This window comes from Pisolithus orientalis (assembly GCF_024613125.1).
Source record: "Pisolithus orientalis strain OTSU chromosome Unknown F5J12scaffold_14, whole genome shotgun sequence".
Taxonomy (NCBI): Eukaryota; Fungi; Basidiomycota; class Agaricomycetes; order Boletales; family Pisolithaceae; genus Pisolithus; species Pisolithus orientalis.
In genome coordinates, this window is record NW_026260795.1 from 10,519 (window position 1) to 144,997 (window position 134,479).

The 134,479-nt window shown below is 47.5% G+C and overlaps 30 protein-coding genes across 30 annotated transcripts; 18 read left to right on the top strand and 12 right to left on the bottom strand.

Annotated features, from left to right (window-relative positions):
• Positions 1–16,517: 16,517 nt before the first annotated feature.
• On the bottom strand, positions 16,518–17,447 carry F5J12DRAFT_94416 (uncharacterized protein). Its single transcript, XM_051749720.1, has 6 exons — positions 17,259–17,447; positions 17,135–17,209; positions 17,033–17,082; positions 16,931–16,960; positions 16,638–16,874; positions 16,518–16,579 (listed from the first exon to the last, which is right to left on the bottom strand). Exons 1-5 carry the CDS (start codon positions 17,319–17,321, stop codon positions 16,715–16,717), a joined length of 378 nt encoding a protein of 125 aa, XP_051599840.1. The 5' UTR covers positions 17,322–17,447; the 3' UTR covers positions 16,518–16,579; positions 16,638–16,714.
• Positions 17,448–17,826: 379 nt separating this feature from the next.
• F5J12DRAFT_93808 (uncharacterized protein) lies at positions 17,827–20,345 on the top strand. The gene is made up of 19 exons (XM_051749643.1): positions 17,827–18,022; positions 18,087–18,120; positions 18,184–18,208; positions 18,257–18,324; positions 18,376–18,404; positions 18,451–18,476; positions 18,527–18,570; positions 18,627–18,636; positions 18,689–18,706; positions 18,760–18,785; positions 18,836–18,861; positions 18,910–18,950; positions 19,007–19,031; positions 19,145–19,251; positions 19,303–19,412; positions 19,462–19,521; positions 19,580–19,607; positions 19,659–19,713; positions 19,772–20,345. Exons 1-19 carry the CDS (start codon positions 18,001–18,003, stop codon positions 20,017–20,019), a joined length of 1,002 nt encoding a protein of 333 aa, XP_051599841.1. The 5' UTR covers positions 17,827–18,000; the 3' UTR covers positions 20,020–20,345.
• A 580-nt stretch (positions 20,346–20,925) lies between these two features.
• F5J12DRAFT_782772 (uncharacterized protein) lies at positions 20,926–22,265 on the top strand (the record flags this gene model as incomplete). Its single annotated transcript, XM_051742757.1, has 4 exons — positions 20,926–21,148; positions 21,418–21,514; positions 21,692–21,825; positions 21,952–22,265. The coding sequence occupies 4 exons, from the start codon at positions 20,926–20,928 to the stop codon at positions 22,263–22,265; spliced, it is 768 nt and encodes a 255-aa protein (XP_051599842.1).
• A 150-nt stretch (positions 22,266–22,415) lies between these two features.
• F5J12DRAFT_782773 (uncharacterized protein) lies at positions 22,416–25,342 on the top strand (the record flags this gene model as incomplete). The annotated part of the gene is made up of 19 exons (XM_051742758.1): positions 22,416–22,480; positions 22,515–22,557; positions 22,744–22,855; positions 22,936–23,074; positions 23,260–23,343; positions 23,469–23,502; positions 23,644–23,720; positions 23,803–23,812; positions 24,092–24,109; positions 24,162–24,187; positions 24,223–24,266; positions 24,315–24,355; positions 24,385–24,437; positions 24,623–24,659; positions 24,715–24,824; positions 24,878–24,937; positions 24,996–25,023; positions 25,081–25,135; positions 25,212–25,342. 19 exons carry the CDS (start codon positions 22,416–22,418, stop codon positions 25,340–25,342), a joined length of 1,167 nt encoding a protein of 388 aa, XP_051599843.1.
• A 1,539-nt stretch (positions 25,343–26,881) lies between these two features.
• F5J12DRAFT_782774 (uncharacterized protein) lies at positions 26,882–28,886 on the top strand (the record flags this gene model as incomplete). The annotated part of the gene is made up of 17 exons (XM_051742759.1): positions 26,882–26,924; positions 26,965–26,998; positions 27,062–27,086; positions 27,139–27,206; positions 27,387–27,452; positions 27,509–27,518; positions 27,571–27,588; positions 27,642–27,667; positions 27,791–27,831; positions 27,883–27,907; positions 27,957–27,968; positions 28,082–28,145; positions 28,170–28,279; positions 28,329–28,373; positions 28,417–28,474; positions 28,526–28,580; positions 28,660–28,886. The coding sequence occupies 17 exons, from the start codon at positions 26,882–26,884 to the stop codon at positions 28,884–28,886; spliced, it is 927 nt and encodes a 308-aa protein (XP_051599844.1).
• Positions 28,887–29,030: 144 nt separating this feature from the next.
• On the bottom strand, positions 29,031–30,693 carry F5J12DRAFT_94282 (uracil-DNA glycosylase-like protein). Its single transcript, XM_051749705.1, has 7 exons — positions 30,305–30,693; positions 30,225–30,243; positions 30,096–30,175; positions 29,868–30,025; positions 29,517–29,811; positions 29,398–29,465; positions 29,031–29,346 (listed from the first exon to the last, which is right to left on the bottom strand). Exons 1-7 carry the CDS (start codon positions 30,660–30,662, stop codon positions 29,227–29,229), a joined length of 1,098 nt encoding a protein of 365 aa, XP_051599845.1. The 5' UTR covers positions 30,663–30,693; the 3' UTR covers positions 29,031–29,226.
• Positions 30,694–30,759: 66 nt separating this feature from the next.
• On the top strand, positions 30,760–31,386 carry F5J12DRAFT_94577 (ribosomal protein S8). The gene is made up of 2 exons (XM_051749740.1): positions 30,760–31,279; positions 31,333–31,386. The coding sequence occupies exon 1, from the start codon at positions 30,799–30,801 to the stop codon at positions 31,261–31,263; it is 465 nt and encodes a 154-aa protein (XP_051599846.1). The 5' UTR covers positions 30,760–30,798; the 3' UTR covers positions 31,264–31,279; positions 31,333–31,386.
• Positions 31,387–31,640: 254 nt separating this feature from the next.
• Positions 31,641–34,163, bottom strand: F5J12DRAFT_892676 (uncharacterized protein; the record flags this gene model as incomplete). Its single annotated transcript, XM_051747594.1, has 5 exons — positions 31,641–31,694; positions 31,748–33,279; positions 33,328–33,431; positions 33,493–33,822; positions 33,874–34,163. 5 exons carry the CDS (start codon positions 34,161–34,163, stop codon positions 31,641–31,643), a joined length of 2,310 nt encoding a protein of 769 aa, XP_051599847.1.
• Positions 34,164–34,334: 171 nt separating this feature from the next.
• Positions 34,335–35,048, bottom strand: F5J12DRAFT_720807 (uncharacterized protein; the record flags this gene model as incomplete). Its single annotated transcript, XM_051741261.1, has 2 exons — positions 34,335–34,737; positions 34,762–35,048. The coding sequence occupies 2 exons, from the start codon at positions 35,046–35,048 to the stop codon at positions 34,335–34,337; spliced, it is 690 nt and encodes a 229-aa protein (XP_051599848.1).
• Positions 35,049–36,252: 1,204 nt separating this feature from the next.
• On the bottom strand, positions 36,253–37,693 carry F5J12DRAFT_782776 (translation initiation factor eIF 4e-like domain-containing protein; the record flags this gene model as incomplete). Its single annotated transcript, XM_051742760.1, has 3 exons — positions 36,253–36,456; positions 36,515–37,049; positions 37,113–37,693. The coding sequence occupies 3 exons, from the start codon at positions 37,691–37,693 to the stop codon at positions 36,253–36,255; spliced, it is 1,320 nt and encodes a 439-aa protein (XP_051599849.1).
• A 771-nt stretch (positions 37,694–38,464) lies between these two features.
• Positions 38,465–39,709, top strand: F5J12DRAFT_721091 (uncharacterized protein; the record flags this gene model as incomplete). The annotated part of the gene is made up of 4 exons (XM_051741284.1): positions 38,465–38,660; positions 38,718–39,008; positions 39,062–39,255; positions 39,326–39,709. Coding segments are annotated over 4 exons (1,065 nt in total), but the record flags the coding sequence as incomplete, so codon positions are not given.
• A 378-nt stretch (positions 39,710–40,087) lies between these two features.
• F5J12DRAFT_905621 (phosphatidic acid phosphatase type 2/haloperoxidase) lies at positions 40,088–41,884 on the bottom strand (the record flags this gene model as incomplete). The annotated part of the gene is made up of 7 exons (XM_051748684.1): positions 40,088–40,188; positions 40,259–40,636; positions 40,698–40,955; positions 41,002–41,325; positions 41,393–41,490; positions 41,549–41,673; positions 41,741–41,884. The coding sequence occupies 7 exons, from the start codon at positions 41,882–41,884 to the stop codon at positions 40,088–40,090; spliced, it is 1,428 nt and encodes a 475-aa protein (XP_051599851.1).
• On the top strand, positions 41,741–43,199 carry F5J12DRAFT_938986 (uncharacterized protein; the record flags this gene model as incomplete). The annotated part of the gene is made up of 3 exons (XM_051749657.1): positions 41,741–42,226; positions 42,488–42,541; positions 42,606–43,199. The coding sequence occupies exons 1-3, from the start codon at positions 42,185–42,187 to the stop codon at positions 43,197–43,199; spliced, it is 690 nt and encodes a 229-aa protein (XP_051599852.1). The 5' UTR covers positions 41,741–42,184.
• A 106-nt stretch (positions 43,200–43,305) lies between these two features.
• F5J12DRAFT_94756 (uncharacterized protein) lies at positions 43,306–45,032 on the bottom strand. Its single transcript, XM_051749763.1, has 3 exons — positions 44,110–45,032; positions 43,765–44,058; positions 43,306–43,706 (listed from the first exon to the last, which is right to left on the bottom strand). The coding sequence occupies exons 1-3, from the start codon at positions 44,872–44,874 to the stop codon at positions 43,428–43,430; spliced, it is 1,338 nt and encodes a 445-aa protein (XP_051599853.1). The 5' UTR covers positions 44,875–45,032; the 3' UTR covers positions 43,306–43,427.
• Positions 45,033–45,511: 479 nt separating this feature from the next.
• F5J12DRAFT_94630 (uncharacterized protein) lies at positions 45,512–47,769 on the top strand. The gene is made up of 21 exons (XM_051749747.1): positions 45,512–45,689; positions 45,746–45,779; positions 45,842–45,866; positions 45,919–45,986; positions 46,038–46,066; positions 46,114–46,139; positions 46,187–46,230; positions 46,282–46,291; positions 46,345–46,362; positions 46,417–46,442; positions 46,501–46,526; positions 46,576–46,616; positions 46,672–46,696; positions 46,752–46,763; positions 46,813–46,828; positions 46,881–46,920; positions 46,975–47,084; positions 47,138–47,197; positions 47,251–47,278; positions 47,330–47,384; positions 47,432–47,769. Exons 1-21 carry the CDS (start codon positions 45,668–45,670, stop codon positions 47,665–47,667), a joined length of 951 nt encoding a protein of 316 aa, XP_051599854.1. The 5' UTR covers positions 45,512–45,667; the 3' UTR covers positions 47,668–47,769.
• Positions 47,770–48,719: 950 nt separating this feature from the next.
• F5J12DRAFT_94636 (uncharacterized protein) lies at positions 48,720–51,091 on the top strand. Its single transcript, XM_051749748.1, has 22 exons — positions 48,720–48,783; positions 48,842–49,015; positions 49,072–49,105; positions 49,169–49,193; positions 49,246–49,313; positions 49,365–49,393; positions 49,442–49,467; positions 49,518–49,561; positions 49,613–49,622; positions 49,675–49,692; positions 49,747–49,772; positions 49,831–49,856; positions 49,906–49,946; positions 50,002–50,026; positions 50,081–50,092; positions 50,142–50,157; positions 50,210–50,249; positions 50,303–50,412; positions 50,465–50,524; positions 50,578–50,605; positions 50,657–50,711; positions 50,763–51,091. Exons 2-22 carry the CDS (start codon positions 48,994–48,996, stop codon positions 50,996–50,998), a joined length of 951 nt encoding a protein of 316 aa, XP_051599855.1. The 5' UTR covers positions 48,720–48,783; positions 48,842–48,993; the 3' UTR covers positions 50,999–51,091.
• Positions 51,092–54,408: 3,317 nt separating this feature from the next.
• F5J12DRAFT_892685 (uncharacterized protein) lies at positions 54,409–55,101 on the bottom strand (the record flags this gene model as incomplete). Its single annotated transcript, XM_051747595.1, has 4 exons — positions 54,409–54,536; positions 54,587–54,747; positions 54,793–54,911; positions 54,967–55,101. The coding sequence occupies 4 exons, from the start codon at positions 55,099–55,101 to the stop codon at positions 54,409–54,411; spliced, it is 543 nt and encodes a 180-aa protein (XP_051599856.1).
• Positions 55,102–95,164: 40,063 nt separating this feature from the next.
• Positions 95,165–97,518, top strand: F5J12DRAFT_95008 (uncharacterized protein). The gene is made up of 21 exons (XM_051749787.1): positions 95,165–95,382; positions 95,439–95,472; positions 95,536–95,560; positions 95,613–95,680; positions 95,733–95,761; positions 95,810–95,835; positions 95,886–95,929; positions 95,981–95,990; positions 96,044–96,061; positions 96,116–96,141; positions 96,200–96,225; positions 96,275–96,315; positions 96,371–96,395; positions 96,451–96,462; positions 96,512–96,527; positions 96,580–96,619; positions 96,674–96,783; positions 96,836–96,895; positions 96,949–96,976; positions 97,028–97,082; positions 97,134–97,518. The coding sequence occupies exons 1-21, from the start codon at positions 95,361–95,363 to the stop codon at positions 97,367–97,369; spliced, it is 951 nt and encodes a 316-aa protein (XP_051599857.1). The 5' UTR covers positions 95,165–95,360; the 3' UTR covers positions 97,370–97,518.
• Positions 97,519–98,000: 482 nt separating this feature from the next.
• On the top strand, positions 98,001–99,532 carry F5J12DRAFT_95389 (uncharacterized protein). The gene is made up of 14 exons (XM_051749841.1): positions 98,001–98,221; positions 98,276–98,309; positions 98,372–98,396; positions 98,449–98,516; positions 98,568–98,596; positions 98,645–98,747; positions 98,799–98,808; positions 98,865–98,882; positions 98,936–98,961; positions 99,011–99,036; positions 99,083–99,123; positions 99,180–99,204; positions 99,257–99,268; positions 99,315–99,532. Exons 1-14 carry the CDS (start codon positions 98,116–98,118, stop codon positions 99,380–99,382), a joined length of 591 nt encoding a protein of 196 aa, XP_051599858.1. The 5' UTR covers positions 98,001–98,115; the 3' UTR covers positions 99,383–99,532.
• On the top strand, positions 99,013–99,734 carry F5J12DRAFT_831041 (uncharacterized protein). The gene is made up of 5 exons (XM_051745731.1): positions 99,013–99,123; positions 99,180–99,204; positions 99,257–99,268; positions 99,315–99,586; positions 99,635–99,734. Exons 4-5 carry the CDS (start codon positions 99,489–99,491, stop codon positions 99,696–99,698), a joined length of 162 nt encoding a protein of 53 aa, XP_051599859.1. The 5' UTR covers positions 99,013–99,123; positions 99,180–99,204; positions 99,257–99,268; positions 99,315–99,488; the 3' UTR covers positions 99,699–99,734.
• A 1,677-nt stretch (positions 99,735–101,411) lies between these two features.
• On the top strand, positions 101,412–102,839 carry F5J12DRAFT_95488 (uncharacterized protein). The gene is made up of 12 exons (XM_051749855.1): positions 101,412–101,626; positions 101,681–101,714; positions 101,777–101,804; positions 101,853–101,920; positions 101,971–101,999; positions 102,048–102,073; positions 102,127–102,170; positions 102,219–102,228; positions 102,283–102,300; positions 102,358–102,383; positions 102,434–102,459; positions 102,512–102,839. The coding sequence occupies exons 1-12, from the start codon at positions 101,605–101,607 to the stop codon at positions 102,664–102,666; spliced, it is 486 nt and encodes a 161-aa protein (XP_051599860.1). The 5' UTR covers positions 101,412–101,604; the 3' UTR covers positions 102,667–102,839.
• A 1,636-nt stretch (positions 102,840–104,475) lies between these two features.
• F5J12DRAFT_95400 (uncharacterized protein) lies at positions 104,476–105,499 on the bottom strand. The gene is made up of 3 exons (XM_051749842.1): positions 105,190–105,499; positions 104,942–105,135; positions 104,476–104,859 (listed from the first exon to the last, which is right to left on the bottom strand). Exons 1-3 carry the CDS (start codon positions 105,383–105,385, stop codon positions 104,626–104,628), a joined length of 624 nt encoding a protein of 207 aa, XP_051599861.1. The 5' UTR covers positions 105,386–105,499; the 3' UTR covers positions 104,476–104,625.
• Positions 105,500–107,174: 1,675 nt separating this feature from the next.
• F5J12DRAFT_939007 (uncharacterized protein) lies at positions 107,175–109,097 on the top strand (the record flags this gene model as incomplete). The annotated part of the gene is made up of 9 exons (XM_051749658.1): positions 107,175–107,333; positions 107,390–107,505; positions 107,561–107,742; positions 107,805–107,821; positions 107,882–107,997; positions 108,068–108,175; positions 108,248–108,470; positions 108,554–108,670; positions 108,726–109,097. The coding sequence occupies 9 exons, from the start codon at positions 107,175–107,177 to the stop codon at positions 109,047–109,049; spliced, it is 1,362 nt and encodes a 453-aa protein (XP_051599862.1). The 3' UTR covers positions 109,050–109,097.
• A 2,287-nt stretch (positions 109,098–111,384) lies between these two features.
• On the bottom strand, positions 111,385–112,252 carry F5J12DRAFT_682156 (ATP synthase; the record flags this gene model as incomplete). The annotated part of the gene is made up of 4 exons (XM_051740267.1): positions 111,385–111,606; positions 111,660–111,701; positions 111,804–111,912; positions 112,065–112,252. Coding segments are annotated over 4 exons (561 nt in total), but the record flags the coding sequence as incomplete, so codon positions are not given.
• A 644-nt stretch (positions 112,253–112,896) lies between these two features.
• Positions 112,897–116,099, top strand: F5J12DRAFT_768678 (uncharacterized protein; the record flags this gene model as incomplete). The annotated part of the gene is made up of 11 exons (XM_051742218.1): positions 112,897–113,060; positions 113,139–113,294; positions 113,354–113,586; positions 113,644–113,713; positions 113,769–113,834; positions 113,880–113,971; positions 114,038–114,399; positions 114,482–114,866; positions 114,925–114,999; positions 115,058–115,511; positions 115,570–116,099. 11 exons carry the CDS (start codon positions 112,897–112,899, stop codon positions 115,754–115,756), a joined length of 2,244 nt encoding a protein of 747 aa, XP_051599864.1. The 3' UTR covers positions 115,757–116,099.
• A 224-nt stretch (positions 116,100–116,323) lies between these two features.
• Positions 116,324–118,863, top strand: F5J12DRAFT_95573 (uncharacterized protein). The gene is made up of 22 exons (XM_051749865.1): positions 116,324–116,520; positions 116,583–116,902; positions 116,956–116,989; positions 117,052–117,078; positions 117,128–117,195; positions 117,247–117,275; positions 117,324–117,349; positions 117,404–117,447; positions 117,500–117,509; positions 117,565–117,582; positions 117,635–117,660; positions 117,711–117,736; positions 117,786–117,826; positions 117,883–117,907; positions 117,959–117,970; positions 118,019–118,034; positions 118,087–118,126; positions 118,178–118,287; positions 118,338–118,397; positions 118,458–118,485; positions 118,535–118,589; positions 118,649–118,863. The coding sequence occupies exons 2-22, from the start codon at positions 116,703–116,705 to the stop codon at positions 118,789–118,791; spliced, it is 1,038 nt and encodes a 345-aa protein (XP_051599865.1). The 5' UTR covers positions 116,324–116,520; positions 116,583–116,702; the 3' UTR covers positions 118,792–118,863.
• A 2,674-nt stretch (positions 118,864–121,537) lies between these two features.
• Positions 121,538–123,119, bottom strand: F5J12DRAFT_782789 (uncharacterized protein; the record flags this gene model as incomplete). Its single annotated transcript, XM_051742761.1, has 4 exons — positions 121,538–122,211; positions 122,263–122,408; positions 122,753–122,976; positions 123,006–123,119. The coding sequence occupies 4 exons, from the start codon at positions 123,117–123,119 to the stop codon at positions 121,538–121,540; spliced, it is 1,158 nt and encodes a 385-aa protein (XP_051599866.1).
• Positions 123,120–123,556: 437 nt separating this feature from the next.
• F5J12DRAFT_782790 (uncharacterized protein) lies at positions 123,557–124,396 on the top strand (the record flags this gene model as incomplete). The annotated part of the gene is made up of 3 exons (XM_051742762.1): positions 123,557–124,019; positions 124,098–124,144; positions 124,190–124,396. 3 exons carry the CDS (start codon positions 123,557–123,559, stop codon positions 124,394–124,396), a joined length of 717 nt encoding a protein of 238 aa, XP_051599867.1.
• A 1,569-nt stretch (positions 124,397–125,965) lies between these two features.
• On the bottom strand, positions 125,966–126,559 carry F5J12DRAFT_892698 (uncharacterized protein; the record flags this gene model as incomplete). Its single annotated transcript, XM_051747596.1, has 3 exons — positions 125,966–126,095; positions 126,140–126,429; positions 126,479–126,559. 3 exons carry the CDS (start codon positions 126,557–126,559, stop codon positions 125,966–125,968), a joined length of 501 nt encoding a protein of 166 aa, XP_051599868.1.
• A 782-nt stretch (positions 126,560–127,341) lies between these two features.
• On the top strand, positions 127,342–131,613 carry F5J12DRAFT_782792 (uncharacterized protein; the record flags this gene model as incomplete). Its single annotated transcript, XM_051742763.1, has 19 exons — positions 127,342–127,478; positions 127,542–127,782; positions 127,828–127,929; positions 128,068–128,238; positions 128,295–128,470; positions 128,521–128,683; positions 128,734–128,879; positions 128,931–128,994; positions 129,091–129,273; positions 129,369–129,567; positions 129,595–129,944; positions 129,999–130,204; positions 130,271–130,380; positions 130,438–130,509; positions 130,548–130,750; positions 130,858–130,881; positions 130,934–131,035; positions 131,295–131,384; positions 131,434–131,613. The coding sequence occupies 19 exons, from the start codon at positions 127,342–127,344 to the stop codon at positions 131,611–131,613; spliced, it is 2,919 nt and encodes a 972-aa protein (XP_051599869.1).
• Between the last annotated feature and the right edge of the window lie 2,866 nt (positions 131,614–134,479).

Genomic DNA, 134,479 nt, shown 5'->3' on the forward strand with positions numbered 1-134,479 from the left:
ATATCTAGAGTATCATTCTCCTCCAGTCACCTGACTGACTGCACTGCCTCTCATAGCCCCTCCCTCATGAAGTACCACATATGGACAAATTTGAAAGCTTCAATTTTTTTGAGGGCATACTCAGCTGGTCATGTCAGTAGGTTGGAGGATACTATTGCATCTGCATCAAAGACAGGGGGGTTGGTTTCAGGGGGTTATTGGGGAAGACATTCAGGGTCAACAGGTGGTGGTTGTACTGGAGGGGGGTGGGGGGTCTGTGTTCTGCTTCCTGGCATGGTTGGTCCCCTTGTTGGTGATTGCCTTGTGGGTTGTCCTGGATCCAGCACTGTTCCAGGGCTTCAATGGCTTCCTCCTGGGACAGTTCTGCCCCAGCCATTACAAGTTCAACTACACCCTGGAAGGCTGGTAGGGTGAAGTCAGGGCATTGCAGCTGTTGGGGTTGCTGGGCATCCATGGTTGCAGCTCTGGCTGCCTATGATTGCCTGCAATCTGGGGTGAGATTGGGGTGATCCTCAGAAAATGGTGAAAAGGGGTGTATTAGTTAAAAGAAAACTAAAGGAGTGATGAGAAAGAATGAAAAACTGAACGATGAGAAGCCCACACTGTGGGCTGGGTTCTGACGACAATGGAAGGAAGGAAAAAAGAGGCATGTGGCTATGCAACCACTCATGTGAAGACAATATTCTATTACTTGTCATACCTCCTATGTACTAGAATCTCTATCCTTTATTGGTCTCACCAGTCCATACTAGCAATATACAAATTTATCTTGTGGAGAAAATAATAATGACAGACATGACATGGAACTATTAGGCTCTCTCACTTCGCAACACCATAGTCTTATCGAGTGTTGGATCGACGGTAATATTGATAAGAGGCCCTTTGCATATGCCAAATAGTCCTACTCTATCCTTTGAACTCTCTGCATGCCCCAGAACCTTCAGTAGGTTTGCAGAGTAGATGGTACTGATGCATAGATCTGACAGGGTCCCTGAAGCCAGGGCTCAAAGGTGTTCCCAGGAGTTCAGTGATGCTAGAAGCGAGTTGGAATATTCTACTCAATGGTGAGATGGAGTGTTCTTTTCAACACTTGCAGGCCATGGAACACTGGCACTCTTTGATCATGAGGTTCAATCCCATTGTCCATGTAGTTTAGTTGTCAAGGGCTTGAAGAAAGTGTGAGAGCGACATAATGTAATGTAACAAGTCATACACACAATGACAAGGCTTGTGATGGTGACTATCCCACAATGAAAAGCCTGAATCAAGTCAGGGTTACTGTTACGCTTGCGTCGGACGTCTTTCCTTTTTCGACTTCTCGCGGTCATGTGCATCACATGCCTCGTCGCGTCGCTGTTACTCGTCGTCGTGTTAGGAGTGCGTATGTTACAGGGACATCTCGGATCTCCTGCTGTCCAGGTATTTCCAATACCTGTCGAGACTCATCACCTGTGATCCGCAACGTTCCCCGCCCTCCTGATTGATGATATGCTTCCTTCATGCTCCGGTGACTCTTTCTGACTTGCCTTTGTTACCTATATGTTGTACTATAGCTCCGGTGTCTGGCTCCTCGCTGCGCATTGATTGCGCAGCCGGTATAGCCTTCGTTTCCATCCTTACCCCCATCTCTGACACCAGTTGACTCATATTTATTTCAAAGATTAGTTTGTTGACTACTGCGGATATGCGTTGTGACACGTCGCTCGTGACTGGTAGGGTACTCTTGTCTAGGAGTATATAATCCTACGTACCATACCCTGTATCCTCAGTTTTTCGATAGCTTGCAACTGAGCTAATTACTTTGCTTCAATCCTCGTCTTCTCTCTGCACGAACAACCTTAGGGACTTGCCAGCAGACAAGACCTCTGCCGGATCTTTGCAATAACTCAGCCATAGGGGTTACGATAAGTTTGGCCCGTAGACTCCCACCTCGCGCGCTTCGTGCCTATTCCATTTGAAGAAGTCACTGCGCTCGGGCATAACAAAATCGAAAAACTCCACGCAGCTTTTCGGACTCGTTGACCTCTTGGCGAAAGTCTACTCATCCTTGGTTACTGAACTTCAACAAACCAAACCCTTATCAAACAAAGGCTCGTTGGTCTCCCTACGTGTAAAGACTAACTCGCCTCGCCTCTCGCTTCTCAACTCGGCCGCAACAAAATCGGTAACAAAATTGAGAAGCACCCCTCCACGCTAAATCAAATCCACCGCTCTACAGGCAGCCACTAGGCTTTAATAGATCGCCTCCCTAGAGTCTGCGCTCGTGATTCCCTATGCGTAAAATCACTCGTGCCCTTACAACCCCTCTATGCTGACAGGTTTCTTTCGAGAAATAAATCCTCCCTCAGCCTTCGTTGTCACTATTCGTCAAAGTGTCAAACCCTTCAAAGTCGAGACCTCCTGTCCCTCCGAGAACTACCCTGTTAGGACTAGGAAGGAACCCGCCTTTACCGCCAATACCAGGAAGGCTTGGGCCATCAAAAACCGCAAGCAACCCTAGGTTATCTTATTTGTCCCGTTTTAGGGAATCGGAAGTCGCGCTTAGTTCAGAAGAAGAAGATGATCGGAAGTCCGACACTTCTCTCGGATCAGTCCTCAAGGAAGAACAAGAAGCACGCGAATTACCCATTATGTCCATGACAATTGGTCACGGAGATTCAGCCCCTGAGATGCTGCCGAAGGTATACTCCGAAGCGGAGCTGAAGGAAAGGTTGGAAAGACAGATGCACTCTTTGGCAGAGGACTGGCACAAGATTGCTGGTCAAGGTCAGTCGAGTGATCCCTTCCCAACAGGAACGCCTACGGACTTGGCTCTACGAGCATGGTACACCAGAAATTTCGGAAAGGTGATTCCCCCAGAGGGCCCCGTTGGTGGGTCCAGTAAGGGTAAAGCCTTGGCCGACGATGGCGATGACTCGTATGATGTCCGCCCACCCAATGGAGGAAGGGAGTTTAATGTCGGGCGTCCCGGAGAATATGATGGAAGCCACAATGGGCTTCAGACTTGGATTACCCAAGTGGAAGGTTATCTTAACCTTAACAAACATGTGTACAACACGGAATCGCTCAAGATCTCTTTCACCCTCACGTATATGACAAAGGGAGCTGCCATGTCGTTTGCCGAAAATTATCAAAATGAGAACAGGCTTTTAGACGGCACCATCTGGTATTCCGATACCTTCCAGAGGTTCATAGAATGACTTAAAGCCACGTTCGAATCCAGCAATCAGACAGCGCTTGCAATTTTACGGCTCTCCGACATCTCGCAAGGAAGAAGAGAACTTGAGGCGTATATTGCCGAGTTTACAGGGTTGGTTAACAAGGCCCAACTAAAGGAAGAGTCACGAGAAGCTGGGATCTTCTTTGGGAAGGGACTCAACAAGGAGTATCGTGAATGGGTTCTCAATTCAGGGTGCACGCCTTCCACAGTAATCGAGTGGATCCAGTGCGCGGGAGAAGCAAGAACTGCGATCGCGATGAAGCATATCCTTGAAGGAAAGGAGTCCTGGTACGAGCGAAAGTTTATTCACTATCGCGGAAATTCCCGAGATCCCGATGCGATGGACATTGACAAAAGAAGGCAAAACGTACGCCGATCAAACCCTGACGTCACCTGCTTCGAATGTGGAGAAAAGGGGCATTTCAAACGTGACTGTAAGTCCCAGAAACCCAAAGCCTTGCCCGGTGTCTGGATCGTCATTTCTGCCGACAGTTTGAAGACCGCCTATATGGGAGATCGTCTGGCAATGAATGACGAGATGAAGGCTCATGGGGTAAATTTTTAAATGGGACCGCGGAAACTCCTCACGTGGGTCCCGTTTCAATGTTGTCCGCTATCTGTACTACTACCGTAGATGATGAATCGAAAATGAGAGTCGGTTCCCCACTAGGAAGGGTATGGCTACCGGACTACAAGGCAGGAGTAATGGTCTGCATCGACTCGGGTGCAGAGGTCTCGCTCATCTTGGAGCGAATCGTTCAAAAGTTAAAAATCCCGACCTATCACGTCAAGAACCACTTCAAAACCACTTCATTTATGGGGAAGGATGTTGAATGGATAACTCGAAAGGTCTCTCTATGAGTTATTATCAAGAACTGCGTCATCAGGATCAAGTGCTATGTTGGACCCCTAGTCGGCAAAGAACATATCCTTCTGGGAATGCCCTTCCTGAGGCTTTACAAACCTAGGATGGACTGGGAAAACAACAAAATCTCTTGCTGGGATGACGGGTTCGTACCGACTCGAGAAACTGACATTTATATCTACAGTCAGGTTCCCTATTATGAAGGATGTGCAGTGAAGTTTAACAAGGACGGTTTGGTAAAGGAACCGCCAGTAAGTAAAGTTAACAAGACAACACTATCCACAGAACTCAAAGCCGCCCTGTCCACAACAAAAGAGGAAGTGCTCCTTCCAAAGGAGTACGAGGAGTTCGCCCAAATCTTTTCGGAAGAAGACATACCGCTGCCCGCACATAGGCCGGGCTTGGATCATGAAATTTGTCTTCGCGACGAGTTCAAACCAAAGAAGGCGGCCGTTTACCCAATGTCTCCCGATGAACTCAAAATATTGGATGAATTCCTGGAAGAAAACCTTGCATGCAAGAAGATTCGGCCTAGCATGTCGCCGCAAGCAGTGCCAGTATTCTTTGTGGCAAAGAAAGATGGGAAAAAGCGGTTAATTCAAGACTACCGCTACCTTAATTCTTTTACCATTCCGGATGCTCACCCGTTACCTAACATGCAGGCTTTATTCGACGAGCTGGTGGAATCCAAATACTATGCAAAGTTCGATATCCATTGGGGTTTCACCAACCTCAGAGTTAAAGAAGGTGACGAGTGGAAGGGAGCGTTTATAACCCCCCGAGGGTTATTTGAACCTACGGTAATGTTCTTCGGGCAGTGCAACTCACCCCCGTCCTTCCAGAGATATATGGATTGCACCTTTGAATCCCAACGAGGCAAGCAAGTGGGGTATATGGATGATGTGGCGATACATGCCAAAATGAAAGAAGAACTTTGGACCTGTGTTCGGGAGTTCCTGAAAATCTGTCAAAGGGAAGGTCTCCGCTTGAAAATTAACAAATGTGTCTTCGAAGCGGAAGAAATCAAATTCCTCGGAATGATTATAGGAAAAGGGCGTCTGGAGACTTTGCCAACGAAAACCGACGCAATTAGTACTTGGGAGGCCCCCGACAATCTAACAGGCCTCCGTCGTTTCCTCGGGTTCTGTAATTTCTACCGAAAGTTCATCCCTTCGTTTTCAAGCGTCGCTCGCCCGCTACACAATTTGACCAAGAAAGGAACTTCCTACACCTGGACGGAGGAAAGAAATAGTGCCTTCGAGCGTCTCAAGTCTTTGTTATGCTTGGCTCCGGTCCTCACTATTCCAGATTTCGCTAAGCCTTTCGCTCTCTTTACCAACGCCTCAAAACTTGGTACAGGGGCCGTACTTGCGCAAAAAGGCAGTGACGGCGAATGGCACCCTTGTTCTTATCTTTCCCAGTCTCTGGTTGGGGCTGAACAACGCTACCAAGTCTATGACTTGGAAATGTTGGCCGTAATAAGGGCCCTCAAAGCCTTCTGCCCCTATCTTCTTTCTCCGGTTGAGCCGACAGTAATCTTTACCGATCACAAGAACCTTGAATATTATCGCGAACCCCAGCAGCTCACCCCTCGCCAAGCGTGTTGGGCTGCCATGGTTCAATCTTTCCCCATTCAGTTCTTGTGGCAGGCTGGCCACCTACAGGTCCCTGCTGATACTCTTTCTCGCAAGAGTGAATCTGCTGAACCTGCCCTGGTCGCCACGGTCCTTCCACTGGACCTTTGGCTTTCGAAGGGGGTGGACACACAAATTTGCCTCGTATCACCCCTCTTTTCACTCACAAAAATGCAAAATCAACTAAAAATCAACTGCCTGTGCTGTGTAGGACGTGTTCTGGCAAGGCTCGCACAGTCACAAAAACAGACAAAACCTTATTCCCGCCCATCTGAGGAATCACAAAAGGGGAATCGACAATCTCTTACTCGCCCAAGTGAGGAAGCCATCAAAGGAGCAAGAGGTGTATATGCCGTGTCAGCCGAACTGTATGACCGGATCAGGAAGGACGCCTCGGAAGTTACTAAGGAAGCCGAACTGCAGTCAAACATCACTGTAGCTGCGGATGGAACGAAACGATTTGGAACGACCCGGTTGTATATCCCGCCAGGTCATCGACAACACTGCATGAGGTCCTATCACGATCATGAGTCCGCAGGGCACCCAGGTCAAAAAGCTATGAACACCAAGATGAGAAAAGAGGTGTGGTGGGAAGGAATGACAAACGATATCAAGGCATACATTGCGGGATGCCCAGTGTGCCAAACCACCAAAGTGGTTACTCACCTGCCAAAACCCCTGGTTACCCCGCATGACACCCCTTCATCCCCCTTCCCCTTCCAACAGATCTCAATGGATCTGATAACGGATCTGCCTGTCTCGGGAGAAGAGAAGTTCGACTCAATTCTCACGGTTGTCGATCAAGGGCTTACCAAAGCTGCCTTGTTTATCCTGTGTCACAAAACAATCGACTCCATTGGGATCGCAACCTTGTTTCACAAATTCATCTATTCCCGATTTGGGACCCTGGAGTCTGTAATCTCAGATCGTGGGCCACAATTCGCTTCCTCGTTCACAAAGGAGTTCTACAAGGTAATAGGGGTTAAACAAAAGCTCTCCACCGCCTACCACCCGCAGACGAACGGAGAAAGTGAACACATAAATCAGGAAGTAGAAGGATACCTGCAGATGTACTGTTCCGAGTTCCCGAACTCTTGGGTATCCAAGTTACCCTCCGCGGAATTTGCCCATAATTCCCAAATACATTCTGTACACCAGCAGACCCCCTTTTCCCTGCTCCTGGGGTACGACCCCTCTCCTTATCCTGAAGTAAGGATCACTCCGGCGCCCGCGGTTGAGGAATGATTGGAACACCTAGCCTCAAGTCGAGACGTCGCGATTCTTGCTCATAAGAGAGCACAGGAAGTAATGAAATTGCACTCAAAAGGGATTTATGTTGCGCTGAAGGTTGGAGATCAGGTTCTCCTGGATACGACTCACCTGCACATCAAAAACCAATGCGATAAAATTGCGCCCCGACGTCTCGGGCCTTTCAAGGTGACTCAGGTTGTCTCGCCGGTTGCCTTCTGACTCGATCTTCCCCCGATGTGGAAGGTACACCCGGTCTTCCATGGTTCACGGATCTTCCCATATATCAAAAACGAGGTATATGGTGCTGCGCCCACAGCACCGCTGCCTGAGTTAGTGGATGATGAAGTGGAGTGGGAAGTCGAGTCAGTACTAAATCACAAGATGGACGGGTGTCATGGAAAACGAAAATATTTGGTAAAGTGGAAGGGTTTCCCTCATTCGTCAAATACATGGGAACCCGAAGAACACTTAAAAGAGCACGCTCAAGAAGTGCTCAACCAATACAAACTAGCAGGCCACCTCAGAAATTAAATGGACTCCCCACGATCTGTAAACACCGAGAATGACTACACCGACCTCCTCGCTCCCGCAGAATCCTTTTGTTACTCCGACGACGACGGGCTCGTTCCCCCCATCGCCATCTATGCCCCAACCTCTCCCCTGACATCCCCTGCCGGCTTTTATGTCTCAGGGTTCTCCTCGCCCGTGTCCCAGCCCCATCTGGTATCGCCCGCTGTCACCTGCTCTCTCGGACCGCGCCCACTACAGGGCTTCACGATCAGACGCGCTCCCGCCCCAAAGGTCAGAGTCCCCCTCAGTGAGGACAGTAGCCGGAAGGGAAAGGGTAAGGTGCGAGTTGACAATGACTCCGATAGTGGACCCGCCCTGTCCGCATGCTCCAATGCTCCCGAATCTCCCCACCTACGCAGCGCCTTCACCACCTACACAGACCGAAGTGATTGGGCGGCCCTCGATGTCCTTGCCGCCGTTGCCACCGCTTCCAGGGCTGACGAGCAAAGACTACCAGTCCCAGCGGCTGAATACCTGGACATTGTTAGGGCACTTGACATCTTCCACAATGGGGACAACCTTAATGGGTGCACACCAGAACAAGTTAAGTATTTTGGGATGCTGTCTGAAATCTACAGAGCATCAGACGTGATCAATGGTCTGATTTCCAAAATACGCACCCAGAAACTTACTGGAGCCGCGCCCCTGTCGGAAGTAATCATGATCGAGATGCTTGAAAAGGCATCTTCTGAAATTACCGAAGCCATTACGGGAGGGGCCTATCATCACTTACGTCAGCAGCAGGTTAACGAGTTCCTTGCACCCCTGGCTTCTCGAGTTCTCGATCGGATCATCCCAAAGGAGGCTATCTCGGGGAAAGCTGAGAACAAAGAAGACAGAACAGATCAGGAGAAGGAGAAGGAATGGCATGCGATAGAATTAGGCTATGTTGACTCAGGGGAACTGTTTAAAGAGGTTGGTGCGCGATTGGGAACAGGGACTCATAACTCCTCGTGGGAGGTTCTCTTGCAGGATGCGTCATGGGCAGGAATACACAAGAACTACTTCAATGCTGTCCACGCTGCTGACCCTCTCCCTGCGACTCCCTTTGTCCCCGTCCCTTCGGATCAACTTTGTTTCTACTTGGGAGGACAGTCTCCCGTCCCCCCTGACCATCCCCTTTATCAACACACCTGCTACCAATGTCGTTACCTGGGACATTGGTCTTGTCGCAACGGACGTGGCTCCTGCTATACTCCGGCCCTCGAGGAGCTGCCATCTCCATCGCCATCGTCGCCCGTCGCCAGTCGAACGCGTTCCCGCGTCTATACTACTCGCCGACCCCTGGCTGCCTGCCTCGGCAACGCGCCTACCACGTCATCCTCAAGGGTCTGAGGACCTTAGGGGGGGGGTGATGTTACGCTTGCGTTGGATGTCTTTCCTTTTTCAACTTCTCGCGGTCACGTGCATCACGTGCCTCGTCGCGTCGCTGTTACTCGTCGTCGTGTTAGGAGTGCGTATGTTACAGGGACATCTCGGATCTCCTGCTGTCCAGGTATTTCCAATACCTGTCGAGACTCATCACCTGTGATCCGCAATGTTCCCTGCCCTCCTGATTGATGATATGCTTCCTTCATGCTCCGGTGACTCTTTCTGACTCGCCTTTGTTACCTATATGTTGTACTATAGCTCCGGTGTCTGGCTCCTCGCTGCGCATTGATTGCGCAGCCGGTATAGCCTTCGTTTCCATCCTTACCCCCATCTCTGACACCAGTTGACTCATATTTATTTCAAAGATTAGTTCGTTGACTACTGCGGATATGCGTTGTGACATGTCGCTCATGACTGGTAGGGTACTCTTGTCTAGGAGTATATAATCCTACGTACCATACCCTGTATCCTCAGTTTTTCGATAGCTTGCAACTGAGCTAATTACTTTGCTTCAATCCTCGTCTTCTCTCCATGCGAACAACCTTAGGGACTCGCCAGCAGACAAGACCTCTGCCGGATCTTTGCAATAACTCAGCCATAGGGGTTACGATAAGTTCTGCCCATAGACTCCCACCTCGCGCACTTCGTGCCTATTCCATTTGAAGAAGTCACCGCGCTTGGGCATAACAGTTACCAGCCAATGAGGGATGATGCTTACAAAGTGAGCAAAGGCCAGATAGCAGCATACATAATAAGTGTGTTCACAAGATGCTTCGCTCCAAGCAGGATTCATTAGGAATGAACCACAGATGCAGACTGGAGTCACCTTTGGATAACAGAGTGAGAACCAACATCATAACAAAGTATGCAGAATGACACTGCAATCAGGGCCCCAGCTAGTACGAGGGCAGTCATGGTGGGTACCACATCATATAGCTAGGAGTAATGATGCGAACTGGTGACCAAAGTGCTTGTTGACAAAATTATTTCAATGTTATTGATGGACCTATGCAGAGGTCAGCATTCCTGTGGACATGGTAGGGCATATTGGAGTACCCTGCCACAACTGTCCCTGCTTGTTGGTTAGAATAAGAATAAGTTTCTTGTGGTCAAAGAAAAGCACAAACTGGTGCCAAGCACTGCTGAATTTCATGAAAAATGTTTCATGAGCACAGTAAAGACCTCCCCCAGTCGAGATAGATCTAATAGCATCCATCAGATCATGTCACTTGACGGTATTTTTGTCATCTGAGGCAAACATACTCACAATTGGGGCGGTCACCAACTACTTCACTTGAGGACCACAAACTGAATGCTGAACAAGAAAGCTCAAGAGGCAAGTTTACACAACGGGACCCATGGCAATGTATTTTAGAGTCCATACAGTATGTTCGTGTAGTCTCGCTACACAGTTGCTTGCCAGCTTTGGTATTTTACTTTGTTTGTGATCCTGGCAAGCCACCGCTCTGCCATGCTGCGGAGTTTGTATTTTGAACTGCTCCAACGATGATGGATAGTGAACCCCTGGAACCCCTCCTACTGATTATTGCAGCACTAGTGATGCTCGTCAGTGAGTCTTGCCTTGAGCTAGTGACTGAAGATATGCCCTCTGATAAGGATTGAGCCAACTGGACTGAGGAAGAGAAAGAGGCCCTTGTTGCTTTCCTTGTCAACAAGAAAATTGCTGGCAAGATGGGTGATGGGTCGTTCAAGTCTGCCACTTGGAGTGCAGCTGCTGCCCACATAAACAAGAAATTCCCAAAACAAAAAGGTGCAATGAAGACCTCTGATATGTGCAGAGGGAAGCTCAGTAATGTGAGTATCCTGTTCCCTCCCCAGCGCCTGTGTAGCCTCATCGATCATTATTGGTACAGCTCAAATCCATACTGAGGGATATCAACTTATGGCAAGGTCATTCTGGAAAGCATTGGGATAATGAAAATGGGGCAAATATTATCTCTGAGAGTGAGGAAAGCAACTTCAAGGACTGGTTAGTGGTATGTGTCCATCATCTTGGGTCCATTGCTTGACATCGATAACATCCATCAACAGGGCCAACCTGGGAATGCTATGTGCCAGTTTAAAAACATCAGTTGGCCCCTGCTTACAGCAATGGAGTCGCTGTTTCCAAATGACCAAGCCCATGGTATGTGCTGTCACACACCAAAGGTGTTTGGTGAGGTGGACATGGATGTAGCTGATGAATGGAGGTGAAGACCATAGCCCTCATGCAAAGAAGGACAGCCAGCAATGTCGGCAGTCATCCCTCACACAAGAACAAGTTGTCAGTGCCAAAGAAAAAGGAGGAGGCAAGTTAAGCGCCAATAAAATTCTTAAGCACCTGTGTACAGCATTCTGGTTTTTGACATATCTCCACCAATTCTGCAGACACCGAAACCATTCCCACACTCGCTTGTAGTGCTCAGCCACGCGATCCTACCTTCCAAGATTGGAAAGGATTTGCACACTCCACATGTTTCTACAGCACTCCCTCCAAAAGACGCTCATTTTGCTAATTCTTCTGATATGGCTGCCTCCACATCAGTCATTTCGCTTGTCCCCTTTGCTAGGGACCATGGCTACATATATCTACCAGGGGTTCCTACCAGCTTCTGTCCTGAAGCATCCTGGTACATCCCACCCTCATCTGCCCCCTCTCAGTCCATCCAGCTTGGACAGCATGTTCTTTTTGTCAGTATGACCTCCAGGAGGACGTTCTTTGGTCGCCTCAGGTCTGTCATTCGCTTGGAAAGGTCTTATGTGGTCGTTTCAGTCTCTCCAGTCCAAGAAGCATATGGATCCTTCCTCCCTGCCCCCTGCAACGTCTTCATACCAGTCTCATCCATCATTCTTCCAAAATTGCAACAGCTACAGTATAATCTACTGTTCTCCACTCTCCCTGATCACATCCATGATGAGTATGATGCACATCTTGCCTCCTTGTTGCAAGATACAGCAGAAGACACTCCCCCTTCATCCTCTCTTCCAACAGAGCCTCGTTCATGAAGTTTTTATTTGCTTCACTGAGAGGATGGTTTGGGGGGGAAAGTTGCAATCCCCTATGCTCCTGTCACCCCACAGACCCCCAAAGCTTGACCCCTGTTGACATCTGACTCACCCTGTCTGCTTTTGGATGTACTATATCAGCATCAGATCAGCACTGCCTCTCTGTCATCCCACTTTGGCCTAGAAGTGATCTCTTCGAGATGTGACATGCATGGCCTCCCCCTAATGTGATTCCAGTGCACTTTCCCAGTTCCTGACATTGCTTGACTCATACTGTGACATTCTGACTGTCTTTGACTCACCTATTGCCAATACTTACCAATCTTTTGACTTTGCTTACTGATTCTTCACTTTTTGGCTTACTTATCCTTACCAATGCTTACCAATGCTTTCCAAGACGATTACCCATCGCTTACATTCCTTACTCATCAGTTACCAATCACTTACCAAGTGTTTGCACCTTGTTTTCCATAGGCAATGCCCCTGTACTGTATATAAGTCACTGTACTTAGGTAGCAAAAAAAAGAAGACATCAGAGAGCCCCTCTTGCTCGCAATTTATCATCTCTCAGTAAATCATTCATCAGCTTTGATAGTTGAGCCTTTATTAAGGGCCTAGCTATCATCTACTTTGCTTATCATCATCTATCATCCATATACTTCGTTCCAAGCCCTCCCTGAGCTCAGTACAGCTTAGGACATCGAATTAAGTCTCCATCCATCCTTCTGTAGGCTGACAGCAGTCTACCCTATCGCTTTCTATCACATTCTTGCTCCCTCTTCGTCAGGAGCACCCCCAACCCTCAGCACTCATCTTTGAGTGTTGTAGCTCGCAAAAACCCTCCCAAAGAACAGGTTCTACCATCTAGGTACTGCATAGGCACACCACCACTCACTTTCATTGTCTTTTGTGTTGGTTTTGGTTGGTTTTCACCACTGAACCTCACTTTGACTCACACTGCGCAAACAACCTTAGGGACTCGCCAGCAGACAGAACCTCTGTCAGATTATCGCAATAACTCAGCCATAGGGGTTACAACAAGTTCAGCCTGTAGACTCCCACCTCGCATGCTTCGTGCCTATTCCATTTGAAGAAGTCACCACACTCAGGCATAACAAACCCCAGCCTATTGCACATGGGACCATCAAGGCCACCTTGTCAACAAGAGCAGCTGCATCCTCTGCTGGGATTTCCAACACCCCTGTGGCTGCACAAGCAAATTGCACTGCCATGAGTGTTTGGGCTGTGGAGACTCAAAGCACAGAGCTCAGGACTGTCCCCACTGCCAACCCACTTGAATCAAGACAGAGAGGAGTCACCCTAACCCCATACCACCCTCAAGCCTGGGAGAGACTACTTGTGCATCACCATCTCACTTCTAAATACCCATCCCTAATCTACCAACTCACCTATGGCTTCCATGTCCACATACCTAACATACCCTGAACATACACCCCCCCAAACAGCCCATCTATAGCCCAACACCATCATGCTTTCCAGGAGATAGTCAACAGAGAGTTTGCATGGAGTCGCTATCTAGGCCCTTTCCCTCCCCACCTCCTCGAACAGTACATAGGACCCTTCCAATCCTCCATCCTTAGTATCATACCAAAACCTGGAAAACCAGGAAAGTATTGACTAATACAAAACCTATCTTACCCTATTGTACCTAGACATGGTGTCACTGCTTCGATCGACTCTTGTGTTGATTCTTCTTTATTCCCATGCATGTGGGGAATGTTCCTCACAATATGTGCTTTAATAGTGTCACTCCCCCCAGGATGCCAAGGAGCAACAAGAGATGTAGCAGAAGCCTATAGGACAATACCCATCCACCCATCCCAGTGGCCAGGTCTGGTAGTGCACCTCTCAGAAACACCACTGACCTTTGCTGTTGATACAGCACTGTGTTTTGGGTATGGACCATCAGCAGGAGTCTATGGGGGACTCAGGGATGCAAGTTTAGATATCATGTGAGCTGAGGGAATTGGCCCCATAATAGCATGGGTAGATGACCATTTCTTCATATGCTTACCCAGATCCCAAGTACTTGAATACAACCTCATCAGGGCCCAGAAAGCCAAAACAATCTCACAAAATGGAGGAACAAAGATAGACAATGGATGGCTATGGTACAAAGGTGCAACACTAGCCAACGGAGACCATGAAGAACTCACAGAAGATTGCCTCCATCCCCTAAAAACCTTTGAGGACACCAATGAATTTGCCTTGCACAATGATGCTTACACCTACTCCTTCAAACACATTGATGTGGTAGTGGATCAACTCAGAATACCCTGGGAACCCTCCAAGGACACCCCATTTTCCCAGTCACAAACATTCATGGGTTTCCTATGGAACCTAGATGAAAAAACAGTAGGTCTCACAGCAAACAAAAGAGAGAAATACACTACATCTATAGATGAATGGCTGAAAAAGAAAGCACATAACCTAGAAGAGGTACAGAAACTCCACAGGAGACTTGCCCATGCAGTGCTAGTAATCCCAGGGGGAAGTGCTTACCTAACATCCCTACAAGCTATGCTTACCATTTTCAGTGAAAAACCATTCATGCCCTGCACTCCACCTTGAGGTTTACAAAATGAACTATGCTGGTGGAAAAACACCCTACAACAATCTCTCCCCATCCCCATCCCCATCCACCTGTCAGCAATAGACCTCTGTGCATTTTCAGATGCCAGCTCCAGTGTCAGTCTGGCAATCATCATCAGGGAAAGATGGAGAGCCTGGAAGTTGCATGCAAACTGGAAGGGAGACAAGAGGGACATTGGTTGGGCAGAGAGCATGGCTTTCGAATTCCTTGTATGTTACCTCCTCAACATCTGTCCCTCCCCCAAACCTCTACATGTCTTTGGGGACAATGAGGGAGTCATCAAGGCTTGGAAGAAAGGATGAAGCAACAACAGGCCCACAAATGAAACCTTTTGAAGGATCCACACTCTACTCACCTCTCCCCTGTGCAGAATTTTCGCAGACTATGTCCCAAGTGAAGACAACCCAGCAGACAAACCTTCTCAGGGCATCTATCCCCCCTCTGAATTTGCTCTCCCCCCCATCCCAATCCCAGACCCCATCGCACACCTCATATTCAATTTTGATGACCCACACTCCAGCAGTTTCACAGTCCAACATAAATTTCCTTAACACCATCACAACACCAGCTGCCCAGCAATCACACTCTTCACAGAAACCTACCATCATTCTCCCCTACCTGACAAACCTGATGCCAAAACCATCTGAACTGCAGCCATTATGCCCAGCAAAAGGCAGATTAGAGCAATGGCAACTGCATCCCAGCATTGCACAGTCTCTGAACATCCCACCAGACTTCTGGGATAGGGTTTGAGATGTCACCCTCAGGGGATGGAACGAGAGCACCAGAGCATTGTATGGGGCTGGGCTCCTAGTATACCATGTTTTCTGCGATAGCCTGGACATCCCAGAGGAGGAAAGAGCCCCTGCAGACACTATTTTGATCTCCACCTTCATATCATCCCTAGCTGGCTCCTACTCAGGCAAGATGATACATGGCTACATCTACAGTGTGCATGCCTGGCACACTCTCAATGGTCTGCCCTGGATCATACACAAGGACCAGATAGTGACAATGTTAAAAGGTGCAACCAAGATAGCCCCCTCCTCTTCCAATCAGAACCTCTGGAGACCAATCACAGTACAGATGATATGTGATTTTCACAGGCAGCTACAGAGCAAGGACCCCATGGACATAGCAGTCTTCACCTGCCTAACCACCATATTCTATGCAGCTGCCAGAGTAGGAGAGTTCACTGTCAAATGCCTCGACTCCTTCGACCCAGCACTCCACATCACCCCCAAAGGAGTATGCGAAGACATCGACCAAAATGGCCTCAGCACAACAGTGTTCCTACTGTCGAGTACAAAATCTAACCCCCGGGGAGAAGAGGTGAACTGGGCGAAACAATCAGGCCCATCCAACCCCCATGCAGCGTTCACCTGGCACCTACTAATCAACAGTCCACCCGAGAATGGTCACTTATTCGCGTACAAAAAGGGAGGCGAACATCGACCGCTAGCCCGCCACACTTTCATCTCACGAATGAAGAAACTAGCCAAAGCAGCGGGGCACAACCACGTACACGGACACGGACTGAGGATAGGAGCCATGCTGGAATATCTACTCCGAGGAGTTCCCTTCGAAGTTATGAAAGTCAAAGGGAGGTGGGCAAGCGACGCATTTCAACTCTATCTACGGAAACACAACCAAATCCTCACACCATACATACAAGCCATGCCTACAGAAATGGCTACCGATTTTGTACGCATCGCCATGCCACCAGTCCGCTGAGCCCACAAACATGTATCATGAGTAAACGCCATTGTCCTCCTATCTGTTGGGGATCCGAGCGTCAGCCCATCGCGTCGGACAAGGCCCTCCTAAAACCCGGGATCCACAGCTGACGCTCGTCTCAGATCACCCTCTCATCACGGCCGGAAGGCACTTCGCGCCTTCGCCCACTCCTGCCCATACGTATCATACAGCTACCAATCCCACACCTTTCCCTCTCCAGCTCGTACAGCTACGATATGCGAAGATAACAATTTCCGGTACACCGCCGCCCAGACTCCGCAACTTGGTTCTGGTGCTGAAATGTGCACTTTCTACTCCATTCACGACGGTATGTCATTTACATTGATTAATACCGACAAAAAAACGTACCACAATACATGTGTAGGCAAGGACTGAGCGTTACATTTTGCGTTGCGAGGAACTAGCCCCGAGTTGGGCCTGATTACTCAAGTCGTTACCTTCGTCCCCACCTGCAGCTGACGCAGGGCTTTCCGGATGACTATCCATATCCCCACACCCACGAAACAGACGAAAGACGGCCTGTAGCAAGAAATATTTCTAAGGAAAGCTAGAACCACGACTTTCATTTCTGATACGGAGACCCCGCTGCCCAGGCAAAGAAATGATCAAGTCTGCAGAACTCTGCCGGGTGTAGCAGATACCTCTGCAGGCACCCTGTCCACAATATTACTCTGCGCCATTGTTTGTGAGTGATGGAGGGGAAAATACGCTGAAGGCGGACAAGTACCAGACCAAGATTGTACCTTTGGTAGTCCTCGGATGGCAATAAGGTCGAGGTCAATCCCGACGGCGAATGGTATAATTAATCGCATTTTTTATGGGGGGGGGGGGGGGGCAGGAATCACCTCATTGATACAAGCAACGCCAGAAGTGGTTCGTCGGATTTGCAAGCTGATATCTCGGCGAACATGTAACCCGTGCTGTCCACTTCAGCATCGAAAAGACACAAGTAACAGGGTATTGGCCTACTTTATTCCACAAAGAACGAGTGGGATGCCCAGGCAAGAGGAGGAAGAGAAGGCAACATGTCATGCTACATGCGCACGGCACCGAGATTCGTCTTGAAGGAGTAATGGAGATGAGCGGATACCTCCGGATATACGTACCCTCGCTTTGATCCCTTGTTTGGACACTTGGCTCTTACGAATTTTACCACTGCTGTGTCGCCAGGCTTTTGGTGTGTCTCGCTATCTTCCCGTCTTCCTTTACACCTTGTCCTTGACGCGGGGGTATCGTTGTTGGTGCATTCGGATACCTTGAGGGACTGGGATATTTCGGCTTCGGTATTGTTATGAGTTCCCTGCGACATCTGCGAACGGAGGCACACACCAAGCCATGATGATCACTGACACTAGTCGTCCCGTTCCGAGTCAGGCCCGACTGGCGAAGGCTGCGTTAAGTGTATGCTCAGTCTCACCTCTAAGTAGGTACATTATACCGCAGCAGCAAGAAGTCTATCTTATCTATTATGTAATAGAGCTGCGGATGGAACGTTTGGAGTTGACATCGAGAACGTTCTTTCACGGTTTAGTCTACCTCGTAAAATGCACTGCTCGGGGTAACGCGGTTTTTCCTGACTATATTAATGCAGCCTTCGTCGTTTAAATCATAGAATCGGATTTCTCTGTTGACGGATTGATAGGCCCTCGCCACGCTCTCCATTCACGGCCCACTGTGAATTCATTGGCAAGTCCCCCTTATACTAAACGACATGGGCATTCCGGGCGGGTTCGGTGAAGACCTTCAATTCATAAGTAGCTAACTACAGTCTTGACCGCTCATGTATTTGCAATACAGGTTCTGTCCTCGTCGGGGTGTTGATCTCCGTCATGTACGTATGGCTTTGCTTGACCTCGTCACATATCCTCCTCTCATTACCTTACTTCCTGTCAAGGTTATATGGCATAGCAATTCTCCAGGCACGTTTTAAACCTAATGTTCAGTTGCCCGACTTATTGGTTGTATAGACTTATGTGTATTACATGCAATACCCTGAGGATGCCTCGGCCACAAAGCTCTTGGTTGCTGCCATATGGTGAGTTAGGCCAACTTGGGACGCCGGTCAAATCTGCTCATGTGAAGTCAGGATCCTTGATACCCTACATACTTCATTTAGTAAGTACTCGGTGTACAAGCGAACGCATGGCTAACAGCCGATCAGTGTGTCATATGTTGTATTACTATTTGGTGAAACCGTCCCGTCTAATCCTCGTAGCTACCGTTCTCAATCACGGCAGATAACCAACTACGGTATTCCGGAGAGTTTGGGGCATATCGTTTGGTTCGCATACCATTCTATCTCAATTGAAATTGCTTGCCATTGATGAGATGTGGCAGGTCATTCCAAGTATGCATACCCAAACTTTTACTCAGGAGCCGCCACTGATTTGAACGCTTAGGCATCTGTTCTGGTGCACGTGCGTTCCATTCATCTCAAAACTATTTATGACAAGATTTAGCAGTACTGCAGGTATTTATGGTTGCTGTAGTACAATGGTAAGTTACTGTCTCTTATGGCTTGACGTTCATAAACTAGGTGCTACCAGCTTCTTCGTCCATCAAATATATTACCGTAGGTCGTGTTAAAACCGGCTCTTGGGACTTGTCTGACGGCACCTAGTCTGTCGCCCTCAAGTGAAGTGGTGGGTGACCGCCCCAATTGTGAGTACATTTACTTGCCATGGCAAACATATCATGCAATAACAGGATTGTGACAGATGCTATTAATACTGGGTCAGATTGGTGCGTTCTTTAATGAGTTTAGAAAGCATGTATAATGATATTTCAACAGGGTTTGGCATAGGTTTGTCCTTTTTTTTTCCGGTCACGAGAGGCCTATTCTAATCAAGAGGCAGCGGCGGCTGTTCTGGAGTGCTTCCCTTGTCCAACCATGCTCACAGAAATGTTAACCCCTGTGTATAGGTTTGTCATTCACAAGACCAGTGTCCTTACGCAGATCTCGGTAGTTCCATTAAGAGAGAAATTGGTGCATCGGCTGACTGGTTCTTCCTAGTTTTACGTTCTAACCCCGGCTTTTGCCATCATCGTACTAATTGAGGTCCTGATTACCGTGTCACTTTGTGTACTCTTCTACAGCAGTCGCTCTGACTCTGCATTTCCAAGGTAACTCCGGTCCGGCTCAGTGGTCCATTTCTAATGACGCCTGCTTTAGCACAAAGCGTCTCCTGAATACACTTATCATCTACGCTGTTAACCGGTGTGTGCTGATATTGTAAGTTCCGTCTCTCTTCTGTTTGTAGCTGTGGCCTGATTCAAGCTTTTCGTCGTAGACTAGTCGCCGTTGGAGAGCTCGCCGTTGTATGTATGCCATACTGCAAGATGATTATGTCACTCTGACACTTCCTCCAGGCCGTTGAGCACCAAGACGCATGGATAATGGCATTGGACTTCATTGTTCAGGGGTGTCAGTCTTCCATGCTCTGTACGCAATGAGCATAACACTTCGGCTCACCTCTGCATAGTGTATCCCAATTCACTTCTAACATCACTGAACACTCGGCAATACCTTCAACTCCAGGTTTCAGGTACCCTGTCAGATCTACACACCAATACTATGCGCTTTGCGAACCTGCCGAAGCTTCCGGGGCATGAAGAGAGTTCACAGGATAGAGCAAGGCTATCTGGCATACACGAAGGATCTGCCATTGATATTAACATCGACCCGGCACCCGATAAGACTACGGTATTGCGAAGAGAGGGAGAGGCGTGATTCTAACAGTTCCACGCTGTGTCTGCCTTTTTTTGTCTCCACTAGTGTATTGAACTCTTCCCTACATGGAGTGAGGCTAATAAGGGATAATAACCCCCTGTATACCGTTTCCTAGATTCCAACTTCATGGTGTACCACTCTCCCTATTCGCGACGGGCGGGACGTCATTCGCATCGACCAAACACTGATATGTACATATGTAGTCAAGTTTTGACTGTGTTCACACTAGGAGCTGGCTCAGGCCTGCTCCCCTAAACTGTCTTGGTCTCCACTTGCACGGCAGCCACATGATGGTAGGTAGATTAGATTACATACAGCGAAGGACACAACAAGACACGTCTGCCAGATGAACCATCCAGTAGATCATTACGATACGTGGTGTAACAATCACGTTAGATAGGTGTTTAGTGTTCCAACTTGAATACTGCGGACTGGCAGGAATGATTCGAGTTTAGATTTCTTGTCTTCCAAGTGTTGAGGCTTGCAAAGGGAACTAATTTCCAATACGGTGTTGACTAGTGTTTTTGATACCAGGGCGCTCCATGACATCCACAGGAATGGTGCCTCGTGTATCAAAGGACTGCTATTGCTGTGAGGGCACACGCCACAGTGCGGCCCTTACATCTCGAACCCTTTGTAACGTAGAGAGACCATGGTTCTCCTGTTAGTTGTGCGTGTCATTTCCCAAAGTACCCGCTATCACCGGAGGACTTTGCCAAATCGAAGAGCTGGATGTAAGAAATTAGTTTGGGTGTGTGAGCCATCACGTAGTCGAACGGGACCTAGACAACACGTTCTGGGTGCACTGCATCCCTGTTGAACGTTGAACTCCAATCCGTGTATAGTAGCTGAAACCAGGGCGTAACGTATTGTCCAAAAGAGAGCGGAGGCGGGCAGCATTCAGCCATGGATGAACCAGCAAATGCGATCGAATGGGTTGGGGTGCTGGCCAGGACGGTCCAAGCGTGCGCAGGGGTCCTCGGAGTTGCAAGGACGACTGAGAACGAGCAGGGCGATGACGACGGCAGCGAGGGGGATAGTTGGCGGCAACCTAGACCACGGCGCAATCATGAGAACGGCTCAACATCACGACTGGCTACGAACCGTCATGAGTTTGGACGTATTGGACGTATTTTGAGAGAAGTTCAACTGGCCTTGTTGATGCATTTGAATCGTGAAATTTTGTTATCAAAGGAACATCAACCGTTCCTTCGATGTTCTGCTGATACTGAGATTCCATGGAACTGCCATGAGTGGCAGTTGTCGGAGCTTTCCATGGAGAAGTACGACCCAACAGTCTTTGGCTCCACTTCGGTTCTCCCGTCCTGCCTCTCAAAAATAATGTTGCACAGTGCACAGTCTTCTAGCCACCTATGCGATCTTGAGATCGAATGACAGATAGCGGCGCCACTTCACAGGGCATCTTATGTGGATGGCCGCCTCCGAAGCTCATTCACAGAGGAAAACTAGACCACTGGCTGCTACTTCTGTGTGGGTGAGGCTTACCATAGATTGTCAGAGCCACAGGACAAGAGAAGCAGCTTCCAGGTTCGGGATATTTCATTGCTACACTGTGTCATGTTGTGGGGAAAAGATCGAATTACGGATACTGCATGGAACTACTAGAACTTACCTTCTAATTACAACTCTGCCTCTCTTCGCAATGTCGTAGTTTTATCAAGCGTAGGATCGGTGGTCATATCATAACAGCCATCTCGAGCACGCCAAACGACCTTGCTCCATCCCTAGAACTCTCGACGTCCCCCGGAAGCTTCGGCAAGTTTGCAAAGTGGATAGCACTCATGCGTGCGTAGACTGGACATGGTAATTCCACCTTGGGATCGAAGGTATTCCCGGGTGTTCAGTGATGCTAGAAGCGAGCTGGTGATGGCAGTATTCATCGTTGTCGGCACTGCCTGCACAATAGACAAGCGGACCGTGAAACATGCACTCACCATGGCGGGGAGGGCTGTGTACAAGATGCGGTCAAACGGCTACGCAAGGGCAGATGTAGAGATGCAAAGGGCAATTACCAGAAAGAAGCCCAATACATTCGCGCACGGTGGGAAAACTGCCATGGACTCGTCCCCAGCGATTGTTCTGGCATCAACTCCGTCGTCTATGCTATTTCGATGGCGACGAAAGACGAGTGCGAGGCACGTCAGAAGGAGGACATGTTACTAGCATATGTACCTGTATTCCAAATGCTACTCTGTCGCTACAAGGAGCCATCTTCCTACTTTTGAACCCTATAAATGAGTGGCCGGTGGAGGGACGGGAGCGAAACCCAAGACAACCGAAGATAGAGTAAGGCTGTTGCACTGGTAGATAGTGCCGTGCTGAATATGAACGGCCACCCGTCTGCACGAGGGTGTTCAGGCTAAAATCAGAGCACCATGAAAACATTGGAGGAGATAGCATGGTGCCATGAGTTATTGGTTGTCGTGGAGGGTCAATCGACGTGTGTGCCGGGGTGATGACGATGATAATTGGAGGTGTTTCGCAAGCATCTCTTATTGCATGTTCATTCTGGTCAGGGTATGTACTCCGACAGCAGTGGGAGTTGTACTGCCTTTGACCCTGCAGCAAAAACCTCACCTGTGAGGAGAATGCCACAACGGTCACTGATGCGCTCCACCACCACAGGGTATCCCCCACTTGAGGGCGGGAGAAAAGATGGGACGATTGCCTTCAATTGTAGCATGCTCAGATCACTACCTTCAGGTCTGGCTACCAGCCTTCTATTTGCAAACGGGCTCTGACAATATTGCCTGGAAGGCTGGAACACCATGGATGAGTTTCGACCCAGGGGTGAACTTGGTTGAGTTGACGTTTCGTAAATTCTATCACCTCTCTATGGCCAGAGTGATGCCAAGCCATCACTTTTTAATGCCCATTTGGACTTGCGTCTCACAGTCACCCTCCCCGACACGATTCAGATCCAGCACCCTGTAACTGCTTGTCCAACATCGGAATTATGTAGCTTGCTCTTGGTCTCATGGCCTACAGAACTTGCAGATTTGGACGACGGCTCAAACAACGAGTTGTCGGTATAGTATGTTTCGTTTGCCATCCATGTCTCGGTTTTTTTCTGATGACGGCAAGTCCATCGTGAGGCCGAAGGTGTCGGTGCTCAGGAAAGGCAGTGCTGGGGAGTTAATCGAGCTTCCGTCATCCGTGTCTACCTCGTGAAATGCACTGCTCGAGGCAATGCGGGTTCCCCTGATCATATTAATGCAGCCGTCATCGTCGTCGTTTAAAGAAATACGGGATTGATCAGAAGGCTCTCGCTACGCCCCATCACTTCACTATCCACAGTCCACAGTGAGTTTATTGACGAGCTCCCCTTATACAAACTACCCAAACGAAATGGGTATCCCCGGCGGGTTTGGTGAGTTCCTTCACGACATAGCCAAGTGTGGTCTTGTGTGCTCATTTGTTCGTAATAGGATCTACTCTCATTGGGGGTTTGGTCTCTGCCATGTGTGTAGTGTGTTGCTTGCGTGGTTTTATCACGTTTTCCCTCTGAGTCTGACGTCCTTGTTCCATGTCAAGGTTATATGGCATAACGACTCTCCAGGGGAGTTTTGGATGGAATGTTTAGGCTCGTGCTCTACTTACTAGGTTATAAAGACTTATGTGTATTTCATGTACTACTCTGAGGATACCTCGACCGTGAAGTTCCTGGTCGCTGCCATATGGTGAGTTAACTGCACCCTGGGGCACCCGTACAATCTGCTCATGAGAGGCCAGGACTCTTGATACCCTACACGTCTCGTTCAGTGGGTATTTGGTATGTTCAAGTGAATGGATGGCTAATGGTTGATTAGTGTGTCATATGTTGTATTACTACCTGGTGAAGCAGACACGTCTACTTCCCGTAACTGTTGTACTCAATCACTGCAGATAATCAATTATGGGGTTCCGACGAGTTTGGAGTATATTATCTGGTTTGTATGATTTCCATTTTAAAGCTTCCACCTACTGATGGGAAATGGCAGGTCATCACCGGTACTACCATGCCTATCCAATTTACTACCAATCGCTGATTTAGAATGTTTTCTCCGCTTAGGTGGTAGTTCTGGTGAATGTGCGTTTCTTTCATTTCTAGAATCATTTAACAAGGTTAAGTAGCATTACAGTTGCTTGTGGTTTCCATAGTTCAATGGTAAGTGACTAACCATTCCACGCCGGTGCTTATAGTAGAGCGAATGCTACTAGCTTCTTCGCACATAAAATATATTACCGTATGTCGCATTCAGCTACCTGTCAAGACTTTGTTGATTGTTATTCAGTTTGTCGCCCTCAAGTGAAGTGGTTGGTGACAGCCCCAATTGTGAGTGTACACATTACTTGTGATGGCAGATATCGTCCAGTGACATGGTTGCGATAGCTACTATTAGTACTGGTTCACTTCGGTGAGTTTTATTCATTCCATCACCAATGAAGTATTCCCAATGATATGATTTTCAAAGGGTTTGGCATGGGTTTGTCCTGTTCCTTTCACCATGTCAGACCTATTCTAATCAACAAATAGGAATGGTGGTTATGATGTACTCCTATCCGTTTAACCGTTTCCTCCGGAATATTGATCTGTGATTAGGTTCATCGATGACACGATCAATGTCACACAGATTAGGGTAATTCATCTGACAGAGAAATCGGTGTACCAGCTCACGAGTTTCTATTCTTTAGTTTTCCATTGTAATACCCTTGGCGGCGACCCTCATACTTTCTGAGAGTCTGATTACGGTGTCACTCTGCATACTTTTGCGTGACAGTGGTTCTCGCTCTGCATTTTCAGGGTGAGTCCGGTCCGGCGTGTCAGTGGTCACTCCTTAAGAAAACCTTGTGTTAGAACGAAGCGTCTTTTGAACACGCTTATCATTTATGCTATTAACCGGGGTTTGCTGACTTTGTAAGTTTGATCCCTCCTTCGTTTGTAACTGTAACTTGGTTCTACCTTTTCGTGGTAGACTAGTCACCATTGTAGAGCTTACCATGGTGTGTACTACCCGTTGCAAGATGACTATGTTACCCTCTCACACTGCCTACCTACAGAGCATTGATCATCGAGATACATTGGCAATGGGATTGGACTTCATCATTGGAAAATGTCAGTCATCCGTGCCTTGCGAGCACTGAGAACACTCCATCTCACTATTGGTTAGTATACACGAACTCGCTTCTAGCATCGTTGAATACCCGACAATACCTGCAATCTCGGGTTTTGGGTTCTGGGCCAAACGAACGCATTAATGCTGTCCACTTGGTGAAGCTGCCGAAACTTTCAGAAGAAAGAGAACATCACGTGCATGCATGATACTCCTCTTGCCTCGCAGTAAGGCTCACGGAGGGTCATTGTTTACGGTACAACCTCCCTAGTGTAACCTAATGCTGTGTATACTCCATCCCTGAAATCGGCGCTCTCCAATCTATCCATGACGGCGTGTCATTCGCATGGATCAATATCAATAAAATATAGGATTGACACAGTCCATTATCACCTCACCATATCAAAGGACTACTCTGATGCCACAAAATTAAGGTGCAGTCTCTACATCCGTAGGGCTCGCAAGGTAGAGAGATCATGGTTGTCCGCTGAATGCCACATGCTTCATTTCCCGAGGTACCTATGTCGCCTGAGGACCGTAGCAAATGGAATAGGTGGACACAGAAGGTGTAAAAACTGGTTTGCGTAAGTGAGCCGATTAGCCACCACAAAGCTCAGCGGGACCTTCGAGCTCCCGTCCATGAGTACTAGTTATAACTGGAGCGTGATCTGTCGTCCGAAAGACATCAGAGGATGACAGCATGGTACCATAGATACGACCAATTGGTTTGATCCGACAGTCAGCTAGTTGTCTCTGGTGTTGAATTAAGGACGCGCAGGGCAATGGCAGTGGGAGCGAGGAGAGTCCAACGGCGTTCTGGATGATGTGATGAAGCCCATTCGAATTCAGGACTGGCCACAAGTAGTCACTCTGGACGCATTCTGAGAGCTGTCGTCACTGGCGTTGGCCTTGCTGATCATCGCATTTGACGTAAGGGAGTCCCTCGCCAAAGGAATACCGACCTTAGTCTTTTGTTTCCTTCCCGCTTCAGCGCATCAGCTCTAGGTTTCAAAATAGGAGGTTAGTGTTGCAACCAGTGGAAGTCACTACGCTCACCACCTGATCGTCTCACGTCGAACGGAGATCAAACGAAAAACCAATATCCGCATCGAACTGTCTTACTAGCAGTGATGCGGCCCCAGTGCTCAACGCATGCCTCCCCTCTTGTGTCCCCGCTTTGCGTTATCGCTAGCAACCGGGATGCAGTGTGTGAAAAGAAAACCTGTTGCGGAGCTGGGGGAAAGTTGTATTTGGCGGTTGAATAATTTTCAAAGGTTGGAGCTTTAGTTAAAGTGTGCTTGATAGGTTGTTGTCAGTGTGAGTGCTTGTCATGGGTATAATGTGGCATAGGATGGTGAGCACTTGCCAAGTTACAACACCACGAACGAATACTTGAATTGACATTTCCCCAACCACTCGCTACCTCCCAATGTTCAGAGGCCGGCATCCAACGATTTCCTGTTCGTGGACAGGTTTGGAGTTCATTGTTTGTAAGACTTGTACTATTTCTGTCATCTTACACACTAAGCTGCGCCCCACCCAATCACAAGATTACATCTAGTGTTTCAAGATCTTTCAAAGCTGCACGAGGACGGTCCAAGTGCTCGGATCATACTATGTAATGCGGCCTTCGCATAAAGATAGGGCAGGACTGCTCCCTTATCAGCGCTTCAGTAATCACTCCTCGATCACCACATTTCGCAACGAATTCATCAACAAGTTTCCCTTATTTAGGACACCCAAACGACATGGGCATTCCAGGCGGGTTCGGTGAAGACCTTCAATGCAAGAGTAGCTGGCCACAATCTTGACCGCTCATGTATTTGCATAGGTTCTGCCCTCATCGGAGGTTTGGTCTCCGCCATGTATGTGTGGCTTTGCTTGACCTCCTCACATATCCTCCTCTCATCACCTTACTTCCTGTCAAGGTTATATGGCATAGCAACTCTCCAGGTACGTTTTAAACCTAATGTTCAGCCTAGTGCCCGACTCACTGACTATATAGACTTACGTGTATTACATGCAATACCCCGAGGACGCCTCGGCCACAAAGCTCCTGGTTGCTGCCATATGGTGAGTTACGCCAACTTGGGACGCCAGTCAGATCTGCTCATGTGAAGTCAGGATTCTTGATACCCTACATGTTTTGTTCAGTACGTACTTGGTGTGCAAGTGAACGCATGGCTAACGGTCGATCAGTGTGTCATATGTTGTATTACTATTTGGTGAAACCATCCCACTTGGTCCTCGTAGTTGTCATTCTCAAATTCGGCAGATAACTAACTACGGCATTCCGGCGAGTTTGGGATATATTGTTTGGTTCGTATACTTCTCTGTCTTAATTGAGATTGCTTGCCATTGATGAGATGTGGCAGGTCATTTCAAGTATGCATACCCAAATTTTTACCCGGGAGCCGCCGCTGACATGAACACCTAGGCATCGGTTCTGGTGCATGTGCGTTCCCCTCATCTCAAAACTGTCTATGACAAGATTTAGCAGTATTACAGGTACTTGTGGTTGCTGTAGTACAATGGTAAGTTACTGTCTATTATGGCTTGACGTTTTTAAGCTAGATGCTACCAGCTTCTTCGTCCATCAAATATATTACCGTAGGTCGTATTAACCTGCCTCTCGGGACTTTTCTGACAGCGTCCAGTTTGTCGCCCTCACGTGAAGTGGTGGGTGACCGCCCCAGTTGTGAGTACATTGTCGTGGCAATCATATCATGCAATGACGGAGCTGTGACAGATGCTATTAATACTGGGTCAGATTGGTACGTTCTTTATTGAGTTTAGGAAGCATTTATAATGGTATTTCAACAGGGTTTGGCATGGGTTTGTCTTTTTTTGTCGCGAGAGGTCTATTCTAACCAAGAGGCAGCGGCAGTTGTTCTGGAGTACTTGACTTGTCCAACTATGCTCACAGAAATGCTGATCCTTGTGTATAGGTTCGTCATTCACAAGACCAGCGCCCTTACACAGATCTCGGTAATTCCATTAGGAGAGAAATTGGTGCATCGGCTGACTTCTTCCTAGCTTTACGTTCTAACCCCGGCTTTTGCCATCATCGTACTAACTGAGGTCCTGATTACCGTGTCACTTTGTGTACTCTTCTACAGCAGTCGCTCTGACTCTGCATTTCCAAGGTAACTCCGGTCCACTTCAGTGGTTCATTTCTAATGACGTCTGCTTTAGCACAAAGCGCCTCTTGAATACACTTATCATCTACGCTGTTAACCGGTGTGTGCTGACATTGTAAGTTCCATCTCTCCTCTGTTTGTAGCTGTGGCCTGATTCAGGCTTTTCATCGTAGACTAGTCGCCATTGGAGAGCTCGCCGTGGTGCGTGTGCCATACTGCGAGATGACTATGTCACTCTCACGCCTCCTTCAGGCCTTCGAGCACCAAGATGCATGGATAATGGCATTAGACCTCGTTGCTCAAGGGTGTCAGTCTTCCATGCTTTGCGCGCAATGGACATAACACTCCAGCTGACTATTGAATAGTATATCCCAACTCACTTCTAGCATCACTGAACACTCGACAATACCTTCGATCCCAGGTTTCCGGTACCCTGTCAGATCTACGCATCAGTACTGTGCGCTTCGCGAATCCGCCGAGGCTTCCTGAGCATGAAGAGACTACGGGGGATAGCGCAAGGCTATTTGGCATACACGAAGGGCCTGTCATCGAGGTTACCATCAACCCGGCACACGGAAAGACTATGGTGTTGCGAAGAGAGGGAGAGGTGTAATTCTCTCTGGCGCTAGAATGCGCACTTTCTATCCAATTCGCGACGTGTCGTTCGCGTCGATCAGCATCGACATAAAGGACGGCCCACAATACATATGTAGGCAAGGACTGGCCGTCACACTTGGTGTCGCGAGGAACTGGTTCAGGCGTGATCTCCTACACTGTCTTCGTCCGCACCTAATGGCAGTAGGATAGATAACAGAAAAGGACTCAACAAAACATCTCTGCCACATAGGTGAACCATCTGGTGGATCGTTACGATGCTTAGTACAACAACCATGCTAGATAGATGTTTAGATGTTCCAACTTGAATACCGCAGATTGATAGGAATAATTCGAGTTCACATATCTTGTCCAAGCGTCTCTACTGATATTGGCAGCATATTTTGGGCGCCAATCGCAGACGGTGACTTCCGAAGTAACTCGTGTAGCTCAGAAAAATAGCTGATTTTATCGGAGAACTGGAGTTCAGATATGAGTCGCAGGGTCTAGACAGAACAAACCTTACTCACTTGGTATTTCACGACTCTCCCAGAGGTGCTGGGGACCACGAAAAAGAATGTCTCACTTGCCAGCCTCCCTGAACGCACGTGAGAGCACTGGTAATTCTGAAAAACGGGCAAAGGCTTACCGGCCTCGGCTGGATAGACGAGCTTGTACGGCTGCAACCCCAAGCGGTCCTTTTCTTGTTTACTTCCGTTCCCGCTGCCCTTTCCATTTTTTCTGGCCTTGCGTTCCCTATCTCCCCCACCTTGGGATTCGGAGGAACACGAACCGGAAGATAGCTGCAATTGACCCAGGGCTTTCCTGATTACTGTCCATATCCTCATCCCCACGAAACAGACGAAACGCGGCCTGTAGCGGGAGATCTTTCTAAGGAAGACTGGAATTGCAGCCTTCATTTCTGACATCGAGAGCTCCGCTGCCTAAGCAAATAGGTCATCAAGTATATATGCAGAGCTCTACCGGGTGCAGCAGATACCTCTGCAGACGGCCTATCCACAATATTGGTCTGCGATACCATGTTCGTGAGCGACAGAAAGGAAAAATTACGGTGGAGGGGCATAAATACCAGACCAAGATTGTACCTTTCAGGCAATGAATAGTCCTCGGATGGAGGCAACAAGGTCGAGGTCAATCCTGATGGCAAATTATATAGTCAGTCGCATTGTCTACGTTCTGAGTGGACGACGCCGGAAGTAGGAATCACCTGAATGATACAAGCAGCGCCAGAAGTGGTTCGTCGGATTTGCGAAATGATGACCTGTCTCGGCAGACATGTAACCCGGGCTACCCACTTCAGCATCGAAAAGACACAGATAACAAGGTAGTGGCCCACTTTATACCACAAAAAACGACTGGGAATGAGAAAACAAGATGTCGTGTTATACGTTCTTTCTAAGAAATCGTCATACGTACCGTCGAGATTTTCTTGTAGATAATCTTGAAGGAGATGGAGATGAGCGTATACCTCCGGATCCGCATACCCTCGCTTTGGTTTCTTGTTCGTGCGCCTGGGCTTTGGGGATACCGCTGCTATCGAGTCACCCTCTTGTGTTTTATTATCTTCCGGTTTTCTTTTACGCTTTCTCGTTGACGCAGGGATGTCGTCATCGAGGCATTCGGGTATCTCAGAGAGGGACTGGGATACCCCGGCTTCGGTATTGTCATGGGTTGCCCGTGTCTTTTGCGGACGGAGTACACGCCTAGTTACTGACACTTCTCGTTCCGAGTCAGGACAGAACCGAAAATCGGCAATGCCATGTTTGAAACTCATTTCCGATCAAAGTGTGAGCTCGCAGATACCATTTCACGGGCTCCCCCTGGGCGCTGGAAGTGATCGGGGCGGTCGCTTACATAAGCAACGGGTTTAGCCAAACTTTTCTTTTCCTCTGCAAGTCGACGAGTCTCTGATGCCGCTCCCCTACGACCTCTGCGCGCGTCTCCCAAATGCGTTCCGCGCGCGACACCGCTTCGTAGCCGTCGACCATTCCACGCAGAATCTCGGAATCCTTTCCATCCTATTTCGTGCCGGTTTTCTCAGTAACATCACTCGTGGGACCATCTCAGCCCCTTCACCATCCGATTTCGAACGCGTCGGCGAAGCACAGCGGCGGATATGGGCAGAACTCAAATACCGTGACGACAGACCTGTTCTCTCACATATGAGCCTCATTAGCATGCCTAGCCGGCGCGTCTTCATGGACCTTGGCGAAATAAGAAGGATATGTAGTGGTCGGAGAGCGCAGACGATAAAACCTTTGGGAATGGGAGAGATTGCGGTGGTTCGGACGAAGAAGAAGGAACATGAGTGGCTGGAGGCTAAGGAGGCGTTGCTGTTGGGCATTCCCGGAGAAGTGGTTTGCAGGGCACGGTGAATATTGCCGCTGTACGGTCAGTGTTCACTGTCATGTGGTTCACAATACTATTCCTCACTTTTATCCCAGCCTATTCTTTCACACTTATTCATATATCATACATATTATCCGCTTCCCGTTCGGCAATGAACGGAGCAACTATACACCACAGACATGCCACAGGAATACCTGCGTACGCTTGCAGCAACACTGCTCAGCGCGACACTCCTCTACATATCAAGAGTACGAAGCAGCCAGTACATTGCATAAGGGTGTGGACCAAGCGAGCGCAGATATCCTTGACATACATATATATGTAGCAATTCTCCTGGAATGAACCGTATAGAAGCATCAAAGGAACCAACTGCGTATAGCTGTCCGGCAATGACCGACTCGACCTAATCATGGGAAGTATAGTGTTGCCACAAATCGTCGACGAATTGGTTGTTGTGCTACGTGAGAAGGTGATTGAGTAACTCTTAAAGACGACGAGGGAGACACGTACATAGATCAGGGACAGTACTTCGCTCACAAAATCCTTCCTTGACAAATTCTTCAGGCGATTGGCATGTTGGGAAGTAGAGAGTGTGGACAGAAGTGCAGTGCGCACGCCATCTACATCGGCATTGGTAGAGTTAGTCGCCCCAGAGGTCGCTGGTGTCGCCGGAATAGCAGGGGTAGATGACTTCGCCACTACTGGTTTCTCCTGGATCTCGCGGGGCTGGCGGGGATATTTCGCGTTTCCGTTAACAGGAGCCGGCGGATTACAGGACACTGCTGATGGGGAGGCGATGGGCACAGGAGCAGGCACGTCCCAGCTATTCTCAATTTCCTCCCTCTCCTTCTGTTTATCCTTCTTGCTCTTCTTCTGTTTCTTGCTCTTGCAACGTTTTTCGAACGCATTCGGGTCACTCAACGCACTGGTGTCCGCAAAGTCAAGCTCAACTATGTCCGAGTCTGTCTCGACAAGTGGTGCACGAGGGTAAGGCCAGAGATCTGAGTCTGTCTCAAAGGGGATGAGAGGGCGAACTCTCGGGGGGTTGGTGGAGGAGGCACTCTTAGTGTTTGTAACGTCGTTACTGCCAAGAACATTTCCATGTGTAGAATGTGCAGTTGAAGAAACATCATTGATCGCGGGCGGTTGTACCGCCGGCTTCGTAGCTGGGACCTGCAGGTGAGGACTCGAGGATGTGTGCGATGGCTGAGCACGTTGTTGTTGATGTTGGCTAGTATACGCTGCAGCGGTGAGAATGTTGGTAACTTGATCTATGTCTGAATCAAATCCGCGTAAAGAAGCACGAGGTGTGACATCCCCTAGGACACGCTGTTTGGTGGACCATTCGACGTGGTCAGGGGGCACGGCGAGCTGCGGAACACTGAAAGACAAGGAACCGGGTTCAGATGCACCGTCATCGCTCGCTTCGTTATCCCCTTCGTACCGGACGGATGAAGCGCGTGAAGGTGGTAGGCCAAGGAGGGTGGAAATGACTTCCTGATTAAGTACTTGTGGAAGTGCAGAGGTGGTGGGTTTGGGGGAGAGGATATGGTGATCTTGAGAGTACGCAGTGGGAGTATGAGCATTAGCAACGACGTTGTGCGACGTAGAGGACGCAGCAAAATCAGAGGAGTGGGAGTTTTCGTCTCGAGATGGGGCACGATAAGGGGGAGGAGTGGCAGATGCGAAAATGGTGTTCAAGAGTTCAAGTCCACGTGTGGGCACTGCGGTGGTAGAGGGCCCAGGGGATACAACTGTACGCGAAGGATCGCGCACATTTGCAAGGAGACTTGCGGCTGTGGTCTCTGAAGCCCCGTAATTCGGGACTTGGACCTGAGGAAAGGGTTGAGACTGGGAGAGGCCGTTGGTGGACACGCTGCCCCCAAGCTTAGCGAAGAGTTTGTCGAGTTCAGAGACGCTGCGGGCAGAGGCTGGGGTGACGGTTGATTGACCACCTCGAACGTCATCTTCTCCTGACTCCGAGATGCTATGAATACTGCTTGCGTTGGACGCACTGGACGCCGAGCGCGTATGTGCCCGTTCTGCGACTATTGAATCCGAGGAAGTTGAAAGGGGACAAGTAAACTTACCACTCGCTCTAGATAGTGAGCGGAAATTCGGAGGGGGCGGACGGTCAGGGCCATACCTGTACTCGTCCGGATAAGGTAGGTTTTTCTTGATATAACTGTGCAATCTGTGGGGCCAAACCATAATTAACCTGCAATCCGATGCCTTAATATTCTGCAGCCACTCACCTGAGCATAACCTCCGTCATGCTCTCTCGAGTGTCGGTCGCCAAACACCACAAACCGACCGTCTGGGATCGACCTTTGTCCTCATCATGAAGCTTTTCCAGGTCGGTTAATGCAAACCCTGACGCAAACTTCATTGCGGGTCCGTCTTGCGCAGACGGAGGGAGTTTTTCCCGCGCATCTGTTATTCTGCGAGCAGTGAAGTCAGGGTAATGACGCAACATGAGGTAGTTTCCATGAGCGCCGACACCGTCCTCAGGGTATAATCGTTGGTTGTAGTCGTCCATGCCAACACGGTTCATGATATAGAACCCGTATGGCGGATAAGTATCGCTGTATGCATGGTTGAGAACATGGAAACATTCATGCCAAGGGAGCACATACCGTTCATACAAAAACATGCTCCCTTCGTACCCCTGCTTCTCCCACTTGTCCCCGTTATGATGATACACACAGACATGACTAAATTGATCAAATATAGATACAATGGAGGGGTCCCTTCGGCGGACGACTTTCAAGTTGGCATTGTACCGGGAGGCCGGGGACATACCCAGATGTTGGTGAGATTGAGGTGGATCGGGTTGGGGCGGGTCCGGAGGCTGTCTTGAGCGGCTGTTGGGAGCGTTGTGGTTCGACACAGATGAGTTCGAGCGGGCACGGCGTGGAGGACCCATTGTGAATTGTGGTATGCGGTATGTACAGGGTAAAGACGAGAAACACAAAGCAGCAGCAACTCCGTGGAGGGGACAGGACCTCATACCCGCAACCCCTCGTGGGAGGGTCGATACAGCATCAATGATGTGATCAGTTCTAGTCGCCATTGCAAGGAGTATATATTAGTATGTTTATCTAGATGACCTTGATGATGGCATCCCCAACGACACAGATGGAACCTTTTCCGCTAGGAATTCTTGTACTGCCTCTCTTTTGGCATTCTGCAGAGTCCTCATCCACTTCAAATCTCTCTCGACCTTCCTCTCTCGCGCGCGCTGACGACGTCTGTTCAGGTGACTCCAGTCCTCTCCGACGCCCACCGCTGCTGGTGGGAGGTCAGCTATCTCAGCAGGTAGAGCTTCTACTTTATTTCCCGTGGCAGCTTGTTGTTGAGGCTGCGCGGATTTCTTGCGATCTTTGGCCCTCCATAGCCAAACGTCGGCGGTCCGAGAATGTTTGGTTTCGACTTTAGTATGAAACTTCTCTATCTCCTTGTCACTCGCCAAACTAGGGAGAACTATTTTCTTCAAGTACCTGTAAAATGAACTTTAGTCACACGAGAAACAGAAAATCGAAGGGAAGCCTTGCCTGACAGAGCGTATTTGGCTCCCCGCACAAGGTGGCTTCACGCCCCGACACTTCGTGAAAGGGTGCGGGGGTCTAGTACCCGTAGCTGTCACCTGCGACGACGAAGGTTGTGCTGCAGTGTTACCATTGACCAGTCGAAATATGTCTTGGGTCGACAGCGGTGGATTGGCTTTGATGACATCCAGCGCGATTTTGCGAGCCTTTGGCAAGCAATATCGAGGCCATTCGTGAAGGCGAGAAATAATGCCCGTTGACATCCTGGCTCGACGCGACGAGAGGGAACGGAGCAAGTGTCAGACAAACGACCCCCTGGTTGGGGGTCGACTAACGTGGGCCCTAAAATTGGTGACCTCAATCCGTCTGTACCATTATACTACATTACACGGATACTTCAGATGGAAGGGAAAGAGGAAGTTCATTTTCATGGTGGGCGTTCGCACTGTTATACCTGCTCTAAAGGCAAGGTGAATGTGTCTTCAGAAGCTCCTTGACCAACATCGAATAATAGTCCCCGATATCACGTCCACAACGTCTTGGTATGTACTAGTCAGATGAGCACGGCACACACCCTGTCTTCTGATCTCAGTGACGGGAGCCTCTCGAGCTAAGGCCGATGTTGACGTGGCTTCAGCTCCGGGAATAGAAAGGTACCTCGAGGCATATCATCGGCGCCATATTCTCGCAGGACGGACTCGGACACCTTCGGATAGCAGAAATGACGTGGTAGGTAAGGGTTGGGTCATGCCATGAAAGGAGTTTCCGCAGGCACAAGTACTCCTTGGGGTAATGCAGGCACGAGACTATGTTTAGGACTTGCGGATTCCAGAAAAGATTCTCAACATTTCAGCTCTCGTTCCGGAGGGCACACTCCTCCGTTGTTCCGTTTTTATGTACCTCCACCAAGAACTTCCCCGCAAAAGTGCTGCTGTGCGAACCCCACACGAGAACAATATCAGACGTCGCTCTGAGAGCATCAGACAAGTCATGTCATGCCCTGCCCTGATTGCCACGTCAGAAGTCTGGACGGTTGTTTTTGTCGGGTTTTGAGTTACGCCAGTCCCGTGGTGCTTCCCTGGGCAAGCGTAAAATTGCAATCGGTATGTACATATGCAGCGAAGCGGAAAACCCATGCCGCCGACTTGTTGGCTCAGTTTTACATTGGCCATTGGCGTGACTGCAACCGATCTCGTGCGAAACCGAGATAGCTCAGCAACATCGCAGCAACTCTTTCCTCGGTAACTAGGTCATGATAACTTATGCATCTCACGTTGCTGGCGTCCTTATCACCAAATTACCCCTATGCATATGTAGTGCTGGTACCGTGGGCAACCAAAGCAATGGTCATTCATCAGCTACGGTGTGGAATTGTACATGGGTACAGGGTACGTGTGTGTGATATCACACAGCAAATCGGTTGGTTGGTTCCTATCCTTCGGTGCGGTTCCGGGCAAATAGTTTTTATCAGGCCTTCTTACTACCTCTCCAAGTTCCAATACCGCCCATGCCGAAGGAGCCGAAAGCTCCACCGCTGAGGGGCGTTACAGACTCGCCCGTGTTCGAAGGACCCCTAGTACTGCCAGCAGCAAATGTAGAACGGAATGCTGTAGATGGGAGCCCCTGGATCGAGATGAATTTGTTGGGCGGTGGTCGATCGTCTGTATTGTACTGCGTCAAAGGGGGCACTGGTAAGATGCAATGCTCCGCGGATATGAAATTTTCAAACCTGGAATTCAAGACCAATGCCGTCTGCCTCAGAAACCTCAAGCAACTTGACAAGCTTCTTTCCGATCCCATTTAGACGTTCTACATCGTCTTTACTCCGGGTCCAGACCTGGATGCGGTCGACCTTGCTCCGAAGGCTCACGACCGCTCCGCATATATCGTCACCCTCTTCCACCTCCTGGCCAATAAGGGCCATCGCAAGCCATGACCAACACCTGTCCAGCAGTGCTGGATTATTTTTCATAGTCAAAACCCATTTCCCGCCATTTGCATTTGCGGGGTCTTCCCACATAGGCTTGATACCAGACTTGAAAATGTGGTAGTTGGAGTTGCGCTCGAGCTTGGAGGGAGGTTTGAGCCAATTGAGATAGCGACAGAACGATTCCACCGTATCAAATTCTCCGACGATAGTAAGACCAGCCTCGTAATCCCCCGACTCAGGAGCTGCAGAGAAAAGCGCCGCATCTTCGCCCCCGGTTCTGGGAACGGCAGGAGTAAAGGGGACCTTGGTAGGTTTGGTATCATGATAGATGGTCCTACATAGCATCCACGTTGCACGCTAATTACGTGACGGATGAGTCAACGGGATGAGCACGTACCATGGGTACTGAAGAGGATGTTCCGGTGCCTTCATTACAGCCCCCGGTGTTTTCGGATCCTCGATCATCCTCGGCTCAGGAGGACATGCCGTCCCGTCGACGCTGAGCGTCCTTGTCTTTGCCAAACGTGCGGTGATGTCGTTGAGGGAAGGAACGTTCTTGTACCCCTTGATCCTCTTCTCTGCCTTGGTATTTTGGGCTGTTTCCTGATTCAGCTGCTCGAGCTTATCCTCTGTGAGCGGATCTGTTTCAAGGGGAACATCCTCTGGGATAGATATCGTGGTGGACTTGGGTGTTGCGGAGGATGTGCTAGTCATTGCAGGAGACCCTGAACGGGTGGATGGCGCGTTGACAGCGATGGAATCATTAGTAGTGTTCGTCGATAGGGACGACTGAGAACCAGTGCGCAAGAGGGAGGCGGCGAGACGTGGGCGGGCAGGAGAAGAGGACGGGGTGGAGGGTGTGGGGGAGATGCGGGCAGCGAGCTGATTGAGCGACGGAGGCCTCAGATTGGCTGGCGTGCGATCCGACCCAGCCTTGGGGGCATGGATGGAAGCTTGCAGCGATTGTGAGCCTGACATGAAGATCGGCACTAGTGACGATGGTGGACGGTATGTCGTCGACGGCAGTGGAGCGCCTCACCCGTACTTGGACATGTCATTATCAAAACACGTCCAACTAATGTCATCAGAGTCACAGTAACTACAATTCTGCCTCGTTGCTCTTGTTTCGCTCACGAATGTCCTCTTCGCTGATTGATCGATAAAGTTCAAATCAGGGGAGCGGCACGAGTGGGTAGTGTGTCCTGCTGGCCGTCAGGGTAATCAGGGTCCGAGAGCGTCATGCGCTGCCTGTATCGCGCACTCGTACGAGCTGTGTATTGACTGACACCGCCTGCTGAGCAATCTGATGGCTAATACTCCCGTCTGTCGGCCATCAGCATCACCTCATCTCATATGTATGTGCCACTTTGAGTGTACAATTTTTATTTTCTAATATGCTCGCCAAGGCTGGATTGGCTTTGGGAATTGCCAGTCTTCCCACGGGCAGGCAGAACGGATCAGCCAGGGTAACGTGGCTTTGGCATCACACGGTGACATAAAGACACTCTCGGCACGTCCTCCTAACCATCCGTGGGTTGGGTCATCGGTCAGCGAACGCTGATAATGCACCATAGTCCTTTTTCTTCTGTCCGTCCCCACTCAGGAACCTTCTCCACGTAGACTGGTAAAAAAAAGAAAGTATACCATGTCAAACCCTGTATACCCAAGTCCACAGACAGTGTCTATTTGTCTAAGTGCGTGCCAGGCCTGAGCCTCGGGGGGCACCCAACTGACACCAGTTGTCGGCCAGTTCTCATAACTGTCTTCCATGTTTTCGCCATCTGCTTGACCACATTCCGACTTGGCTTTCGGTATTACATACGGAGACTATGGTGGGACGATTTTTGGGCTGCCCTGTCATGCTGCTGCACCTTCGTATGCTTGGTCGCTACCTGGATGCTCGCCTCACCTCTCGACAATCCATACATCCAGACTAACACGCTTGGTTTGGTCCAGTCACCTATCACTGTCTTCAATCCCCCTAACATCGCCTTTCCATCAGGAATCGCTGCTCAATCGCGAACGACCCATGTCATTTCATGGTGGGTGGACGTGCTATTTTATACCTGTTCTATATGGTTCGCTCGTCTTTCGATTGTGTCATCCTTCATTCGCATCGCTCCACCAAGCTGCAGTCGCACAGCAGCGCTTGCCGCTGCCGCCTTTTTCGTTGGCATGTGGCTATACATTATGCTCGCGAAGACGATTCCCTGTGCCATTGACAGATCATGGTATAACGTGGCCTTCATTCAATGTCCCATTCCTGAGTGGGTCGCGATATCAGAGGTCATAAGTACGTCTCCTCATCGTCGTCTATGCTCGGGCTTATGGACCCATCGTGCTTAGCGGACTCGCTGTCCGATATCATCCTCGTTTGTCTTCCATTACGATTACTGTGGCGGCTCCGCGTTCCTTCAAATCAGCGGACCATGATTATAGCGGTGTTCTCATCGAGTATCCTCACGAGTATTATCAGTGTCATTCACACAACATATATTATCCCACCTACTTTCATTGGAGGGGTAACTGCAGATGTCGAGGTAAGTGGTATTCTCACTACCAACCATCGACGCCATTGTCACGACTACTTTTATTGATGATTTCGAGTAGTCTGCTGTCTCTCTCATAGTCTGCAACCTCCTTGTCATCGTGACCTTCATTTATCGACTCAGACATGGCGGTCGCGACATGGGAACGTGCGACAAAAGCGCGTCTGGCTGCCTCACAACCATCGAATTTGGAATGAGTGCGAATTCCGAGTCGCGGTGTCCGACGACCAACCGCACCACTGGTTCCGATGGTGGACACTTGGGTTCCCAGGCCTACTCAAACTTCAGTGAGGAAACGTATTTGTCTGTCTTGCCACAAAAGCGTAGCGTGCTCTCCGATGAAGAAATAGAGCTATCTCCTGTACCAACAAGAACGTTATCAGGCTCATCGTCACCGTCATGGCCACTTGCTCAGTCACCAGGATGTTTATCTCATTTGAGCTGATACTTTCATGCTCTCTTCTCTCTTATTCCACGGGTGGACTACTCTTATTGTTGCTGCTATTATTGTGTATCTATACTTCCCGAAAGTCCCATGTACTCAGCCATCCAAACACCGTACACGGTAAGGTGTATCGTAGGAAGGATGAGTCGCGCCCTTTTTGTACTCACCTTAGATCCGCCCAATAATCGATTCCTTACACTATTAGCTAGTAACCAAGATCTCCCCCCATTAACTCTCCGGAGACCAGGCCCGAGAAAAATTTGTCGTGTATGTACCTGTCGCATGATAGTATTATCGAATTAGGGTTGCTTCGCCATTACAATCGTCATTCTGAACGTTAAAAACATACAAGGGCTGTCCGTGGGTGTCAACCACATTTCACCACGGTTTGATGCCCCATCCCATCAAGGAAAACAGTACAGGCATGACCTCAACGCCGAAAATCGCAATCCCGGCATACACCACGACTTTCGTGAGTACTGTAAAAAATCCGTGAGTTCCTCTATATCTGCTGCATGGGAAAGGAAAGAACGGTAAGCGTGTACGTACCATCTGCGTCATAATGTTTCACTTCTGCACCCAGATGAGTGGTACCCTTTCCGTTTTCGAGCTCTTTCCCTTGGTAGGCGGGGAGCTCCTTCCCAAGGAGGTCTTGTTTCGTAGTTGCACCACGTCCCCTTCTCTTTATGCCGTCCCTTGCGTCTTCGGCGTATACACCGCTCACTTCCAAGGCACTAGGCAAGTCTATCACACTGGGAATGGGACGGAGGCCATTCTCGACGGGTACATGGGCGTAGTCGGTAGCAGGCGTATAAAATCGACGATTGGGAAGGTCGAAGCGGTGAGCGAGGGCACGGAAAAGTGGAGGCAGGACGAGATGCAACACGGACTTGGCAAGTAGTCGCCATACGAAGATGACAATGATACCTTTTTTTTTTTGGAGGGGGGGGTCAGCTGAGCGACGAGGGATATATGAAGAGGTGCGTACCAACGTTCACTTTGAGACATGCAATGAAGCACCAGTGCAGCGTTTCTCTGAGCGTCCATTCGTCTCCGTAACCGCCTGGCATGACGGTCTGCAATAGCCGATCGTCTATGCCAGCGTAGACGGCATGCCACCGCGCGACGAACGCGCCGAGTATGACAGAGATGAAAGCGATGGCATCCTCGAAGCATGGACAGTCATCCACCGGCTGTGGGTGGAAGTGAACCAACAGCAAACATACGGGGACGACTGTGCAAGGCACTGCAAAAGGAAAGAAGTTCTTCAGTGGTCAAATCGTTATTGAGACCCCCTTTACCGGTCCACGAGCTGCTGGATAGCAGACGTTCTATCGTATCGCACACCATGACATATGCACCCCATATTCCCGCACCAAGGGCCACGCCCACGACGCAGTCTGTAGCGGAGTGCATACCCATGTATAGCCTTCCGAAGACTATACTGATGACGTATGCGACCAGAACAACACATGAACCACTGTAAACGAGGTCAGAGATTGCTGAATGCTCAGTATATGCGCGGTGGATATGTCCGAATATGAAGAGTGCCATGGATACACTGTTGGTCGAGTGCGTCGAAGGAAAACCATACTCGAGATGGTGCGTGCCGATGGCTGGACGAAGTCAGAATGCGGCAATAAATGGCATGGACAAACGCCATGCCAGGAAGGACACACTCACTTAATCTGGTCACGGGAGGAGAAAACGGGCGAGGAGCACATACGAGATCTTTGAAGAACGAAGAAAGATAAACGCCGGACGCGAGCACGAGTATGAGACTGGGGCAGAAACGAAGGTCAGCTGGGCAGGAACGGAATAGTGCTATGTGCGACTCGCCCCCGTCCAAGCTCATGATAGCCGAAGAAAAATAGGATGGGCAGTGCAATCATGAAGAAAGTATGTGTCCCCAGAGAGGATGTGTAGAGGAAATAGACGTCTAGCCACGGATTCCTGAGACGATTCTGCAGCAGTACTACGATGTCAGTACGTCGGGGTAATTGTTATTGGAGGGAAAGGAAACTTTCTGACCTGCATTCGTGCGAGGAAAGGGCTTTCAATCTCGACAGCCTTGAGAATGACACTGCGAATGGCTGATCTCCACGGTGGCAAGACTGCGTCGTAGACGTCTCGAGGAAGTTGACCCGGCGTGTCGCTGCCACTACTACCAGTCATGGTCGTCGAGGTAGTTTAGTGGAGAGCTCCCGTCAAATTTTTGGTTTGCCTAGGGGAGACTACTAAGTAGCGCACTAGACTGGCTCGCTGGCAACGATATTGGCGCGGTCAAACCCGATCAGAAACCGTGCAAGTTTGGATGATCTTTTGACCCCGCAACGACGCACAGCCAGTGCAGCCGAGTAGTAGGAACGACACGGTCATCAGAGTAGTAACCAACCCTAAAGTGGTAGCCACGACGATTTCATCCACTGGACACCCACATCATAGCGAGGCGTGACGTCGAACAGCTGCTCCATCATGGCTGGCGTGCGGAGCCGAGGGTCTTCAACGGGTGACTCTGTCAGTAATCTAGGAACTGGTGCCTAGTCATGCTGATTGGCATCAAGCCACCCCGAGGTTCAGTGTTTCAATGCTCAGCATGACTCGAGGTGGCGATTGGAAACTGGGATAAATAAATCGACTGCTTGCTCCAGCGGTAAAGTCGAATTACTAGTAGTTTCGATCATCCTTTACTTTCCAAGTCGTGAGTAGTCTCAGACGACGTTCGGAGCTCGAGTTCATCCTTACAGATGGTTGGTGTCGATGAAAGCGTGTCCGTAGTTTCAGTCCATCGACGAGCACGAAAGTGCGAAAGAACAGGTCTCCTCCGTTCAGGTATGTCAGCACCGTCTACCCTCCGAAGCCGGGGCCATGCGTTTGACCCGGGTGCGTTATCCAGGTCAGACGAAAACGGATCGGGAAGCATTCACGAGACATACCCTATCCTCTATGGACTATTGATAGTGAACGCGACGTCCACCACCAAGCTCTCCTCGAACGTCTCGCTGCCGTACAGTCGTCTCTACCACATCGCCAGAGACCACCACCACCCCAACTCTCCCCCGTCGCACGCCTTCCAAACGAGATTCTAGCTCTGATCTTTCTCCATGCCATTCAGTCGCCAGCGCCCAACAGTGCCCTACTATCTCAGCAGGTTATTTCAAGCGTTTGCAGGGCTTGGCGGAATGTCGCTCTCTCGACCCCAGAGTACTGGGCCACCATCTATGTATCCTCTAAAATCCCCGTGACGGTTTATCGGGAATATTTGGCCAGGTCATCTCCATTCCCGCTGTCGATCGAATTCTATTCGTGGCCCAGGTTCAAATGGTACCAGTATGAGTACTCTAACATATGCATCATCGAGGGGATGCTGGATATACTTCAACACGAGAAACACCGATTGAAGTCCCTGACGGCACAACAGCGAAACTGTTCCCCGATCGCTTTTGGTCGAGTTATTGATTGGAGAAGTAAACATTTCGTGTATTCCTAGCCGACCTGTGATGCACTCCTACTAGCCGGTTGTCATTTTTAGTGATGCTCAGGGCTTAACTGTTACCCTAGAACGAAGCAGTTGTGATTGTCCATGCACGGCTAACTCCTCTCCCCTCGGTGGCTCTACTCCCGTAAGTTATACAAAAGGTATGTCTAATATGTTCTTCCAGTGCTCCTGTAGTGTAAAAATGTAAACGTGCTTATTGGTAGCCAAACATTCATCCCATCAACAAATTTCCTCTCCGTCCAAGAATGGATCCCAGTCACCCGGTTTTTCTTCCTTTGCTGGGTCGTTGTTATCGTACACGAGTTCATCTACCTCGTCTTCTTCATCACCCGAGGTATCTTTCAGGCCCTCCTTGGTCAACTTCACGAGACGGCGACGCTCGTAGTCGACCCGCCGTCGTAGCGACGGCTCGGCAGGAAACGGTGTAACTGGATTTGATGATTCGGAAGGGAGGAAGGGCGAAGATGACAAACCGAACGAAGGCAGCGTCGCAGAGGACTAGTTTGTGACACCTCCATGAGCGCAACAGGCAAGGGAGGAGACGAACAACACGTACCATGTTAGGATCGGTCTCTCCTTCCGCATACTCATCCTCGTCCTCGTCGAAGTCTCCATCCAATGCCCTTGCTGACCAGTCTTTCTCTGCCTCAGCTTTCAAGAAACGGTCATAAGCTCCGATTCTATTCCACCGGGTTGTTTCGACAGCACCCGGACGAAGAGTCTCTTCGGGATTGGAAAGCGAAACTGAGCCGTAGGCCTCGAATAAGAATGGCTTGTTGCCCTTTCCTTTCCTATGTGGAACCTTCTTCGTGTTTGCGGAGATGTGAATCTGGGTGTGTACGTCGTGATGCTGGGGTGACATTATAAGTGACATTCAACATATCCGCGAGTATGGTCTTACATATATAATGGCCTTGGACAGGTCGCATCCCTTTGGCCAGGCTTTAGTGAGCTCGAGGTCTTCTTCGGCCACCCAACGCCAGTCGTCGCTTTCGTCGTCGAGAAAGACAGAACCTTGTGAGTCGTTCCCAGGATAATGGTACGGGTCACGCGCCGTGGATGATTTTGCCCAAGTGTGCCCACTCTTGATCACACCATGCTGTCCCACTATTGCCACTTTTTGCACTTCAAAAAGGTGCCCGACAGGTTCTGGCGACACAGGAAATAATTCTCTGGCTTTCCCTTTATCCTTGCTCGATGACAGGATAGCGGTCAATCTGTTCGAGACGCGACGGAGGTTATATGGCGCGACTATCTCGTCATCCGTGGCAGGATCGAAGATGTAAGCGATGAGTTTGCGCAGATGGGAAAGCGTGTAGTTGAGCGGAACCTGAACGATACGGTACACCCCGTCCCTGTTGAACTCCCGCCCGTCTGCACGAGGGTGTACAAGCTGAAACCGGAGTGAGATGTGGCGTCCGAAAGACGTCGGAGGGGGCAGCGTGGTGCCATGGGTGAACCGGCGGATACGACCAAATGGGTTGGTTGGAGAGTCTGCGGGGATGGTCCATGGGCGCGGAAGAGTTCTTGGAGTTGCAAGGACAGAGGACGACGCGCAGGGCGACGACGGGGGAAGTGGGGAGGACAGCTGGCGTCGTTTCGGGCCACGACGTGACCCAGGAGATTCGAATTCAGGACTGGCCACGAACGGTCGTTTGAGAGACATCCTCGATGTTTCAATCAACAACGCGTAAAAATATTATTTGGCTTGTCACGGTCAGGTGACAACCACGTGATCCTGCCACTCTCCGAGGGGATGTTCTTTGATGGTACTGCCATCGGTCACCTAGCGTTGAAGCGGGGCCATTAATGTCCGGATAAGTTTACATCGCATCGCGTTGTGGTCTGAAAAACTGGGGAGAGATATCAACTTGTCCATCGTGTGGGAGTTCTCCAGAAGACAATCGTACCCTCTCGACTGTGGTGGTGAGGTACTATTCATGTAATCTCTCTCAGAGTCCAGTTCATGGACGGATTTGGCGTCAACATCATTTCTACGTGCACTCGTGCCTGCATCATCTCACGCAACTGACCCGCCCATCGCCAAATCAGATTAATACATTTGGATCGCAAGCCTTGCCCAACAGCTCCTTCTAGTCCCACGACATATGGAGTTTGCTGACTTGGCCGGTAGTCGTAAGTAAGAGATAATAGAATGCCATATCTTTTCTGAAGGTACTTCAAGGCCAAAAGTGCCCGTAGGAGAAGCAGTGCTAGGGAGTTAGTGGGGGTTCTCAGATGGGATCATCATGTATGATGTTTTAACGGTTTAGTCCACCTCGTGAAACGCATTTCTGGAGGCAATGCGGTTCTCTCGATCATATTAGGGCTGCCTTCGTTGTTTAAAAATGGACCGGACTCCCTCGATACGCCCCCGTCATCCTTGATCGCTTCTTCATACGCAACCAACCAACAGCGGGTCCGTCGACGAGTGCCCGTATCCAACATATCCAAACGACATGGGCATTCCGGCCGGGTTCGGTGAAGACGTTTCATAGTCGAGTGCCGTCTTGCCTACTCATTTGTCCACGACACAGGTGCTACCTTCATTGGGGGTTTGATCTCCGCCATGTATGTATTGCTTTGCTAGATTTGTCACGTCTCCCCTCTGATGTTCCCGTGTCATGTCAAAGGTTATATGGCATAACGACTCTCCAGGTGCGCTCTATACAGAATATTCAGACTCATGATCTGCTTACTGGTTATATAGACATATGTGTATTATATGCACGACTCTGCGGATTCCTCGATCATAAAATTCATTGTTGCTGCAGTATGGTGAGTTAGGCTACCTTGCGACAGGTCTCAAACCCGCTCATGCGAAGTCAGGATTCTTGATTCGCTACATGTCGCCTTCAGTAAGTTTTGGTGCGTCCACGTGAATGCTTAACTAACGGGCGACTAGTGTGTCACGCCTTGTATTACTACCTGGTGAGACCGATGCATCTCCTTGTGGCCCTCGCGCTCAACTTCTGCAGATAACCAATTACGGTATTCCGTCGAGTTTGGAATTTGTTGTCTGGTTCGTTTGCCTTCCATTTCAGAGTTACTTGCTGCTAATGTGACATGGCAGGTCGTTCCCGGTACGCACATCTAACTTCTACAAGGCACTGATTTGACTGTTGTCTCTAATCAGGCGTCACTTCTCGGGAACGTGCGTTCCTTTCATATCACTAGCCCTTATAATAACACTTTAACCATATTCCAGTTATCTGTCATTACTATAGTTCAATTGTAAGTGACTCTCACTTGCAGATTGATGCTCATAAACAGAATGTGACGATGTCGCTAGATTCTTCGCACATAAAATATATTACCGTAAGTCGCATTTAGACTGCTTGTCGATACTTTGTTGATCGGCATTCAGTTTGCCGCCGTCGAGTGAGGTGGTTGGTGACCGCCCCAATTGTGAGTACATTTACTCGTAAGGACGAGGTATCATCCAGTGACGAGATAGCGATAGATATTATTAGTGATAGCTCACCTCGGTGAGTTTTTTTAAGGAATTAGGTTCACGAGGGATTTCCAACGATGTTTTAACAGGGTTTGGCATGGGTTTGTACTTTTCTTCCATCCCGAGACATCTATTCTAATCAAGATGCAGCGATAGTTATTTTAACGTACTCCAGTCTGTTCAACCATCTCGACAGAAACACTAATATCCCCTTGTAGGCTCATCAATAACGAGACCAGCTCCGTCTCGCAGGCTAGGGTAGTTTCGTTAACAGATATATTGGTGCAGAGGCTCACGTGTAATCATTCCTAGTTTTATTCCGCGACGCCTGCCGCGGCCACCGTTGTACTGGCTGAGGTTTTGATTACGGCGTCACTCTGCATACTTTTGTATGAAAGTGGCTCCCGCTCCGCATTCCCAAGGTAACTACAAATCGGTGTCGGCGGTTCGCTCCTATCTAATGAACCCTGCCTAGAACGAAGCGCATGTTGGACACGCTTATCATATATGCTGTCAACCGGTGTTTGTTGACCTTGTAAGTTTGATGCCTCTTTGCTTTGTAACTTGTGACTTCAGTTTTCGTCGTAGAGTAGTCGCCATTGCAGAGGTATCCGTGGTGCGTGTGGCCTGTTGCAAGACAACTGTAACGCGCTGACACTTCCTTCAGGACGTTAGTAACTATACTGCTTGGGTAATAGGATTTGACTTCATCATCGGAAAACGTCAGTCTTCGGATGCCATGCACAGAATTCTCCTTACTGTTGAATAGTATACGCGAACTCTCTCCTAGCATCGCTGAACACCCGGGAACATCTTCGATCCCAGGGTCAGGGTCCAGGTACCGAGACAGATGTACGCATCGATGCTGTCCATTTCGCAAACCTACAGCAGCTTTCGGAGGATACACAGAGTTCAAAGGATGGAGAACGGCATTCCGAGGTTCGCGATGCGGCCGTTATCAATATTGGTGCTGTTCCGGTCCGCGATAAGCCTACAGCCTTGTGAAGAGAGGGGGAGGTGTGATTCGAGTATTTCCATCTTTGTATTCGCCATCACGTCCTAGGTATCATCACTGGATATATGTATCACCTGCGTGCCCGCCACCTATCTTGAGTTGTGAAGCTTCAGAAGGGTATGTAATTTACGGTGAGTTTCATCGTCACATGAAACGAGTGGTCCTGCATCAGCAAAACTACAGCCATCTTAATTTTACTAGGCCATTTATGCCAAGTCACTAAGTGAAAAAGACCTGCTTGGGCAACTTTGTCTAAGATCACGCCAGGTATTCAAGTCCAATAAGACGGTTTCAGTGTTATCGTGCCTACCCAAGTCATCCAAGTGATATTAAGTCGGTCTAATCGAACTAAGTACTGGCGAGTATTTAGGGCAGCATTTATTGCTGGTGTTGGGAAAATAGTGTAAACAAGCCCATTTATGAATAACGACACGTCATGGGGCCTAACCTAGTTAGGTCCTGTCATCGGGAGTACTAGGTGCATGTTCTTTGACGGTCGGACACCTAGCGTTGAAGTAAGGTCAATGTTCGGATAGGTGGATATGCTTTTACGTCGCATCGCAAAATCGATGAGATATCTCCCTTTTTGCGGGGTTATGTGAGGGGAGAGTTATCAACTTGTCCATCGCGCCGCCCTGTGGGGGCTCTCCTGAGGTGCAGCCCATTGGCGATACGCAGTGCGTGTTGCTGATGTTGATATCGCTGTTGATGGCGAGCGCCGATCTCCCCTACTCCGACCGAAGACTCGACAGACGATAATCCTTCCCTCTCGATCATGGAGATGAGGTACTATTCATATAGTCCCTCTCAGAGTCCAGTTCATGGACGGATTGGCGTCAACATCATTTCTATGCGCAGTTATGCTTGCATCATCTTACACAACTGACCCGCCCATCGCCAAATCAGATCAACACGGTTAGACCGCAAGCCTTGCCCAACAACCTCCGCTTAGTCCCACGACATATGGGGTTTGCTGACTTGGCCGGTAGTCGTAAGTAAGAGATAATAGAATGCCATATCTTTTCTGAAGTTACCTCGAGGCCAAAGGTGCCCATAGGAAAGGTAGTGCTAGGGAGTTAGTGGGGGTTCCCAGACGGGATCATCATGTATGATGTTTTAACGGTTTAGTCCACCTCGTGAAACGTGTTGCTTGAGGCAATGCAGGTTCTCCCGATCATATTGGTGCTGCCTTCGTTGTTTAAAAATGGACCGGACTCCCTCGGTGTATGCCCCGTCATCCTTGATCGCTTCTTCATACGCAACTAATCAGCAACGAGTCCGTCGACGAGTGCCCGTATCCAACGTATCCAGACGACATGGGTATCCCAGGCGGGTTCGGTGAAGACGTTTCATAGTCGAGTGCCGTCTTGCCTACTCATTTGTTCACGACATAGGTGCTGCCCTCGTCGGGGGTTTGATCTCCGCCATGTATGTATTATTTCGCTAGATTTTGTCATATCTCCTCCCTGATGTTCCCGTGTCATGTCAAAGGTTATATGGAATAACAACTCTCCAGGTGCACTCTATACAGAATGCGTAGGCTTATGGTCTACTTACTGGTTATATAGACCTATGTGTATTATATGCAAGACACTGCGGATTCCTTGATCATAAAGTTCATTGTTGCTGCAGTATGGTGAGTTAGGCTACCTTGCGGCAGGTCTCAAATCCGCTTATGCCAAGTCAGGATTCTTGATTCGCTACATGTCGCATTCGGTGAGTATCTGGTGCGTCCACGCGAATGCTTAGCTAACGGGCGTTTAGTGTGTCACATCTTGTATTACTACCTGGTGAGACTGATACGATTCTTCCTCGTGGTCCTCGTGCTCAACTGCTGCAGATAACTAATTACGGCAATTCGTTGAGTTTGGAGTTTGTTATTTGGTTCGTTTGCCTTCCATTTCGAAGTCACTTCCTGCTAATGTGACATGGCAGGTCATTCCCGGTACGCACATCCAACTTTACATGGCACCGATTCGACTGTTGTCTCTGATTAGGCGTCACTCCTTGCGAATGTGGGTTCCTTTCATCTCACTAGCCCTTATAAAATCATTTTAACCTTATTCCAGTTACTTCTGGTCACTATAGCTCAGTTGTAAGTGACACTCACTTGCAGATTGATGCTCATAAACCTAACGTGGCGATGTCGCTAGATTCTTCGCACATAAAATATATTACCGTATGTTGCATTTGGCCTGCTTGTCGATACTTTGTTGATCGGCATTCAGTTTGCCGCTATCGAGTGAGGTGGTTGGTAACCGCCCCGATTGTGAGTACATTTACTCGTAAGGACGAGATATCATCCAGTGACGGGATCGAAATAGATATTGTTAGTGATAGCTCACCTCGGTGAGTTGTTAATTAAAATACGTTCACGATGTATTTCCAACGATATGTTAACAGGGTTTGGCATGGGTTTGTACTTTTCTTCCATCCCGAGACATCTATTCTAATCAAGATGCAGCGACAGTTATTTTAACGTACTCCAATTTGTTCAACCATCTTGACAGAAATACTAATATCCGCTTATAGGCTCATCAATAACACGGCTATCTCCCTCTCGCAGACTAGGGTAGTTTCATCAACAGATATATTGGTGCAGAGCCTCACGTGGGTCATTTCTAGTTATATTCCGCGACGCCTGCTGTGTCCACCGTCGTACTGGCTGAGGTTTTGATTACGACGTCACTCTGCATACTTTTGTATGAAAGTGGCTCCCGCTCCGCATTCCCAAGGTAATTCTAATCAGTGTCGGCGGTTCGCTCCTATCTAATGAACCCTGCCTAGCACGAAACGCATGTTGGACACGCTTACTATATATGCTGTCAACCGGTGTTTGATGACCTTGTAAGTTGGACCCCGCTTTTCTTTGTAACTTGTGTCTTGAATTTTTGTCGTAGACCAGTCGCCATTGCAGAGGTCTCCCTGGTGCGTATGAGCTGTCCCAACACAACTGTAGCGCTCTCATACCTCCTTCAGGACGCTAGTAACCATGCTGCTTGGGTAATGGGATTAGACTTCATCATTGGAAAACGTCAGTCTTCTGGATGCCATGCACAGAACTCCCCTTCTTACTATTGAATAGTATACGCGAACTCGCTCCTAGCATCGCTGAACACCCGGGAACATCTTCGATCCCAGGGTCAGGGTCCAGGTACCGAGACAGATGTACGCATCGATGCTGTCCATTTCGCAAACCTACAACAGCTTTCGGAGGCTACACGGAGTTCAAAGGATGGAGAACGGCATTTCGAGGTTCGCGATGCGGCCGTTATCAATATTGGTGCTGTTCCGGTCCGCGATAAGCCTACAACCCTGTGAAGAGAGGGGGAGGTGTGATTCGAGTATTTCCATCTTTGTATTCGCCATCATGTTCCAGGTATCATCACTGGATATATGTATCACCTGCGTGCCCGACACTCATCTTGCGTTGTGAAGCTACAGAAGGGTATGTAATTTACGGTGAGTTTCATCGTCACATGAATCGAGTGGTCCTGGTGAGAGCCTCGGTGACGGTTGTCCACCTGGTGACTATGTGGTTCCCTGGTTTCTCGTTGATGAGTACAAGATTATGTGTCCTCCGTCTATCGTGTTCGGGCATTCACTGGGCAGATCTCAACCCATCCTACCCTCCTGGCAGGACCCTAGTGTCTCTGTATGCACTGTCCATCAGTAAATCATTTTTGCTGGCCAGAGCTGTCCAGAGCTGTCCAGCACTGGACAGATTCCCTAGGACTACCAGCTCACAGAGTGGTCTACTGATGATGAATGTCTGCCCTCATTTCAAGACTGGGCATGTCTTCATCACATTAAGAGATCTGGTTTTCCACAAGGTTTCACACCCACCCATGTAGCAGCACTGTAGCATCAGGATACAGTTGAAGTTCTCATAGTGCATGATTTCCTGGTGCATAATTCTCATTGTGCATCTGTTTGGACCACTTCCCATGTTCATTAGAAGGAAAATTGCATATTGCATACAATAGCCCTCCGGTCACTCCTGGATGCAGGGCACTTCTGCATGTGATTCACATTATTATTAAAATGCAGATGCTACACTAGGGAAATGTTTAAGTGGGGTGGAAGGGAAGTTTATGCAACTGTTTGTTTTATGAGGTGATGCTGTTTACAAAGGCAACACATGACTACTTGTCTCTGTAGGTTTTATGTTGGGTGGTAGATGTCATATCTGTTTGATATGACACTGTATCTATAACATTAGGGGAGCTCACATCAGGAAAATAACACTTTACTATTTTTGACTTTTTGTGACTAATGTGACTTTTTGGGAAGGAATCTACTATCATTACCCATGTCCTGCAGGCATGGCTGCATTTTTCTTGCTGATTTTGGTCTTGTTCAAACCACCTAATTCATAGCTTTCAGTAGATACCACATACATTCAAGTTGATGGAGGTTCCAAAGAGATATTGTGATTTTTCTCTCAGACAGTGTGCATCACATCAATGGCTCAATATCTCTGAATTTTCAGACATTTTCTAGTCTTCTTGGCTTAGATATATCATCACTTAGTTGTCTCAATAGATTCTGTTCTCTTTTCATTCTTCAAAATGCTGTATATGGTCAAAAAAAAAAGTGCAGATAGTAGGTTCCTTCCCAAAAAGTCACAAATAGTCACAATAGTCACAAAAAAGTCAAAAAGAGTCACAAAAAGGTCAAAAATAGTAATGTGTTAATTTCCTGATGCAGAGTTGTTACTATGCATGCTTGCACTTGCTTTCACTTTCACTGTTGGTCATGTGATCAGCACAGAAAAGACTTAGCAGAAATGTTAACAACATATTATTATTATTACATAATACATTTTATCGTAGTAGATCAGAGATCTTGCTGCATATATCTTGCTTATGGTCCTCCATGCTGTATCCCACCCTCCAGAGACCCTTGAAGGCCTAGCACAAGAGCTCAATCTTGATGTTAGCTGCATTCTGGCTATTCAACAGACTTGATATCTGCAAGGCTGTTCTCCTGTGCACAAGTCTGGTAGCCTGCATCTTGCCTGGGAGTATGCACAATCCACATCTGATCACCACCACTTTGTCAACATGCTACATGTCTCTCCTGAAGTGTTCCAGGTCATTTTATCACTCATTGAGGATCATCCAGTCTTCTCCAATGATTCTGGTAATGCTCGGGAGGCTGTTGAGGTCCAGTTGGGGGTGACATTATATTGATTGGGTCAATATGGCAATGGTGCATCACTAGAGGACATTGCATGCTTTGCTGGTTGCTCTGAAGGTGCAGTGGAACTGTATACACAGCAGTGCTTTCATGCCATCAATGCCAACCATGATGCCTTTGTATGCCTCCCCACTGCTGCTGAAAAGGAGCAGGAGAAGTGTTGGGTTGATGAGCATCTTGGGTTCAAGAGCACATAGTGTGAAGGATGGGTGATGTATGATGGTACCATTGTCCCTCTGTATGCCAAGCCAGCTCTGAATGGCAAGTTTTACTTTACTCATAAGTCAAACTATGGACTCAATGTCCAGGTAAGAGACATTTTCTTATGTGAGATAGGCCTAACCATATCATAGATTGGAAACCTCCCTTCAAACCTTTGAATTGTGGATTATTCACATGGCATGACAGGATCAGCTCATGATGCTTGGGCATTTGAGCATACAGGAGCAGCCAAATACCCAGATTGGTTTTTTCATGGAGAGGAGTTTGCATGGGCTGACTCAGCCTATGGTATCTCTCCACAGACCATTCCTGTCCACAAAAAGCCAGCAGCATTACTTCCAGAGAATGCTGCATTTGACTATGCTGTTGCCAATATTCAGGTTTGCTCTGAACATTGTATGGGTGCATTGAAAGGTCAATTTCAATGCCTTTATGGTCTTTGGTTGAATATCAACTCTAATTCACAACACATTGCTGCCTGCCAATGGATCTCTGTTTGCATTATCTTGCACAATCTGGTGATTGAAGTGGAGGGTGGAAGACATGGTGCATATTTTGCCTCACAACATGGAAGGGAAGAGGAGGAGGACAGAGGACCACATGAGGAGTTTCCAGAGAGGGTTAATCCTGAGGGTGAGGCCAAATGCAAAAAGCTAGTGGAGGAATTATTTGCCTTTCAGAATATGTAAACCACATTAACCCAAAGAGATCAATTAAGTATGCAAGCAAAGGAATGACTACTATAAGTGACAAAGAGTGGCAAAGGTCAGAAATCCAAGTTCCAGTCAGGAGAGTACTGTTGAGCTTGCTTTCCAGGATGTTCACCACCCTCCAACTTCCTCAACTCCTCTCAATACTCCTCCCAATCCCACACACCTGCTCTGAACTCCTCCAAAAAACAGCTGGCACTTTTTGATGATCAGCTCCTCCTGAATACAAGCATTGATGGCATCAGTATTTGACCTGGAGTGTGCATGAGAAATATGACCAAAGCTAAGGGTAAAGCTTACTTGTGAATGTCCATCAGAGTATCCTCAATGGTGTGTGTCTTCATCACCTTCTGAATGCATTCCTTGGCCTTGAGAACACTCTCCTGTGATATTGACAATGGCCATGGCATGGCATGCAGAGGGGTAACAGGGGTAGGCTGTGACTGAGAAGAGGGGGGGTGCAAGGTTCTCCTTCTGGACAGCAGATCATTGGGCCACATCCAGTGCATCCTGCAAAGTCCAGATCTCCTGGCACTGAGAGTCAGTCAACCCAAGATCATCATCATGCTCAGCTGTCTCATCATTAGCTGCAAGAGGTCACCTGATCAGTGCCCTCTTTCTGGAGGGCCCAACACCCATAGTGACTGCAATGGGATTTTTGTTAGGTTTCATAGCCCAGATGCAATGGAGATCAGGGAAGAAAGGGAACTGGGAGATAATATCATCTAGAATGATAATGATTTAGCTTGACAAGGGCACATGTGAAAGTACTTACCCCAGATGTTTCTTGCTTCCATAGGAGTGCCCTCATTTGGCCTAGTAGCCTTGATGAAGTATGTACAGGTCTCTACATCCATACCATCCTCAGCATCAGTGCCAATGCCCTCCCCAGTGATAGCAAGCCTCTTCACATGCTGCTTGTACAGTTTCATGAGCCTACAAGAGAGATTAGTCCCATCTAGTAACCTAAGCTTGACATACCCTTGATATTTGTGTTTAATCTGATCCCTGGTGGCTGCAGCATCCATGCTGTACAGCTCAGGCAGCAGGACAGAGCCAGTGTGCCAAAAAATGCTGGCTTTTGTCTCACCTGAAGTGTTCTACATACAATTCTGTGTTAGCAATGCAGTAGGCTATGGCTAGTGGGTCACTTACCTTGTGCTTGGACTTACCACACAAAACCTTTAGATTTTGAGGCTTTGTGATCTCTGATATTAGTTGCCAAACAAGTGTGTGGTCATTGGCATCCCATGCAATGGGTGGCAAGGTCACTTTGGGCTTCTTGGCCATTGAGGGAGGAGCAGGCAAGTGTCTGAGGGCATGCAGTGATAACCCTAACCCATCAAATTTCCTAACCAGTATTAAAAATTATTTACTTGTGCTAAGTAGGGTCACATGATGAACAGCGAAAGTGAAAGTGAATGCAAGCACGAAAAGCAACAACTCTGAGCTCCCCTATTAAACAAACAAAAATAAAACAGCTGATTGTGTGACTTTTGCAGTAATGAGCAGAAAGTTTGCAGGTGGCTGTGCCCACAGCTACTGTACATAACCCATGTAATAATGGGTATTTTGCCAAGAAACAGGCCCAAATTTGCTAGGCCAGTGATGACTTGTGGTGCAGAGTGTGGTCACATGAATTTGCAGGTGGCAATGCCATGGGAATTTGCTGCCACCAGGTGGGAGGGGTGGGGGAGGGGGTCGAGTGTTCAAGCAGGCCCTGTGGGGCATCATGGCCTTGTGGATTGGGCAGGATGACTGGGGAGGGTGCCAACAAACTGTGTTCATGTCCTGCCTACATTTATCTATTTTATCTGCCCTCCTAGCTAGTGCAAAGTGGTGCAAAGTGGCTGTGTTAAAAATTATGCAGGGGTAGTATAAAAAGTTGTGCAGGAGCAGTACTGCAAAAGTCATGCAATCAGGTGTTTTATTTTTGTTTGTTTAAAGTTACAGATGCAGTGTCATAGTGTCATAGTTCAAAGGCATCAGTTAATGGATTATGGGGCAGGAGAGGGTGGCATATAAGCAGTCATTTATAATGTGGAGGATAGGTGGGGCATGTAATGACAAAGAGCCACAAACATGCCCTCTCCAGTGGAACATGTACACCAGTGAAGGACAGGAAACCATACAATGATGATTGTGTAGCACATCAACACACATCACTCAAAGCAAGTTACTATGTAGAACCAAATTGTGATGACTGGCAATAGCTCTAAGTTGCTTCAATGTCAAATACAGATACTGTTCAACAAGCTTGCAAACAGAGTCTGCACAACATACCAGCATGGAGCCTTCAAGGTCTGCTGACCCAGCACAAAAATCATCATACACAGTAACACACTCAAATGCATATTCTTGCCACAGGAACTTGTAAGAGATTGCAGAACTGTCACTGACTCCAATAATGTCAATATACAAGCAGTGCATGCCACTGTCCATGAGATGTGCACAGTCTCCCATGTGCCTCCACATAGTCTGCTAGACACAATGTGCATTGACAAAATCCCTATTGCAAATTGAGTTAACCCCAGAGTTCCCACCCCTGACACATGACTGGAGGTCAGCCTGGCATGATTGACCCTGACAAAGAGTTTACCGACCTGGGCCTAACAGTGTCCAGGAATAATGCATACTAATTTTGGCTGGATTATGCATTATTGACATGTCAGAGAGCACATATTGGCTGAATGTCTGACAGCTTTTGCATCAGGAAATTAACACATTACTATTTTTGACCTTTTTGTGACTTTTTTTTGACTTTTTTGTGACTATTGTGATTATTTGTGACTATTTGGGAAGGAACCTACTATCTGTACTTTTTTTTTGACCATATACAGCATTTTGAAGAATGAAAAGAGAACAGAATCTATTGAGACAACTAAGTGATGATATATCTAAGCCAAGAAGACTAGAAAATGTCTGAAAATTCAGAGATATTGAGCCATTGGTGTGATGTTTTGGAGGATGATGAGCTGCAGGATTGTCAAGTCTATAGAGAGGAATATACTCAGACTTCAAGTTGGTTGAAGCTGAGGTGCAGTAAGGAAAAAAATAAACTGCCAAGTGTCCGCTTTTGGATTACATAATGCTGTGCTCGGTGAACCACAACTAAGGTAAAAGTGATAAACTCCAACATGATGCACACTGTCTGAGAGAAAAATCACAATATCTCTTTGGAACCTCCATCAATTTGAATATATGTGTATCTACTGAAGGCTATGAAGTAGGTGGTTTGAACAAGACCAAAATCAGCAAGAACAGTGCAGCCATGCCTGCAGGACATGGGTAATGATAGTAGATTCCTTCCCAAAAAGTCACATTAGTCACAAAAAGTCAAAAATAGTAAAGTGCTATTTTCCTGATGTGGCAGCCTAAGTACTGTCTGAGTCAGGGCACCAAAAACAAAGTTGCACTAGTTCATGAAGAAAATTTTATATGAAAATGTCTGACTATCTCAAGCACACCTGTGTCCTTGATGCCTGCTGACCAAATGAACTCTCTGGAGTGCAAGTGCAAGCCCCAGACACATCATGCTCCCTACAAGCCTTGTCAACCAAAAAGCATTCAAGAAAAAAATCTCCCAAAGACATCAGCTTGCAGTACTCAACCAGCCAAGCATGTCAACCTCACCCTCCATGACTGGTTGACTGTGTTCTCATACATTGATGACCATCCCAGTATTTCACAGGATGACATCATTCAGCATTTTAAGACCCTTCCCAACAGAGCTCTCATTTTTGATCGGTCAACTCTCTCTTGAAAGCTCCAAGACTGCCAGAAGCTTGAGGCACACACTCATGATTATCCAAATGCACTATCATCCAAGCAGGTTCATGTTGTGACATGCCCTACCATAGACTGTTCCCTTTTCCTTTGGGTGAAGCATATGGAAGAAAAAGGAGAACACATCACAGGTGCCATGCTTGTAACAAAGTGAGCAAAGTTCAAAGAAAAATTCAACATACCCAAAGATGAGCAGTTGAAGGGGGATGGCTGGTTTGCAAACTTCAAATGAGCATATTTTTGGAGGATGATGAGCTGCAGGATTGTCAAGTCTATAGAGAGGAATATACCCAGACTTCAAGTTGGTTGAAGCTGAGGTGCAGTAAGGAAAAATAAACTGCTAAGTGTCCACTTTTGGATTATGCAATGCTGTGCTCAGTGAACCACAACTAAGGTAAAGGTGATAAACTCCAACACACCCCTTCAACAAGTATAGTCAAGAAGGAATTAAAAGAAAATAATACCCATAACTTTGGAGAAATGAATGTGCTTCTCCCTAGATAAGCCCTTAGTCAGTATGTTGGCCACCTGGTCATTAGTAGACACATAGTTGATGACTACTTCTCCAGAATCCACCTTCTCTCATATGAAGTGATGATGAATTGCAATATGTCTTGTGCAGTCATGGAACATTGCATTTCCAGCTAGTGAGATAGCAGATTGATTGTTGATGAGGAGGAGAGTGGGTTCATGTGATGACACAGTCTCAAGTTTGAGGACTAGGGTATGAATCCAGATAGCTTCCTTTGTGGCAGTGCATGCAGCCATGTACTCAGCTTCTGAACTTGACAGAGCAACAGATGATTGCTTTTTTGATGACCAGCTAACAGCTCCACCTGAAAGGATGAAAGTATAGCCAGTAATGGAGTGGTGGTCATTGATATCTGCTGCCCAATCTGCATCTACATACCCAATTGCATGTGCATTTGAGTCTTGCTTATAGGTAAGATGGACATTGGGGGTGTGTTGCAGATAGCAAAAGACACACTTTAGTGCAGTAGTGTGTTCATGCCCAGGGCATGCAGCATGACAGCCCAACATGCCTACAGTAAAGGTGAGGTCAGGCCTCATTGCTAGCATCACATACATAAGGGCTCTGAGAGCACCCTGGCATGACTTGATGTTGGCCTCTGGAATTTCTAATTTTTCGAGCTTGAGGTTAGGCTCAATGGGGGTTGTGACAGCTCACCCCTTGCTCATCCCAGAGTGCTTGAGAATACTCTCAACATATCTTTTCTGTGAGAGCTGTATGATACCTTTATCACAGTCACAAAGTATCTCCATTCCTAAAATCCAACATGCCTCCCCCAGATCTTTTATCTTGTACTCCTGTGAGAGCTGAGCCTTGACATGCTCAATAGTTGCATGGCACTTCAAGAGTATTAGCTTGTTGTTATGCTGTGCTCACATTTCCCTTTTTAGACACTGTATGGTACACTTTGTGCTTGTCATACTTTCAAGTGATGATGTCCTGCTGCCCACAGACCACTGCCTATGCAGTCGAGCCTGTGTTCTGTACATTTCCCTTTATGTCTTACCCCTGTGCACCCCACATTGTACTATAGCCAGACTATGTCCATTTGCCCTTCCTTCCATGATCCACAGGTGGCCCTGATCCATGTGGTCATGTGACACAAGTACCCCCAGTACCTGTTTGCCCCTGTATGTCATATATGTGGTTGCCCCTCCTTTCATCATGCATTCACCCCCAGTTCCCTCCACTCTGCAGACTCAGTTGTACATATAGTCCTGCTGTGCAGTGACTTGCTATGACTTGATGACACCTTAATGGGAACTTGGGTGTACATTTAAACATTTTCGAATGTTTGTTATTCAGTACTCTGTAGATGCATATAAACCTGCCTGTACTGTACTGTGACCCCATTTGAAATCTACTTTGCAACCACCCTTAGCTCTGCTTGTTGTACCCATGAGGACTCAACAGTATGACTTTGGTTGGCCAAGACTAGTGTTCTGTTGCTAGTGAAGTTAAATTATGCATCACCTCTCATGCAGTCACATGCCTGTGCATCTGCACTTGATTCATGATGCAATATGAGTCATTGGTGTAACAGAAGATTTTGAATCACCTGGCCACATCAAAGACCAGAATACTTTTTGGATACCTATGCTCTAGAATCCTTGCTAGGCAAAATAGCCTGTAGAATGAGCACTACCTGCCACTACCACAGGAACCACTGGTGTTAAGCATTGGTGAGCTAGCCCCTAAACTTTGGCACTAACCTTCCTCTTCATCAATATGTCTTCACACCAAGAAGAAGGAAGTAAGAGGCCTCCATCAGCAGCCTCTTCATTCAAACCTCCTGTACCATCTCATAAAGGAAAGGAAGTCCTCCAAGTGAGGCCACTTATTTGTCACCCTTTGGTGCAAACTCCAAACCCTTGTATAGGTCTTGAAGACCCACCAGTAAGGCCTCAACTGGGGCAAGTGGCAGAATCAACCTCACCAATTGACTTTACAACTTATCAAAACCTGAAGCCTATTGGATCAGATATTGAAACACAACCACAAGGGACAGCTGGACCAGAGACCCCTCATCCTCTTCATCCACTGACAAGTATCTACCAGCTTCTACCAACCCAATGGCAGAGGAACTTGCACAACATGCCTCTGGATTAAACATCCAGGACCCCTTTAGTGGACAAAGTAGGGTAACCCCTGAAATGGCCACCAAATTCTATGAGTCCCTTTCTGGTAGAGATGTGGTTAGGCCTAAGGGCCCCTCCTGAGGTTCCAAGGAGAAAGGAAAGGAACATGACTCTAAGGGAGGGGGACTGAAAGAAATCAGCCTTAACAAACCCTTCTCATATACTGGAGTGCACCAGGACTTTTCCACCTGGTTAAGCAGCATCAAACTCTACCTTGCCACAAATGAACACATCTACTATGAGGATCAATCCAAGATTGTGTTTGCCCTCTTCTATATGGGGAGTGGCTTGGCCTGTGCCTTTGCAGAAGTCTATGTCAATGAAAACACCACTGCACTTGGAGATTTCAAAATTGTCAATGGCTGGGACAGGTTTGTTGCAAAACTCAAAGAAACCTTCCAAGTAGGGGATGCTAGGTCTACTGCACTGATCTATCACTCTGCCATTCACCAGGGAGACCATTCACTTGACAAGTATGTCACTGACTTCTGCAACTGCCTCAACAAAGCCCAAATATCTACTGAAGACTTGACTGCTGCAGTCTTTTTTGGGAAAGGCCTTAATGAAGAAATCAATAAGTGGATCCTCATGGCTGGCCCCAAGCCAGACACTGTTAAAGACTGGATCTGCCAAGTGATGGCAGTGCATGCAGTGATGACTAATCTCAAAGTCTTCTCAGGAGGAGTGACCTACCAGGACCACTCCTATCTTTGGAAGCAAGAACAAACTTCTCATGGATCAAAGTCCCATTCATCTCCAAAAACCCTGTACCAAGACCCTTACACCATGGATGTTGATTGGAGGTCCAAGGTCCTGTGGCATAAAAGAGTTTCAACAGCATGGTGAGGCTGGATCTGTCAACCTTACTGCTGTTGAGGCTGAGAGAACATGTCTCAAAGCCATTCTAGCAAATTACACACCAAAGGACATCTTTAACTTTGACAAGACAAGCCTTTTCCCCCTGTAATGTCCTTCCATCACTCAAAAGGTCAAAATCTGACAGATGATATCACTAGTGCACCACCTGACCATGGACTCACCACCCAACAGATGAGTGGAAAGAAGAAAGACAAGTTTCACATCACAATTGGACTTGCCTGAAATGCAGGCAGAAGTGAAAAGCTTCCCCTACTCTTTATTGGGAGGTCTGCAAAGCCCCAGTGCTTCAAGGAACACACACTGAAGGCTCTTGGTTTTGACTACCACAACAATAAAAAAGCATGGATGACAATGGTCATATTTCAGGAGTACAAACATCACTTACATGAATGAGATGTTGCTGAGATTCTACTCTATAGATGGCTTAAATCATTGGATCTCAAAATATGGTCTCGGAACAGATACATCTGTATGCTCATTGACAACTTCTCTGGACACTACATTGATTATCAAACATGGAGCATTATGTCCAGCCATGCAATGCTGGAATCATTCAGACAACAAAAGCCCTCTATTGGAAAGCTTTCTGTCAGTGTGCAGTTGAACTCAATGAAGCAGGAAACCATGAGATCTACAAAATTGACTTACTTGAAGCAATGCACATGGTTACTGCAGCATGGAGAGCCATCACACCATCCACCATTGCAAATTGCTGGAGACACCAGAATCCAGCCAGACACCACTTGGAACACAATTCACACTCACTGCAGAGATGGGTTTTTAATCAGGTCCAGAGATAGTTGGGTTAATGACAATAACCATTGTATATCCTGAGGGTAGCTACTCCTAATAATATGTCTGAATATGGTGCCAAAGTGTTCTTGTTTTGGAGCATAATCTGGTTGGATTTGCATGCCTATCACCATGGTGATTTTCACCTTTGTGACAATAATCAGATCAGATTCCAATGTGACTATGAGCTATGTACACCAAGTTAAATTGTATAAATGCAATTGATCCTCCTGCCTTCAGTCATGTTTTTCAGGATAACCAGATCAGATTATATTTGATGGGTGCCTAGTACAATGCATGCTTCCAAAATGCCTGCCCAGCACCCCCAGCCATGCAAAAAAATTGCCTGCTGTGAGTCAAAGTGTGGTTCAGTGGTGAAAACCAACCAAAACCAACACAAAAGACAAAAAGAGTGAGTGGTGGTGTGCCTATGCAGTACCTAGATGGTAGAACCTTTGATTTGGGTGGTTTTTTGTGAGCTACAACACTCAAGGGTGAGTGCTGAGGGTTGGGGGTGCTCCTGATAAAGAAGAAGCAGGAATGCAAGAGAATGCAATAGGGTAGACTGCTGTCAGCCTACAGAAGGATGGATGATGACTTAATTCGTTGTCCTAAGCTGCACTGAGCTCAGGGAGGGCTTGGAGCAAAGTATATTGAGGATAGACAAGGATAAGTGAAGTAGACAATAGTTAGACCCTTAATAAAGTCTTAACTATCAAAGCTGCTGAATGAATTACTGAGTGATGATAAAATGTGAGCAAGAGGGGCTCTCTGACATCTTCTTTTTTTGCTATCTAAGTACAGTGATTTATATACAGTACAGAGGTGTTGCCCTTGGAAAACAAGGTGCAAACACTTGGTAAGTGATTGGTAACTGATGAGTAAGGAATGTAAGTGATGGGTAATCATCTTGGAAAGCATTGGTAAGCATTGGTAAGGATTAGCAAGCCAAAAAGCAAAGAATCAGTAAGCAAAGTCAAAGGATTGGTAAGTATTGGAAACAGGTGAGTCAAAGACAGTCAGAATGTCAAAGTATGAGTCAAGTAATGTCAAGAACTGGGAAAGTGCACTGGAATCACATTAGGGGGAGGCTGTGCATGTCACATCTCAAAGAGATTGCTTCTAGGCCAAGGTGGCATGACAGAGAGGCAGTGCTGATCTGATGCCAATATAGTACATCCAAAAGTGGACAGGGTGAGTCAGATGTCAACAAGGGTCAAGCATTGGGGGTCTGTGGGGTGACAGGAGCATAGGGGATCACAACTTTCCCCCCCAAACCATCCTCTCAGTGAAGCAAATAAAAACTTCATGAACAAGGCTCTGTTGGAAGAGAGGATGAAGGGGGAGTGTCTTCTGCTGTATCTTGCAACAAGGAGGCAAGATGTGCATCATACTCATCATGGATGCAATCAGGGAGAGTGGAGAACAGTAGATTATACTGTAGCTGTCACAATCTTGGAAGAATGATGGATGAGACTGGTATGAAGACATTGCAGGGAGCAGGGAGGATCCATATGCTTCTTGGACTGGAGAGACTGAAATGACCACATAAGACCTTTCCAAGTGAATGACAGACCTGAGGCAACCAAAGAATGTCCTCCTAGAGGTCATACTAACAAAAAGAACATGCTGTCCAAGCTGGATGGGCTGAGAGGGCACAGACAAGGGTGGGATGTACCAGGATGCTTCAGGATGGAAGCTGGTAGGAACTCCTGGTAGATATATGTAACCATGGTCCCTAGCAAAGGGGACAAGCAAAATGATTGATGTAGAGGCAGCCATATCAGAAGAATTTAGTGAAATGAGCATCTTTTGGAGGGAGTGCTGTAGAAACATGTGGAGTGTGCAAATCCTTTCCAATTTTGGAAGGTAAGATCACATGGCTGAGCACTACAAGCGAGTGTGGGAATGGTCTCTGTGTCTGCAGAAATGGTGGAGATATGTCGAAAACCAGAATGCTGTACACAGGTGCTTAAGAATTTTAGCCAGCGCTTAACTCACTCCCTTTCTTTTTCTCTGGCACTGATGACTTGTTCTTGTGCAAGGGATGACTGCTGACATTCCTGGCTGTCCTTCTTTGCATGAGGGCTATGGTCTTCATCTCCATCCATCAGCTGTATCCATGTCCACCTCACCAAACACCTTTGGTGTGTGACACTGAAAGACTTGCAGTTGCATTGCTGGAACCCCATCGGAGGTGTGTTCTTAGTGAATAGAGCATGAGGCCTTGAGGAGGTAGCAGGAGGACGTGCACAATGTTAATGATCATGTGAACATTATATTAGTTCCAAAAAAGACAAGTACTACTTGTGGAAGTGTTTAGTGGGAGGGGTGGGGGTACTAGCTTCAGAGAATGTGGGCATGCAACATCTTTTATTATTTTCCTGCCCAGCAATAAGTCCCTCTTGAATTTGGGCCCATCTTTCCTGAATAATGATGAGTATGTGACAACACAAATGGTGAAGTTTACTTACACACAACAGTTGTGTACTCACAGTATCAAATGTCTCTGATCCAGCAAAACTGTCTGGGGTAAAAGTACACCTAATGGAGGGGCCAGAAACCTGTGCAGGAAGAGACAAGACTGGTATTTCCAATGTAGTTTTCTAGAAAGAGGTCAATATTGAGAAGAAGAATGGTTCACGAGTCATGGCCTACCTTGACAGCTGCAGTTGGGGTCTCCTCCATACTTTCAGGCTCAGTTTCACTCTCATGAATGACAGGAATGCAAGGGGAGATAGGCAGGGCAGTACCACCCTCAGCATTTGTCTGGCCTTTGTCAGCAGGCAGGAGGTGGTCTGGAATACATCTGAATGATCCTTGCATGGCAGGAAGTGGCTTGACATTCACAAGTAGAGGATCCTATGTAACACCATCAGCAAGGAAATAAATTGTGCAATGACTTACTGAGACAGCTGAAACATGGGCATCTGCAGACTCCAACTTAACCCCACCAGTACCAACATTAGCACCAAAGTCGACAATGCATGCTTGAGTTGCATGAAAGATATCATTGCCAAGTTCTGGTGACATCATCATTAGGGAGATGTCTATGGTCTGGTGTATGGCCATGAGTGGAAGACATGTGAATGGTAATTAGCCACATGTACCACAGGGCCTTGGGAGTTTGGCTCAAAAGAGAGCATAACATTTTGGACACTGGTTGGGACATGAAGTTGAAGGACATGTGGTCTACATTTGATGACTGTCAGGGGACCAACAAACTTGATTTCATCAGCTTGTGAGGTTGGACCCACCTGGTTAGCATCAATATGGAACTTTTGGAGGTGAGTGCATAGGCTGGAGGACTCGAGTACCACATACCTTGGGTTGGTTCATGATGTACACAGCAAGCCACTGAACTTGGAGACCAAGGAAAATTTTCACAAAGTCCATTATTTTTTCTGAGGGGCGCAAGGGTGGCAAGAGCCACTCTTCCGATGGTATTATAGTTGGACTATGGCTGATGGAGTCGAGCATAGTCAGGGTGGGGAAATGCACATGTGAGAGGTCAGGCTATTGGTGTATTGCCTATATTTGGATCTTGCCTACATCAGATTATTTGGATATCTTACTCAAAAATTGTTGAGTCGGACTTTACTCAGACTAATGGCTATATCTTACAAAAAAAAATCAAGGTCAGATTATCTACATTTGGAGAATCTGATTATACCCCCTGCTAAAATCTCGTTTCTGCAGTGACCCCTGCAGAGCCAATGAACAACCCTGGGACTTGAGGGGAACATCTGAAATGCACTTGCCAGAAGCAGAGGTGAGTCTTCAGGTGGTCCTTGGAAACCACTACAAACACAATGAGTGGACTCCAATCCTGAAAATTGTTATGGATGCTGAAGGTGACACTACAAAAGCCCTTGAAGGACTAGACAAAGTAACAAAACAAATCTTTGGTTGCCAAATCACACAAATAAAAAACTCACTCATACAGACTCAAACCTCTGCTGTTATAACCCAGCCCACCCTTCCACAGCTCTCCAAAGCTGAACAAGATGTGACAAAAGCTGTTGAGGACCTTAAGCAGTGCAAATGAATCATTGGCTCAGCACTGACCTTGGAAGAAATGCTGAATCCTGTTGAAGAGCAGGAGAGTGGGGAATCAGCCTACAATTTTGAGGGTGGAGATGATGAGATTGTGGAACAGGTAAACCATGAGATGGCTGTCAAACAGGGGGGAGATTATGGAGGTTGAGTCAGATGAAGATGAAGACATTGCCAGGGATGAAATGGGGCTTGGAGAGATGGTTCACCTTTGTGAACAAACGGAGCAAATTTGCATTAGCCATGGGACTGGAGAGACATCATTGGACCTCTCTTGACATCTTTGACAGTTCAGGATTGGGTTGCAGTGGCAGGAGCAGGGAAGTCTGCAGCAGACAACACTGGATCAGTGGCCTGGATTTCATAGGAGAGGGAGGTCACACTAGTCACACCTGTCACACCATTTTTGAGTTGCATATTTCTAATAATGCATCATAAAAATAGCCTTCCTGACATTATGCACTATGAGAACTTCAACTGTATTGACCAAATACTATTAGTGCTTTTTATGTAATTATTTTTCTATTTCAACTATTACAGCTATTTCTGGTCATTCCCAATACAGACTAAGTTCAGAATAGTCAAAATACAGTTGATTCACTCATAATGTATACTGATGGGACCACATTGAGCCTTATACAGCATCAGCAAAATACAATATGAAAAGTCACCCAAAGTGTGACTTATGTGACAGTTCAATTTCATGACCCATACACTAAGAGTAGGTTGCAGTATGAGCTACAATTTCATCCAGTGAAATTGTATGTATTGAGGGAGGTTTGCTTAGCATAAAGAAATGTTTCCCACTGAAGGTGTGCTCAGAATATGTGAAGTTGCCTTGATAAGTCAAGTGATGATCCAGCATCCCCAAATACCATACATACACTCTTGAGCTCTTCACAGAGCACCAGAATGCTCTTGCAAGTCATGGTGGGGTCTGAATCTTCCTCCCCTTCACTGTCTGAATCCACCTCAATCATGTCCCCACACACAGCAGCCAATTCCTGATGAACAGAATCTGAAATTGCCTTATCAGTTAAGTCCCCAGTGTGTTATGCCCAAGCTGAGTGATTTTGTCAAATGGACTAGTCACAAATGGTGTGAGGGGAGTCTACAGGCCAAACTTGTTGTAACCCCTATGGCTCAGTTATTGATGAAGTCCAACAGAGGTTTCTTCTACTGGCAAGGTCTTGTGGGATTGCAATGGAGAAGGAACAAGGACAAAATTGAAGTAATTAGCTGAGTTGTAAGCTATTGAAAAACTGAGGATACATGGTATGGTATAGCTGTATAAATACCTCAGGACAAGAGTACCCTACTGGTCATGCCATCCAGGTGGTAAGTATCCACAGTAGTAAACAATGAAATAGAAAAGAGTCATACAGTGTCAGAGATGGGGGTAGACAAGGACATGAAGGCTATACTGGCTGTGCCATCAATGTGCAGTGAGGAGCCTGACACCAGAGCAAGAAGGAAACAATCAGAGTAATAAATACAAGTCACAAGCAAAGTATGAAATTGATCATTCATCAGAGATGGGGGGGGGAACACTGGATAACCTACAAGTGAACAGCATCAGAAGGCACTGGAAATACTATGGCCACTGGAGATCTGAGGTGTCCTTGTAGCATAAGCACTCCCAGATGGATGATGAGTAAAAGGGATGCAACAAGGCACATGACACACATGTCCATAACAAGACAAAATAGGAAGGACCCCTGTCCAAGGTGTAACATCACCCCCCCACTAAGGTCCTCAGACCCTTGAGGATGAGGCATGAGTGTTAGTGGTGGAGGAAAGGGGTTGGTGAGTAGTGCAAATGTGGGAGTGGGTGTGAGAGGTGATGGGTGACAGTGGCAATGGAGATGGCAGTTCCTCAAGGGACAGAGTATACTTGGAGCCATGCCTGTTATGGCAGGACCAATGCCCCAGGTAGTGGCATTGAAAGCAAGCATGGGGGTGGAGTGGATGTCCCTCTGGCACAGGGGACTGTCCTCTGAGATAGAACCAAATTTGATTAGCAGGGATGGGGATGAAGGGAGTTGCAGGAAGAGGGTCAGTGGTGTGGACAGCATTGAAATAGTTCTTGTGACTTCTGGCCCATGACATATCTTGTAACAGCACCTCCCAAGCAGAATTGTAAGTTCCCATCCCAATCCTAAGACCAACCTGTTTAAATAAGGTTCTGTTATTGGCATACTCTATCAGTGCCACCCATTCCACTTCCTTCTTCTTTTCCTCTTCCTGATCCATGACAATGACAGTTTCTTCCTTGGGTTTAATGTGATCAAGAAGTCAAGAAGCAGGGGGTGTGAGGAACTCTCTGAGCTGTTGATTAAGAAGGTGGTGATAGGCTCCTCTGGTGATGGCTTCTAAAACCTCTAAGTATCCTCATTTGAGCATGTTGATCATGATTACCTCTGACAAAGGGGCAGTCCTGGCAAGCTTTTGGGTGCATATTTTTGAGATGCATCATCTGATTATGTCTGATGCTCTGTAGATTTCAGACAGCAACCAAAAATACTTAACTTGTTCTGGTGAGCACCCATCAATGTTGTCCCCTTTGTGGAAGACATCAAGTGCCCTAACAACATCCAGGTAGTCACTTGCTGCAATTGGTAGTTGCAGCTTGTCATCCCTGGCAGTGGCAACTGTTGCAAGGAGGTCAAGGGCTGTGTAGTGGGCCCTGTCAGAGTAGGTTGTATAGGTGGTGTGAAGGTCAGGAGTCCTGGCAGCATTGGTGGAACAGCCTGAGGTTCCTCCTTTACTGGCATCATGGTCAGGCTTTTCTTTATCCTTTCCCTTTCCCTCTGGCTTACTGACTCCACCAGGGGAGCCTCTGGGCTTTGGGACTGGTACTTGGCAGATCAAGAAGCCCTGGTGTGGACATGGTCATAGAGGGTGGGTGACAGGGGGCAAGGGTACATGAAACTGTGAGATGAGGGATGAGGTGTCTGACTCAGGAAGACAGGTGTTGGGGGTCAGGGGGGGGGATGATGTATAGACAGCAATGGGGGGCATGAGTAGCTCAGGCCAGTCCTTTGCAGGGTCATAGAGGGATTCACAGGGGAGGTTGGCATAGTCATTTTCAGTGTTGATGGATCAAGGGGAGTCCATTTAATTTCTGAGGTGTCAAGTGAGTTTGTACTGGTCCAGCACTTCTGAGGCATGGTCCTTTATATGTTCTTCAGGTTCCCATGTATTTGATGAATGGGGGAAGCCTTTCCATTTGACCAGGTACTTGCACTGTCCTCAATGACCATTAGTTTTATGATTGATTATTGACTCAACCTCCCATTCAATTTCATCATCCACTAACTTGGGTAAAGGAGCTGTGGGTGCAGTCCCATAAGTGTCATTTTCAGTAAATGGGAAGATGTGGGACATGTGGAACACTGGATGTACCTTCCAGGTGGGTGGGAGTTCCAACTGGAAGGCAACTGGCAATATGACCTGAGTCACCTTGAAAGGTCCAAGATGCACACCTGTTTGCTGAAAACACAGGCATTGTTTGACAAGTTGGTTGAATCAAAATATTATGCCAAGTTTGATATTCACTGGGGTTTTACCAACCTTTGTGTAAAGGAAGGGGATGAATGGAAAGGAGCATTTGTAATGCCAAGAGGGCTTTTTGAGCCTATGGTAATGTTCTTTGGCCAGTGTAACTCACCTCCCTCTTTTCAATGGTACACAGATAAAACCTTTGAATCTCAATGCAGAAAACAGGTAGGGTATATGGATGATGTTGTAGTCCATGGGAAAACACTACAGGAGTTAAGAGAGCAAGTGTAGGAGTTTTTGGAGATATGTGAAAAGGAAGAACTTCACCTCAAGATCAGTAAATGCTGCTTCAAGGCCAAAGAGGTGGAATTCCTCAGATTGATCATCAGAAGAGGGCATATGGAGACTTTGTCAACAAAAACCAACACCATCTCTGCTTGGGAAGCCCCTGACAATCTTACCAGGCTTGTCAGTTCCTCAGGTTCTGCAATTTCTACTGAAAGTTCATCCCATCATCCCAACATGTAATTTTTCCAGTTTCCCAGTTCATACATGGCTTGAATTCCTTGAGAAAGGGTATTCTGAGAAGAACATGTTCCTTCCCCATGAGGGGACCAACATAGCATTGTACTCAAACCAGCCAATTCTTGATCTCCATCCTAAGGGTGACTTTGTGAGTTACCCATTCCTCATCCTGTCCAGTAATGGACACCATCTTGAACTTCTGGTCCACCCTGTAGGTCTTGATTCCTAACTTCTGGACCATTCATTCCAAGATCAAAGATACTTTGGCACTGGAGTTGATGCATGCCCATATACCTGCATTGTATTCAGGCAAAATAACCAATACAAGTGGAGAATGGATTCACATAGAGGATTCATCATCTGTAGAAGTACATTTAGCTGACAACACAGAAACAGGACTCACTGTAGCATGTAATTCAGCAGTCCTCTTTAAAAACTCAGCAACTTCTTTTCCTCATCACTAGCTTCCCAGTTGCCTATGTAGGTGGTCTTGGTACTGTCTCCCACAACCACTATCCAAACATTGGAAAGTTGCTTCTTCTTACAGTCATGCTTAACATGAGTGACTTCTTGGCAGTTGTAACATTTAATTTCTGAACCAGATTGATGAACTTGTTGTTTATGTTTGTTGATGTCCATCATGTTAGGATCTCAGTTGTTGCTGTGATAGGAAATGAACCTTTGCCTGTATTGCAATTCTTTCCCTTCCAAGATGTGCTTCATTGCCAAGGCTGTCCTTGCTTCTCCTGTGGCCTGAATCCACTCAATCACCATAATAGGTGTTTGTCCTGAATTCAGTATCCAGTTGTGGTATTCTTTTGACAGTCCTTTGCTGAAGAATATTCTGGCTTCACAAGATTCTTCTTTTAACTGGGCTTTATTGACAAGGCCAGTAAACTCCATGATATATGTCTCCAACTCTCTCTTTTCCTGCTTGATGTCTGATAAACAAAGGATGGCAAGCATGGTTTGATCACCAGACTCAAAAGTAGCTTTGAGACATTCCACAAAGTGCTGGAAGCTGTCAAAGTAGTGGATAGTCCTGTTGGCTAGCTTGTGTTCATTTTGGTAATTTTCTGTGAAAGACACTACTGCTCCCTTTGTCATATAGGTTAATGCAAAGGAAATCTTGAGGGCTTCTGTATTGTAGATGTGTTGGTTCAAGGCTAGATAGCCTTCCACTTGGGTGAGCCAAGTCTGAAGCCTGTTGTGGCTTCCATCAAATTCTCCAGGATGCCTGACATTAAATTCCTGGCCTCCATTGGGAGGTCAAGGAGAATAGTCATTGTTGTCATCTTCTTCATGGGTATTTCCCTTACTACTCCCACCAGTGGGGGAGTTCTGGAGGTACAACCTTTCTGAAGTTGGTAGCATACCATTCTTGTAAAACCTTGTCAGTAGGCATTCCTCAAGGAAAAGGGTCATTAGCAATAATTGACCAGTAGAACTCCTTCACCACACATGCCCTGGCTTCCTCTAACCTCTGTTCTACCTCTGCCTTGGAGTATTGACAAGGGGGCATTTCCAGAACAGACTCTCCATGACCTTGTGTCATAGACATACTGGCTTCTTGTTCTTCTTTGAGGACTGATCTGAAAGAAGTCTCAGACTTCTGATTGTCTTCTTCTTCTGAACTAAGCATGACCTCTGACTCCCTAAACCAGGTCAGATAAGATAAACAGGGATTGGTGGCAGTGACTGAAGGTCCTCATCAACCAAAAGGAGGTAAGGGGGGACTTATCCTGAGTCCTTTACTTGTGGGTGGTCTAGGGGGAATTAGTGGTTTCTGCTTCTGGGGGGTAGACATTTTAATGGATGGTGACAATGAAGGCTGAGGGAGGAATTATTTTCCAAAGAAAACTTATCAGCAAAGTTTGAGTGATCTGAGGAGGTGATCTATTAAAGCCTAGAGGCTGCCTGTAGATTGGTGGATTTGATTGTAAAACAAGGGGTGTTCTTCCATGTTTGCTTGCATGGTGGAAGAACAAAGGTGAGTCAGTCTTTACACATAGGGAGACAACAAGCCTTGAAGACCACAAGAGTTTTTTTGATTTTGTTATGCCTGAGCCAAGTGACTTTGTCAAATGGACTAGTCATGAATGGTGTGAGGGGAGTCTACAGGCTGAACTTGTTGTAACCCTTATGGTTCAGTTATTGATGAAGTCCAACAGAGGTTTCTTCTACTGGCAAGGTCTTGTGGGATTGCAATGGAGAAGGAACAAGGACAAAATTGAAGTAATTAGCTGAGTTGTAAGCTATTGAAAAACTGAGGATACATGGTACAGTACAGCTGTATAAATACCTCAGGACAAGAGTATCCTACCAGTCATGCCATCCAGGTGGTAAGTATCCACAGTAGTAAACAATGAAATAGAAAATACAGTGTCAGAGATGGGGGTAGACAAGGACATGAAGGCTATACTGGCTGTGCCATCAATGTGCAGTGAGGAGCCTGACACCAGAGCAAGAAGGAAACAATCAGAGTAATAAATACAAGTCACAAGCAAAGTATGAAATTGATCATTCATCAGAGATGGGGGGGAACACCAGATCACCTACAAGTGCACAGCATCAGAAGGCACTGGAAATACTATGGCCACTGGAGATACACATGACCATAACAAGACAAAAAAGGAAGGACCCCTGTCCAAGGCATAACACAGTGTCAGTACTGCTCATCTCTCATTCTTCAGCAGGGTCCACCAGCTCCTTGAGTGTGGATGGCTCAAATACATGATTCCATTGCTGGAGATGCCTAACAGATGTCATTAGGGTTGTCTTGGCATTAGATAACTGGCCAGTGGGTGGTTTTGTGAGTGCAGGGATGTGGATTTTGAGGCCTGTATGATGAGCAGCAGCATCAGTGAGTGGTTTGATGGCCTTCACATCTGTAGCAACATCTCCTTCAGCATCCATAGCTGCCATGAGAGCTGGACACCAATCTTGTCAACATAGGAATCCCCAAGGCAAGCTTCCAAACAAGCTTCTGCATCAGGCAAGTTCATTTCTGTTGTTGCAAATTCACAAATAATTTGCCACCTGGTGGAATCAGCATGAGCTAGATGTGAACTTGATGTGGCCTGCATATTTGGGCTTTCTCTAGCATTGGTGTGAGAGTGAGCAACTTTGCAGATCTCATTCACAGGTAACAATGAACTCACAGCTGAATTTCTGTGTGGTCCCAACAGTGCTCGATAGTGTCTTGTGAGATGGCATTCCACACAGACTTTGCCATTAGCATTGCTTCAAGGAGATTGATCTTGAAAATTCCTTGTGTGCCTGCTTCATCAAGTTCAACAGTGTGGGCACAAAAATTGTGGCAGTGTCACACACCAAATGTGTTGTGGACATGGTTACAGCTGACTCTGCCTAACTCATTGATGAGTTGCATGCAATGCCCATGCCATGAATGCAGATGAAGACTAACAGCCTCATGCATAGAAAGACTGCTGGATGTATGCAGTCATCTGTTGCACAAGAAGAGTCATCAGTGCAAGAGGAAGTGAGTTAAGTGCACATTAAAAGTTTTTAGTGCCCATGTATGGCATTCCAGTTTTCATCATATCTCCACCATTTCCAAAGATATTGACTCCATTCTCACACTTGCTTAAGGTGCCCAGCCATGCCATCCTGCCTTCCAAATTTGGAGAGGATCCTCATACCCTATGCATTTCTACAGCACTCCATCCATCAGATGCTCATTTTGCTAAGTCCATCAGAAATGGCCACCTCTTCATTGATCATCTCACTTGTCTCATTTGCCAGAGACAGTGGCTATGTATATCTGCCAGGCATTCCCACCAGCTTCTGTCCTGAAGCTGCCTGGTTCATCCTGTTGTTGTCAGCCCCATCCCATCCCATGCAGCAGTGTGTTCTCCTTGTCAGTATGACTTCCAGAGGGACATTCTTTGGTTGCCTTAGTTCTGTCACATGGTTAGAAAGGTCTTATGTGGTTATTTCAGTCTCCCCTCTTGATGAAGCATATGGATTGTTCCTCCCTGCTCCCTGCACCATCTTTATTCCAGTCTCATCCATCATTCTCCCCACATTGTGACAGCTGCAGTATAATCTACTGTTCTCCAGCCTCCCTGATTGCATCCATGATGAGTATGACATACATCTTGCCTTTTTACTGCAGGATTCAGCAGAAGATGTCCCCCTTCTCCTCCTCCTCCATCAGAGCCCTGTTCATGAAGCTTTTGTTAACTTCACTGAGAGAATGAAAGGGTGGGAGACATGATCACTTATGCTCCCATTGCCCCACAGACCCCCAATTCCCTAGCCCTTTGATGCCTGACTCATGCCCTTCAATTCTGGAATTAATACTTCCCTATCTGGAAACACTGCCCATCTGTCATGCCATCTTTGCATCTAGAGATGTTTCCACCAAGATCTGACTTGCATCACCACCCCCTAATGTGATATCAGTGCACTTACTGAGCACATAGTGTAGTCACAGTTAGTCACAACACATGGGCAGCCTGTGCACCAAAACACCAACACTTATATAGACCCTGAGATGGGCCCACCTAAATAGATTAGCCAGTACACATGGAAAGGCCTGAGGGACTAAAGTGAGAGCAACATATGTATGGGCCCATAAGTGCATTACCACAACATATGGGAGGGCCTGTGGTGGGTAAGGATGTTGAAACATTTAGGCAGGCCTGTGACCAATTAAGAATACTGAGCTGCTGTAAGACATGGATGGGCCCATCCTGGTAGGTTACACCCCTGTCACAACATCAAGGCAGGCCCACCTATCATAACATGGAGATGGTCACAACATAAGGACAGGCCTGGGAGGAATATCATTTATGGTGTTGCAACATATAAACAGGCCCATTCATAATAAGCCATACCCCTTTCACAACATAAAGACAGGCCTGTCACTAATATCATTTAATAGAGTCACAACATAAAGATGGGCCTGCCAGTAATCTCATGTATAGCATCACAACATATGGATGGGCCCTTCAGTAGTATTATTTATATTGTCACAACATATGGGCAGGCCTGGCCCCAGTAAGATGTACCCTGTCAAAGCATAAAGACAGGCCTGTCACTAGTATCATTGAATAGAGTCACAACATATGGATGGGCCTGTCCACAGTAAGATGTATCTCTGACAAAACATAAAGATGGGCCCATCAGTAATCTCTTGTATAGCATCACAACATATGGATGGGCCCTTCAGTAGTATTATCTATATTATCACAACATATGGGTGGGCCCAGCCCCAGCAAGATGTACCCTGTTGAAACATAAAGATGGGCCTGTCACTAATGGATGTGGTATCCCTGGCACCCACTGAACAGTGGCTTTCAATGGACACCATGCTGGCATGAATTGGAGATGATTTGAGTGACCCAGATCTTGCAAGCTGCACTCTGGATGTATTTGGTGTTAATCAGACTATTTCCAGCCATCTGCCCATCCATATTGAGTGGATGCAGTATCCTTGACAGCCACTCAACAGTGGCTTTCCATGGACACCATTCAGGCATAAATCAGAGCTGATTTGAGTGACCCAGATCTTGCAGGTTCCACCCTGGATATATGTGGTATTAATCAGACTATTGCCAATCATCCACCCATTTGTATTGAGTGGATGTGGTATAACAAAAACAGTGTTTGCATTTTTGATATATTTGACATGGGCACTTGAAAAAGGAACTAGCTTTGAGGATGGTCCTGTACCTACAACATATCAACAGCTCATTATGTGGGGCAGACACCTTGAGGTGTTGTGCCATGATCTCTTCCTGCTTGTATTTAGGGGTTTCATCATGTTCTAGGCTGTTTGCTGCTATTCTGACTATCTAGGCAGCACTGTAATACTGATTGGCAGTCACCACAACATTCCCAAGCTCATCCCTTCAGGGGAGAGCACTGGGGAACTGAAGCAATCCTCCAGAGAGCATGGGAAAAGGTGCAAAAAATTGTGGAGACTTTCAAAACATATCAAAAACATGAAATTGCACACCCCACACAATGTGTGGTATCCAATGGATAGTAGTACTGGGTTTCCCTTGGTAATGGGATATACATACATGCAACATATTATATTCATCACTCATTAAAACCCAAAAATGCGAAAATTGATACACTAGGACCTGTCATTCAATGGATACATTTGACTACTCAAGGTGTAGGAGACTAACACCCAGTCTGAAGTTCTGAGTTGTGTTACACTCAAGTGGGTCTAATATAGTCCAAGGAGGTCCTAACCTATGAACACAATCTCAGTACTACTATCCATTGGATACCACACATTGTGTGGGGTGTGCAATTTCATGTTTTTGATATGTTTTGAAAGTCTCCACAATTTTTTGCACCTTTTCCCATGCTCTCTGGAGGATTGCTTCAGTTCCCCAGTGCTCTCCCCTGAAGGGATGAGCTTGGGAATGTTGTGGTGACTGCCAATCAGTATTACAGTGCTGCCTAGATAGTCAGAATAGCAGCAAACAGCCTAGAACATGATGAAACCCCTAAATACAAGCAGGAAGAGATCATGGCACAACACCTCAAGGTGTCTGCCCCACATAATGAGCTGTTGATATGTTGTAGGTACAGGACCATCCTCAAAGCTAGTTCCTTTTTCAAGTGCCCATGTCAAATATATCAAAAATGCAAACACTGTTTTTGTTATACCACATCCACTCAATACAAATGGGTGGATGATTGGCAATAGTCTGATTAATACCACATATATCCAGGGTGGAACCTGCAAGATCTGGGTCACTCAAATCAGCTCTGATTTATGCCTGAATGGTGTCCATGGAAAGCCACTGTTGAGTGGCTGTCAAGGATACTGCATCCACTCAATATGGATGGGCAGATGGCTGGAAATAGTCTGATTAACACCAAATACATCCAGAGTGCAGCTTGCAAGATCTGGGTCACTCAAATCATCTCCAATTCATGCCAGCATGGTGTCCATTGAAAGCCACTGTTCAGTGGGTGCCAGGGATACCACATCCATTAGTGACAGGCCCATCTTTATGTTTCAACAGGGTACATCTTGCTGGGGCTGGGCCCACCCATATGTTGTGATAATATAGATAATACTACTGAAGGGCCCATCCATATGTTGTGATGCTATACAAGAGATTACTGATGGGCCCATCTTTATGTTTTGTCAGAGATACATCTTACTGTGGACAGGCCCATCCATATGTTGTGACTCTATTCAATGATACTAGTGACAGGCCTGTCTTTATGCTTTGACAGGGTACATCTTACTGGGGCCAGGCCTGCCCATATGTTGTGACAATATAAATAATACTACTGAAGGGCCCATCCATATGTTGTGATGCTATACATGAGATTACTGGCAGGCCCATCTTTATGTTGTGACTCTATTAAATGATATTAGTGACAGGCCTGTCTTTATGTTGTGAAAGGGGTATGGCTTATTATGAATGGGCCTGTTTATATGTTGCAACACCATAAATGATATTCCTCCCAGGCCTGTCCTTATGTTGTGACCATCTCCATGTTATGATAGGTGGGCCTGCCTTGATGTTGTGACAGGGGTGTAACCTACCAGGATGGGCCCATCCATGTCTTACAGCAGCTCAGTATTCTTAATTGGTCACAGGCCTGCCTAAATGTTTCAACATCCTTACCCACCACAGGCCCTCCCATATGTTGTGGTAATGCACTTATGGGCCCATACATATGTTGCTCTCACTTTAGTCCCTCAGGCCTTTCCATGTGTACTGGCTAATCTATTTAGGTGGGCCCATCTCAGGGTCTATATAAGTGTTGGTGTTTTGGTGCACAGGCTGCCCATGTGTTGTGACTAAATGGACTACGTAGGGTCTACTGAGATTCTGACATTATTTGACTCATTCTGTGATATTTTGACTGTCCTTGACTCATTCATTGCCAATACTTAACAATCCTCTTTGCTTGCTTACTTTTCATTTCTTGCTTATTCATTGTGATTACTCACTGCTTACAGTCCTTACTCATTACTTACCAAACATTTGTGCCTTGTTTGTCATAGGCTGCACTCCCCCCACAGTATATAAACCCCCATGTACTTAGCTACAACCCAAGTGAATCAGCAGTCACTCAAGCAGTCAGTTCAGTGCATAACTCATTGTCAACAGTTGAGGCTCATTTGGAAGAGTCTATCTGTCACCATTCATCATACTTGGTAGTTGAGGCTCCATGAAGGGGTCTATCTGCCTCCATCTTTTATCTGAAGTGTTATTCACACTTAGTCAGCAGTCTTGCTTAGTGATCCTCTCACTCCTGCATAACTGGATGATGACTTGTGCTAGGAGTCCTTTTGGCTGAATACCTTCAATCCATTCAGCATCCCCTGTCTAGTCATCACTTGCTCATCTGTGCCAGTGTAACTCAACAATGACTTGTGCTAGGAGCACCTGCCACTGAAATCCCCCCCACTTAGATTTTTCTGCACTCCAGGTTCTGTGGAGGCACACCACCACTTGCACATTATTTGTCTTTGGTGTTGGTTTTGGTTGGTTTCCACCACTGAACCACACTTTGACTCACTGGTGTGAGTCAAAGTGTGGAAAGCTGGTGCAAACCAACCAAAACCAACACAACAGACAATGAAAGCAAGTGGTGGTGAGCCTATGTGGCACCTAGATGGTAGAACCTTTTCTTTGGGTGGGTTCTTTGCAAGCTACAACACTCAAAGATGAGTGCTGAGGGGTGGGGGTTCTCCTGATGAAGAAGGAGCAGGAATGTGAGAAATTGTGATGGGGTAGACTGCTGTCAGCCTATAGAAGGATGGATGATGACTTAATTCAATGTCCTAAGCTGCACTGAGCTCAGGGAGGACTTGGAGTGAAGTATATTGATGATAGATGATGATAAGTGAAGTAGAGGATAGTTAGACCCTTAATAAAGTCTCAACTATCAAAGCTGATGAATGATTTACTGAGTGATGATACAATGTGAGCAAGAGGGGCTCTCTGATGTCTTCTTCTTATTCAGCTATCTGAGTACAGTGATTTATATATGTACAGTACAGGGGTGTTGCCTGTGGAAAACAAGGTGAAAATGCTTGGTAAGTGATTGGTAACTGATGAGTAAGGAATGTAAGCAATAGGTAATCATCTTAGAAAGCATTGGTGAGCATTGGTGAGGATAAGAAAGCCAAAAAGCAAAGAATCAGTAAGCAAGGTCAAAAGATTGGTAAGTATTGGCAATAGGTGAGTCAAGGACAGTCAGAATGGCAAAGAATCAGTCAAGTAATGTCAGAAACTGGGAAAGCACACTGGAATCATATTAGGGGGAGGCTGTGCATGTCACATCTCAAAGAGATCACTTCTGGGCCAAAGTGGGATGACAGAGAGGCAGCACTGATCTGATGCTGATATAGTACATCCAAAAGCAGACAGGGTGAGTCAGATGTCAACAGGGGTCAAGCTTTGGGGGCCTGTGGGGTGACAGGAGCATAGGGGACCACAACTTTGCCCCCCTAACTGTCCTCTCAGTGAAGCAAATAAAAACTTCATGAATGAGGCTCTGTTGGAAGAGAGGATGAAGGGGGAGCATCTTCTGCTGTATCTTGCAATAAGGAGGCAAGATGTGCATCATACTCATCATGGACATGATCAGGGAGAGTGGAGAACAGTAGATTATACTGTAGCTGTTGAAATTTTGGAAGAATGATGGATGAGACTGGTATGAAGATGTTGCAGGGAGCAGGGAGGAAGGATCCATATGCTTCTTGGACTGGAGAGACTGAAATGACCACATAAGACCTTTCCAAGTGAATGACAGACTTGAGGCAACCAAAGAATGTCCTCCTAGAGGTCATACTGACAAAAGGAATGTGCTGTCCAAGCTGGATGGGCTGAGAGGGGGCAGATGAGGATGGGATGTACCAGGATGCTTCAGGATGGAAGCTGGTAGGAACTCCTGGTAGATATATGTAACCATGGTCCCTAGCAAAGGGGACAAGCAAAGTCATTGATGTGGAGGTGGCCATATCAGAAGAATTAGCAAAATGAGCATCTTTTGGAGGGAGTGCTGTAGAAATGTGTGGAGTGTGCAAATCCTTTCCAATTTTGGAAGGTAGGATCATGTGGCTGAGCACTACAAGTGAGTGTGGGAATGATGTTGGTATCTGCAGAATTGGTGGAGATATGTTGAAAACCAGAATGCCATACACAGGCACTTAAGAATTTTTATCAGTGCTTAACTTGCTTCCTTCCTTTTTCTTTGGAACTGATGACTTGTTCTTGTGTGAGGGATGACTGCCAACATTTCTGGCTGTCCTTCTTCACATGAGGGCTATGGTCTTCATCTCCATTCATCAGTTGCATCCATGTCCACCTCACCAAACACCTTTGGTGTGTGACAACAGGTGCTTAAGAATTTGTACTGGCACTTAACTTGCTTCCTTTTTCTTTGGCATTGACCACTTGTTCTTGTGAAAGGGATGACTGCTGACATGTCTGGCTGTCCTTCTTCACATGAGGGCTATGGTCTTCATCTCCATTCATCAGCTGTATCCATGTCCACCTCACCAAACACCTTTGGTGTGTGACATTGTCTGACCCAGTCTCCTCTGACCCCTGACCAGACTCTGGACTGGCTTTGGACTGGTGATGAACTGGACTTAACACCAACTCCACCTCTCACCTGTACATGTGCCCTTGTTCTGTTGGAAGATACCCCCCTTGCCATTGTTCCTTTTACTCTCATCTACCACTCACTGGTCTATTTCATGTGCATCTGTACTTTGCTAACATCTGTCATCCTTTCCTTTATTTTCTGGTCTTTTAGCTTTTCCACCCCACTTTACTCTGACTTGTACCTACATCCCATGTACTATATAATTCTGCCATAGTGATGGGAAAATAATCACCCACTTTTGGAGTCACTATCTGTGTGTGTTTCACAAGTTCAAGAGTCCCCAGAGTCTAAAAGCATCTATTGAGTCTACAGCATCTACAATGTCTTCAGTTTTCTCCATGCCCCCTGCATTTTCCAGCCTATTGCATCCTTCCATGTGTCTCCCTCATCTCAGCTACACTCTTCTCATTGCATAACTGCCTCTTAGAATTCTGTATACCCAACTCACTGTTGCTCACGCATCAACAATCCTTCAGAATTAAATTCTGTGATCCTCACATGTATACCCCATCCCTTCTAGAGTAATCTTCTCCTTCCACTCAGCCCCCTTGGGATGATCCTAGGGAACTTCCCCTTCAGCTTTCCTCTAGTTGCATGCTTTGCAGAAGTCATGCCCCACACTGGTCTTGGAATGTGCACAGAAGGAAGCTGGTCTGGGGTTGGATTCACCTCCTTTGGTCTCAGCATATGTTTATTTGCTGTACCCTTATGCAAGCTGGGGAGAGGACCAGGACAGGGGCTGGGGATAGCTTAAGGCTCAGCCTTAGCTATTGAATAGACTCAGAGTGTAGTATGGACTTGAGGGTGATACTTAGTTGATATTCTGACTGAGGTGCTACGAAGTATGTACAGGGGTTAAATACACAAGGCTGGACTGGGGTAATGAACATAGAGCTGGACTTGTTAATAAGCTATGTACTAGCAAGGTGGTTAGCAAGAGAGGACAGCCACAGAAGCTGTACTGAGACCAATAGTCAAAGTCCAGGTGACTGGCATAATCAGAGTCAGACACAGGTTTTGTACAGTAGGCAAAGGTCAGACAAAAGGGCTAGACTAAATATAGCACAAGCATAGAAGAACAGACCAGAGTTATGTCTGGGTGACCTGGACATGGACCTGGGAGGACCAGGGTGGACAGAGATAAGGGTAAAACACCAGACTTGAGTTATCTAGGCCAGAGTTGGGTTACTTAGGGCTGGAGTTGAGTTTTCTAGGTCAGACTCAGCCTTGGTATAACAGGGGCAGTGCTTACTATTGAGCAACCATGAGCTTACTACCATTGGGGAAGAAAGCAGACTCAAGTATCAGGATGACTTCAAGTACTTCATCAAACCACTAAGTGACCCATCAAAATGAGAGTGGTCATTGGAAGTGATGGAATTCATCAATCAAGGCATGTGGAGTACCCCTCATTGTGCCTCTGCTAATGCTGCACTGGATTCATCCAATAATGCCTCTGTAGCTCCTACATGGGAGTCTGACATCTTAGCACAATTGAACAGCCCTCAGCTGCCAACACCCCCTCCCCACATGCCTGCTCCCAACCCAAGCTTTGACCCCAACCCTGCCTCTGCTTCATGTCTCATGCCAGAAGCAACCCAAGATTCTCCTGCTGCAAGTTCAGTTGTCATCTCTCAGACAAACTCTGTCTCCTCAGTGCTTTTGGCTGACATTGTGAATCCTTCACTTGGAGGTAGTCAAACATCTGTTCTACCATCCATGTCTGCTTGTGGAAGAAAGTTCTCTGTCTGGGAACAAGAATCTAGGATGGTTGAGGTCCCAGGGGCTGTAGTTGGAGCTATTCAGACGCCACCAGCAGTGATCACACACTCTCACTTCATCATTCTTAGACAATCTTCTCCTTTATCCACATCCCCTCCTCACACACTTGAAATATGTAGCACATACAATAGATTGCATCATAGATTGTGCCCCCTCTCCCCCCTGATCAAATCTGTACTTGAGCAAAAACATTGTCAACAGATCCTTCTATTTCCAATGTTTGCTTCTACTTGCATGCAATCCAGCCCATCCCCTGTCCCTGTTGTACACCTAGAATCTGTTAAGTACAGGTTTACCCTCAGGTGACCAGGCTTCAGGACCAGGTGACAGGGGCTAAGCCCAGCTGACCAAAGTCAAGGCCAGGAGACAGGGGCCAAGTCCAGAGGACCAGACTTAAGACCAGGAGCACAGGAATAAGACCAGTAGCATGGGAATAAGACCAGTCTTGGAGTGCACACAAGGGGAAGCTAGTCCAGAGTTGGATCTACCTCCCTTGGTCTCAGCTTATGTGCTGTACCCTTATGCAAGCCAGGGAGAGGTCCAGGACAGGGGCCAGGGATAGTTTAAGGCTTGGCCTTAGCTATAGAGTAGACTCAGAGAGTAGTACAGGGTTGAGGGTAATACTAAATTGATATTCTGACTGGAGTGCTATGAAGCATGTACAGGGGTTAAATACATGAGACCAGTCTGGGATAATGAACATGAAGCCAGACTTGTGAATAAGCTATTAGCAAGATGATTAGCAAGAGTGTGGACAGCCATAGGGGCTGTGCTGAGGCTAATAGTCAAAGTCCAGGTGACTGGCATAACTGGGGTCAGACACAGGATTTGTACAGTAAGCAGAGTCAGACAAAAGGAGACTAGGCTAAATATAGTACAAACAAAGGAAAACAGACCGGAGTTATGTCTGGGTGACCTGGACATGGACCTGGGAGGACCAGGGTGGAGCAGTGCAAGGCCAGGAGGCCAGAATGGACTGGAGATAGGGGTAAAAGACCAGGCTTGAGTTATTCAGGCCAGAGTTGGGTTTTCTAGGCTGGACTAGGACTGGGCTTGACCAGAGATAGGGGCTAGGGGTCCAGACTGGACTGGAATTGAGTCCAAGGGTCATGGATATGACAGAACCTGACTTCATTCACTATAAAATGTAAAAGTTAAATACAACAGTGTGATCTCTAATCTCTGCTCCAATGGCATCACCCACCCCACAAACCACAGAATTACCCCTCTTTGCCAACACCAACCTCCTGCAGCTCATCCTCAAGCATTGTGACATGAGGGATCTTATGACATTCACTGCCACATTGACCACTAATGCTAAACATGTCAGATGGTACTTAAGGCATCAGCTTGATGTCATCTGCACATCTTTCTTCCCCAACATCTCACTGGCATTCTTTGTGCATGGTGCAGTGGTGTCCAGATCAGCTGCACCAGGTAAGTCATTCCCACCAATGCCTGTGATTGGCCATTGTCTGACCTCAACATATACATTCCTCATCACAGCCACATGCAACTCTATAATCTTCCACACAAACATCATTACAACATCATCTAAAATGGAAAACTTAATGTCCAGAACTACTCCCCTTCCACCATTTTCACTGTCACCACCTTCAGAAATGGTCAATCACCAATCAACCTCATTGTCTCCAGAACCACATTAGCCCTATCTCCCATCTTCCAATTCTATTCCACCACCATCATGAACTTCTTCTCCACCAACTCCCTATAATGCACATATCACCTCACCCTGCATCACTGTGCTATGATCAATACATTGAGCCTCCATCAATGCACCTTCTCCTCCAGTCACATCCAAGCACTTCTAAATTACAAATTCCACAGCTTCTGGTTAATCTCCTGCAAAGAAACTGACCACCCCACCTTTCACATGCTGAACCCAAATCAGATCTCTGAACAATTGGGGCTGGTTGTCACTTTGACTTCACCACAGTTCCTCATCACAGCACAAACCCCTCAGCAACATTCTACTGTTTAGGAATCATTGATGCCATCTGGATGCTTGGAGGACAGATCTATGGCTCCACCTCATTATGTATGCCCCTCATCCTCCACATCATTGAAGATTGCTCATACATCATTCTCTGAGCATCAAAACAATCACTCATAAACAACAGTTATGTCATCTACCACCCCACCCTCACAGTACTAATCTCTTACATAAACTTGGACATGCACTCACTTGATAGAATCACTTGTAGAACCACTTGTAAATGTAAATAACTACATCATGTCATAACCATGTGTTCACTCCAAGTCCTTACTCACTCCATACCCTCTTCCACCAGTCATTCACTCACTCTGCACTAACTCCACCCAACTTCTGTTGGTTATGAACCATCTCTGCTCTGACAGCTGTTGGACTTGTGTTGCTCTCCTACCAGACCAAACAGACTCTTCTCTGAGGGGTCATGTGACTACCTTTGGACTCCTCCCTGACAGTGTGCAGTCAGGTACTCTGCAGTGTGTGCACTGCATGGTCCAGTGCCTGGACTGTTTCCTTTTCTGGATGTTCTATGTTACCTGTTCATATGTCCTCCATCTGCCCTTCATTCATCATCTAGGAAGTTTCACTTGAAAATTTCTGGGTCTCCATATGTCAGTTCTGATTCCAGTTACTGTACCTCCATAGTAGTATGAAAAAGCATGTATCATACTCTGCCATTCCTCAGTACAAATATCAACTTAGTTCCTACTCCCTCTGTCTCTGTTGTGTGTCTGTTGGAGTTACCTCTGTCTGTCCATCTGTACTCTCCCTCTGAAATATGAGGGCTGAGATTGTGCAAGGGGGTAGCACACAAGCTAAACCCAATGCCCTCACTCTGCTCTGCCTTTATCTTGGCAGACTGTGTTCCTGCCAACACTTCACCAGTTGGAGTTCAGTTCTTTCTGTCAGACTTGCTTCCAAACCTCTCCCCAGACCTCATCCAGTGTCAAAGTTGGGCAGAGTAGGCCTGGAATTGACAGTATATTCATACTCACACTTGTATGATCTCATTTTCTGTCTTCCAAAAAACTTACACCATTATGAGGACTCAAGCTCAATCCCAGAGAGAGGTCACTGAGAACCTTGCTGTTGCACTAGCTAATCTGCATTGACTCCTTTCCATTGTTGAACAGTTCCAATCATTCTCTGCTCAACACCGCTCTTGTGCTGAAGGCAAAAGTGCTTCACAAGCTGGTTGCTCTGACCTCCACCCAACCACTTTCCATACTCTGTCTCCTCATAACTGAGATGATGGACCCAACCCTGACCCTGATGACCCTGATGGTGATCCCAATGGTGGGGGCAGCAGTGATGGGGATATCCCTGAAGACCTGGCTGAGCCACCAGAGGATCCCCTCATAGCCCTTGCTAGAGCTGTCCATGCACTTGCATGGTCTAGTTTGTGCACTGGGGACTCCACTCTGAAAACCAAAGTCCATGAGCCTGACACTTTCGATGGCTCCAACCCTAAGAAACTCCACAAGTTCCTTGTACAATGCAAGCTGAACTTCCAAGACCACCCCCACACATTCCACTCTGACAGAGTGAAGGTTACCTTCACTCAGTCTTATCTTAAGAGTATGGCTCTGGCTTGGTTTGAGCCAGACCTACTAAACCCTGACAATTATGACCACCCACTCTGGATGGATGACTATCATGAGTTCTTACAAGAGCTCACAACTAATTTTGGTCTGCATGATGCCATAGCAGATGCCATCCAACAACTTGAAAACCTCACTATGAAAGATGGTTCTTGAATTACCAAATATGTTGTGGAGTTCAATTGCTGGGCTTCACAGGTCAAAGACTATGGTGTCAGCACACTCTGCCACCACTTTTATAGCAGACTTCCAGACTGCATCAAGGATGAGATCACTCACATAGGAAAACCTTCTACCCTTGCACAGCTCCATGAACTTGCTCAGACTGTTGATGCATGCTACTGGGAGCATAAAGCAGAGATCTTGCACACCACCAAGTCTACCACTGACATATCGCAGCCTTCCAGCTCTGACAACAAGTCTAAATCATCATCCTCCACCTCCACTCTGAAGTCCAATGCCAAGGGTAAGGGCAAACAAAAAGATCTGCCCAATTCTGACATGTCCAAGTCCAATATTGCCCAACTTCTGGGCAAGGATGGCAAACTCACCTCCACTGAATGCCAGTGTAGGATGAAGAACAACCTCTGCCTCTTCTGTGGTGAGGCTGGCCACTCTGCTAAGGACTGTCCCAAGTCTACCTCTCACACAGCCAAAGCACATGTGGCCACAGCTGGAACTCTGCCTCCTCTGCTTGTGGAGAAGGCAGAGCCAAAAAATTAGTCTGCTCCTCCAGGGAGCTTGCACAGCCTGGAGGAAGTGTTGATCCCAACTGTGTGCAACCAGACATCTGACTCAACTCATCCACTCTCTCTAGTCCCAATTCATTACTTCTGTCTGTAACTCTTCTTGATTACTCTGTTGATACCTTTTCTGTGTTGATCAATTCTGGCTCTTCTCATTGTTTTGTAGACCTGTCCATAATAAAAAAATATGCTATTCCTGTTTCCTCCATTTCTCTGCCACTTCTGCTCTGCTTGTTTGATGGTAGCACAAATGCTGTCATTTCCCAAGAGGTAGATCTTTCCCTCTGCTTTCCTTCCAGCAATGTCAACTCTGTTTCATTTTATGTGACTCCATTGGATTCTTCTTGTTCACTGGTGTTAGGACACAACTGGCTCACCTGCTTCAATCCATCAATTGACTGGGTACTGGGCAGTATATCATTCAAACCATTGTTACAGGGAATGCCAACACCCCAGGCACCTTCATCACCTTCCACTGCGACCTCTGCTCCAGATCTGACACCCCCCACTCTGTCTGCAGTTCCATCTGCACCTCTGACAGACTTGCTGTGCTCCACTCTGCTCATCTCACTCATCAATGCTATGGCATATGTCAGAGCCTGTGCTCTCCCTGGCTCTAGACAGTTTCACTTACAGCTCTCCACTGATGATGGGAAGCTTCGTGCATCCTCTGCTTCTTCTCCACCTCCTGACCTCTCCTCAGTCCCTCCTGAGTATCATGAGTTTGCTGACATCTTTAGTAAAGACAAGGCTACTGAACTTTCACCACACTGCTCATTCAATCTCAAGATTGACCCTGAGGAAGGAGCTTCTCTGCCCATTGGCACAATCTACTCTGTCTCCACCAGAGCTTGAAGCTCTCCACACCTTCATTGATGAGCACCTTGGCTATGGTTTCATCAAGCAGTCCACCTCTGCTCATGGTGCCCCTGTCCTCTTCATAAAGAAGAGGGACAGTTCACTCTGCCTCTGCATAGACTATTGAGGACTCAATAAAATCATGAAGAAAGACCACTATTTGCTGCTGCTCATCTCCAACCTACTCAACTCCCCAAGCTGCACTAAAGTCTACACCAAGATTGACCTCCACCATGCCTATCATCTAGTCTGCATTGCAGATGGAGATGAATGGAAAATGGCTTTCCACACTCGTTATGGTTCTTATGAGTGGCAGGTAATGCCATTCAGTCTGACTAATGCACCTGTGCTTTCCAGTGATTTGTTAATAGCATCTTTGCAGACATGCTCGATGTCTGCATCATGGCATACCTCAATGACATCCTAATTTACTTGCAGGATGTGGAGCTGCACCATGAACATGTAAAAGAAGTACTCTGCCACCTTTGAAAGCATGGTCTTTATGCCAAGCAGGAGAAGTGTGAGTTTCACTCCAACTCCATCGAGTACCTCAGTTATGTTCTTTCTCCCTCTGGTCTCACCATGTCTGCTGAGAAGGTTCAGGCAGTCTGCAACTGGCCTGAGCCGCAGAAGGTGCGAGACATCCAATCTTTCCTTGGCTTTGCAAACTTCTACAGACAATTCATTAATATCTACTCTGACATCATCATTCCACTCACTCACCTCACATGAAAGGGTGCTCCTTGGAACTTTTCTGAGTGTCACTCCACCTTCCTCCACCTGAAGGATGCCTTCAGCTCTGCTCCTGTCCTCACACACTGGGTTCCTGATGCTCCACTCACAGTTGAAACTGAGGCCTCTGACTATGCCATTGCTGGCATTTTGTTGGCCACCTGCTCCGATGGTGAACTCTGCCCAGTTGCTTTCTACTCCTGCACCATGACTGCACCAGAACTCAACTATGATACCCATGACAAGGAGCTGTTGGCTATCTTTGAAGCCTTCTGCCATTGGTGGCATTACCTAGAAGGTTCTGCCTTACCTGTTGATGTGGTGACAGACCACAAAAACCTTGAGTATTTCTCCACCTCTAAGGTCCTCACTTGTCAACAGGCCCACTGGTTGGAGTACCTTTCACAGTTTAACCTTTCCATCCACTTCCAACCTGGCCACCTGGGAGCCAAACCCAACACACTTACACACCATTGGGACATCTACCCAAAAGGGGGAGATAGGGACTATGTGCAGGTAAATCCTCACAATCTCCACCCAATGTTTACACAGGAGAAACTCACATTGTCCCTCTGTACCACCACCCTCATGGCACCTGTACTCCATGCTGCCATGGTCTTTGATGTTGAATGCTTGCATTCTGACATCATCTCTGCCCTACCATCTGACCCTGTCTCCGCCAGCCACCTTCCAACTCCAACTAAGCCTTGGTGGTCCCTGGACTCCAACAGTCTACTCTGCCTTGACAGTCACATCTTTGTCCCTGACATTGATGACCTCCACCTTTGAGTGCTTTGGTTCAAGCATGACCATCCTCTAGCAGGCCATTTCAGGCAAAACTGCACCCTAGAACTCATCCACAGGGACTATGTGTGGCCTAACCTCCACTCTGACATGAAAGAATACATCAGGTCCTGCACTGCCTGTGGACAGAACAAAACTCCATGGCACCACCCCTATGGTCTACTGAAGCAACTCCCCATCCCAGAGAGACCTTGGAACTCCATCTCCATGGACTTCATCAAACACCTCCCCAACTCTGATGGCTACTCCACCATCCTTGTGGTAGTGGACTGCCTCTCAAAACAAGCAGTGTTCATCCCTACCCACAACTCCATCACCTCTGCTGAACTCACTAAGCTCTTCCTCACCCATGTCTTCTCCAAGCATGGAGTACCAGCTAATGTCACCTCTGACAGAGGTCCTGAGTTTGTCTCACACTTCTTCCACTCTCTAGGAAAGGCCCTGGATATGCATCTTCACTTCACTTTGGGTTACCACCCAGAAGGTGATGGCCAGACCAAGTGAATGAACCAGACCCTTGAGCAATACCTTCATGTCTACTGTAACTACCAACAAGACAATTGGGCTGAGCTGTTACCTCTAGCAGAGTTCATTTTCAATAATGCACCAAGTGTGACAACTGGAGTTTCTCCCTTCATCACTAACAAGGGATATCATCCAAACCTGTCTGTGGTCCCTGACCAGAACTTCACCTCTCCAAGGGCTCACAACTATGTCATTGAGCTCCCCACCCTTCATGACTTCCTCTGCTCTGAAATGTCCACCACTCAGCAGCACTACCAGGGTCCAGCAGATGCCAAACACATACCTCTGCCTGAGTTCAAGGTCAGAGAACAGGCCTATGTCAAAGCCAAGTACTTCTGCTCCACTTGTCCTTCAGAAAAACTCTCTGAAAAGTACTTAGGCCCATTCACCATCTTGGCCAGGCCAGGTATGCACTCCATCACCTTAAGCTCCCTGACTCTATGTGCTCCATACATCCAGTCTTCCATGTCTCACAACTGGAAGCCACAGTGGCTAACCCTTTCCCAAGTTGACAACAACCTCTGCCTCTGCCAGTAGGTGTCAATGGTGACCTTGAGTATGAAGTGTCAGAGATACTTGACTCTAAGAATGGACTGCCATTGCCACCACTGTCAACTCTTGTATCTAGTCTGCTGGGCTGGTTATGAGAACACCAACAAAGAAACCTCTTGGTTGCTTGCAACTGAGCTGGACCATGCTTCCAACATAGTCTCTGCTTTCCACAAATGCTATCTGCACAAACCTGGCCCATATCAACCTCCACCATAGTACTCCACCCACGTAACCTTCCTCTGCAGGCCAACTCTGCCCCTTATCAAACTACCTTAAGTACTTTAGAATTTTCTCCACTTATCTGTTTCACTTCTCAGAATCACAAGCGATGTCACAAGTCTATTGTGTAGTAGTACAAAATATACAAACAAAAAACAAAAGAGAAAAAAAAAAAAAAGAATCTACTCTACTCTTCTATTGCTTGCTCTCCACCACCCTCCTGTCCTTCTCTGCCTTCTGGCTCTCCCCTGACTTCTTCCTCTTCCTCATTATCCCCCTCCACACCTTTGTCCACTTCCTCACACTGCCTCTCTGCCACCTCTGACAGAGGCCTCTTCCAACCACTGCCTGTGTGCTTGAGCTCAGCCATCCTGGCCTCTTGTGCATCCTCCCTCCTCCTCATCTCTGCCCACTCTGCCCAGGTGCAGTACAGTGCCCACTCGTCAGCTGTCCACTCTGCAGCTGCTGCCATCCACTCCACTGCATCTGCCATCCTTTCAAAGGCCAGAGCAGCAGCCTCATGTGCTTCAGCCTGCTTCTCCATGGCCTGCAACTGTTGCTCCCACTCCCACTCTGCCCACCATGTGTGGACTCCTGCACCTGAGGGACCCTCAAGCAGGGTTGCTGGGTCATCTTCCTCTCTGCCCACCTCCCACTCATTGTCTACCTCTTCCATCTCCATCACTCTCTTCTTCCCCTTCCCTCATGGTCTCTTCTTCTCCTCTCCTCAGGAACTCCCTGTCCCCACTCTCTTCCATGATGGTCCTGCCACCACATCCTCCCTTGTCCAACTACACACCTTTTTTTTCTTGTGGCAGGGCACACAGGCCCTGGTCTTGCCTTGTCCTGGCTTGCACTACCCCACTGTCAGACTCACTACACAGCAAGTACAGGGGGGCCACCTGGTCATGGTGACCACCACAGAGGTCCCAGGGACCCTCTGGGCAGTGTTACTGTCATACACTGTGCCACATAGTCTAAGAAAAATGAAGCTGCAAGTCAGCTCTGCCTGACTCATGGTACTCCATCACTCACCTCTGCACAGCCTTGTCCTGCCAAGCCTGGGCCCTCTGCCTCTGTATTTCTGCCTCCTCCTCTGCTGCCTTCTTCCTTTGAGCTTCCTCTTCCTCCTCTGCTCTCTTCCTCTGCTCTGCCTCCAGTCTCTCCTCTTCCACCTTCTGCCTCTTGGCCTCCCCACACTTGGCCTTGCACTCTTTCTCCCTTCACTTGGCCTCCTCTCATCAGCACGCCTTCTCCACAGACTTCTCTCACTCAGTGTCAGTGGAGTCATCAGTCAGGACGACCAGCTCTTCATCTGCAACTTGGGAATAGTCACAGACATGACCAGGGGTTGGTTGGGGGGTTTTGCTCTGGCACTGGGAAGGCATGATGATGGGAGGAAAGGACAAAGGTTCAGTATCCTGACATGTGTTTTTTAAGTGGTACTTTGAACTCTGATGAAGCTCTGCTGTGGCTAAAGCCATTCTCCTCAAGGCACTAAAATAATTTCAAATGCTCAATTTGTGTTGATCCTGTCCTGTACATGTGGCCCTAAGGGGGGGGCACTGTCATAACCATTGTGAGTCAAAGCGTGGTTCAGTGGTGAAAACCAACCAAAACCAACACAAAAGTCAAAAAGAGTGAGTGGTGGTGTGCCTATGCAGTACCTAGATGGTAGAACCTTTGATTTGGGTAGGTTTTTGCAAGCTACAACACTCAAAGATGAGTGCTGAGGGTTGGGGGTGCTGCTGATGAAGAGGGAGCAAGAATGTGATAGAAAGCGATAGGGTAGACTGCTGTCAGCCTACAGAAGGATGGATGGCAATTTAATTCAATGTCCTAAGCTGCACTGAGCTCAGGGAGGGCTTGGAGCAAAGTATATTGATGATAGACAAGGATAAGTGAAGTAGATGATAGTTGGACCCTTAATAAAGTCTCAACTATCAAAGCTGCTGAATGAATTACTGAGTGATGATAAAATGCAAGCAAGAGGGGCTCTCTGACATCTTCTTCTTTTTTTTGCTATCTAAGTACAGTGATTTACATACAGTACAGGGGTGTTGCCCATGGAAAACAAGGTGCAAACACTTGGTAAGTGATTGGTAACTGATGAGTAAGGAAGGTAAGTGATGGGTAATTGTCTTGGAAAGCATTGGTAAGCATTGGTAAGGATAAGCAAGCCAAAAAGGTGAAGGATCAGTAAGCAAAGTCAAAAGATTGGTAGGTATTGGCAATAGGTGAGTCAAAGACAGTCAAAACATCAAAGTATGAGTCAAGTAATGTCAGGAACTGGGAAAGCACACTGGAATCACATTAGGGGGAGGCTGTGCATGTCACATCCCAAAGAGATTGCTTCTAGGCCAAGGTGGGATGACAGAGAGGCAGCACTGATCTGATGCCAATATAGTACATCCAAAAGTGGACAGGGTGAGTCAGATGTCAACAGGGGTCAAGCTTTGGGGGTCTGTGGGGTGACAGGAGCATAGGGGATCACAACTTTCCCCCCCAAACCATCCTCTCAGTGAAGCAAATAAAAACTTTGTGAATGAGGTTCTGTTGGAAGAGAGGATGAATGGGGAGTGTCTTCTGCTGTATCATACTGTAGCTGTTGCAATCTTGGAAGAATGATGGACAAGACTGGTATGAAGCCATTGCAGGGAGCAGGGAGGAAGGATCCATATGCTTCTTGGACTGGAGACTGAAATGACCACATAAGACCTTTCCAAGTGAATGACAGACCTGAGGCAACCAAAGAACATCCTCCTAGAGGTCATACTGACTAAAAGAACACACTGTCCAAGCTGGATGGGCTGAGAGGGCACAGACAAGGGTGGGATGTACCAGGATGCTTCAGGATGGAAGCTGGTAGGAACTCCTGGTAGATATATGTAGCCATGGTCCCTAGCAAAGGGGACAAGCAAAGTCATTGATGTGGAGGTGGCCATATCAGAAGAATTAGCAAAATGAGCATCTTTTGGAGGGAGTGCTGTAGAAATGTGTGGAGTGTGCAAATCCTTTCCAATTTTGGAAGGTAGGATCATGTGGCTGAGCACTACAAGTGAGTGTGGGAATGGTCTCAGTATCTGCAGAAACAGCAGAGATATGTCAAAAACTGGAATGCTGTACACAGGCACTTAAGAATTTTAACCAGCACTTAACTCACTCCCTTTCTTTTTCTTTGGCACTGATGACTCATTCTTGTGTGAGGGATGACTGCCAACATTTCTGGCTGTCCTTCTTTGCATGAGGGCTATGGTTTTCATTTCCATTCATCAGCTGTATCCATGTCCACCTCACCAAACACCTTTGGTGTGTGACACCATGCATTCACTCTAAGTCCTTACTCACTCCATACCCTCTTCTGCCAGTCATTCACTCACTCCACACCAACTCTGCCCAACTTCTGTCAGTTACAAACCATCTCTGCTCTGACAGCTGTTGGACTTGTGTTGCTCTCCTACTGGACTGAATGGACCATTCTCTGAGGGGTCATGTGACTACCTTTGGACTCCTCCCTGACAGCATGCAGTCAGGTACTCCACAGTGCACACACCACATGGTCCAGTGCCTGGACTGTTTCCTTTTCTGGATGTTCTATGTTACCCATTTGTATGTCCTCTGTCTACCCTTCATTCATCATCTAGGAAGTTTTACTTGAAAATTTCTGGGTCTCCATATGTCAGTTCCAATTCTGGTTACTGTACCTCCATAGCAGTATAAAAAAGCATGTATCATACTCTGTTGTTCCTCAGTACAAATATTGACTTAGTTCTTACTCCCTCTGTCTCTGTCTTCTGCCTGTTGGAGTTACCTCCAACTGTCCATCTGTACTCTCCCTCTGAAATACAAGGGCTGAGATCATGCAAGGGGGTAGCACACAAGCTAAACCCAATGCCCTCACTCTGCCCTGCCTTTATATCAGTGGACTTCATTCCTGCCAACACTCTGCCAGTCAGAGTTCAGTTCTTTCTGTTGGACTTGCTTCCACACCTCTCCCCAGACCTTGTCTAGCATTGGAGTTGGTCAGAGTAGGCCCAGACTTGACAGATGGTCAGAAACCTAGCATTGAAGTGGGGTCAATGTTTGGATAGGTGGATATGATTGTACATTGCACCACAAAATTGATGAGATATCTCCCTTTTTGCAGGTTATGCATTGGGAAAACAGGGGAGAGTTATCAACTTGTCCATCATGTGGGAGCTCTCCTAAGGTGCAGCCCATTGGTGATACACAATGCATGTTGCCAATGTTGATATTGCCATTGATGACAACTTGAAGTGCTGGTCTCCCTCACTCTGACTGAAGACTCGACAGAAAACAATCCTTCCCTCTCGATCATGGAGGTGAGGGACTATTCATATAATCCCTCTCAGAGTCCAGTTCATGGATGGATTTGGCATCAACATCATTTCTATGCGCAGTTGTGCCTGCATCATCTTACACGACTGACCCGCCCATCGCCAAATCAGATTAACATGTTTGGACCGCAAACCTTGCCCAACAGCTTAGTCCTAGGACATACGGAGTTCACTGACTTAGCCGGTAGTTGTAAGTAAGAGATAATAGAACGCCATATCTTTTCTGAAGGTACCTCGAGGCCAAGGGCGCCCATAGGAAAGGCAGTGCTAGGGAGTTAGTGGGTTCCCAGATGGGATCATCATGTATGATGCTTTAACGGTTTAGTCCACCTCGTGAAACGCGTTGCTTGAGGCGATGCAGGTTTTCCCGATCATATTAGCGCTGCCTTCGCCTTTTAAAAATGGACCGGACTCCTCCATTGCCACCTCGATACTCCCCCGTTATCCTTGATCGCCTCTCCGTACACAACTAACCTGCAGCGAGTCCGTCGACGAGTGCCCGTATCCAACGTATCCAGACGACATGGGCATCCCGGGCGGGTTCGGTGAAGACGTTTCCTAGTCGAGTGCCGTCTTACCTACTCATTTGTTCACGACACAGGTGCTACCCTCGTCGGGGGTTTGATCTCCGCCATGTATGTATTACTTTGCTAGATTCTGTTACCTCTCCCCTCTGATGTCTCCGTGTCATGTCAAAGGTTATATGGCATAACGACTCTCCAGGTGCGCTCTATACAGAATATTCAGACTCATGATCTGCTTACTGGTTATATAGACCTATGTGTATTATATGCACGACACTGCGGATTCCTCGATCATAAAGTTTATTGTTGCGGCAGTATGGTGAGTTAGGGCTATCTTGCGGCAGGTCTCAAATCCGCTCATGCCAAGTCAGCGTTCTTGATTCGTTACATGTCGCATTCAGTGAGTATTTGGTGCGTCCATATGAATGCTTAACTAACGGGCGTTTAGTGTGTCACATCTTGTATTACTACCTGGTGAGACTGATGCGTTTCTTCCTCGTGGCCCTCGTGCTCAACTGCTGCAGATAACCAATTACGGCAATCCGTTGAGTTTGGAGTTTGTTATTTGGTTCGTTTGCCTTCCATTTCGAAGTCATGTCCTGCTGATGTGACATGGCAGGTCATTCCCGGTACGCACATCTAACTTCTACATGGCGCCGATTCGACTGTTGTCTCTGATTAGGCGTCACTCATTGCGAATGTGGGTTCCTTTCATCTCACTAGCCCTTATAATAACATTTTAACCGTATTCCAGTTACTCGTAATCACTATAGCTCAACTGTAAGTGACACTCGTTTATAGATTGATGCTCATAAACCGAATGTGGCGATGTTGCTAGATTCTTCGCACATAAAATATATTACCGTATGTCGCAATTAGCCTGCTTGTCGATATTTTGTTGATCAACATTTAGTTTGCCGCCGTCAAGTGAGATGGTTGGTAACCGCCCCAATTGTGAGTACATTTATTCGTAAGGACGAGGTATCATCCAGTGACGGGATCGCGATAGATATTATTAGTGATAGCTCACCTCGGTGAGTTTTTTTAAGGAATTACGTTCACGAGGTGTTTCCAACGATATTTTGACAGGGTTTGGCATGGGTTTGTACTTTTCTTCCACCCCGAGACATATATTCTAATCAAGATGCAGCGACAGTTATTTTAATGTACTCCGATTTGTTCAACTATCTTGACAGAAATACTAATCTCCGCTTTTAGGCTCATCAATAATGAGACCAGCTCCCTCTCGCAGGCTAGGGTAGTTTCGTTAACAGATATATTGGTGCAGAGCCTCACGGGTAATCATTCCTAGTTTTATTCCGCGACGCCTGCTGTGTCCACCGTCGTACTGGCTGAGGTTTTGATTACGGCGGCACTCTGCATACTTTTGTATGAAAGTGGCTCCCGCTCCGCAATCCCAAGGTAACTCCAATTGGTGTCGGCGGTTCGCTCCTACCTAACGAGCTCTGCCTAGAACGAAGCGCATGTTGGACACGCTTATCATATATGCTGTCAACCGGTGTTTGTTGACCCTGTAAGTTTGATCCCTCTTTTCTTTGTAACTTGTGGCTTGACTTTTCGTCGTAGACTAGTCGCCATTGCAGAGGTCTCCGTAGTGCGTGTGACCTGTTGCAAGACAACTGTAACGCTCTCACACTTCCTTCAGGACGCTAGCAACTATTCTGCCTGGGTAATGGGATTAGACTTCATCATTGGCAAACGTCGGTCTTCTGAATGCCGTGCACAGAATTCCCCTTCTTACTATTGATTAGTATACGCGAACTCGCTCCTAGCATCGCTGAACACCCGGGAACACCTTCGATCCCAGGGTCAGGGTTCAGGTACCGAGACAGACGTACGCGTCGATGCTGTCCATTTCGCAAACCTACAGCAGCTTTCGGAGGATACACGGAGTTCAAAGGATGAAGAACGGCATTTCGAGGTTCGCAATGCGGCCGTTATCAATATTGGTGCTGTTCCGGTCCGTGATAAGCCTACAACCTTGTGAAGAGAGGGGGAGGTGTGATTCGAGTAGTTCCATCTTTATATTCGTCATCATGTCCCAGGTATCATCACTGGATATATGTATCACCTACGTGCACGACACTCATCTTGCGTCGTGAAGCTACAGAAGGGTATGTAATTTACGGTGAATTTCATCGTCACATGAATCGAGTGGTCCCGATAAGAACCTCGGTAACGGTTGTCCACGCGGTGAGTATGTGGTTCCCTGGTTGCCCGCTCATGGGCACAAGATTATGTTCTTCTGTCTATCGTGTCTGGGCATTTACCGTAATTGTAATTGAGGGGGATCTGAAACAAGAGTGCACCGCATTTCTGCTGAACTCTCCTACGAGCGTTCTTGGGTGCATCGGTTTTCTTGGGAGTTGCTAGGACGAATGAGGCCGGGCAGGGCGATAGCGGAGCAAGTGACGACGATAGCCCGGCGACGACGTTTCGGACCTCGACGCGATCGTCGAAGGCGATTCCAGTCATGCGAGGATTTTGGCCACAAGGGACCATTCATTCCGACTCTTTCCGATATCGCGGTCAGGTGACCAGCTTCGACGATATGCTGTACCAACTACCTGTGCCCATGATTCCATCGAACATGGTACCGCATCGGCGTCAGCCATAGTGCTCAATGTTCGGGCGGGATCAATATGAGGACAATGTCCATGTCCGGATAGATGGATATGGGCTTCACAGATCCTTCGCCCTTTAAAATGTCAGACTTGGTTGTCGCGTTTTCAGATGAATACGCCCTCTCCACGCTCAACTGGTCCCTCGACTCCATACTTCGCAGGAAGTTCGCCTTATACAAGTTATCCAAACAACATGGTCCTCCCGGGCGGGTTTGGTGAAGACCTGTCGTAGCCAAGCACCTGCTTGTCTGTTAATTCGTTCGCGATAGGTGCCACCCTCATCGGGGGTTTGGTCTCTACTATGTATGAACTACTTCGCTTGATTTTGTGACGCCTCCCCTCTGATGTTCTTATGCCATGTCAAGGTTATATGGAATAACAACTTTCCAGGTGCGCTTTCAACAGAATGTTCAGGCTACCGCTCCACTTACAGGTCATGTAGAGTTATGTGTACTACACACACTGTTCTGAGGATGCCTCGACCATAAAGTTTTTGGCTGCTGCCATATGGTGAGTCGGACTATGCTGGGACACCCGCTCAATCTGCTCACGTGATGCCAGGATACTTGATACCATACATGCTTCGTTCAGTGAGTACTTAGTGCATCCAAGCGGATATGTGACTAACTGCTGATTAGTGTGTCATATGTTGTATTACTATCTGGTGAAACTGACGCATCTACTCCTTGTAACCGACATGCTCAATTATTGTACTCTGACGAGTTTAGAGTATATTGTGTGGTTCGTATGCAGTCCATTTCAAAACTGCATCCCACTAATCATATGTGGCAGGTCACTCCCAGTATGCATACCCCAATTTTCTACAAGGCGCTGATTTTGAATGTTCTCCCTACTTAGGCATCGGTTCTGGTAAATGTGCGTTTCTTTCATCTTGCACGCCTTTATGATAGGGTTTGACCGCATTCCAGTTACTTTTGATTACTGTTGTTCAATCGTAAGTGGCTCGCTTCTGTAGTTAATGCTCATAAACCGAATATAACTAGCTTCTTCGCACATAAAATATATTACCGTATGTTACTTCAACCCGTGTGGAGATTTTCTTGATTGGCATCCAGTTTGTCGCCTTCAAGTGAAGTGGTTGGTGACTGCCCCAATTGTGAGTACATTCCTTTGTAATGGTAGAGGGATTGTCTAGTGATATTGTCATGATAGATACTATCAATACTGGTTCACTTTGGTGAGTTTTTTTTTCGTTGCGCTCACGAGCCGTTTCTAACAACATTCAACAGGGTTTGAAATGGGTTTGTGTTCTTCCCCCGCGTGAGACCTACTCTAATCAGCTGGCAGCAATGATTGTTTCGATGCACTCCTATCAGTCCAGCCATCTCCATTGGCATACTAATCTTTCCTTATAGGCTCACCAAGAACGAGACCCGCATTGTTACGCAGATTAAGGTCGTTTTGTTAACAGAGATATTGGTGTACCGGCTCGCGAGCCGTTACTCCTAGTCTTCCGCTGTAATGCCCTTTGGGACCCTCGTCGTGCTCTCTGAGGGTTTGATTATGGTGTCACTCTGCGTGCTTTTGTATGTGACTAGCTCACACTCCTCATCCCCAAGGTGACTCCAGTCTACATCAGTGGTTCACGCCTAATGGACTCCGCTTAGAACGAAGCGTCTCTTGAACTCGCTTATCATCTATGCTGTTAACCGGTGTTTGCTGACTTTGTAAACTTAATCCCTCTTTCGTTTCCGACCGTGACTTGATTCAGGTTTTTCATTGTAGACTAGTCACCATTGCAGAACTCGTCACGGTGCGTATGGCGTATCGCACTGATGTCACTCTCAATTTTTCCCCAGAGCATTAATCACCAGGAGGCATGGGCTACAGGATTGGACTTCATTATTGGAAAGCGTCAGTCTTCTGTGCCTCGTAAGCGGTGGACATACTACCCCTGCTTACTATTGAATAGTTTTCGCCAACTCCCTTCTAGCGTCGCTGAATACCCGGCAATATCTTCGATCCCAGGTCTTAGGAACTATGACTGATATAAGCATCAGTACCATCAACTTCGCAAATCGGCCACATCTTTCGGGGGATGTACAGAGTTCAACGAATGGAGAAAGGCGTTTCTGTGTGCACGAAACGGCTGTTATCGATATTGCTACCATTCCAGCATGCGACGAGACTGCCCCGGAATTACGAAGAGAGGGAGAAGTGTGATTCCAGTAGATTCATCCTGAATTCGCCATTCGGTACATTTTATTTGCACAAGATCGATGTTTCCAGGTATCACTGGATATTGGATATATCACCCACATGCAAGATGCCTCTTTCGCCTCGTAAAGCTACCAACGCGCTACAATTTGCGGTCTAACAGGTGAATTTCACGCCATTCTCCTTATCTTGGCTGGCGATGACCTCCGTGATGTACTGGGAATGTGTTATATAGGAATATGATACAGCCTCTCGGTTTTGCGTTTGGCATCGACACATGGATGCTGCATTCACCACCCATTGCGGGCCTCATATCCCAAGCAAGCGCAAACTTCCATCCCCTTAGTTCGCTGCACAGTCATCATGCAACAACCGAAATGCGCATACATAGCCACGATCCAGTACAAGACTGATGCTTCACACCGAAGATTGTTTTGTTTTAGCACGAACAGCGGTTGTCCGATACTTTTATATAGAATCGATCAACGTTTCATCGTGACAGGTGGGTGTCGCTTTGAGTAACGCTGCAAGACCACTGCAAAACAGAGGAATTGAGGGATACCTAACTATCCTAGGTACTGGCAATGATTATTCTGCACGTTTTGCGTTTCACTAGCAACCAGGGGTATGTATTGAAAAGCAAAACCAATCGTTGCGGGGGGGAGAGAGTTGTCGTTGTCACTCAGGTAGTTCGAGTTCCCTTGGCGCTGGGCGCTCGACAGGTCGTCGTCTGTACTAACCTTTGTGTACACATCATATACGGCGCATCCTGACAAGGTATGTTTGTACCTGAGCTACTTAACAGCAGAGCCACTAGTGAATCAATGACCGTTCCAATAACAGATCGGATCAACGATTTGAGACCTCAGACCTTGCCCAATACAGCCTATTTATTGTACAACGAGGATTTGGTTATGGAGCGATGTGGAATCACGATCAGAACCACCGAAAAGCCGGCAAACTTCGCAGACTCATACGGTAGTTCACACTCCTGCGGCTTGCAGTTCATAGGTAAGAGATATCATAATACATGAGCCGTTGACACTCGGTATTTTTTTTCCCCATTTCGTGGACTCTTCGCAAACAATGAATTACCTGAAATCCTGACGACCATACGAAATGCGGCGCTACTACAGAAATGGACCAATTGTCGGATTCGATCATTGTCAGTGGGGTGTCCATCATCTCTGGTGGATCAGGTGGACATTTCGACGATTTAGTCTACCTATGAAGAAATGCTGCTTAGGCGTTGCAAGCTATCCAGATCATACTTAATGCAGCCAGGCTCCGTCCTTTAAAAACAGCGCAGTTTGCTCCATTTTCAGCCTGATACTCCTCTCCACCCTCGATCATTTCCTCGAGCCCACACCCCACTACTTATTTGTCAACGAGTCCGCCAAATACAAGTTACCGAAACGACATGGGCATCCCGGGCGGGTTCGGTGAAGATCTGTCTTAGCCAAACATGGTTTTTCTTGCTCATTTGTTCGTGATAGGCTCTACCCTCGTCTGTGGTTCGGTCTCTGCTATGTAGGTATAGCTTGCTTTATTCTGTCATGTCTCGCGCGCTGATATCCTTGTTACGTATCAAGGTTATATGGCACGATGACTCTCCAGGGGGTTTTCAACGGAATCCCCAGGCTAGTGCTCTGCTTACAAGTTATATAGACTTATGTGTATTACATGCACTACTCTGAGGATGTTTCGGCCATGAAATTCTTGGTTGCTACCTTATGGTGAGTTGAGCGACTTTCGGGCGCCTTCAAATCCGCTCACGTGATGTCAGGGTTCTCGACACCCTACATGTCTCTTTCAGCAAGTATTTGTCGCATTCAAGTGCATGCGTGGTTAACAGCCGATTAGTGTCTCATATGTTGTATCACTACTTGGTGAAACTGATATGTCTAGTCCTTGCGATTATCGGGCTTGACTGGCACTGCAGATAATCAATTACGGCGTTCCAACGACTTTGGAGTATATTGTGTGGTTCGTATGGCGTCCATTTCATGGCTGCATTCCACTGAGATACGGCAGGTCATTCCCAGTATGCCCACCCCAACTTTTACAGGATCCCAATCTAAAATGTTTTTCCACTTAGGCATCACTTCTGGTGAATGTACGTTCCTTTCATCTCAAGCTCTCACGATAAGATTTAACTGTATTTCTATTTCAGTTATTTGTGACTTGTGTGGTTCATTTGTAAGTGGCGCTCTTTCGTCGGTCGACACTCATAAAGAGAATGGGACTAGTTTCTTCGCACATGTAATATATTGCCGTATGTCACATTCGACTCGCACCTTGAGATTCTTTCATTGACTAGTTTACAGTTTGCCGTCGTCAAGCGAAACGGTTGGTGGTCGTTCCAATCTTGAGTCCATTCGCTTGTGACAGAAAAATGCCGTGCAGTGACAGGGTTGCAACAGATCCCGGCAGTGCTAGTTCACTTCGGTGGGTTTTTATTGAGCTTGAGAGGCATCTATAAAGATATTTCAACAGGCTTTGGCATGGGTTTGTCCTTTTCTTTTCCATCACGAGAGGCCTATTCTAATTGAGAAGCAGAGGCGGTTATTCTGATGTGTGGCAACCTGTCCAGCCCTCTGCACAAAAATACTGGAAATTGACCTTTCATACATAGGATCATCGATAACAACAGTAACAACCTTACCCAAATCAGGGTATGTTTGTTAACATAGATGTCGGTGCACTGGCTCATATGTCGTTATTCCTAGTTCCACGCCGCGATACCCTGTGGGGCCTCCGGAGTTCTATCTGAAGTTCTGATTACGGCGTCACTCTGTATACTCTTCTATGACGGCTCTCGTTCTGCATTCCCAAGGTGACTCCAGTCCACATCGATGATTGATTACTAACCAGCCCACTTAGAACGAAGCGCCTCCTGAACACGCTTATCATCTATGCGGTTAACCGATGTCTGCTGACATTTTAAGTTTCAACCTCCTATCATTTAGAAGTGTGACTTGATTGAAGCTTTTTCATTGCAGACTAGTCGCCATTGCCGAGCTCATTGTGGTAGGTATAACCTATTGCGTGCTGACGACTGTGTCGGTCTCACACTTCCTTGAGAACGTTGATCACCACGATGCATGGACGATGGGATTGGACTTCATCATTGGAAAGTGTGAGTTTTCCATACCTTGCACGTAACATATGTCACTGAACACGCGTCTTACCGTTGAGTAGTGCATACTAACTCACTCCTAGCATCACTAATTACTCGGGAGTACCTTCGATCCAAGGCTTCAGGCGCCGCGTTAGATCTACGCAAGAATGCTGTTCACTTCACGAGCCTCCCGAAACTTTCGGAGGACGGAGTGAGTGAAAACGATGGATAAGGGCATCTTGACGTGCGGGAGGTGACTCTGTCACTGCCAAACTGTAGTTGAAAAACTACCGGCGTCGTGAAGAGAGGGAAAAACGTAATTCTAACAATACCATACTGAGTCCTCCGTTCAGTTTTTTGTTTCTTTGTTTTCGCCACGAGGTTTGCGCAGTAGTATGAAATATCTCCTACCTGCAAGGTGCTCCTATGTCTTGCCCCGTGAGGCTACCATGGGGCTGTATTTTTCTATTTTATAGTAGGAAGTTCCACCCGGCAAAGACAATTCGCACTGTTCAACTACAGCAGGGTGAGGGGTTAGGGGCCGCGAGATTAGGGAACTGAACTTCGCGGTCCATTTGGCTAGGAGGTAAGGACATCAGCACCAAATGCACGAGCTCACGGCAGAAAAATGTTAGACTTACTGAGCTAGCTGCCGTCTGATATTATCACACAGACGATGCCCTAGATCAGTATGCCCTGTGATATGCCTCAGAGGATGCATCTACCCTTCCAAATCATAACACGTTAGTTGGACTGGGCCAGGTATGCCATAAACACTTGTTTACCCGTCGGTCGCGTCCTTCTTTTCTGTCTGTGTGATGTAGGATCACATTCAAAACCAGTGGGTCAAGGCCTGCCAAATGCTAAGGCGGACTCAGCATTCGACTTGCAAAGCTTTCCCAGCTCGAGGTCCAATCGCTCCAATGTTTCAAATATCATGATACTGCCGGGCAGGAAGGACCAAACGAGCAGTAGGGATGGGAGACGTGTTAGTCCGTCCTTCGAACGGCAACTCTCCATCAGTCTAGCAAAAAGACCCCCGCAGCGGGTAATCCTGGGTCTTGGGGTATTACATGCGAACGAATGTCGGCAGTGAAAATATAGATGAATTTTGCTCGGGTGCGAGCTAGTGCTAGTTCCAGAGTCTTAGCTACAGGAGCCGTAGGTCAATTGACAGCAGAACATTCGATACCTCCCTCCCGCGTTGCTTGAAAGCGGGTGCTAGCCATGGACGCATTCTCCACGGATCGCAACCACGCAAACATGAGCTCGCCTCAACGTCTATGAAAGTATGCCGGCGTACCGATTAATTTGCCCAGCCTAAATCGATGCATAATCCTCAAGAACACCTGAACATCCCACATATTCCCAGACTCCCCGATGAGACCGTTCATGCCCAGCTTGGGCAGAAATGACCATGTCCTTACTTCCAGCAAATAGCTCGGCACGCACATGGGGTTCAGGTTCATCTTGGGGGCCGTGTCTAATATCGTAGTACCAACGTGCGAAGGAGTAGGTCGCAATTGTCGATATGGAGGCCATCAAACGTGCGGACTAGTGACACAGGATGTCATATATTCCCTTAGCCAGCCACTACCTAAAGGGATGAATCTATAACAAAGCTTTGCAAACTCACTCTATACAATGACTGCACATCGCTTGGCTTAGCAGTGACAGGATGCCCCGATGGACGAACAAATCCAAAGGGAACAAAGCAGGTCCATAGGATCCAGTGTTGGATACCACACGCTCCTCTGTATTTCAGAACGAGCAGATTGTGCTTGTCGGTCAATTGCAAACATAGCCGTCTCTTCGGTTGCGTTCCAACTGCTGTTTTTAATTGGCCGCTCAAGCACAATCATATCAGAAACCGGTGCGTCTTACCTTCAGCACGGATATGGTCCCATGGTTGCTGGCCGCTATCACTTCCCGAAGTACCCATTTTAACGACTTTGCGAAGGCAGATAGCGAAGAGTGGGTATTCCAGCATGTAGCTGACCTGGGAGACATGGTACACCGCGTCACTAGCTGTAACCTGGGTGCGAAGTACCATCCGAGGTACGTTCGAAAGGGGCAACATTGAAGGCCACACCCGACGTCATGCAGCAGTGGAAGGAACTTATCACGGAACCTCTGAACAAGCATGATGGGGGAATTGGACCACAGCGCAGTGAAAGCGATTTTAAGACCACAGCTGGTTCTGGTCTCGACACAAGAATGTTGAAACCACAGCATGTCATTGCACTTACCGCTTGATGATCGTCTCAGTCGTCACGACACAAGGAAATCAGACGCAAAATGCGTGAGCAATGTTTCACCATGACAGTTGGAAGCTTTACATACATGACGTTATAAGGCCTCTCTACAAAGCAAAAGCTGGAGTAACGCCAATAGAAAAACTCGAGGACATAAAATGATCCGATGCTGCCCGGTCCGAGGGCACGCTTCGTCCAGAGGAATTTGCTGTTGTTTGCCTTAGTGAAGTTACGTCAGTTTATTCCAGAAAATTGGCAGGTGGCGGTGCGTGGGACCTGCAAATTTTGGATCGGCCTCCCAGCCACAGCGGCTCGCCCTCGGCGGCGGGGACGGCCGTTCGGAGTGTCTGACGCCTCGTGACGGCACCGGCATCGTCGATCGTGGCGTGGGAGGTGCGCTAGGGTGCGCTAGGGAGCGCTCGGGACACGGAAGCAACACGTGGTGGGGGACTTACGTGTCAGGCACGTTATCATCAGGGTCCGCGCACGGAGAGTGGGACATCCCCGCACGACGCTGATCGCTTAAGAGACTGGACAGCTGGACCTCCCGTCCATCGTGTATGATAACTGTGTGATTTGGATTCGGAGGGGGTGCAGATGCGGGACCTCCATCGTTAAATTTATATCAATAATCGATCACTTCTGCGATCAGCAGCTAGTATTTGGCCTTCGGGCATTCTCATGAGTTCGGTGTGGGGGAAGTTTTGTGTGCTACTGTGCTGTGCTGACAGCTGTCATTACTCATTAATGGACTTGGCGACGTGTCTCGATAGTTTTCGGCTAAACTTGTTCTTGGCTAGTATACTGAGCTCAGAGCTGTCTAATACATTGTATAGTACAGTGTATTCGTGTTTGTCAAGTTGGTTCAAATCAGACTGCTGGCTCCACCGTGTTCGTCGTACAATACATATGTCATCTTTGGGTGCTGAAGCTGAAGAGACTTGAAGCGCTGAGTGCTGCATACTGAGTGTCCGTGTATTAGTCGTGCGTGCAACACCCCTTGCCCTGCTACCATAATACCGTAATGGCTACACGTCGCAGCGCCTGGCACACAGGACCTCAACGGCGACCTCAAGGGTCTTTCCCAATCGGTGCGTTTGCATTTTCTACCGGCTCATCTGCCAATTTGGCCAGCCCAGTTGCGAATGTGCGTGCCAATTTCCCCTTGTAAAGTGACTTTACACCACTTTATAATTACTTCCAGTACTTTACTGCTCGAACCGGTTTGTCGCCTCGAGGCATCAACACCACACTGACATAAGTGGTAAGGGCAGGTTTGGGTTACCGCATCTCCCCGCTCTGTGTAGGCTGGCAGGAGCCTTCCCTTCCCTCCAAAGCCCGTTCGAGTCATCCCCCGACATCTCCCACTCTTTGTTGCCACATCAGTGGCTGTTTGTGGTGAGTACCTGCCAGCAAGCGTTTCAGCGTTTTACATCCAACAGTTCACAGCACTATCGAGCTCAATTCCCTGGCCAAGCACGCTCACTCGCTGGAGCGCACCCCCAAGATCTGACTTGATCCATCCCTCGGTGAGCTCTTTCATCAGCCACCAGCACCTCCACTGACAGTTTCAAAACATAGATTGCCTGTATCGAGTACATCCATTCTCGCACCATGGTCCTGGCACTCTGGCTGGTGGCCAATCTCATATTTGTCAGCTGGGCGTCGGCCTACGCCTACGTCAACTGGCTTTGTCTCGTTCTCCCCCTGTCGACAATCCTCCTAACTAGTCCTCGGAGTCTGCCACACATGAGGGTCTCTGAATTATGGCCTGTGAGTATTTCCTCTCTTCTGCCGTTTTGTTAGCGTGTTATACTGACCATACATAGCTCCTTGCACCTGCAGCACTGGCCTTACACTGCTCGGCCAGCTGGCTGCTGAAACTGTTTGACCCATCCGGCGATGACGGAGGTGTTCAATTGCTTACTGTAGGATTCAATGCTAGGTCAGCACTATCATCCATGGTCTATTTCGTCCGTCGCAGATGACACATCACCCAGTGCATGGATGCATTCACTAATCAACGTGTTTTCATGGTGTCAAGCTGGTACAGGACAATCGCACGAAAGTGGATATTATCTTTTGTCAGTCTTTCCTGCTATCTCTCGCATGTTGCTTCACCCTTACTTCGTCTTTGATGGGCCAGACTGTCCCCAACTCAAGAGGGGAAAAGACGTCGTAGGTTCGACCTTCCCACGTGCCTCCTCAGTGCAGCGCTTTCAAGAATTACTGACTGGCATTCAGGCTTCAACTGGCACATGGTAAGTTGCTCGCTATGTATGCTATGTCATATCTCAACAGGTGCTAACACGACTCATCAGGCCCCAGGAGAGGCAGACACGGAGCTCACAAATCTTCAATCCTACAGACTAATCGAGGCTGTGGTGACACTGTACAACAACACGCTACTATTTGGCGCGACCTGCATTATACGCAGGTGAGTTGTTCATTCAAATATTGGTGCAACCAACCAACTCTAGAGACAGTGGCACCCCTTACTCTACCAGGTACGAAGACGTTCTAGTTTACTCCTCCAAAGACATAGAAAACATCGTCAGGTCTCGAATTGGGGGACCTCTATCTGATTTTGTTGATGAGCAGTGTGGACTGCTGAGGTACATGCCATCCCTAGCACCAAGGTGCCATCCAGTCTCATTTGATTCGTAGACAGGTAATCAGTGGTGCAGGCATGGACTGTTGCCCGTCAGGCTGGCAAAATACGGCTTTGGAAGGAGTCTCTTGCGAGCCGCCACCGCACTCCAGTTTGCCGAGTTCATGAGCTTCGTTTCCAAGTGGCGTGACAGTGTCTGTGAGGTGCTAAGAACGGATCCTCGACAGTTCCTTGGACGTAGACACTACGAACTTGCCCGCATCATCGTGGAGGAGTGCATTGAGTTCCCTGACCCCACTGTCCTGGCAATGTATCTTTTACCTCTTACCTCGTGGTCGGGACAACGGCCACCCTCCTATTACCTGTTGTGACGTCTCGCCAGCCTGATCTCACGTCCCTGGCAGAATTTTGTTCGCAGTACCTTGACTGGCCACTGGACGTCATTCAGTCCAGATTGGCGGATGCTCGTGCTGGTGCCACTGTACGTGCACTTCTACAGGTAAGTTCTGCGATTATAAACACATCCACCCCGCATCATCATCCACCATACCCAGCTGCCAGGCAATGTCGACGGCGAGAGACTGCGATGTGATCTTCGAGTCACAGGCTACTTCGACGAGTCGCTGTCCTCACCCACATACAAGCTCTCTGTTCCAATCCAACCCCTTGCAACATCGGGTGAGAAGAGCAATGGTGATCCTTTCTATGACATGGAGATTGTGGCGGTCGTGTTGGAATACTCGAGGCCTGACTTAGCACTGGGCTCTGTCTGTCCATCTTCCCCATCGCCTTGTGTGGAGTTTGCAGATGAGAATGCAGACGTTAAGGATACATCGTGTCTCGAAGCTGGAATTGATGATCCCATGAACGAGGGCTAGTCAGGCTTACTACACACTTTTTGTAGCATCGTATCAGCTCGTGAGTGGCATGCTACATGCACTTTTCAATCCATCCCTTACAATGCATGGGTAGAGATGGCTTCAACTTTGCTCATGACTATAGTCTGGTTGTTATGGTTAACATGTGATATATGCAAGAGAGCTTGGAGGAAGACAACATCCTATGGATAACTGTTCAATTTTTCAGGCAGCAGAGTGTAAAAGGCAAGCGTACACTGTGAGACCATTCGGCTTCCTCCATCGATATTAAGCCTCATGATATCTGTCCCGTCTTAGCCAGTATCCTGTATTGTCGAAGATGAAGATGTTTGTGTTCGCACCACCTGCCATTTGATTAACAGCTTTCGGCTCTCCGCGTTGGCCAAAACTGTGTCCACATTGTCTTAGCTCCCAATGGAGCATGTATGCACCCTATCATTGAAGATGTCCACGTTTGCATTTGCTTCGCGTTCACGTTTGCAACACAGTAAACAACTTTCGACTTTCTGCATCAGCCAAAACTATATCCACGTCATCTTAGCTGGGGTACTCCCCGATGGAACACGGTCCACCCTATCGTCGAAGACGATGTCACCTGCGTTTAGTAAGTAAATTCCAGCTCTCCTTGCTAGCCCAAAACCGTGTCCGCATTGTCTTAGCCAGGGTACTCCTTGATGGAGCACCTACATACCTTATCGTCAATGACGAAGTTTCATTTGTGTTTGCATCACCCGCCATTTGATCAGCAATTTTCAGCTCTCTATGCCAACCAAAAATCGCGTTCACATCATCTTAGCCAGGGTATCCCTTGATGGAGCATGTACATACCCTATCGTCAAAGACGACGATGTTCGTGTTTGTGTCACCCGCCATTTGGTGAATAATTTTCAGCTTTCCACATCAGCCAAAACCATGTTTACATCGTCTTAGCTGGGGCACCTCTTAATGGAGCACGTACATTTTGCCAATATTAGAATTGTTTCAGTCCGCCCCAATGACACCCACGGTATTCACCTATGTCACTTTCCCTCTCACTGATGTCACTATGGTACAGTCCACAGTCGCCCTCCTTCGGTCCCACATCTCTGCGGTATTTACCAACTAGTCCACCCTTTTGGCCCCTTGTCTGCTAACTACAACGCAGCAAAGCGGCTGCATCACCGACAAATGTCACCCGCCCTCGATCGAATTCACCAACCAGCCTGTGGTATTTATTCATCCATGTCACCACCTTCCTTCTCATTGACGTCTCGAATGGTACGTCCGCAATCGCCTTCCTCCGTCCCACACCTCCGCAGTATTCACCAACTAGTCTATCCATTGAGCCCCACGTCCCCTAACTACAACAGCAGCAGAGCGACTACATCACTGACATACTCCCCAACGTCACCCACAACCAGTCCGCGGTATTCACCTATGTCACCTTCCCTCTCACCGATGTCACTGCGGTACAGTCCGCAACCGCTTTCCTTCAGTCCGATATCTACGCGATACTCACTAACTAGTCCGTCCTTTAGTCCTGCCTCTCCTAGATGTAAGTCACGTTTGTCCGTCAGCAAACCAGTCACTAACTTCGCAAGATCCACCCAGCACAACTTTTCATTTGCTTTGCCAACCATCCCTTTCTCGTGCTATCCTCACTGCAGCTTGTAAGTAATTTATCTCGCTTGCATAGTTACATTACTCACGGCTCTGCAACCCCTGCACAAATGTCACTCCTGTCTTCAAAATACTCGCCCATGTCACCAGTGTCACCCCCTCCGCTCAACCAAATATTCTCCACAGCTCCTGCCTATTGCAAGTGTAGCCTCTGTCCCCCCCACATACAACTCAACATCTCCATGATGGCCACCTTCTAGCCCTACCCATGTGATACAATGTATCATCGAAAACGAAGATATTCGCGGTTTGCGTCACCCGCCATTTGGTAAACAAATGTTGGCTCTGGAATGGGTCGTCAACACTGTCGATGGATGAGGTGCCATGGTTGACTTTAAGGGCGAAACCTAATTAAACTTGCATGTATTTTCACTAGTATCACAAATCCTCATTCATTACACTCGGCGGTATGCATGTACCTTGATCAGATTTATTTATTGTACCCTTCTAGCGAGATTTGTGGCGAGTGGGTCATGGGGTGGCAAAACTGATTTCATGGACGACTACACCAATACTCAAGATAAGTCTGATAAAAAAAAGGGCGTTGATGTGCTACATTTTCTATCAGTAATCTAGCTAGCCATGACCTCCCTAGATCGCTTTGCTTTTCACGAGTTCTGTTATTGTCCATCGTCAGAGGTAATCTGTGAGGAACTTGCAATGCGATCGACTTACACTCAAGCTCCACCACAGCGTTGGCCAATATCTCCTCCTGCATCTTCTCGTCCCTGAGATCGGATGTAATCCTTGCAATGATAGTTTTTGCAAGCTCAACCTGCTCGCTCTCCTTCAGCCGTTGCTCGTAGCACACCCAGCTGTCTGGGACGGTCTTGAGCTCGGATGCCAGTGCAACCTTTTGATGCTGGATAAATGCTTCTGCCTCCAACCAGGCAGTTTCCTATATACATCATATCACGTTAGATCTAAAATACTAAAAGACCACGCCCCAACCTTCGAAACGGGAAAGAGCCCCTGCGTCAGCGACATGACGTCCTTTATCTGTTTGACAGAGCAGATGTGGTCTTTTACAGCCTTGAGTATGCTCGGCATGCGAGTTTTCCAAAGCGGTCTTGACACGTTCGATAGCGACACGACGTCCCTCATCTGTTTAACAGAGTTGATGTGGTCTTTTACAGCCCGAGTATGTTCAGCACGTGAGTTTTCCAAGGCGGTCTTGACATGCTCAATAGCGACATGATGTCCCCTGTTTAACAGAGTTGATGCAGTCTTTTACAGCCCGAGTATGTTCGGCACACGAGTTTTCCAAGGCGGTCTTGACACGTTTGATGTGGCCATTGACCTAGTCACAGTCGGGCCCACTGATAAGCTAGGCACATGATTATGAGTGTATGTAACAGCGTATTAACAGAACCACATACCTTAGCAATGTAAGCAGGGAGGACAAATGTCCCTGCTGCGACCACAGTTTCCTCATTCACAACATAGACTTCTTGAGAGATGGCCATAGCAGGAACACCAGTACCGAGGATTACAGTGCCAGCCTCGATGATGAGGTTTGGTGAGGATGGGAGGGGATTTACGATTTATGAAGCACACTCAGAAGGAGGGGGATTTGATGTGCTGTAGCAAGTAGGCCAGTACCGAGGATTGCAGTGCCAGTCTCGGTGATGAGGTTTGGCGAGGACAGGAGGGGATTTGATGCGCCGTAGCAGGAAGGCCAGTACCAAGGAGATTTTGGGAGGACGAGAAGGAATTTATGGTTTCTGAAGCACACTCAGAAGGAAGGGAATTTGATGTGCTCGTGACACCGCTGGAGGTGAGATCATCAGCTAACACGGCTTGGTTCGATAGTTGGACTGAGGAAACATATGCATTGATCACGCGGGCGACGGTGGGCGCTGTGCATTAATGCGGCTTCAAGGTGAACTGTGAGTACACAAACCGTTAGCGGATGTAGGTGAATCAACCAAATGCCTTGTGTATTCAGTGCAATCCTGGGCGCCAATGCGATACTTTGTGGACAAAACTAGAAATATCTAGCTATAGCTGCACCATATTTACACTAGTCCTCGGAATTCATTGCACTTCATAGTACATGTATTGCAAATAACTACCTTAGACTTGTGACATCACAACTCCCACCTTGCTGCGTCCAATCAGTTTATGACCGGTAACTGAATATCCTGTCGCGATGGTCAGACAGAAGGCATCTGGGACCAAGCATGCCATGTCGTCCCCAGACAAGCCCAAAAAGAGGGCAAGGGTATCCACCGCGAAAGAACTACCTAGCTTGCATACCGCCCACCGAATTAAAGAAGCTGGCAAAGAAACTCACCTTCGGGCAGCCAAGACGAGAGCAGCATACTCGGGACATGTCCACCGAGCGCGCTTGTGGCTGCAGAGCCATTTTCCAGAGGAGGGGATGCCACCGACTCCGAATCACACCGGAGAGGACTCTGAAATCTACAGTGATCCAAATTTTAAGAACACATTTGAGTGCATGCCAAATAGGTGCTCAGATAAAGCATTAGCCCTTTACCTTTCATGGAGAGGGTTCCAAGAAAATAGCAGCCAAAGCACCATTGACAGTGTTCGAGCAGGATTCAAGATGTTGTGGGACGAAGCGTGCGTGGCATGATTGCTCAGTTTTCCTTGATGCTCATAGACTAATACCTTCGGCATAGTGATGGTGCAACGTTCCGCGGGAAGTGGCATCACAATGATGCCCATCACCGATGGGAAGGCAACCCGGTCCTGTCGGCAGAAGTTGACGACGTTGTGGCATCTATCAGACACAAGGTTAGTTCCGAAGGAGCTGAACGGAAGCACTCAGGTGCCATGAAGAAGGAATACATGGATAAGATACTCGCCTGGTCAGAATCATTTTGTCCACTTGATGCCCCACTCCAATACATTCGTCTTGCGACGATAGGCTACAAAGCACTGCCATCGGGCGAGTCCTTGAACGGGAAAGTGAAGCTAACGGTCACATGGCACCTCGAACACCTTGCCTTTAGTGCTGTCGCATTTATGCTTTGGACGAGGTAAGTCCTGGCAGGCGGTTTGACCAACAACGTTTTCAATCGCGGCTTACGACAGGAACTACGAGCTCCTGAAACTAAAGTGCGGGGATGTCAAGCTTGACAAGACTGTCATAGATGGCATGTTCATGAAATACCTTCGAGGCAAGGAACTCTCCCTCACCGTTAGCGAGCACAATGCTTACTTCGAGATCCACCTAAAAAACCGTAAGGGATGGCAGAGAAAGTTAGATAAGGGGATGAGGGAAGCTGACCTACGAAGTTTGTCTTTATATCCATCTGTGCATATCCCATTTTATCTGATCTCCATTCATTGGTACTTACCAGGCAATCGCTACAAGATTTATCCATGCCCGGATATGGGCAAGGCGTGTGACACCCTCCTGCGCCTCGTGTCCTGGATGAAATGGGTCGAACTTGTCCATCTCAGCCGGCCGATGACTGAAGAGGATTTCCTTTTCCCCGCAATTGGCACAAATGGCGTGCTGCAACCGGGTGAGCCACTTTCCCATGACACAATCCAAAAATGGATCGACGAGGCAGTGGTGGGGTCCGGAATTCCCGGAACGTTCACAATGCATTGCTACCGTCGTGGTGGAGCGCAATACCGCTTCATGTTTGCGCCAGTGGGGCAGCGATGGACCCTTGCATGGGTCCGGTGGTGGGGGGGATGGGCTGAAGGTGAGCATGTGAGTACTTCGTCCTCCTTCCTATCTGGGTGTGTAGTAAAGTCAACCGACTCCTTACCTTTCGCTCCACACGACTACGCAGCGCGACACACTGATGCGCTACCTCCTCAATGAGTTGAATTGCTACGAAAACGACCACAGCGAAGCGCTGCAACCAGTCCCATGTGAAGGTGATTGTTCACTCGCAGGCGAAGCTGCACTCGTCCGGCCAGCATCCACTGAGGCACTCAACATGGCGCATGCATCGATAACAGCTGACATGGCAGCGCTACACACAACTGTGAAGGAAGTGAAGGAAACCTCGTGCTCACTTTCAGTAGATGTAAGGGAGATCCACCAACAGCTCAGCGACATGAGCAACCTGGTTGTAAAGGCCCTAACCTTGGCCTCTGCATATTCAGCCCCTTCTGGACCTGTGCTGTGCCAGGGCACTACTGGCAGTAACGCTCGAGCGATGCCAATAACAGGTGAGCCTCGTTGATTCTGTGACTTCTACCGCACCAACTGACCAGCCACATGAATCAGCCTACCAACATTCACCTGCACAGACCACAACGTCGTTGCCCCCAGTGATCCAGTCCGCTTCCATGCCAACAGCGGGTGAGTCTTGTTCATTCTATGACTTCCATCACACCAACCGACCAGCCGCATGGGTCAGCCCACCGGCGTTCACTTGCGCAGACCATGGCTTTGTTGCCCCCAGCAATCCAGTCCACTTCCATGCCAGCAGCCCAGCCATACCTACCTACGCTCAATTTACAACCGACTCAAACACAGTTCAGGATGCCGCAAGTTGTCCAACCATCAGATCTTTCGCTCTCGATGTCCCTCCCTTCACAGATTGGACCCCAGAGGACCAAGGCCCATGCCTCTACCTCCCTTCTGGGAGTTGTCATCCCGGATGTGCCCGTTTTGCGTCCCAATGGGACACGGACTGCAAAGTCGGACTCTTGGAGGGGCATAGTACGCCACTGGATGGAGGGGGAGCCATGGCTTGACCTGCACATTCCACTCAAGGACTGGCCTTATCACTACTACAATGGGAAGAGTGGCCATCAATTCAATACGAAGTACTCTCAGCGACGTGTCATTGCAACGGAATTCCTTGACGAGTAAGTCAGCTTGTCACACTTCTACCACTCGCCCAAGTCCCTCTGACACGGTCCCCAGATTCCAGGGAGATGAGGAAACCTTCCTCAAGGTCTATGGAAGTGCCATTGGTCAAGGACACACAAAACTCCTCAAAGCGATCTTGGCTGCCCGCAAACAGTATTGTGGAGCTGGGGAGTGCCATCGTCGCCTCACAAGTGAAGAAGTCTGCAACAATTCTTCTTCGGGCATCAGTGAGCAGCACTGATGCATATCACACCAAGGTCGTCATTCCACCATTGCCATCCTGTTCTTTTTTTCTTCTTTTGTTTTCTTTCTCTTAATACATCTATCACTCACTTGTCGATACTATCACCCCAGCATCACCCGAGCTCGTGATGTACTACGTCACTAGTCGCATACTCGTACATGTGCAGTAGCCTACTTGTCGTATGTATGCAACGCACAACACAAACATCGTTAATCGCAAGCATCATTCGTCCACCCATCATATCCTGAGTGTGCGCGTGCGCACACAATACCATTATGTGTTTGTTCTACCTAACTCACACGTCCATTCGAGAGTAGTCCTATACTGCCATACATAACTGCTTTCGATCCTGTGGAAGCTTCGGGAGTCCTCGATCGCAAGATGTGATCACTGTGACACTGACATAAGCTGAACCTAAACGAGGGGCAGGGTGCCCAAACAACGGCACGTGACGGCATGCCAAGCCTACCGGCAGTGGCACCGAGGTGGCTGAGGCCCGTGACGTCACGGATTCCCGGCCTCTGCGGTCACGTGCGTGCGCCCGCCGCAGTTTGGCAGGTGCCCTTCACCGCCACTGCCAATTTCTCGAACTAAGTCACTCCAGACTTTTGTACGTGCGTTCTCCGTACTTGCAGTTCGTAGGTGAGGGGTATTGCATCACGAGTTGTCGACATTCAGTATTTTCCCGCCCGCATCGTGGACATGCCAAGGATGATGCATTATCCCCTCCACCGGCTAACTGAAACCCGGACACGTTCTCGGTGTGTTTCCCATCACTGGGACCCGGGGACCAAATAAAAACAGTGGTACTTACTTATTGCAGAAATGGGCGGATTGTCGGAGTCGGCCAATATTATTGGGGTTTCCGCTGTCTTTGGTGAATTAAGCAGATTTTGGCGATTTAATCTGCCCAAGAAGAAGCGTCACGGGCGTAACCCGGACCATGCAAGTTCCCCGTACCATGCTGAATGCAGCCTCCTTTCTTTACATAAAAAAGGACCGAATTGCTCCACTACTTACTTATCTGACCAACACGCCCTCGCTGCTCGCGATTGTTTCGCCACCTGTACCTCGCAGTGCGTACATCAACGAGTTTCCCATATACAAGTTACCCAATCGACATGGGCATCCCGGGCGCATTCGGTGAAGATTTGCATAGCCAATTGCAGTTTTATCCGCTCATTTACTCGCGATAGGTTCTACTCTCATTGGAGGATTGATCTCTGCCATGTTTGTATTGCTTTCCTTGATTTTGTCAAGTCTCCTCCCTGATTTCCTTATTCATTGTTAAGGTTATATGGCATAACGACTCTCCAGGGGCGTTTTCTATGGATGTTCAGGCTTACACTCCACTTACTGGTTATATAGACCTATGTGTACTTCATGCACTACTCTGAAGATGCCTCGGCCATGAAGTTCCTTGTTGCTGCCATATGGTGTGTTACGCTGTCTTGCGGTACCTGCCACATCTGCTCATCCGAAGTCAGGATCCTTGATACCCTACATCTCTCATGCAGTGAGCGCTTTGTCTTTGCGGGTGAATGGATGGCTAACGGTCGATCAGTGTGTCACATGTTGTATTACTACTTGGTGAAACTGATGCATCATACACATTGCTATGACAATCATGCTCAACCACTGCAGATAACTAACTACGGCATTACGGCGAGTTTGGATTATATGGTCTGGTTCGTATTCCTTTCCATTTCATAGCTGCTTCCTACTGATGAGATCATGCAGGTCATTCCCAGTACGCAAGCCGAAACCTCAACAAGGCACTGGTTTATAATGTTTTCGCCATCTAGGCCTCGCTTCTAGTGAATGTGCGTTTCTCCATCTTAAAACTGTTTATGACAAGGTTTAGTCGTACTGCAGGTATTCGTGGTTTGTATAGTTCAATGGTAAGTAACTGTCTGTTATGACTTGATGTTCATACGCCGAATGTCACTAGCTTCTTTGCATACACAATATATTGCCGTACGTCACGCCAGAACTGCTTCTCTGGACATTGCTGATAGGCATTTAGTTTGTCGTCCTCAAGTGAAGTGGTTGGTGACTGCCCCAATTGTGAGTATATTCGTTGATGATGGTGAATCTGTCGTTCGGTGACATGGTTGCGATAGATACTATTAGTTGTGGTTCACTTTGGTGAGTTTTTTTTCTTCTGCTCGCGGTGCATTCATGACGAATTTTCAACAGGGTTTGCCTTGGGTGTGTACTGTCTTCCGCTACAGGGGACTTGTTCTTATGACGAAGCAGAGACAGTTATTCTCATGTACTCCAACTCGCCCATCTATTTTCACAGAAATACTGATTTCCGCGCATAGGTTCCTCAATCTCAAGTTTGACACCCTTACACAGATTAGAGTACTTTCGTTAAGAGAGTCGTTGGTGCACCAGCTCACCCGTCACTCCTAGTTTTACGCCGTGTTACCTGCTTTGGCCATTGTTGCACTAGTTGAGGCTCTGATCACGGTATCACTCTGCGTACTTTTCTGCGACAGTGGCTCTCGTTCCGCATTCCCAAGGTGACACCAGTCCGGTGTCAGTGGTCCATTCATAACTTACCCTCCTTTAGAACAAAGCGTCTCTTCCAAACACTTATTGTATATGCTGTTAACAGGTGTTTGTTGACATTGTAAGATTCACACCAGTTTCATTTGTGGCCCTGACTCGATTCCGGCTTTTTTGGTGGTAGACTAGTCACCATTGCAGAGTTCACTGTGGTATACATGACTTATTTCAAGATGATTGTTGCTCTCACACTTTCTTCAGAATGTTAACCAGCAAGACGATTGGACAATGGGATTGGACTTCATCATTGGAAAATGTCAGTCTTCTATGCTTTACATGCGATGGACAAAACTCCCCACTCACCACCGAAAGTAGTATATGCCAACTCGCTTCTAGCATCACTGAACACTCGGCAATATCTTCGATCTCGGGGTTCAGGGACCGAGTCAACTGAACACCTTAATGCTATCCGCCTCACGAACCTGCAGAAGCATTCAAGGGATGCAGAGATGGAATGAAACCGTTCTGTGTGTCCGAGATGTTATCGGTAACAACGCAGATACAGTGCCTGATAGGGTGAAGAGAGGAACTGTAATTCTAGTGGTTCCATGCTGCATCTGCCATGCGGCTTTTTTCGCCACAACATAAAACACTAATGCTGTCATGAAATATCCTCTGATCTGCAAGCCGATCCTCTTGCTTCGCGAGGATGTTGCTGTGTCAGGAACAAGCCTCTCGGTGAAGTGAACACACCTGCCCCAGCCCTAGCCCATCCAGTACTAAAATGAGGGAAACTGGGTGCCAAGGAGAGCGGGATTACCCGGATCGGATGGATGTCTCTTGGGCTGCGTCTACATTGAGTTCGATGAATCAACTGTGGAGAGGACGAAGTCCACGTAGCTGTCTGTAGCGTCCGATGACGTCTGACAGATTCCGAGTCGAATGTGCCTAAGAGGGTGATCATAAATGTAGATTCTGGGGACACTGCCCGTTAGATGACACCAAATGCATTCTCGCGACGTTGTTGGTTTTCTGGGCTTTGAGGCGGAGGTACTTCGGTGAGCTGACAGTGATCTTCGCAGGCCACCAGGGCTAAACGGCAGGATTGTGATAGCTGGGAATCCATGTCACCATTTGTAACAGGCAGCTACTGACTGAATGCTGACGTGGTCAAAGTGTTCCGAGGAACGCAAAGCCAATCGATAGGGAGGTACCTTAGATGAACCGGTGCCCCCTTCGCGGTCTGTGCGGGAAGAAGTGAAGATGAGGAAGGAGCGAACACAGTAAGTATAAGCGACCTCCTGATTCTGCATGAGGACGAGGGCACATGGAGTTATACATTAACGGACTATTCTCACTGAAGTTCGGGAAAGAGACGACAGCTACCCGGCGAGACAGCGAGACTAGCAACGTGAGGGAATCCTGAGCAACGGGAGATGAGTAGTATCCAAGATCACAGGGTGCGGTATGGTGGGTGAAAGCTCGGACAGACTACTCATGGGCTAAGCCTCCTCACAGACATAAGTATCATTAATTGCGAAAGTAAGGTTCTCAAGATAAGTTCGCGCGAGTGAGCGAGCATGTAGTTGAAGCGGGACCTGGACGACATGGTACATACTACACTGCGTCCCTGTCACATCAGTCGGTATATACGAGGTGCGCCATCCGAGAAATGTTTGGTAGCCGGTGAACGTTTGAGCCGGCAGATATGTACGAGGAACCACTTGGCAGGTCGTGCCATGTGCATGTCGCAGGCAATGGTGCCGGAGCGCTGATATGATTACTGCAATGGTGGTGTACACTGGTCATTTCCGAGTCAGTGGGACACCAATGCTTTCCATTCATGGCCAGCGCTGCATTGCATGCCATGTGACACACCCAACACTAAAATCAGATAAGACTGCAATCTACATATATCAATATGAAATAGCTACCTCTTGGTCCCATGATGAGCCCATGTACCTAGTTAGGCTGTGTGACATGGCCAGTGGAGGTTGACAATTGGTTATGTGACATGGGCCAGCAGAGGTCAAGCCAACCTACAAGTTGTCACCATAACATAGGGATCAGCTGTGATTATGTTGTCATGTGTCATTCAGGATCAGCTACAATTGTATTGTCATGCATGACACCAGAATCAGCTACAATTATACTTTTAGGTGTCACATGGAGAGGCTTCAAATAGAATATCATCATGTCACAGGGACATATATAGCATAGCCCAGACTAGATCTGCATTGTGTACATAGGGCAGCCCAACATGACAACACAGTACATCTGGGGCATACAGTAGCACACAGCAACAACTTCCAGCACATGGTGGAAACATGATATGCCATTGCACCAAATGCTGGGTGGACTACTGGAGTGGTGAGTACCAGTGGCAAGGACCATCTAAGCATAACTGAGGCAAAAGTGGCATTTTCTTGCATCTGACAGTGTGGTAAGTGGTAAGCCAGTGAAGATGCAAAAGCATATGGCCACATACACTAGTATGCATCAGCATAGTTTTGCATATAGAGACAGGGTGTGGTAGTGAGGAGAGTACAACATGCATTGCCAGCAGAACTCACTGGCATGACACAGCAGTAGCAAGCAGGGAGTGGTAATCACTAGTGTGGAGCAGAAGCTGGCAGGATCATGTGGCATAGACAGGAATGGGGTGGTGGCATGGATATGAGGTACTGGCAGGGGTTGATGGCATTGGGTGGCATATGCAGGAATGGGGTAGCAGTATGTATATGAGGTACTGGCAGGGGGTGGAAGTTGACAGCATTGAGCAGCATAGATGGTGATGAGTGGCAGCTTAGTTGGGAATGGGCTGGTGGCATGGATGTGAGGTGCCAGCAGGGTTGGGTGTCAATGGCATCAGGGGGCATACACAGGAATGGTAGTGGCAGGGGTCAGGTGTCACCAGCATTGAGTGGCATAGACAGGAATGGGCAAAGTCAAGCACTATTCACTCGCAGCATCAGCATTCAGTGGCATAGGCCATGATTGCATGGCCACAACCTGGGTCAGAGGGTTAAACCCTTGCAATTGTGCAGAACATATGTGGCAAGCACCATGCATGATTTGAGGGTGCTGCTAGCTTAGTGGCACCAGTGGATTTATAAATTGCAAGGCCAGTCACCTGGCCAGACTCAAATGGGATGGCACACACCAGAGAGACCATATCTGCACCATGTAAAGCAAAAGCAGGCAGGGATGATCATTCTCAGGAATAGCGACAATGAAATGGTAATAGTACATTCTATGGACATGTTAATCTACATCTATCCAATTAGTGGCATCCTCATCATCAGCATTGTCCCCACTGGCATGGTCAGCAACTGCCCCCAAAGAGACATAGATAGGGGGCCAGGCTTCTCCTACACCAGGGGTGGATGAGTATGCAAAATGGTGGGGGGGCAGCAGGAGAGTAGAAGGGGCTAAAAGCATATCACCTGGGAGGTTCTGGAGGATGCTGGTATCAATCGCAACCTCCTGGACCATCATAGTGGGTGCAAGGTCAAGTATCCTTGCACCATCAGTGGGAATGACTGCTTGATGACTTGTAATTGCAAAGCCAATGGGGGAGGGGTGGGAGGGTCCAGGTGCATTGGGTGAGGAGTGTGGCAATGGGTACAGACACTGGTGTAAGGCCTTGGCAACATCACAAAGCATCTGAAACTTGGTCTGGGTATCTGCAAGGGCCTGCTGGGTATTGGCAAGCTTGTGGCAGGTATCTAGCAGATCATGTGCTGTCTCCATATGCTGCTGCCACAATGCTGCAATCTCCTCTTCCATATGCTCCATTGGGGTGGCATTGGGGGTCACTGGGTGGGATGGGGTAGTGAGATGGCTTTGGGATGTTGCTGCACCCTGGGATGCTGGGCTTGATGTCTGCTGACCTGACTGCCACCAGGATGGAGTGATGATGACCACTCCATTGAAAACTATGTTAGGCTCAAATAAGAATAGCAGAATGAAAGAAATGGAGGACTTACTTTGCCTGTGGGAGCTTGGGGTGGCTGAGGTGGTTGTCTTGCCAGTGGCAGGTGTCATACTTCTAGTGGATGCCTGCCACTTCCAGGTCTGCTGCACAGGAGTGGTGGGTTCTGAGGATATTGCAGCTGATGGCCCTGGTGAAGGGCTTTGAGGATGGTGTCAGCTGGGGTTATGGGTGGCTGCAATGGTTTGGGGACAGTCCACTGCTCCATCAGGTGCCTCAGTTACAGTGTGACTGCAGGGTCACCTTGACTGTGACCACACAGCCTTCACTCTGGTGAAGATACTACACCTGTACTTCCGGCAGCTACACTGCCAATATACAGAACCTGGCTTAACCACACATGGCAGATTTTTCTCCATGCACCTATTGCATTAGTCTTCTTCAGCAACAGGCATATAGCCAGTGGCAGGGGTTGCAAGAGTGGCAACCAAGTGGATGCTCCAGCAGTTGCTGTTGAAACATTGGCATCACTTGCTGCCACTGACCTTGTATGCTTCTGTGGCCTTCGACTTCTAGGATGAGTGCCAGTAGGAGCAGCCTGACTGGTTGATTGGCCATGGGGTTCTTCCAAAGTCTCAGTGGCAGCAGCAGCATTGTCATGTGTCGGAAGTGGGTCTAATGGAACTGCATGCCCTTTACCCTTATCAATGGGCCTTCCAATCTGGTACCATGGATGGTCCATGACATTGGCATCCTTTGCATCTCTGATCTTGTCAAAGTTTCAACCAAAGGGCACACATGGGTCTGGAATGTTGTAAATATTGCAGGATAAATAGATTGGCATGCCATGAACCAGCTGTTCCCAAATGATGTGCACAGCTCTTTTCCAGTATTGCTTGTTCCTGTGGTCATGGAGTGTCAGAAGCTCTGCCATGACTATGTCTGCAGCATTAGTGACTATTTCATGTGGGAGAGTGACAGAGGGAGTGGCAGCAGTGGCAGTTTGGGATGCTTCAGTGTGTTGGGATTGTGAAAGTGGTGCAGTCAAGTGATAGTTGACAATTTTGTTGGCAGTGCAGCCACATTTTATATTTTCATGAACCATTGTGCTGGCATCAACACTGGCTGGTAGACAAACAAGCCCAAATAGCCAAATCTGACATTGCGATCAACTTATCAACATTTTACAGATTGCTGAATATCATGGAGCAAAGGTCAGTAAGGTGGAGGCCAGGAAGTCCAGACACTTGATGTAAGTAGTTGTTATAAGATACAACTATCAATAACCTTTGCCAGTCATCTCCCCATGTAATAAACTGCAGGTATTGCCAGGTGCCAACAATACAGATATGGTCATAGATGAACCAGAATTTCTACCATTTGGCACAGCCACGAATGCCACAGCTTTGGGCCATCAGCTAGGATTACCATTGTCCTCCATGCTGCCAAATGCTGGCCCTTCCCTGCCATCACTCAGCATGCTTGCACCATCTTGGGACTCACCACCACTTTCACCAGAGTCACAGCCATCTGCTGCTGATCAACAATGGGAGGCATGGCAAGCAAGTCATTCCATGCCATCCTTGGCCACCATTGTGCCTAGCTGGGATTCACCAACATCTTCCCTGGCAGTCTCACCCCCACCTAGATCATTGCTGGCATCCACACAAATTCCACAAACTGTGCCATCTCCTGTGGTTCATGCATATATGGATGAGTGGTTAGATGGCACAGCAGCCTCCAAGCCACAGCCCATCCCAGCTATATCATGGCAACCATCCCCCCAGCCTATGGCCACCAATGCTGCTGCTGGTCAGTGCCATGTCATCTCTTGTTGTTGCCAGTATTAAGTGTATTAGCTTGCTTTTCAGCGCTGCAATGTTTCTCCAGTGACTTGGGTATACAAGGACTTCATGATGAAGGGCCAATTACAACATGTAAGTTGTTTTATGATATCCCTCACATATATATCAATCATCCAGCAGTGGAAAAAGCATGGTGGCTTGTGGTTCTTCTTGCAGGACCAACTGATGAGCACCTGCCCTGTCTTAACACCACTACTGATGGGCCAATTGTTGTGGCCCACAACCACTACAGCAATATATTGGTGGAATCAAGCATCTGGTTTCACCTGTTGCTTGCAAGGAGAGCACAGCTGGAAAGGACTCAGCAATATATACAAGATTTGATGACCAGTGATTGGGATGGCAAGGATGAATTGGAACTGGATGAGGATTTGTTGCAATGTAGCCATTGGTTGTCAAAATGTAGTATCACATTCCATGGCCATGTAAAATACAAATGCTGACATCACTTACATTTCTTGGAGGGACTAGGAGTAGGAACATCATCATCAGGCCACTTTGGTGCCTTCCACACCCATTTTTATTGCTGCATACCCCTCGCATTGTCTATGCTGGTCTGGTGCATGGGTACTAGGATTGAGAGATAAATTGAATCCACAATTCAGTGACTGCAGCACAAGTACTGACTCATTGATGGAATGGGCAACTTGCACTTTGAATCTTCCTGTTTATGGTCTCTCCTGATAGTTGTTGGCACTGCCAAAGGATCTGCCAGGTGGACTGAATCAGGCAAATCAATGCAGCAGGCATCAGGCACAGGTTGCACAGGGCTTGTGATGCTGCCCTCAACCTGCCACAAGGCATTTGATGGTTCCTTGCCAATGGCTGAAACATGTCAGCCATTAATGTTAACAATATTCAGCTGTTGTGATCCCACTGGCTTACCAATTGGCTGGCAGGTGTTACCCTCAGCCACTTGGCATCCAGCAATCTGCTGCTGGGAATCTGGCAATGGTACTGCCTCTGTGGCATCTTCATCCACCATGCTTGTGCCTGTACCATCATTTCTGTTTGACAGCAATGTTGGTAGAATTTGACAGAGATTGGATTCATCATCAGAATCAGACCCTACAACTTTGTTCCCCATTAGATAATATCACCACACATTTAAGTTCCAGTTGCATTCCTTCATACCTGTTTGCTGTTGCAGCTTCTTCCTACCCCACATCATTTTATCCATCATCCTTTCACCTGCTGAGTGTTCTGGTCTCCCATCCAAATCCTGCTTTGCACACATCCTTGCTCCACTGCTGTCGGCCTCTGCAACCAGCATTCAGAGGGACCCTCCAGCATCTCTCCACTTCTTGAAGCTGAATATATTGTTGGGATGCCACTTTTTCTCTCTTGCTACCATTCTAAGATCACTGTCAACTCATCCTGGGTAAGTCAACTCAGCTCTTTGAAGGGAACCTCAGGTGGCAGAAACTGTGGTGCAATATAAAGTGCAGTGTTGGTTGTTATTGCACTCCATGGAACAGTCACCTGTGAATTCCTGCAGGCCTTCCCTGTAATGCATTTCAATGAACAGTATTTCCCCTATTGTTATACATATGATAGTGAAATGTCACAAATGTCTGCATGATATCCTTCGACTTTGGTGCCTGCATGTCCAATATGTTCAGGATGTATGGTGTGCCATTTTCACTGTTCAGCGGGATGGTTTTAGGTTTCCCATTGCTCTTTCTCTGCCTTGACTGTGGAGCAGCATCTTTGTCTGGTGACTTGGCATCAGTGCCACCATTCCCAAATGCCATTTGTGCATACTTTACAAATTTATCCTGGCACTCATCCAACTCCTCAAATAATTTGCCATTACCCAATTCATCATTGAAATCATGTCTGGATGAGTTGGTCAAAATCTGGCAGTACTCATCTGCACAAAGAACAAATTCCTCATGCTCCAACTATCACCTCTCCATTGGCATCTTCCCATGCTGCCATCACTACCACCCTGGCACCACACTGCTTCCACATTTCCTTAGCAAATTCCTCAGCATATTTATGGCCTTTCTTCTCTGCAGTTCTGTTTCTTGTGAGTGATGGGCAGCATTGCTAAATGGTACGTACTCTGACTGAACATCCTGAGGTGGCTGCTGCTCATTCCATTCTTTGGTCAATGCCTTGGCCTCCTGTATCTCCTTGGCAGTAAGGGACTTCATGATGGTGTCAACGGTCTTCTGATAAGACTTGATCATTTCTGTAGATCCCTGCTTGATACTGGCTTCTTCCAACACTTTGTTGATTGATTTCTTTTGATGGTGCATGACCACCTTCCTCAGTGTCCAACTGCCACCATATTTGATAAGAGCCCATTGACTACAGCTCCAGCCATGGTTGTTCAACCAAGTCTGAATTGCCTGGAAATGGTAAGGACATGCCAGGTAATCAATTGCAGGTGTAGCACACCTTCTTCTTCCAAACCCATTCATGCATTTTCAGTGTCACATTTGCATCAAGGTTCTTTATCTTGTTTCTGAGGGTTAACATGATGGAGCTCCTCTTGTTTCAGTTGGCATTTTTCCATGACTCTAGCTCAGCCTCAAGAATCTCAATTTCAGCTGGCTGAAGACTGGTTCCCTTTTGTGGTGGGGAGGGTTCAGTGTTGTTGGAGAAAGAGTCACTTTTGTAGTCACTGGATGCCATTGATGATGGAGGTGCTTGTGTGCAAATTTCTGGGGACAGCTAGTATGATGTCTGTTGAAGAGAATAGACTTCTCTGGCATTCTCCCATGTCAATGAAGGTTACATTTCCATGTCTAGTCCATTCTTGCATGCCAGTTGATCAGACAGTTTCCAAAGATGGCTAAGGTTGTTAGTCAATCATGAGATTTCCATCCCTGAGCCATGTGCAAAGGTGGTGCCTCTCAGACTGCATGGATCCAAGATCTTTGGTAATTGGGCAATGTGCATTGAGACACTGTGGATGGTATAGTCACTATGGGCATGATGTAGGACAAGGCTTTTTGCAAGTGCTCACTCATTTCATTGATCTCTAGGCAATGTGCAGGTGCCAACACTGAAATCATGTGCCAGATCCTAAGACAGTATTACCATAGTTGGTGGTCAGACCTTGCTAGCATGTGTTGGCTGCATGTATTTGTTGAGATCAAAACCCTTCTGCATTGCAACATTCACCATGGGGAAGTCAAAGATTGCACCAGCAGGACCTGCTACAAGAGTGACCCAGGTGACCTGGCAATGAGTGAATACCACTCAAGGATATAGGGATAAGATGGTAAAAGTAGCACCCAGAAAGTGGGTGCCAGGCCATGCAACTCAGCTGCCTGTGCAGCCTGGCTCTGTTATCCTGGATCACCTGGACTGCCTGTTGGATGATGTGGGTGAACAACTGCCTTCCAATAATGATGTATTGCCTGCAACACCTTCTAAACCTCAGAAAAGTCAGGTGTGTGGAATGCTGCATTGCCCCACAAACCTGCAATGACAGTGTCACACAATTGTAGAATAGTTATCTGCAGCAGTGGTTGCCACACCAATGGCATTATCTAGCCATCCTGTTGGACATGGAGGCCCCACCTGAGCCAAGGGATTGTGTCCTGTGTGGAGTGGATGGAATCTTCCAGTGCATTGAGTGTGCCCATCAGCTGGTCTTCTGCACCATGTGTTGCTGGGCAGAACACAAGCCCTGGCCATTCCACAGGGTGGAACAATGGAATGGCACATTCTTTGAGAAATCATCCCTGCAGCTGGTAAGCAGCTGAATCATGATGGTTGTTCCTGTATTTACCATTCAGGCTGGTTTGGTACTGCATGTTGGGCATGGTGGGAAGCACTGCCCAGCTGGTGGTTGTTCAAATGATGAAGTCACAGCTGAGGAGGAAGATGATTGGGAGGATGTGGATCAAGATGGTTGTCCACCAAATCTGCAGGCCCCAAAGAACTGAAGCTGTCTAATTGTCATGCACACCAATGGAATACACTACTGCAATGTGTGGTATTGTAGATGCCCTGGGGCAGAGGATTCACACATACAGCTGATGCAGGCTGGAATGTTTCCTGCTACCACAAAGGCTGCAAGGACTGCATTTACCTTCCAAGTACTTGATGACTTCATTCAGGACAATGTGGAATGTGGTACCTCAGCCATGAATTTCTACAGCAAACTCCACCACATAACCTCCAATGCCTTTCCTCACCTGGTGCCAGTGCGTCCTATTTGTTGAATTGTATCACTGCAACACAACTCTTAGCTGGATGATAGGATAGGTACAGGGAACTGCTGAGAGTTGCTAGGATGTGGTGGCTCCTGAAACTACTGAAATGGCAGGGATCCCACACAAGTGCAGAAGATGCCAGCCCTGGGGAATTAGTGTTATTCTGTCCAGCATGTCCTCAGCCTGGCATCAACATTCCTGAAGATGAAATGGATTATTCCCAGTGAGTGATAACATGAACACTGCTAGCCATTTATACAATGTGTAATCCAGTTGGACACTGGCAAGAAGCTTGGTCATGGATGGGAATTTCAAGGCAGAGCATATGCATCCAAAGGATGCTGGCAGCAAAGCCTGGTTGATGGATGGAAAGGGGTACATGGTCACATCACAGCCATACAAGGAATATTTGAGTGGCACTAAAAATGTGGTTGAGGTGGGTGATGTGTAGGAATGTATTACATGATGGACTGATCACACTACAAGATCTTGGATTGCAGCAATCATTGGGCAGTTAATCAAGCAAATGCCAACCAGCAGCAGCTTGCATCTACAGGAATAGGTGGATGTGCCTGTGCATGGCATGGCTGTTTTGTGCCACATGCAATGGTCGACTTCCAGAAGGGCAAACAGTATGAATAACCTTGCAACAATGTATGACAATATTGACATTGACATCACAGGCAGGTTAACATGGACTATGTGCTTGTGCATGCCATCAGGCATGGCACAGTCCCTGGCCAGCAAGTGATACATTTCTATGATATTAACTGCCAGTATAGCAAAGGTTTAGAATGACAGCTACATGCCAATGCCTATATATCCATGCTGGATGGCATGCAGATCTGCCCTGGCATTGGGTTGTGGCATGTTCATGGCCACTGCACAGAATGCTTTGCACAATATGCTCCCAATTTCATTGTGGGTGCTGGCCAGGTGGATGGGGAGATCATGGAAACCTTGTGGTCCTCCCTGAATATCATTTCCCCATCTGCTAGAGGCATGGCTACTCCCCATCAGCAGGAGGTACTTGATTTCCAAATGAATGATAGCAATTTCCTGAAAATGGTCAGAATGCATAAGTCTAGTACTTGTATCAGACATGGTTGCATGGCTAACAGGCTACAGCAAGGAGACTCAAGTGGAAACTCAAGGTTGCTGAGGAATCTTATTTAGTGGTTGAAGGCAGATTTACTGATTTGAATGGTAATGTCCCACTGGCAATCAGCCAATCATGGGGGGAAGAAGTGGCAGTGGCATTGAAAAACTGGCTGTCAAGGCCACAGGCCATGGATATATATGAGGTCAGGCTGCAGAAAGGTAGGTAATGAAGGTTAACCTGGACAGGATTTGTGCTGAGTGGTATTGAAGCTCCCTCTGCAAAGGCAGTCAAGATAGATTTACTGGCCATCCCCCAGCCAGGGCATTTGCAGGGTATGGTGACCTGGATTGTGAAGGCATTGAAGATAGAGGAAGCACAAACCCAGCTTACAGTGGCATGCCAGCACATCACCTCAAGAGTGACAGAAGCTCAAAATCTCACCATTGCATGTTGCCATGATCATCTCCAGTCCCATATACATGGCATTTTTGACACTGCCAAAAAACTATTTGGGGACAGATTCAAGGATGCCAAGCTATGCTGGTCATCTAACCTGCATGATCCAGAAACCATTGCATTGCTGCTGCCATCCAATGTTGGCAAAGATCATTTTGAATGATCTGGCCTGGGGTATGTGACAATAATGGAGCTGCAACTGCAGCAAGGACAGGCCAATGATTGTCTTCATGAACTGCAGCTTGTGCTTGCAGAGAAGGCAGTCATCTTTCAAACTGACATTCACCATGGAAGTAATTACCACATGGCCACACATGCCTGGGGAAGGGTGGCCAATGCCAAAGCAGTAGTGCAATGTCATGCCACTGTGTACTGCTGGTGCTGCATTCAAATGGGCAGGTTAGGGGCTGGGCCAGATATCCTGGAGTGATACAAAGAGTTGAATGACTCTGACCTAATTATCAGCATGGCACTATCTGACCCAAATGCCAGAGGTCACAGAGATGATACCCTACCTTGGATCTGGACAATGGATGTACCAAGGGACATGGCCACTAATGATTGGATGTCAGAATGTGAGAGGAGCAATCACATGGCAGCAGCATCTGAGATTTACTTATCATTTTCTCTAGTCTACAGGGTCAATTGGCTCTGGACAAGGGCACTGTGGGACAGATGGAAGGAGGAGGTTCAGCTGTTGAAATGTGAGCAGGAGTGGACTAAAAACTCCTTTGAAAACAAGGTAGGATTTTGGACTGGCAGAAAGGCTGCTGCATTGGCAAAGAGACAGGCCAGGCTGGCATGCTATGCCACATGGCAATGCCAGACATATGGCAGATTAGCATGTCTTCTGTGAACCATTTCCATCTAGAGACCACTAGCTATCTGCAACAACATCATTTTTGGGATCTCCCAAATGATGCCAGGGTTATGGATCACATATTGGTTGGTGTAGTTGAATGTGAGCTGAGCATTTGCTGATGAGTGCTGCCTTAATGGCAGATGCATGCCACCACACAAAGCTGTGGGAAAGTTGGCCAATGCTTATATAGTATGACATCTCATCTTTCATGCTGGTAAGTCATGTCATCAATGTTCACTGTGGCTGAACTCTCCATGGCTGTACAGTACTTGAGAATAAGGTTTCATCACCTTGTCACCACCATGAAGAAGCCAGATTGGTCTGAATACCAGCACACTAGTTGGTATCAACATTTCCTGGCAGAAGCAGTAAGCCACTGTTCCTGTGGTGGTGCAATGGTTGATAGTGGTACAGGGTACAATGGAGCATCTGATGGGCACAGCATCTTGCCATCCCATTACCCTGATTGTGCCACTCACAGCTGACAGGCTGGTAATGTACCTGAATGATGGCAATCAGAGTCTCCACAACATTTTAGCTTTCATCAGAAGCTTGAATCCCTGCCTGACTAGGATTAAGGAGTGCTGTGTCAAACTGGCCACTACCATGTCCCATGCATGATGGCAGAACAACAGCAGCAAAGTGGAATTGGGATATGAGAGGAGACCTCTGTGGAACATAATTACAGAAGCTGCAGAATTTTTCACAGGAGTATCGGTAAGTGGCAGCACACCTTTGCTCACTTCCAACTCACCTGTTGTATCAGAATGGCAGCATCTTGCTACCACTGCTTATTAATTCACATCCATCACCCACTGCTGAACATGCTGCACTACACATGATGTGCACAGAAGGCTTGAAGGATATTGATCAAGAGTTATCATATCTTTCCAAGTTAATCTTACATTCACAGGAGCAGATGTCATCACTGGAAGCTGTTACCTGATCTAAACTTGCTTTACAGGTTGAATGGGTGGAGTCAGTGTCAAACATGCAGGAATGAATATACAGCCTCTGTACATATTATCAACCATCTATTGTTATGCCTGCATCAGGGGTCTTGCCTTTTTTGACTCCTCATGGTCACATGCATCACGTGCCTCGTCACATCCCTCATAGTCATTGCCATCCTAGGGGTTCGTATGTTAGAAGGATCCCTCAGATCACCCATGGTAGAGGTATTCCCAATACCTGTCAACCATACACCTCCCACATGATCCAGTATCCCACCACCCTCTCTGATGGACAACATGTTTCCTTCATGCTCCATGTGACTCATGTTTATTGCTCTGATGTTGTACTATAGCTCCAGTGTCTGGCTCCTTGCTGCGTGTTGATCATGCAGCCAGTATAGCCTTCGTCCCCTTGTCTACCCCCATCATATGACACCATATGACTCCTTTTGATTTATTTGTTTGACAGATTGTCCTGTTGATTACTGCAGATATGCATCACATTGTGACTGCTATGGTACTCATACTTAGGGGTATATAAACCTATGTACTTTACCTTGTATCCTCAGTTTTTCAATAGCTTGCAACTCAGCTAACTTCCTTCTCTTTTGTCCTTGTTCCCTCTCCATGTGACTACCCTAGCAGATCACCAGAAGAGCAAACCTTTGTCGGACCTCAGAGATAACTGAGCCATAGGGGTTATGACACATTTGGCCTGTAGACTCCCCCTTGCATGCTTCATGCCTATTCCATTTGAAGAAGTCACTGCACTCAGGCATAACATCTATAATGAGTTTACTTTGGGGCTGGTAGCTTTACCTTATCAGAATCTATGCCAGTAAATGAATAGGGGCATTCCCTTGATCAATGGATCTTTTGTGTACTCTTCTCCCTGTGGCCCCAATCATGTCAATGTCATTCTTAGGCTGGCAGTCTATAAAGCTATCCACCAGGTTCACAGTCAGAGATCCATGATGTGCCAGTGCCATTGAACCATCTCTGGCATGGTGCTTGAAAACTGCCCATTCAAAGATGCCACTAGTGAAACCAGCTGGTCATCTGGACCTTGATTCATGTTGCCAGCAGTATTGGAAATGTGCAACCCAATTGGAACGTGTGCAAGGGGCTAATATCTTCTGTAATGTATACCTCAGTGGCATTCATGGTTGTTCAAGGTTGTGTTCTGGCCAGGCCACATTCCAAAATGCTGATGAGGCTGTGTTCTTGTTGCTGCAGAGAGCTTCTATGCCACATTTAGTTCAATGTTACCACATTAGTCACTACCATTGCTGGCGACATTGGCCACACAATTGCTGCGGCCAGAGGGATCCATGCCGTGTGTATTCCTTGCATCTCTGGATGATATCCTCCTTGTTGCCAGTGGATTCCCTTAACTTCCCCAACCTGATCACATTAGAAATGTCTGGTACCAGCACATTCCCATCCAACCATCTACTTTCTGACCAGCTTGTGGAGTACATGTGCTGCTGAGTTCTCCATGAGATGCATCGTTGCACTGCTGCTGTCCTGCCACAACCTCTCAAACTTGAGATTCAGACATGTATTGTGCTCAATCAAATGGTGGCAACACTGGCCCAGGCCTATCATAATCCCCATATGCCATTTTAAGAGAGCTGCTGTGCATCCCACTAACATTTATTGCAGTTCCCTCTGGCATTGAATTAATCAGGCTGTTGGAAAGCTTATCACCTCGAGAAACAGGTTTCAATTTGAACTGGGAGGCCTGCATCCTTTCTGCTCACCCACCATATCTGAGTGGGTATTTGGATGTTCCTGCCATCATTCTGGGTGAAGGGGATGCAATTGCTTTGTGGTATCTACCCAGCGCAATGTCACAATCAATGCAGGTAGGCATTGTGATGTATCCTACTGTCCTCAGTTCACAACCCTATCAAGGACCAGATGATGGGAGCTATTCCCACACTTTCCAATATGTTGACTTGAAGCATATCCCATGGTTCCTGGCGAACATCACCCAATTACTTTCTGGTGGATCACCATTTGCCAGCAGGCTGCTTAGAGCTTTCACCAGCCCAGTATCAACTTGGTCATGCTGTGAGGGTCATCCTCATGCTTCATCTCAAAATACTCATTGCTAATTTTGTAGACACTGGCACACCAGCCTTCCATATCTGCTGACCTTGTGGCTCTGGCCACTCAGCAATGGATCCATGCTGTCCAAACACCATTGGCAATGCTCTCTGCTACACTTTCAATTATACACCCTCCTTTGTACAATGCCAGTTGCCAAGCCATGTGGCAGCTGACTGAGTGGTCTGCCATGAATGATCCTGAAATGTTGGCAGTCCTCTGACACTGGCCAATGGTTTACACCAACATCTCCATGATTGCTAACCAGTCAGCTCCCCTCCATTGTGACCTGCAATCCTGTGCTGACTGGTATAACATGCTCATTAGTGTCAGCAATTATTCTGAATGCATTCTTGACATTCCCTCTCTTGGTCTTTGATTTGATTACCAGCCTGGCACTGTTGTAGCCTTTTCTGGCTGGCTTTTGTGGTGTGGTGTGAATGATGTGAGTGGCAACTGTTGCTCACTAGCATTTTACATGTGGGACAATATTCACAACTGGCTTGGAGTCCCTTGAAGTGATTGGATGCGCATTCCATTGGTGTGGCAGGCTCTCACAGGCATGTAATGCACCCATGGCACCCTGTATTGTATTGTATTGGTCCTTATTTAATGCCCCAGGTGTCCAGTATTTGATCAGCACAATCCCAGTTTGAATGAAATCTATGAAATCAATGTAATATTACTAGCCACTGTTTGGTGATCATATGAAGTATAGGTTATGATCTTATACTGGTGGTAAGATAT

Coding starts and splice junctions, on each gene's coding strand:
- F5J12DRAFT_94416 (XM_051749720.1), bottom strand. CDS start 17,321: ATGACATGTTGCCTTCTCTTCCTCCTCTTGCCTGGGCATCCCACTCGT. Junction 17,210..17,258: donor CTCGTTCTTTGTGGAATAAA/GTAGGCCAATAC, acceptor TGAAGTGGACAG/CACGGGTTACATGTTCGCCG. Junction 17,083..17,134: donor GCGTTGCTTGTATCAATGAG/GTGATTCCTGCC, acceptor TAATTATACCAT/TCGCCGTCGGGATTGACCTC.
- F5J12DRAFT_93808 (XM_051749643.1), top strand. CDS start 18,001: ATGGGCATTCCGGGCGGGTTCG. Junction 18,786..18,835: donor ATGGTTGCTGTAGTACAATG/GTAAGTTACTGT, acceptor AGGTGCTACCAG/CTTCTTCGTCCATCAAATAT. Junction 19,413..19,461: donor TCTGACTCTGCATTTCCAAG/GTAACTCCGGTC, acceptor CGCCTGCTTTAG/CACAAAGCGTCTCCTGAATA.
- F5J12DRAFT_94282 (XM_051749705.1), bottom strand. CDS start 30,662: ATGAGTTTCAAACATGGCATTGCCGATTTTCGGTTCTGTCCTGACTCG. Junction 29,812..29,867: donor TGGATAGGCCGTCTGCAGAG/GTATCTGCTGCA, acceptor CTATTTGCTTAG/GCAGCGGAGCTCTCGATGTC. Junction 29,466..29,516: donor CGTCTATCCAGCCGAGGCCG/GTAAGCCTTTGC, acceptor ACGTGCGTTCAG/GGAGGCTGGCAAGTGAGACA.
- F5J12DRAFT_94577 (XM_051749740.1), top strand. CDS start 30,799: ATGCCGCTCCCCTACGACCTCTGCGCGCGTCTCCCAAATGCGTTCCGC.
- F5J12DRAFT_94756 (XM_051749763.1), bottom strand. CDS start 44,874: ATGTCTCTCAAACGACCGTTCGTGGCCAGTCCTGAATTCGAATCTCCT. Junction 44,059..44,109: donor TGTCCAAGGCCATTATATAT/GTAAGACCATAC, acceptor ATGTCACCCCAG/CATCACGACGTACACACCCA. Junction 43,707..43,764: donor GAGAGACCGATCCTAACATG/GTACGTGTTGTT, acceptor GTCACAAACTAG/TCCTCTGCGACGCTGCCTTC.
- F5J12DRAFT_94630 (XM_051749747.1), top strand. CDS start 45,668: ATGGGCATTCCGGCCGGGTTCG. Junction 45,690..45,745: donor GGGCATTCCGGCCGGGTTCG/GTGAAGACGTTT, acceptor TCCACGACACAG/GTGCTACCTTCATTGGGGGT. Junction 46,617..46,671: donor GGTTGGTGACCGCCCCAATT/GTGAGTACATTT, acceptor AGATAGCGATAG/ATATTATTAGTGATAGCTCA.
- F5J12DRAFT_94636 (XM_051749748.1), top strand. CDS start 48,994: ATGGGTATCCCAGGCGGGTTCG. Junction 49,106..49,168: donor GGGGGTTTGATCTCCGCCAT/GTATGTATTATT, acceptor GTCATGTCAAAG/GTTATATGGAATAACAACTC. Junction 50,525..50,577: donor AACCGGTGTTTGATGACCTT/GTAAGTTGGACC, acceptor TTTTTGTCGTAG/ACCAGTCGCCATTGCAGAGG.
- F5J12DRAFT_95008 (XM_051749787.1), top strand. CDS start 95,361: ATGGGCATCCCGGGCGGGTTCG. Junction 96,142..96,199: donor GTAATCACTATAGCTCAACT/GTAAGTGACACT, acceptor CGATGTTGCTAG/ATTCTTCGCACATAAAATAT. Junction 97,083..97,133: donor AGACTTCATCATTGGCAAAC/GTCGGTCTTCTG, acceptor ACTATTGATTAG/TATACGCGAACTCGCTCCTA.
- F5J12DRAFT_95389 (XM_051749841.1), top strand. CDS start 98,116: ATGAATACGCCCTCTCCACGCTCAACTGGTCCCTCGACTCCATACTTC. Junction 98,597..98,644: donor TACCATACATGCTTCGTTCA/GTGAGTACTTAG, acceptor ACTGCTGATTAG/TGTGTCATATGTTGTATTAC. Junction 98,962..99,010: donor TTGATTACTGTTGTTCAATC/GTAAGTGGCTCG, acceptor GAATATAACTAG/CTTCTTCGCACATAAAATAT.
- F5J12DRAFT_831041 (XM_051745731.1), top strand. CDS start 99,489: ATGCCCTTTGGGACCCTCGTCGTGCTCTCTGAGGGTTTGATTATGGTG. Junction 99,587..99,634: donor TCACACTCCTCATCCCCAAG/GTGACTCCAGTC, acceptor GACTCCGCTTAG/AACGAAGCGTCTCTTGAACT.
- F5J12DRAFT_95488 (XM_051749855.1), top strand. CDS start 101,605: ATGGGCATCCCGGGCGGGTTCG. Junction 102,074..102,126: donor ATATGTTGTATCACTACTTG/GTGAAACTGATA, acceptor CTGGCACTGCAG/ATAATCAATTACGGCGTTCC. Junction 102,460..102,511: donor CGCACATGTAATATATTGCC/GTATGTCACATT, acceptor ACTAGTTTACAG/TTTGCCGTCGTCAAGCGAAA.
- F5J12DRAFT_95400 (XM_051749842.1), bottom strand. CDS start 105,385: ATGTTGCCCCTTTCGAACGTACCTCGGATGGTACTTCGCACCCAGGTT. Junction 105,136..105,189: donor GGACCATATCCGTGCTGAAG/GTAAGACGCACC, acceptor AATTAAAAACAG/CAGTTGGAACGCAACCGAAG. Junction 104,860..104,941: donor ATGTGCAGTCATTGTATAGA/GTGAGTTTGCAA, acceptor CTGTGTCACTAG/TCCGCACGTTTGATGGCCTC.
- F5J12DRAFT_95573 (XM_051749865.1), top strand. CDS start 116,703: ATGCAAGTTCCCCGTACCATGCTGAATGCAGCCTCCTTTCTTTACATA. Junction 117,276..117,323: donor TACCCTACATCTCTCATGCA/GTGAGCGCTTTG, acceptor ACGGTCGATCAG/TGTGTCACATGTTGTATTAC. Junction 118,398..118,457: donor AACAGGTGTTTGTTGACATT/GTAAGATTCACA, acceptor TTTTGGTGGTAG/ACTAGTCACCATTGCAGAGT.